Here is a 121,896-nt window from a genome sequence, read left to right as displayed (position 1 = left end):
AAACGCTCCTTAAAATTAATTTGTTGGAAAGAGCGCAAGTTTGTCAGGCCACAAAGCTACACACATGAGAAGAGAGATGCAACGCGACGGCTCATAAACTGGGGAATCTGCCACCTGAGACTTGCAGTTGCTGGAAAGGAAATCAAAAAGCTTGGAGGAATTTAACAGCTGGAAGACTTGCATCCCATCTTCCACCTCCACTGCTACTTTTATCTGCAGTGGAGGGAATTTCAACGGCAAGAGCCTACAGGCCTGGCTCATAATCAATCCTGTTATACCTCTCCTGATTCCCAGTACTACTCTCGCAGATTCCCATGGAAGAAAAGTCTTAAAGCATATGCTATCCAGATTGTTAAGATGCATAGCAGAGTTTGTATTCCGGAGTGCATGTGTGTTTGCATGCATGTGTGTGTTTTGTTAGAGTAGCTGTTATATCTGTGTATCTCTGTATGTGTGTGTGTGTGTGTGTGTGTGTGTGTCACATGTTTCCTGGGTGATGCAGAGTAGTGTGTCCCTTTCTGTGCTGCATTTAGTATCCTGGCTCCATCGGTAAGTTGTAATACCTTCAGACATTCGATCCATTAAAATTGATTCTGAAGGAGCAGAAATAACAAGGACTGCTATTTAGGCTTTTGTTTGTGCAAACCGTGTGTGTGTGTGTGTGTGTGTGTGTGTGTGTTTTGTGAGGCTAATGCAAAAAAAAAACACACCCTTTGAAGCGCAAAAAAACACAATAACCTTTTGGAAAAAAGCAACGGAAGGGAAGAAGAAAAAAACCCCTGGCGCGAGAGGGGGAGGAGGGGGCCCGCTTTTTTGTGTGTGTATGAGCACAATTTTTTTTTTGTGTGTGTGTGTGTGTGTGTGTGTGTATGTGTGTGCCTTTACGAGAAAAACTATGAAGCCAAGGTTAATAGGCATAGAAGTCAGTGAAAACTAAAATAAACACTGCCAGTCTGCAGTCATATCAATTTGGATAGAGGTTACTTTGCCTGACTGGATCCTTCTCTCTCATTGAATGGATAACATGGGAATATGTGGGTGTGGCCCAAGGGCTTATACTGAGTTTACATGCACACACCCACACAGACACACTCACACCCATTCACAAACATGCATGCATGCACGCAAGCACGCACACACAGACACACACACTCAGTAGCTTCCCTGCTTAAATATGAACTGCTGTCTTTAGTTAAATATAAAAGGCAATTTTTTCTCATCTTCCTTTACAGTTAAGTCGCATGTGAAATCCCGCATGTGAAGTCAAACCATATGTGCTTCTCACACAGATGTTGGGTTTCAGAACTTGTGAGGTTGAATTACTTCATCTTGTGTGACAGGTTTTACTTCAGTCTGAAACTTTAGATTTAGAAGTGAAACAAAATTTAAGCTACCGGGCTACCGTAGCTATTGGGATAAGTGCTAGAATGTAGTTACTGAACGAGTCACCGAAACCACGAAAACTAGCAAACTGCGCAAGCGTCAACACTTCAGTTAGCAGCTAGCTAGGTAGCAATAATAGTTTAAATGACAGGGTTTGGGTTACATCTCGTTATTTATAAGGTGAGTCACGTCTTCATGTAGAATGAATTTTAAAGTAATTTATTGCTGCCTTTGGCATTATATTTATTCACTACAATGTGCAGTTATAAGGGGGTTCAAATAACCGTCTGTGTGTTGACGCATGCGCAGTATGCCCGTGTTAACATGCCAGTTACGTTTAGCTACTACTATTTTAGCACCTACACGCTACCGGCACAGAGAGAATAGTAATATTCAGTACTAGCTATAATATTAAAGTGTTATACTGAGAAATGTCTCTTCTTAGAACCAGTAGTGGACCTTAAATTGTTTGTCCTGAGAGTCATAAAAACAAATAAAAACAGCTTATTTCCTTTGACAGTATAAACAGCCCCACAACATGTCATTTTGATATGGATGGCGTGCCAGATTAAAGGTCAGGGTTCACCAAAATATTTATTATGTGTTGAGTATAAATACTTGTAGCAGATTTTATGAAAATCTGGCAGTTACTTTTCAAGATCAATGCCCAATTTCTGGTCAAGGGGAAATTTTGACCCACTGGTGGTGCCTCAGGAAATGTCAAGGGGTCACCAAAAATCAGAAGAATCCTCAGGGGGATCAATAAATTTCATTCAACATCTCATGAGAATCTGGCCAGTAGTTGTGAAGATATCTAGGATTATCTAGATTGTTTTTTCTACACTTGCACTCATTACATGTATATGTTTGTTAATACTTAGTTCAAATATAAACAATGTCAAAAGGTGACATCAGAATATGGGGCTTAACTTGTTCACACAACATGTGTACAAAAAACACACATTTTAAATTCACTTTTGGGTTTCCCATTTGACTCTTTTGTAAGGGGTATAGCTCCCCTCACATACCCTTATTTATTAAATTAAATGACATCATGTGCGTATATTTATCTGTATGTACAATATAAAACAAGACTGATTACAGAATGTACAGTACATTGTCCCATGGCATGGGATTGCTTTCTCACCATGGATAATTAACTCTGCTTGGTGCTCCCTAGGCTGCATCTGTCATTTCTAGGGCACATTTTGTGAAGTTGTATCTCTCAGTATTTGCTACTGTTGACCCTCAAAGCTGGATGTGAACAGAGACTTAACCACTGGTGTGCTGAAGATAAGGACACAGAAAGAAACCAGAAGAGAAGAGGGATTGCAAAGGCACACTAGATAGGCTACTTTCCCCCTTTTTTCAGATACTTTCAATCAAATCTCACTCGGCCGGTCTGAGGATACGACTAAAAGAGAATTGGCTCAGCTCGACCAATAACCAAGCCGGCCCTGGTGATTCAGCGAGACAGCAATCAAGTGCCACTCCATTGTTATGGATCCAGGGAGAGTACTGACAACGATACCATACACAGCCTATACAATTGAAGTCTCTAGAATCATACTCTTCGCTCCCTTCATTCAGACATAGGAATTGTAAAATTGAACGTCAAAGTCAATTCTTTGTGCCTTAGCTCGAATATTGATTCAGTACCTTATAGGGAGCAGAAAATAATGGGATCCACCATCTTTCTACATCACACATTCATGGTGACAGATTTTGATTTTGGTTCAGAAATGTAGCAGGTAAACAAAAGAGTAAAAAAAGCAAACAAATAATAACCCATCCTAGGGATTGGTGGCACTTCTTAATATGGATTAATGGACATATAGCTGTCTGTCACCATTTACAACCTGTTCAGAGAAAAGAAACACAGGAAAACAGAAAAACAATCAAATAAAAACAAGTCCAGCTGGTCTAATAGATTCTTATCCCCTATATTTAAAGTATTTTACTTGCTATAGGCCTAATACATACTATTTAATTATTCAGGAAAGATATTCAGTACCAGAAAAAGGATATCTGTAGACAGGATGTGGGAGGGGGGTATTAACTCCATTGATCTGACTCCACTGTCAATGCTACATCCTTACACCTGAAGTTTCCCCTGCTGATTGGTAAAGCAGATGAGCTGTTTGTGAGCCAGCTGAGTCAGTCTCAGGACCGCTGTGGTTTCTCACGGGTTCATTATGAGAGCACGAAAAGACCGAGAGCACTGAGGCAGATGATGCACACGCCGCACACTGTGTCTGTTCACATGGATGGGCACAATCGGCCCAGCCCATGGGAGGCAAAGGGGTTTGTGGTTTCAGAGCAGGTGCTGGAGATAGCGAGTCAGAGGTGCAGGGTGACATGAATCAGAGACTCACCCCACCCTCCTCCCAGGAAAAAAAAATCAGTAGCTGTCTTCCACTCTCGCACTTTCTTCCTCCTTCTTTCCGCCCTGCTTGTTATGCATCTTGTATTTTTCGACAACCAAAGCTCGACAGCTGTATAACTCCATTGGTATCTGTCTTGGATCTACTTCATCATCCAGCCTTTATTGTTTTCCTTTTTTTCTATACTGCATGCCTCACCCTTTGATTTGATAAATAAATAAAAGGTCTACTACTATAGGGGGCTCATTCCCCCTTGCTGCACTTGACACTTCCCTGTGCCTTCCAAAGCCAAAAGACGGAACTCAGAAAATAAGTTCTGCCTTTAGCCATGAGACACGAACACGGTTGCATCTCAGGTCTTGCTTTTTGTTTTGTTGTTTAATGTAATTCAGTAGGGGGCATGTCTTATTTTCCCTTTTTAAGTATGCATTCATTAAAAGTACTTTTGGACTTATAGTATTGATTCTTTTAATTACATCCTTTTAACTAGTTGCATTTCTTTGTCTATGGAAGAGTCTTAGTCTTTGGGAAGGGGGCTAGGGGCTTGGGCTGGGATGGGAGTCTCACATGGCTGCAGGAAGTGGTTGGCTTTCAGTCCTACACAGTCTGAAAGGCCTTGGTCTGGGCGGGGACCATGAGGGTTGGGGGTGTGGGCCCAGACATGTTCCTGGAGTTGTATTTGGGAGTGGCAGGGGGCTCGGGGGTCTTGGGCACCACTGAAGTGTAGGCTGGAGGGGACTGGGGGAAGCCTGGAGGCTGTCCATTCTCCTTGACAGCTGCTACAGCAGGTGGGCGAGGGCGGTGACCACGCAGGGCACTGTTGTGCACCATGGACTGGGTGGAGGAGGCACCGGAGCGTGAACTGCCGGAGCGGGACGAGGAGAGGGAGTTGGGCTTCACTAGCTTGGCCTTGGGAGCCTCCGCGTCCTCCCTGTGGTTGGAAACACACACAGCAAACAATGACGACAAAGGTCCATTCATTTTATCTCAAGTGTCCTTACAATAGCTAAGAGGAACACACACACACACACACACACACACACACACACACACACACACACACACACACACACACACACACACACACACACACACACACACACACACACACACACACACACACACACACACACACACACACACCTCAACACAGTGCCATACCCTAACACCATTCTAAGACCCTATTCACATGGGACTGGTATTTTGTGGGGACCTCATATAATTCATGAGATACCCCCCAGCCAGTTTTGTGAAACACATTTGCATGGAATAATGAAATCTGCTGAAATCACTAGTTCCCCACATACAAATGTTGAAAAAAAAAGTTTTTTCTGAGAACACAATGAAAAGTTTTGTTTATAATTCTACGTTCATGACAGAAGGAGAATAAAACATTTACATAATAGCACAGAAGAATAGAAACTGCTTGGAGAAAGCAACTTAAAATTGACAGTAACATTAATCACTAAAACTAAGGTAATTTGTGCTGTGATTGTTACTAAGGATGCTATGGAAATTGCAGAGGATCTTTGCAGTCATTATAAATCACTGTCACCAGGTCACCAGGGTGTGTGGGTCGCGAGGCTAAGTCAGCAGGTAATATTATCCCATTGATATAAGGCCTAAATTCTCTACAGAAAGTCACAAATATAAACCTCTCATCTGTGCACTGTTTACTGTATCTTCTCAGAGACGCCAGAGATGGTACTATAACTCTTGGAAGAAAAAAAATGAAAATGTTTAAACAACAGTGAGGTTGGTTCTAAATCCATACCCAAGAGATGTGCATCACTAAAGCTGGTGCGGTCTGGTTCTGCACATTAGTGGAGAGGCTCAGTCTTTTTTTAACATGGTACAAAAACAGAAAACACTTCATCACATCTACATTATTTACTTGAAGCTGTCCCTCAACCATTCTGCATTATGCATTGTTACATCAGTAAATATGCACCTACACCGACTCCAGCCTGTCACAAATAAATGTTACTGCTTTTATAAGAGTCATTAGGGTCCTCCACTGCGTGCATGCTTTAGAGTGAGGAATAAACACTAGTGGGATCCCTCAACTCTGATGCCCCCCCACCCCCCCCCCCCCCACACACACACACACACACACACACACACACACACACACACAACCGGTGTATGGGTAATGTTTTTATTTTTGGCACACGTACATGTAAAACATAGGCAGGCAGACAGGTAGACAGCAAACACATCCAAGCATACAGGAGCTGTTACTGTGTCAGTTAGTATTTGACTTGACCACTGTAGCTGTTCAACTGACACAAAGGTGTCAGTTGAACACAAAGGTGTCAGTTGAACTGGTGCTTATTAGCAATTGCAAAGCAATCAGAAAACACTGTTGCATGGAACAACAGATATGTACAGTTACCGTATGTGTAGGCTTGGCACATTGAATTATTGTGTGATCTATTAAATCCCTTTTTTCCCTACAGATTCATATCTAGTTCTCAAACTGAGTTCCAACCGAGTTCAAACTGAGCTCCAATGTTATATATAACTATATAATACTTGAAACTTTAATTCTGGGGATCTATTTTAGTCTAGTTTCGCTTGTGAGGGCAGTGACCTGTATAAAACAAAAAAAAAAATTAATTTTAAGTTAATTGTAACAGTACCTTTTTCCATTTGTCTGCATTGGTTTCTGCTAACTTTGCATATAATGTGGTCTAAGCTTGGGATCATACCCGTGGGAAGTACTGATGCTGCAGCGCCAACATCTCCAGGTGCACCGCCCCAGGTGGCTGAGCACTGAGGTAGGCTATAATTGTATTGTTGCAAGGTATCTTTTTCCTGTTTCATTATACCAAACATGCCTCTGTCTCCTTCACCTGAGATATTTAGTTTTTGCACGAGATATTGCATCAGCTGATACATGGCTGTTATAAATCTTCCTGCTCAGTCTAATTGGCGTCAAACACGATTTAGTCAGATATTACAAGTAGTGGCAAGTGGTGTATGCAGGACAGCAACAGGTTTTAACTCATTTTAAAGTTTAAAGTGCAGCTAAACTTAAAAAGCAACAGCCCCACAGAGAAACAAAAGAACACATTGAGAAACATACGCGTAATTATCTGCACTTATAGTCCCACACATTCTCACAATTTTAACCTTTTAGCATGCATTTTAACTAGCAAAATAATACAAAATGGCAAAAGAGTGAACCAGTCACAGAAGAAAAAAAGAGGATGCTTAAACCTGATCTCATTTGGAGTCTCCTCCTCCTCATACTTCTTTTTTTCTTTCTTCCGGAAGACGAGCCAGATGATTAATATGACAATGAGGACACCAAGGGATATTCCCACCACTGCACCTGCTACCATGCCTATATCCCTCACATCTGTGAATGGAGAAGAGAGTGATGAGTGATTGGAGAAAGAGATACTTATTGTCACGTATTATTCATCATTCATAAATACTGATGGTCCATGCTTATTTACTGGAAATACAGTACAGGCCAAAGGTTTGGACACACCTTCTCATTCAAATGTGTTTCCTTTTATTTTCATGACTATTTACATTGTAGATTCTCACTGAAGGCATCAAAACGACGACATATTATGGACTTAATGTACAAAAAGTGTGAAATAAGAAACAACTGAAAACATGTCTTATATTTTAGATTCTTCAAAGTAGCCACCCTTTGCTTTTATAAAATAAGAAAAAGAAAAAAATTCCACTAATTAACCCGACAAAGCACACCTGTGAAGTGAAAACCATTTCAGGTGACTACCTCATGAAGCTCATTGAGAGAACACCATGGGTTTGCAGAGTTATCAAAAAAAGCAAAGGGTGGCTACTTTGAAGAATCTAAAATATAAGACATGTTTTCAGTTATTTCACACGTTTTTGTTAAGTACATAATTCCATATGTGTTCATTCATAGTTTTGAAGCCTTCAGTAAGAATCTACAATGTAAATAGTCATGAAAATAAAGAAACACATTGAATGAGAAGGTGTGTCCAAACTTTTGGCCTGTACTGTACCTCAACATATTTGTGCCACGGTGCCCAAATTCAATTTAACACCAGGACTTTCTGCTGAGCAACCATATGTGTAATTTTCTCTACACATGACCCCTCTCAGGAAATGTATTAGAGTGACGGTGAAACACAACTGTTGGAGCATAGGTGGTGACCAGACGCCAACAGTTTAAGTTCAGTGCAGTCCCTATAGTGTGTGTGTGTGTTTGCGTGTGTGTGTGTGTGTGTGTGTGTGTGAGAGAGAGAGAGTGAGTGTGTGTGTGTGTGTGTGTGTTTTTCTAGTGTTTTATTGCTTCCATCAAATTACGACCCCTCCAGTGTCTCCTTCTATAAATGAGGGGGGGAGGGGAGGGTGTATTTCCAGCTGTAGTTTGAAACAATAACCAGTTTGAAACATCAATCAGTGTGGCAGTTTGGTGTGAGGTGAAGTCTGCGAGGTCGACTCTCCCTTCCCTCCCAAAACTCACGTTGCATTGTGACCTCAATGGTACAGTTTTCCTCTCCCACGTCATTGCTTGCTGTGCATCTGTAGACTCCTGTGCTGTCCATGGTGAGATTCCGCAGGGTCACAAGCTCTGGGTTCTTGAGATCTGGGGAATTAAATAAATAACTATTAGTGTGCAAGTGTCTGCTGTATATTGTTTCGCATTCCTGCATGTTTATCCACAATGTCAATTAAATTTGCAGGACTTTAGAGACAATTGAAATATATTTTATGGTTGGAAGACGAAAGAGAGAGAGAGAGAGAGAGAGAGAGAGAGAGAGAGAGAGAGAGAGAGAGAGAGAGAGAGAGAGAGAGAGAGAGAGGGAGGGAAGAAGCAGGAAGGGGAGAGACAGAGGCATTGATGTGTGTGAGTGTTTATTTAAGAACGAGGCCCATGACACTGAGGAGGACTTAAAGAGAGTAGCACGAGTGTGTGTGGGAGAGCAATGGAGCCCCACAGCCCCATGGGATATTTAGTCATCCCTACCAATGACAACCATGTGATATTACCTTTCACCAGACCCATAAATAATGGCTGCTGACGCTGTGTGTTATCATCCAATGAAAACTAATTAGACTGAACAGGTGTTGTTTGGTGGAGGTCATTAATTTTAAGGTTTTCGTCTGGGCACGTGCCATCATGGATGCCAGTTGAACACTGGAGGGAAAACTGAGGTTGAGAGGGTAGCATTTGGCGGTTTAGAGGATACATAGTAGGGAGAATTGCCCTACTATTAGCTTTTCTGCTATAAACTGTCTCTAGTACTATTTAGAGGCGGATATGCCTGGTTATGATCCAAGAGGAATGCCAGAATCCACACCATGTAAATGAAGTGTGCCTCAGGGCCAATGTTTTTCTTTGGTACAGAGTGGGAGCTGCCAGACCAGTTCTGTGTATTACATTTGATTTCCTCCACTTTACACCCAATTCAAGAAAAAACACTCTTCTTGCTTCATGCATGCAGGTATAATTCACTTGAGCCAGGCTGACATTTCAATGTCAGAGACGTCTTCATCAAATGACAGTATCAGCCTGGATTCTCGTGTTTATATAACTCATCCCAACAGAGTAGAACTAGAAATCACAGGGCTGTGTTCTGTTTGATTTCTGCGAAGAAAAAAAAGAAGTAGTATGCATAATGTGGTCTGTGTCTGTAAATGTTAGTACTGGCACTGGTCTATAAGATAAGAAATGCATGCGGAATCAGTGGCCTAATTGGGATAATCCGAGCTCGTCTGAGTGCCCTTTAGTAAAGTATCGTAACTGTTAATGATCTAGTGAATCAGCTCAGAGAGCCACCAGGAGAAAGTCATTGTACTGGGCAGATTAAGGTGTCAATGTGAAGTTGGGAGGAGGCGCAGGAAAGGCAGCATACTCAGCAAAACACCTCCTTGGATAAATGCAGTCTATAAAAATCACTAATATAAAAATGAATCTTCGTAGCATTCCTCTGCAGAGGGCTTGAATGATGAATCAGCACGTCAGTGTAGTGCCAATTATTTTCCTTACCTATCAGTGCCAGGTTTGGCAATTTGCCCAGACTCTTGCCTTTGTCCAATACTCGCTCCCACTTGTAGTTGATGGGATCAGAACCATCGCTGGACTTGCAGCTCAGCTTGACATCACTGCCCTCCAGGAGTTTGCCATCCATCCAGCACCTCGGCTTGGAAGGTTTGACTGTAAGAACGCATGGGAATCAAAAAATTTAAATACAAATGTGCAACATACAAGCAAATGTTTGTTCTTTGTCACACATTGGTACATTTAGATGCTTTCTTTCTGTTAATAATAGGGCTAGGTAATAGAAAATGCAAACAAAGTTAAGGCAGAACAGTAAATATTGCAAGGTTCTTACATGTACTGTATCACTAAAATGTGTAGTTTCAAATGTACAAATATAGTCTTTATATATTTTGCTTATTATTTAATTTGTGGATATGAAGTAATTTTTTAATTAGCTGGAGATACAAGACCAAAAATAAATCTATAGCATCTTCAAAACAGGCTTTTCGTATTTGACAGTCGTTGAGAGACTCATATTACTAAAACTGTGGGATGTGTGATTATATGGGAATATAGACACATTCCCTAATTTGGAACTGTTATTGCTATTATAAAATAAAGCTTAAAAGCTCAAGCAAATATTCTATGAGTTCATAAAATCCATCTTCCATTCATTATTGATGGTTATGTTGATGATAATATTATTCTCTAAGTGTCTAAAATGAGCTGAAATATAGTTTTACAATGGATTTTCTGAAGCCAAGTGAAACAGTCCAAAACCAGTGTACCACCTCAAAATAAAACACCACATTAAATGAAGAGCAAAGGCATAAAAGTGAAATAATAAGATTACACCTGGCTTGTTAAGTTGCACAACATAACATTTTTATAAACTTTATTTGAATGTGTCTATCTATATCCACTACTGGCGTCATTTACAACTTTTAAAAAGGGTGAATCGAACATCACATTTCTGTGAGCTGGTGACACACGCAGAAAAAAGATAGACCCATGGATCAATGTGACCCCAAAGCTGGCTGTGGGCGCTTGTGGTAATATGTTCTCCACAGGTCAAAGGTTTTGGTCATAGTCCAGTAGCCGGAGGCACAGTACAGTATAGCTGGTGCCTGCTGAGCCCTATACAGCTGCTCTTAGATACATGCTAAGAGGCACTGCAAAGCTACCAAAGCAGGAAAATAGCACACTATTTTCTCCCTCACAAGGGATATATTTTTAGATCAGTGGTGGACTAAATTTAAACATCTCTTTTGTGTTTTTGTTATGCTGTCATATTAGCAATGTCGACTTTTGTGTATTTGGCTGTTTGTCAGCAAAGTTGCACTATAAGTAACTCTGTAATGCCGGTATGTAAAGCCAGATAGCTTATGTGCCTTTGTCCGTCCAGCCCTCCTTTTCTCCATCCCATCCTCATCCCTCCCCATCTCGCAGCTTTGTCAGGGTCAGTTAGGCCTAGCTGCAGCAGGAGCAGTTTGAGCCTCACACACACGCACAAATACAAACACACCTACAAAAACATACCCACACACCTATAAAAATACAGACACAATCAAACACACTAAGTCAAAAATATCTGCACATGCAAATCCACACGCACTTTGTAATAAGAACAGTTCAGGCACCCAGGCGTTACCGTGCAAGCTTGCACATAAACACAAACGCAACCACTGGAGGCACGCATAAACCCTGGCGTGCACACAAATACATACACTCGCACGCTGTCCCGTGCCAAGCCAGCTACCAGCTCGGCTGCCAAGCTATTATCTTAGCGTGGGGAGCGAGAGAAAAATGCAAATGTTCGTCTCTCTCAAAATCGAAAGTGTCACCACAAAGCTGAGGGCAATTTGTAAAAACCGAGGCACTAACTCACTGAAATGTCTTTATGGAAGAGAGAGGAGAGTGAGCGCAAGAGGATTAACAGACTGTTCCATTAGAAAACCAATAACCGCGGGTTGAACTAATCTCCCATGATGTTTTAATAAATCGCCTACTTTTCTGACATTGAGAACACTTTTGCTCCTCCCGCTGGACTTTGTGGCTGGCTTTTGTGGTACAGACGCTCCCCTTTTGCTATCTGTCCTTCAGAATTGGTTAGCTATTTGAGATATGCAGGCAAAGACACATATTACCACTGAGCTAGTTGTTAAGCTAAGCCATTTATAACCATCTGTGTATTGGGCAAATGAGGAAAACAAAGAGGAAAAGAAGGGGATACAATGTACAATGATGACTTTGCTGGGGCTTATGAGGCCAAAACAGGCTTTTCTATATTAACTAGAGTTAAGACATGACTTCCTAAGAAGCTCAATAGTGGCTAGATTGATGACAGTGTTTCAATGTCATCATTATAAACTACTAAATTTCATTACAGTATCAAACTTAAATTCTGTTGTCTGTTTCTCATAGATCTCATAGAGGACACAAATGTATTAGCCTGTGCAATATGAATAATTTAACTTGATGCTTGTCCATGTAACTCGGACCCTAACATAATCAATCATGCTCTTCCAGACCCAGTCGCATGTTTCTGGTCTCACCTCATCAACGAATCTATCCAAACGAACCCAAACAGCATGAGCAAAATCAAATCACACTGTCTGAATCAAATTGAATCATTAGAACATTCAGCGCAACGGAGGAAATGTGCCAGGCTAATGATCCAGTGATTAGGTCTGTGTGTGTGTGTGTGTCTGTGAGAGAGAGAGAGAGAGAGAGAGAGAGAGAGAGAGAGAGAGAGAGAGAGAGAGAGAGAGAGAGTGTGTATGTATGTACAAATGGGTTTGGGTCTCTTCATAACCTGAGTGTGTGTCTATTACAATGTGTCTGACAACACTCACCCAGCACAATGAGGTTGACCTGGCTCCAGTGGTACTTTCCCCCAGTCTTGACTTTACAGTGGTATTCCCCAGAGTCAGTCAGCAGCAGGTCACTGATCAGCAGGGAGGCGTCTCCAGCCAGGTACTCCCCAGCAAAGGACAGACGGCTGGCCTCGCTGCCCGTCGCCTCATTGGTGTACACCTGGCCCCCAAAGAAGGTAATGATCTAGATGTATTGAAGAGAAGAAAATTGGAGATTTATTTGAACATTATTTACTTCATTCACTGACTACTCTCCTGAATACCAAACTCTCTTGTGTGAAAAGCTCCTAATGACTCATTCTACATCACTAAAAGCTTGTCAAATCACAGTTATCCCACTGCCACTTACTCTTCCTTTTAGAATAATTTTCCAATTTCCTCTTGGACCTAGTAAACTAACATTTGGTGTTAATAATTCCAATTAATGCAACCAATCCCCCAAATAATCATTTCACTTTACAACACTTGCAATACCCTTGATATATTTGACTGGTAGCCTGCCATTAACATTTAAGATAACGTAACTCTAATGATGGTGTATGTACACTTCAAACATATTCACACATAATCCCTCACTGGGTGAACAGTGTTGAGAAAAACAGAATATCTGCAGTCATGGGTAACATTTATAACAATCACTTTTTAATTACCACTTGGGAAATAATATTTTTTACAAATGAATGCATTTGCTGGAATGCCATTATCCTGCCAGTGTTCATTTAGCTGATTATCTGTGAGTGCCTTTATCTTCTTATGTTTTTTCTATGAGTGGAACTGTCAAATTTACCAAATAAAAATCTATTCTGGTGCTGAGATAAAAGATTAAAATACCCACAGTGGCACCACTGTCCTGTTTTTATTTAGCAGGAAATAAAAAAAAAAAACACTGCTGATAGATGATAATGAAAATAAGAAAATTAGGCCATGTGCCATGTGAGATTTTGGTCAGATCTGGATATATATATATATATATATATAATATATCCAGATCTGATATATATATAATAATAATAGATAATAAAGAGCTACTGAGTATTGCAGTTAGTATTGTATTGAAGTCAGAAGAATTGCATCAGTCATTTTCAGAAATATAATAAACACACCAAGTAATAGTAATAAAATGTTGTTTAGTTTTCTGTATGATTTGCTTATAAAAGAACTATTGTATTAGTCTAAATCACAAAATAAGTCAAATATAGAACACAAAAGAAACACCGATCAGACAAAGCGCATCTTTATCAGAACTTTGAAAGAAACATTAAAATTAGGCTGGGACAGAAAAAGATTTTAGTGTTAGGGTTTGCGATTGACACAGTCTATTTTTAGTTTTATTTTTAGTACAAGGTTTATTGATGCTTGCAAAGACTGGGTCTTCAAAGGAATAATCTGATGATTTGAAACTTCACTGTAGGCATCTAACATCTGTACACCTGAACTGGAAAGCCTTCGTTTTCTTTTCTCTGCCTGTTTTATGTCTTTGTATGGATTATTTCTATATACTCTCCTCGTTTCTCTTTCCCGTTCTCTCTCTTTGCCTCTTTCTCTCTCCATCTACATCCACAAACACAAACAAACACAGCTGTCACAGTGGCCTATTACTCAGGGCAAGTGAGAGCCTGCAGGTGGGGACTGCTAAATGCCGGTGCCACAGTGCATCAGTGCCTAAGAAACAGGGGCACCTGCTGTGATCACAGGTGACGACTGGCCATTTACAAACACACATGCAAAACCTACACACAGAAGGTACAGTAGCTTTGAAACAAACATGTAGAGTAGAAACACACAATGAATGCAAACAGACATACATTACTGTGCCACAGCTACAGGCACAGAGCGACACAGCTCTGGCACCTAAACTAAGTGGGACATATTTTAAAAAAGATCTGCCTATGGGCACACTTCTGCTGCCTTTATGGACTCTGGATAAGTATTACTCAAATTCACATGAACTACACTACAAGTGTATGCGTATTCATGCTTCTGGTAATGTCTGGGTGTACTCTGAACACATGCTTACGGTATATGACACCGATAGAGAGAGATAGTGAAAGTGCCCGTTAGCGTAAGAAATTTAAGAGAAATTGAGTCAACTGGCCAATGGCTGTTAGCATAGTTTGCAATTAAAATGAGGTGGTTGTCTATTCAGTAAAAATTTTAAATACTGTCTGCAGACATGGAATGTCTCTACCTTTCTCAGCTTTTTTGTGAATGGATAAGGAGTCTTCAGATGAAACACTTGGCTCAGTTATTTTTAAATACTACAGTCAAATTGTTTTGTTGACTTGCAAGGTTATTTTCAGATGTACAACAAAACATTTACTATTAACAAAACCTGGATTCTGCCTGTACAGGTTGCATGTGGCAAAAATATCCGATTCTCATTTATGTATCTTGTTTTCATATCATACTGTGATCAAACATAATAATGCATGATAGCCATTTACCTTTTCTATCAAGGTGGGATTGTTAAGGATTATTCGGGCCAGATTGCACACAAACCAAGAGTACTGTTTACATTCAAACATTTAAGCCATTTAGGTTTTGTTTTAAAACTGTCGTCCATAATGTTTTTAATTTATATATCGGTAATGTATCCATCTGAATAGCAGAGTGAATACAGAAGAAGAAGAAATATAGAAAAATGCACATTTTGCATATTCTCCACTCTACTCTTAATGAATATTAATCAGCTCAGTGGGCCATAGCTGTCCTGGTTATGCCATGCCAATAAAGTATGTTGAAAATTGTTGCTGGAAGGGGAGCAATTTTGCATTGTCTTACATTAAAATCAACAGCATACATTAGAATCGCACTGCTGCTAGTGTATTTCCCAAGAAAGATGACAATTTGTGGAAAGTTAAGAATTTCATCTTTAAAGGGGTGATAGAATGCAAAACCGATTTTACCTTGTCATAGTTGAAAAATGACAGTTTGGTGGGTAAATAGGACATACATTGAACCTCAAAATCCCATTGACACCTCTTTCCTCTGCAAATCTCACAATTTGAAAACGGGCGAATCTCAACGAGCCTCCTCATTTGGCTCTAGTCTTTGTCACGCCCCAGCATTTACATAGGCTACACCATTGATCTGAGATCAGGTAGTCTTCTGAATCTAGGTCGCGCAGATCTCTGCTATTCCATTACAAAATTCACTTCTGAAACTTTTTTATGCGAGAAATCAACTATGTAAAGCTCAAATATGGGCCGTTTTACGAAAATTTATGGCTAATTGCAATGTGTGTCGGAGTAAAGCGGCCGGTTCTGCCTGGGTTGCTACATTGGACTACCAAACGCCGCTGCCCTGACAGAGCTCCAGGGCCTGCAGCTCGATGTTCCCCTCTTCCTGCTAAATGGCCGGTGTGTGACTGAGAGCGCGGTCAGCGAGCTTGTTATGCCCGCAATCTCTTACCGCAGGTTCCAGTTAATCTTATAATGGATTTGTGTGTTGAGTTATTTAAACAAACGATCGGGGAAATAAACGCCTCTTGTCCGCAAGTTTCATTGATAGAGCCCGTGGTGAGCTGGAGTCCATCAATGAGAGCTAGCTAGCCTCCTCCTAATGAGACCTCAGAAATTCACAAAAATGCATTAAATTGAAATCGGACAAGTGTTAGCTAAGCTTTATAAGACCTTTTGGTAGCTGTGATATACATGCCGTGACGAAATTAAAAGTGTAAATATATTATAGTTATGCCGAAAGTGTAGCTAGCTAGCCGCTATCTTTACCCATTGGATTGAAGGGACACTAGCAGCTAACGAAACCTCTCATATTCACAAAAATGCATTACATTGAAATCGGACACAACTGTTAGCTTTATAAGACCTTTGGGAACCTGTAATATAAGTGGTGTGATGAAATTCCAACTGTAAATTTACTATAGTTATGCCGAAAGTGTAGCTAGCTAGCCGCAATCTTTTTCCATTGTATTGAATGGGACACATAGCTAGCTAGCTGCTCCTCCTAACAAGACCCCTCACGTTCACAAAAAATGCCTTAAATTGATATCGGACACAACTGTTAGCTTTATAAAACCCTGGGGAACTTGTAATATAAGTGCCATGACAAAATTCAAACTGTAAATATACTATAATTATGCCGAAAGTGTAGCTAGCTAGCTGCGATCTTTTCCCATTGTATTACATGGGACACCTAGCTAACTAGCTGCTCCTCCTAACAAGACCCCTCACGTTCACAAAAACGCCTTAAATTGAAATCAGACACAACTGTTAGCTTTGTAAGACCTTGTGGTAGCTGTGATATAAGTGCTGTGACGAAATTCAAACTGTAAATATATTATAGTTATGCCGGCAGTTGCCCAGCTCTGTGGAGCCCCGGTAGTGCAGTAATCCACAAATGGTGACTTTGCCCTGGGTATGGAGCCCAGCAGGCTGCTGCTTTCTCGTCAGACTGTGTGGAGCTCCTAAAGTCTTACCAAATTTGCAATTAGCCATAAATATTTCGTAAAACGGCCCATATTTTAGCTTTATATAGTTGATTTCTCGCATAAAAAAGTCTCAGAAGTGAATTTGGTAATGAAACATTGCAGTGTCTGAAATATGAGACCTACTGTCTCGTCTCCAATGTGTATGTATGGGGATTCACTCAACCAATCAGCACACAGCTCATCTAAATATTCATGAGCATACCATATTTGGAAGAAAGGCTCTTGTTAGAAATAGGGCCAAAACACAGGGATGCATAAGGGCCAATAAAATATCAATCAGGCCATTTTCAGCCCAACCAATGTTACATACCCTATTAGGAGACCAAAAGGAACAGTGTGAAATACGTATATAATCATTCTATCACCCCTTTAAGCAGCTTACTTTCATTGTTTCAAATTTTTTTGGAAAATGAAATCATTCCAGGTCTGTTCCACCGCTGTCACTACACCCAGTGTTTTGAGTGACTATACTTATATTGGCAGGTCAGCACAGTGAAAACCAGAGGGGTCAGTCTTTTACTTTTCATCTTGAAGAACGTGGATGAATTTTAGTGAGATGTCTCGAGCCCCTCTGTGTCCTCAACACATGTATCCTGTACATTTGCTAACAGAGGCTAAATGTTGACAAGATGCTCTTTCCCTCTGAACATGGCCCTCCAGCTGAACAAAAGAATGATTTATTCATTCAGCTGCAGGCGCAGTCTCTTTCCTAATCAAATTTTCAGACGTTTGATTTTAATTAATGGCGCCTTCAATGTTATCTTCCCGTTAAATATTCATCGCAATGTGGCAGCACCCTCTGAATCATCAAAGCGTTAAGACACTTGTTTTCCCCTTTCTTTCATTCCTAGCCCCTCTGTTTCCCCCTCCACACCCTCCTTTATCACTCTCCTTTGTGCTAACCAGCAAATCAGTGCATGAACAAACCACTTCCAAAGAGAAAGGAAATTTCTTTCTTCCGAAAGAAAGCTAGTGAGATTTTACGCTCTGTTTGTCATCAGATACTGTGTTCAATTTGGGTGAAGAAAGGCAATGATTCAAAACCAGTGGGACGATACCAAAAATGTCTTAAGAGGCTGTAGACACAAAACCAAGTTATGGCAATTTAGAGACTTCAGCCAGGTGATGCTATTCTTAAAACAGAATAGTTAGGCTGACGACTAGAATCAGCTGCCATCTACTGATTTCATGTTTTGTGTAGTTTCTAAATGTCAGACGGACACACAGCAAAGGAAACCCAAATAAATATCACTGTAAGTCGAGCATTTTCGGAGCATAGCAGAAAATAATATAACATAAGTCACGTATTTGGAATTAAAGCATTTTTTGACTGACTTAAGTAAACAATTTAAAAGACAGAATATGTAACAGATGCTAAACAATGCTTAGTTGTAATTCAATCTCATGCATGATGTGAAGCCTTGACAACCATTGGGTAAAAAAAAGTATAATAACGTGCAAAGAAAGTAGGAGCACTTTAGAGTGACAGATATGCAGCATAGGCTGTCTTTATTTTATGAGCTGACATTTTTGGAAAAAGTGTGCCTTCCTTAGAGCTTAAGGGAGTGTGTGTGCCGTTTCACTTCAGTTGTGTGTTGGTGAATAAGTGTACAGCAAAATCTCTAAACAACCTGGAGTCTCTGCTGAGTGTGTTTTTTTAAAGAAAAATACTGCAGTAATGCTGCTCCATCTGTTAGCTAACGTTAGCTTGATTTAGCGATTTCTAGCAAGCTGCCAGTTCTTCAGGTTAGTGTAAGTTATGCTACAGAGCTAGCAGACACATATTAGATGGAAAGCGACATAATTTAGACGGTTTCTGTGTTAGAAGTGTTAGAGGTGTTAGAAACAGTACAGTCACATTTGTAAAAAAAGTAATTGAGAATCATGTTCAAGTTGTTCTCGGGTTCGTGTTTTTCATGCTGTAGAAAAAAGGGTCCAAGGTTATAACTACAAAATGAGTTGGGGAACATTCTGGGCATCATTGTTCCTTTGTGAAAAGCACTAAAAGTTGAAGTGCCACAGTAACTTTGAGCATTGACTTGATGTCCAACTATTATGGCTCCTGTTGGAAATCAATCAGCATGACTCAAATGGAGGAAAGATAGAAGATACATAAAAAAAAGTGGATGTGTGAAAGAGAGAGAGAGAGAGAGAGAGAGAGAGAGAGAGAGAGAGAGAGAAAGAAGGAGGAGGGAAAGATATATGTCAGGTAATTAAAAAATATAGCAGTAGTCGACAGAGGTCTGTGTTTTAGCACAAATGGTCCCATTGCAATTTTGAAAGTTCTATAGCAACGGTCAGAAAAACCTAGAAACCCCAGGGTTCAAAGCCATCAAAAATGTATTTGAGTTGCTTTAGTGTTTCTGTTCTGCCTGTAGCATAAAAACACTTTTACTTTTGAAGACTGTTGGCAATGACCAGTTAAATAGCATAACATATTTCTATTTAGAATTTTTCCCTCTTCTGTCTCCGTACAGGTTGGAAACAGAATTGTCCCATTATGTCTCATTCGAACTACAGATCCGCTACCCGGTCTGGCAAACTTGCATAGTGCGGTTACAGCCGATAGATAGAGGGCCGTAAAGCGAATGCAGAAGGGCCGTTCACCCTGTTACGAGTTGATGAACCACTGAAACGATTTTGGAAACTTTATTTTAAGTTACAAAAAGTTCTCTAGTGTTTACTTTGCAGTAACATGCAATAAGAAAACGATACAATAAGTCATGATACAGTGAAATTATAATTTCCAAGGGACTGATTTCAATTATTGTGTTAAAAACACACAAAAACAGAAAGAAAAGAGAATCTTATCTCACCACTTTTTGTCTGGAGTTTGGTTTCTGCAGTAGCCACTCTATATCGAGAGAGTTGGACGACGGGAACTGGTGGTGGCATGGTAAGGTGGCATTGTCCCCGACAACCTTCTTCATCTCCGTCTGGGCACCCACTGACAACAGGCTGAATAGAACTGAGGAAGAGGAGGAGAGGGGGGTGATGTCAGCTGGGGACACTTGCTAAATCCAAACTTGAGACAAGAGGCAGATACTGCAGATAGGAAGCAAAACCATGCTGATAGAGGAAATTGAGCCAGAAGACACAACGAGAGATATGACCCAGAATCCCAATCACTATCTGACAGATGCTGAGATACATCACACCGGGACACTAAAGAGAGCGGATTCTTCTTCTTCTTTTTTTATTATTATTATTATTTTTTTTTTTTTTACAGGAAATAGTGTTTGGCATAGGAGCTCAGAGAGGAGTATTATGATGATCTTTTTTGTTAACCCCTTTTGACAAGGGCAGTCAAAGAGCACATTCTTAGTCACAGCAAGAGCTGTGGGGAATTGTGGCCTGGGAAGGAAAGGTACATAGTACATTCCTATTATTACATGTGACAAAGTAGACTAACAGATTTGACACTATCCACAAATGGAACATGCAATCATAGTAACACACATTCCAAAATATCCCCCAGTCTCCCCAGGGAAGAACTTGCAGTAGAAAGTAGCAATAACGATGATTGTGTGCACAAGCGAGTGATTTTGGACACCGGCCAGACTGTCAGTGGCTGTGTCTCCATGGGGGAGCAGCGAGGCTAATTTATTGGAGGATGCTGGACAGCCCGGCGGGCTTGAGTGGAATTAGCCAGAGGCGTCAGAGGGGATTGCTGGAAGCTAAGTGTGTGCGTGTGTGTTTTTTTTTTTTTGTGTGTGTCCAGAAGGGGTGGTGCACTGTGGAGAAATTCAACTCCCTCCACCTGGTAGAAAGACTGTACGATAATGCAGAGCGCCATTGAGCTTACACACTCAAATGTGACAGATATTTTTGGCTCTACAACATTTAACTTAACTACCTGCCTTCAATTTAAATGCATAATGAGCCGATAGCTTCTGGGGATTATGAGCACTTAAAATAAAGTTATCCAGCCAGCAGTCTCTCATTTGGAATCATGCAGGAATGTACAGGTTGTGTAAATATTGTTACATCCCCTTTTCATTATCATGCTGCTTAATAGCTCAGAGGTTCAATATTTCCTCCTGTTTGCACAGAATAAATAAACAGGACATGCATTTAAAGAAAAAACTTGTGTCTGCGGTGGAGTAATTCTACCCAGAGCCCTTTGAAAGAATTCCTTTGTTCTCAACAGACACAATTGCATGCAGTCAAATGTTCCACAGGAGGCCAAATGCATGCATGAGCACTCACTGGACGCCTGTCCACTAGTTCACTGGTCCACCCTCACAGGAGCCAACACCCTTTCCCATAAGTGATCTCTGGGCCAATGAAAATGTCAGCCCTGTGCTGTGAAACCAATGAGTCAGTACTGACGCAGGGCACAGAGGAGTAGCCTCACACAAACCACTTCTTCCAAGGAAGCCTCAGTCGGATATGCAGTTCTTTAAGTTTTGTTTAAGCTCTGTCTCTACTTTGTGAGTCTTCCGCCATAAGCCTGAGCTCCGGGCTACTCACTGTCAATCAAGTTTAAGGTTTCCAATTGACATTCACCAGTTGGACAGAGAGAGGGCACCTCACGGTTGAATGTTTGTGTGACCATTTGGCAGCCCAGGAGTGACAGGACACATTTCTGAGGTCCTTCTGCTCTGTTGGACCACCTGCTCAGTTCAAGTCATTAGTCAGCAGAAAAATAAGGGCCACCCCTCTGCCAGAACCCTGAAGGTATCCCCATTTATGACTTTTTAATGCAGCATTTGCAGGGTCATTCATTTTGTGGGCTCCCCACCGATTTTAGTTTGGATGTCAGAAAAGAGAGAGAGAGAGAGAGAGAGAGAGAGAGAGAGAGAGAGAGAGCTTTGCAGTGAAAGGAATATTCAAGAGAGCGAATGGTCAGACCGTGTGTGTGTGTGCATGCAATTGGTTGGACCTAATGGTGCACATTAATACCTGATGGTGGTATAGGGGTCTGCTGGGAGAACTGTGCCCACTGTCTCTCCCCTCAGCTCCTCAGGCTAACCTCTGTAATCAGTGCTCCCACACCCATCAGCAGCCCTGGGCTGAACCCAGCACTGTGTAACAGGCCTGATAAGAGCTCCCTGCTTCTTTTCTCACCTCCCACCTCTTACTTAACTGCCCACCGCTTCAACTGTAGGCTCTGTAAATGAAAGAGTTTACCTAAATGATAGATAGAGCCAGGGTGACCGCTAAAAGCAGGGCATTGCAATCTTTATCCACACAAAGTACTAGACTTTCCACGAGCTGACTTTAAATTGACCTTCAATCAATGATGGGGTCTGGTGTCAGAAATGTGCTTCATTGCACAACAATGAGGATTTAAGTGTCATAACAGCAAATAGCAAAATGTGCTGTATCTGTGACGGAAAGAAAACTGGTTACGTTTTGCCAGAAAGAGTTGGCAGACAAATCAAAATGGGTATTGGTTGGTATACAGTCGCTACTCCCCACTTTCCCACTGATTTATGGTCTTACAGAGGGGCTTTTGTGCTGTGGAATGGATGACACAGTGCTCCCAAAATAAGCTCGCCTTGATGTGCGTTTGCATTTGGATTGGCCTTATTTACCGTGTGCACAGCTGGAATGGTTGGACTGCAAGACCCCATCATTTGTGTCAACATCAACTATGAGACACAACAGAATTCATTGTTGTGACAGCTATGCACACAAAGTACTGTATGACAAAGTGTTTGGTCAGTCAAGTTTGGGTTTATGACCTTGGCTTTGAATTTGCAGTAAGGTGACCTAGATGGAATAAAAACTGAAATAACATTCCTGGTTACAGTGCTGTGGATGCATTTGCATGTCTTTATGAGATTTTATAAGGACATGGGAAAGGCCATCTAAATAAACATGGACATCTTGAGGGAGAGATAAATGCAGAGAGAACTTGTGATATGATAGCTGGCGCCATATCCCAGGCCATGTCCTCCATCCCTCCTTCTCTATCATTGTGTCTGCTTTTCTCAGCTCCGTTTGGCTAAGCTTCATGCTTTCATTTGTGGTGAGGTTCAATCTTTACCCACAAAAAGAAAGAAAAGAAGCATATCATAATTAACAAAAGAAAGTGGAAGCTAACACCAGAGGTTAGAGAGAGTATGAGAGAGAGAGAGAGAGAGAGAGAGAGAGAGAGAGAGAGAGAGAGAGAGAGAGAGAGAAAAGACAGACACATTTGACAAAGAGAGATTGAGAGGCTATGGTGAAATATGGAGGAGCCCATTTCCATGAAAAGGCCCTAGGGGGAGTTGTGCTCCAGTAAATCCGCCTTATAGAGCCCTCCAATCTTGTTATAGTGTGGCCAGTGAGACGGACAGACAGACAAACAAGGCAGGCCTGGATCTTTCACACTGCCCAAAGTCAAGCCCCATATCCCCTCAGTCAGCACATTGGCCTGGCTGGGGCCTTTGCTATGTCCAAAGCTTGTGACCTCTGGTACTGAAACACAGCAGATCAGAGATGGGGAGGGGGACAGAGAGAGATAGAGGGGTGAGAGGAATGAAAGGACAGAGAAAAATGGGTTGAGGGAGGGGTGGAGGGATGGTGCAATGCCTTATTTTGAGCACTTACTGTAAGTCACTGGTGTGGAGGATGGATTATACCATCACAAAGGTGGTTTTAGACACAGGTTAGCAGATGCACAATATGAGAAAAAGACTGGCGGTATCACGGTTTTATTTTGGCTGACAATTTCCTATTGTGTGCATTAACGCTGTTTTTCATGAACAGAATTAATTTGCGCCCAACTACATTTTCTTTAAATGCGTGACTACTGATGTGTATGATGTATGCTCTATGTGAACACATCCTGCCTTTCTACATAACAGAGATGCGATGGACTATCTTTTTCCCGACAGTAAAATAGTGCCTCAGCACACAAACCTTTGCATTTAGAATACTCATCAGTCATCAGGCTTACAGACTCAAGTCACATTTGAGTAACGTGTACAGTTTCACTGCAGCAGGCAAAAGTACCAATCATCTCCCAACCCTGTAAATCTGTTAAAGAACTGTTTATCTTCTGTCAATAACAAGGCTAATCAAGAAACAGGATTAATTGCAGAAAAGGGGAAATGTTTGGGTTATGAGCTCCAAATAAATTTGCTAAAAAAATAGGACTTTATGCATGTAACTAGCAAAATCTGACATGGCAAATATAAATACAATACCTCCATTGTTATTGCTGACATAAAGCTACTTTTTAGCTGAGTTGGAGACATACTAAGAGGAGCATAGGGCTGATGAGACAACAATGAAATACTACCAGCTCAGCATGTTTAAAAGGCTGCGTCTGCCCCCACCAATAGTACAGCAATCTTGTGTGACCTGAATTGGCTATTCAAATTCCAAACATATATGTTATAAATACCACCAATGTGGCACAGAGATTCACAGATAGTAGGTTACTTCTTGCCCTTTCGTCTTTCCTGATATCTTTGAGGATTTCGAGACTTGCTTGAAACACCGATAAAATCTTCAGATGTCTTAGCAGACAAGAAGCCGCCTCCAGTTGTTAGCGCAAACTGAGCGCCTGCAAAAACAACCCCCATGCACACTCTGTGAGAGAGTCCTTTATTCATACAGCCATCGCTCCCTTTTTTAATTACAGCTTCTTAAGGGGTAAGTCTCTTTAAATGTACCAAGTTATCATGCCCTATTAAAACACATGTTTTGCATGTGGCACACTAAACTAGTCTCCATGTACTTTCAAGGCCCAACTCATGAATATATTGCTCCTGTGAAAATCAAAGGGGCTGTTTTTTCCCTGACTGGAGGCTGACTCTTTGAAGGGATAAAATCCCATAATCCTCCTCGCCTCACACCCAGCGACTGACACTCCCTTCTGCTGACACAAAGCTTTTGTCTGTAAGACTTTACAATAAGGTATATGGAATCATTACCAAGGAATGAGTAAGGAACAAATAAGAGCTAACTGCTAATTACCAATAGCTTACAAGTAGTGCTTCAACATTACTGTTTTTGTGCAAGCCTCACATGAGAATTGTTACAAGAAATGTGTCACTGCTTCCCAACTATCTTACCACAACTTTCCATGTTTTTGTCTCTTTAAGGGGAAAGTAGCACATCTAACCAACAAACTGCTAGCACCATTCACCATATAGACATCGTACCATTTATTGATGAATGACATCACCCAGAGACAGCTGAAAAAAGAATATAAATATATACAGTATACATAGTAAATAATGTAATGTCAGTAATCATGAGGTAATGATGAATTCCTTATAAGAACTCATTATGAGGCACCATTTTACTTGACCGAATACAAAACTAGTACAGTACCTATTACTATGTACAGTATGTCAGAATAAAGTAATGATTACTTATTGATTATATGCTTTTTAGCTTCAGCTGTCACCCTTTTATTTCTATTACTTGTAGCACCATGACGGCTACTTCAGGAGTGAGTCATCTGGAGCTTGAAAACATCTAAAAGTGAGGGCCATCCTGTTCATGTTCATCTTTGAGGAGAGGTTTCTAAGAGGTCTGGCTGGAGCAGTAATGGATGGGTTTGAGGAAGAAAAAAAGGAATGGAATAATTTCCACGATAATCACTTGAACCTGGAGGGGGAATGCGGATAGGAAAGAGAGGGAGGACCATTGGCAATAGGGATAAGGGAGATAAAATACAACTGAGGTCTGAATAATGTAAGGCCCTGTGGTAAATGTTCACCTTGTGTCGCTCTTATTGCCTTCATTAGCATCCCTTTCATGGCCTCGTCATTGCTGCCACGTCGAGTGATAGGGGACGCCATCCCGCTGACAGATCCTCAAAATAGATCCAAAATTAGTTTCGCGACAAGCACTTTTAATTCCCCCAAAGTATTCTGCATTTTCTCTCAGCAAAATAAGGAAGTAGGGAGGAGATGGGAAAAAAAGCTAATTACACCATTCCCCAAGGGAGGGAGAGTCAGTGAAACCTGCTTACAGTGCTATACACATCTCATCAACGCTGCATCTGGTGCCTTCACCCACACTCACGGTTGTAGCTGTCCAAGATGCTACGGCTACTCCATAAATCTTCTGGTTTTAGCGTGAAACAGTCCAAAGAGCACAGAGCTTCTCATAAAGGGCTACACTTTGGCTCAAAGTCTTTCATTGTCATGCAACACTTTCATCAACCTGCATGACAAACGCTGCTTGCGCTTACCATCTTTGTACAAGTTAACTGTGCTGGGTTTGGGTTGGTACCTTTACAAAAACTGAAAAAATTAACACACCCATATATCCAAATAACACTGAGACACTACCCATTATTTTGAGCAGCCTATGTTTTAAGTCTTTCCACCTTAAGTGGCTTAAAAAAAAAAAAAATCACAGCTAGCCATGTGACCAAGTGGAAAGAGTGAAGAGCAGGATCCTTAGAACTTCTGTCTCTCTCACAAAGAAAGCAGTGATTGTCATTGGCTGAAGGTTTTTTTTTCAAATTAAAAACCAATTCATCATTTTGTGAAGGATTGTCCCCATTTAATATGGTAATTATAGCAATGCATCTTAGAGACTTCAGCCTGACTTGCAGAATAATCTGCAGAAGCTTGTGTTGTGTTAAACCATACAGGGTTACATTCGGCTTCAAAAAACACCATTCAAGACATTTTTCCTCCCTTAAATGTGTTCAGACTGAACAAGGTCCAAATGTCAAATGGTCTGTTTTGCACCAGATAACACGCTTCAGTTAAATGGGGCTTGGACAGTGACCTCTCTATTTTGCTACAGCAACGGATCCTCCCAACATCTGGCAAAGCCTAAGCAGACAAGCATGTGTGCACACTCACTTTGTTCTGCATGAGCGTCTCCAAATCGGAGACTATAGAGAAGCATACAGCAAAGCGAGGCGAAAGTTAACGTCTCGTAGAAACTTATCACCAAGGTTACTGAAGCTGTGTGTGTAAAGGGCACATTCTCCCTGCAGCACGTGCAAACAGCCTTGAATTCAAAAACCTTTTAATTATCGAAGACTGAAATGAAAACGATTGCTTGGTTAAAAGTGGTAAGTCGGCAATTTGGGCTATCAAAAGAAAACGACTCCAAATCCGGTTCGAGAAATTGTATTTGCTTACAAAGGTATCAAATTTGGTTTTCCTCACAAAGAAAACTTTATTTCCATTCCTGCACAGAACATTGTTTTCCTATTCCTACTTATTCAAAGGGTTTTGGCCCAGGGCTGAGTTTATTTCTTGGTCTGTGTGGCTGTACTGTATTTGTGTTGGCAGTGCTTTGTGAATAAGAGCGGAAAATATTCATCACAGAGATCTCCAGTATAGGTACAGACACCACAGTGAAAGGTTGTTCTTTGCTGAGTTCAAGCTTTGTTTGACCCTGCATGCCTGACAGATGGTGCAGAGAGAAACAAGATGAGCTGTATTCATTAAAACACTGTACAAGACAGGTTTGCCTGCTGCTGATCAACTTAAAGCTCTCCTGTCGGGCATTGGTACGGTATGATATCATATCTAAGCACTGCTGGAGTTTGGACAGATGGGCTAGCTTTGATATAAACAGCCATAATGTCTACAGTTTACATATAAACATCCTTCTCCTCCTGCCTCTTTGCCCGGCACATCATGCAACCGTGGGCACAGTTCTGTTCCCGGGGACACAACATGTTCCTCAATTTCCCCAGTTATTTATGTGGACTAATCTCAATTTCTGGCTGGCAAGCGCGTGAACGAACTCCTCTCACATTGTTTGAGTGGCTGGACATGGGCACTGACCTCAGTGGATCAATACTTAATAAGCTTTTGTGCTGCCAAGTACATTTTGCTGCAATCTGCAATTTTTTTTATGTCCGTTAGGTTGAAAATAGAGCTGACTAGGTGTATGACCACAGGAAGTGGAATGTACCGCGGTCGCCCAGGCTCTCCCTGATGATGGATGCTTCACAGTGTGAGACCGATGAAAACTTAAATACTATCTACCACATGCACTATAAAGTACTAAACCCCTGACTTTTATTAAATGCAATTCAATGCCCCCAGTGGTGTTTCAAAGAAGCCTTTAACAACTTGTGGGAAGACAATAAAAGCTACGGTAGGCTATATGGTGAAGTTTGGTTGCACGTGATGAACAAGTGGAATGGGAGGAAAACAAGCCCAGAGCTAGTGCTATATTTGGAGCAGCACTAAAGCTCAGCTTTAGAAGCATTGTAAGATAGCCCCAATCTGGATATGTAAGCACTACATTTTGGGAGCTCATAGTCAGGAGAGTGTGGGGATTCTGGACGCTCCTCGTATTCTTCTCCAACTCTTCCTCGCCTCTCTGCACACACAGATTAAATTCCATTATTTAGGTCACTGCGATTATTTGTCACTGTCTAAAGTTCACCTGGGGTTAGACAGCGAAGCCTCTCTCAGCAAAGACGCTAATTTACTTCGCTGGGTCCACGGGAAAATAGGAACTGAATACAACAGAACAGCTCCCATGTTGTACATTTCACCGGCTAATTGAAAACAGACGGGACGCTAACTCCCTCTCTCCATCCGCCCAGCTCTAGCGTGCTGCATAACTGACATATTAGTGCTGTCGCCAATCCTGTGGTATGCATCTGACGTATCACTTTACTTGATCGATTAAGCAGAAAATAACAAAGCAGGGGACGCCTCATACACAAACGAGAGGATGATATTGTTACAGCCGCTGAAGCTCAAGCTGTATCTGCAAAGGACAAAGAGGTAACCTATCCATCCAAGCCTGTGACTAGGAAGGACACGTCGATGGCTGCCATATCCCCAGAGGTAAGCAGATGCCACGTCTGTTTTGGCAGCTGTATACTGATAGGTGTTGACTTGTGGAGCGGCTGACAGAGGCAGAGTGGTGGCTGCACGATGGCCAGGCAGGTCAACAGGGGCTGCAAGGCTTCCAAGAAAAGGCCTCACTTAGGCTCATTTAGGAGAGTTAATGGATCAACATACCATCTGTCCTTATGATTAGCTAAGCCAATTCATACAGGACACTAACCTTTTTCACCTGCACACAAACATACATAAAACACACCAAGTGGAACAAAAACAGAGCAAGTGTCCACTGTATTTGATGTGCCTTTGGGATATGCTTTTAACAAAAGTAGTATATTCTATACTTCATGTACATGGAATGCATTTATCTTGACAACTCAAGCAAAAGACACATTAACTTTTAAAGGCCAGTTGGGTGAATGACTATATGGTTCTAGAAAGTTTAAGTGTTTTCTTTTGTCCATTTCAGAGGACCACACAAAAGCATTAACCCCATCGCAACGTTTTTAAAGTAACCAGTAAGTAAGTCCTTGTCCCCTAACAGTGATACAAAAAAACACACACCCACACACACACACACACACACACACACACACACACACACACACACACACACACACACACACACACACACACACACACACACACACACACACACACACACACACACAGACACGCTCTTTCAAACAAATACGCCTGCCCTTTGTGCTGCTCAGCACCACTTCTTCCCACCACCCCCAATGTCTAGAAAAGGAATGCCCACGCGGCCACATCCGAGGGCGGAGAGAAGATTGAAACCAGATGAATGGAGCTTGGGTACAGCCTGCTCGCCAGGCCCATATTTCACTCACCAAAGCCTGATTAAAACGAGGTGCGGCACTAGATGGGCCAAGGCAGCTTATTCTAGCTCGGAGAAGGACATTTTCTTGCAGTGACACTCTGGGCGAGGAGTAAACGGGGCGAAGGTTATAACTAAAGTCTTTGCAATTGGCTCACACTGCCCCTGTAGAGCTTTCTTCGATAAAGCATAGAAAGTTCTTAAATCCACAGATAAAATAAATCCACAGTCCTCATTTAAAATGAATTTAATTAAATTAGATTCTGCCTGAAAACAAAGAGGAATCTGTCACCCTGCATTGTGTTATTTTTGTGGGTTAGGGTTAGTTGGGGGGTACAGTGGCTGAGGAGGTATAAAGTAGGCCATTGGCGTGGAAACTGTTAACTGATGTGCCAAATGAAATGAGGGCAAACTGCAAGAATTGTGGAACAAGAATTATTAGCATCATCCAGAAGTTATATATAAAATGTGATGGATCACAGTGAAAACAGAAGCCATGATACTGTGTAGACATTGGAATTTTGTAGACACAAATCCAATATATGATTCCATTCCCTTTAAATTATAGCTACATAACTATGCCTTTTTGGATTTGTACAATAGTTGAACTGGTGCCAAGAATAACCTTTTAGAATAATGCTTAATTGAATAATGCCCCTTTAAGAATGTAAGGAGTATTAGGGGTCCTATAAAACTATACAATGGGTTTAGTGTGTAGTATTTTAGGATGGAGTGTACATGTCTAGAATAAATCCTGAATACTGAGAGGATATGACTCTGTTTTCAAGATCTCTGAGGCATAATGTTCATGCTTGCGTCCACAGACATTACAGTCAGTGTTGAGCAATGTTGCAAACTTTGGACAGAAATTCACTGGGACTAAGAGGAAAGGAAAAAAAAACACAGCTAAACATGGCACGTGCTTTTTCCTCCTGCCTTGACCAGTTAGCGTTCTCCCCCACTGAGTGTGTCTTTACACTGGAGGTCATGTCATTGTTTGCATGTGTGTGGGTAGACGGAGGAATAGGGTGTTGTTTGCATTCTTTCTGGGGAAATGTGTACAGCGAGACAGCGAGGGAGAGAGACAGAAAGGTGTGTGTCTGTGTCTGTGTGTGGAGCTTAACACATGTGTGAGTGTGACTGACTGATTAGCGTCCCGTTTTCATCGACTGTCTGCAGTTGCCTCTCCCGAGATAGTGAGGCAGAGTGGGAGAATTTCGTACTATTTTCCAGCGCTGGCTGCTCTCTCTTTCCTTCCAATGCAGCTGGTCGGCCACACTCGCCACTCGATGCCAAACACGCTCCCCTCTATCCCCTTGACATTTGAGCTATGTTACCGCTGAGAGAGTTGTGGCTCGCCTGCCTGCCGCCTGTCTGTACACATGAGTAAATAAGGCCCAGCTCATTTCATTTGGTCATAATGTTTAATCTACATTTGCTTGGTCAACGAGAGGTTAATCACATTACCTTTTGCTAAATGGCATGCTCGGGCATCCTCTGACAAGACGGAGGCTAGACACAAGTTAATTAAAAGAGCAATTAAAAGAAGACAGTAAGTCCCAGTGAACAGCGGTAATATGTTGCCTTGACACCAGCACAGAGATGTTGAATAACACTGTTCTATGGTAGTTTGTCACTAATAACAAACCACTTTTCATTACAAACAAATGAGACTAGTAATGGTGGAACAATAGAGAACCCTGGCATGAGATTAGCTTATTTTGTGGTTGAACATGTGTTTCAAACTAACCTTTTAACACTGTTTGTGGTTTACCTACTGTGAGGCACCTTATTAAAAGCAAGCCTCACCACAATACACACGCACACTATTACAGCAGTTAATCAACTCTAACAGGATGTTAAAAATTGGACATTCCATAAGTTGAATCACAGGAGACTTAGATGCTGTCAATGAGGGTAACACATTACATTAGTGCTGTGAATTGGAATCTACCTGGAATGCTCAGAAAAACACTAGTTTGAGGCATGAAACATTAGAAAATATAAAGTAATGTTAGAGTTAACATCAGATCAAGAAATAAAAAGAAATAAAAAAGAACAAGGAACAATTTTGTCATTTGTTTTACATAATTTAATATGTTTTACAAAATCTGTACTTTTTCATTCACGTATACTTAAAAGTGATTGAAGTATTAGGATATGTGTATATGAGATGCACAACAATATGGCCAAAGGAAGTTTAAGGCTGTAAAAGTGTGTGGAGAAAAAGACGCTCAACATTCCTCATCATATCCTGGTAGATATATTTTATATTATGACCTCCAATCAATTATTGCCATAAGGCAGGCAATATATTGGTAGTTGAAAAAAATGACAGACACCCATGAATTTATGCTAAGCCTACAATATTAACATCTTCATAGAATTTAAATATCACACAACATGACGCAGGATTTATGTCATAAAGATTTACGTCATCCTGAAATGTGTAATCTGACTTTACAATAATTCTCCCTCTATGTCTCTGTGAGGGCCATTAGGCACTTCTCAGTGTTCAGTGTCCTGTTAGCGTACAGGAAAGCGAGGGAGCTGGGGAAGTAGCCTGCTAGCTGCCTGCCCTGTGGGTACTACTACTACCGGCTCCAGCCTCCCTACAGATGAATCATAAACAAGTCCCTTGGCCCCTCTGACTTAATCCCCTGTGACATCGCCATGGGGGCATGGAGAAAGAGGGAGCACACAGAAAGGATAACATGCCCTGTGCTCAACTTTTAAGTGAATTAAACATTAGGATGAATGCGTATGAGGTGTATCTGAGGATATGTCATTGAGTTGAAGTACTAAGTACTAATTTTACAGATGATAGCATGGGGGGCAGGGGCAAAGGGACATTCATTTTTGCTTAGTCAATTCATCTTAGGCTCTACCTTTGAGCTCCCTCTTTTTCTCCATGTGTGTATTATGCTAATTCATGTCCCACAGTCCTTTCATTTAAATTTGGCCACAAAGCTTAAGCTTGGGTAGTTTACAGAGTGTGGCAGCTAAAGCTATAATCAACATCGTGCTCCTTTTAGGCATGAGAAAGCATACCCAGGAGGGAGCAATAAATGGATTTATTTTAGGAACCAGAATGTAGAATCTTAGTTAGGCCAGACATGTTAAGTGCTTTGTCCCTTATGCATCAGCCCTTGGGCAGTTTTTCCTTCCTAATTAAAAAAAAGAACAAGGTGCAGGCGCAAAACAGTGTAGGCAGTGTGCCGTAACAGAGGTGGCGACAGCCTGGCCTGATGGTGTATTTTTTCTCCCTAAAAGTTTGGGATATGATTCTCACTTTGCTGGCACTCTGCAGGTTGTGCTGATGCAAGGAACTTTTGTCTTGAGATTAATGAAAGACGTTTGGCTCTTTGGCATTTTGGATCCCACACAAAGGTTAAAAACAGCCCCTGACCAGTGACAGGTTTATGAGGCGCTCCACTGCGGATGTTCTGCTCACTCGGGGAAGCAATTCTTTTATCTTACACCTTCTCTACCATTTTTACTGACGCAACAAATAGATGAAAAAGTGAAGCTGTATTTCAAACTATTCTCTCCAAGTATCTCCGCTGACAAATTTGATTTCAGTCTGCAAAATGAAACCAATTAACATGTTTTTTTCTCTCTCTTTCTAACTGGTGTGTGCTTATGTGTCCATGTGTTGAATATTCCAGCATGCTGACACTAATACCAAAAAATCTGGTTACTGTATGTCTATGTCATAAGAAGACCTTACCGTAACAACACACTGAATCTTCCATGGGTATGCTGGCACAGTTATTATTATCTGGAGTTGTGGTTCAGGACGCCAGGAGGAGATTAAAGGTTCCATGTCTGTCTGGCTATCATCAGGTGATTTACAAGCAGTCTGATGTATTCTTAAGTCACTCTGACTTTTCTGTTACAGAAACGTAGGGCAACAGGTTTTCACGTCTGGCCAAGCTAGGGTATTCTGGGTGGTTACATTCTCAAAAGCTTCCTTAGATAAAAACGTAGCCTCATCTTTTGTGGTGGAACTACTCAAATGTTGCACCAGGTTGTCCCTGAGATAAACTGTGAGAATTCCTCTTACGGTGGAGCCAAAAGAAGTAGGTGTGGACATAAAATCTTCCCTGACAATATTCAAGAGTAGTATAGAACCTTCATGCATGATTACCTAAAGTGAAAAGTGCAAATCCCTTTGGCTAATCTGGGAGTCTTTGAGGAAGAGTGTTAAAAAAAGACAACTTGCCCCACTGTATGTGACACTCTGCTCCAGAGGAAATGTGCCACTGGCCACACAGCATCCCCTCAGACTGATGTCTTTTGTGAAGTGCACTGCGTACGGGTCCCAAAACCTATTCTCCATCCCTGTGGGTCTGCTTTCACATGGGAGATGGAGGAGGCTGGAAGGGAGAGGTTATTACCATCATCAGCTCTACTACCCGATCCCCCATCCTCATCATCTATATCACATCTCTCAGACCATTAAAGAACACACACACACACACACACACACACACACACACACACACACACACACACACACACACACACACACACACACACACACACACACACACACACACACACACACACACACAAACAGTCTTTGCCGTAAAAGCACACTTTTTGCCCCTGCATGGCGCCTGCTCAGCCGAGAGTACATAATGCCAATGCCATGCATGGCTAGACCAATGGCAGGATGATGACAATGTTCTCTCCTGAGTCCAGAAGAAGAAACTGTTCAGACATCTCAGCTTTCCACCTACGTGCCACATGCTGGCCCGGTACATCACAAACCACTAATTCCATCTGAAGAGGCATCAGGGTTTGAGTACAACACCACAGCTGAGATCAAGGCGACGATACAGCCTTGTTAAAACCGAGGCCACAAAGCAGCATCTTATACCAAGAGAAATATCAAAGAAGAACAACCAAGCTGCTGAAACCTTCTAACAGATGCTTAAACAAAGAGTTAAAGATCAATGTTAAAAGTCATTTAATGTTGTTCAGAATGAATCCTGTTGAAATAAATTAGTTGTTTTTTTAAGCTTGGAGATTGATCTACATTATTGTACCTAAATCTTAAAATGTATTGTAGAAGCTCCTGAACCACAAAACTGCATTCTCACTGGCAGAATTCAATTATTTCAGAAAGTACCATTTTAACTTCACATGAGACAAAATGACGTGATAAAAATTGCCTTCTGCAGTCTAGGCTGTTTGCAACAGACATGTGTTTATTTGTCCCAATGTAGCCAATCAGGGACAATGTATCTCCCCTTATCCCTGGTGGATTAGGTACTAATCTGTTTGCTGAGGGGAAAAAGAGAGAAAGGGAGTGAAAAAAGCTTTTCTCTCTCATCCTCCACATATTAATATTTCTATTAGTGGTGCCTCCCAATGATGCAGTGTGAGACTTGTGGCTCCGCTTGAGAAGCCAGGCTAATAGGGGGATAGAAAAGGTCAGTCTGAGAGACAAGAGGATTTCGTTCCAACTGAGATCTGGCACCACGGCAAGTCTGTGTGCGTGTGTGTACATGCACGTGCATCGTACGCAGTATGTGTCTGCATAATCATATGGTGTGTGCATATAAGCACATTACTGTAGAGTGCTGGACTTGTTATACAGATGTTCATTGGGTGTGTAAGCAGTGCGATCGGGGCTGCATCGCATGCTGATTAAAGCGCTCTGTGCAAGAGTGATGTGGAAAAAGACTACTCCTGTATGGTTTAATGAGCAGAAGAGTTTAGCCTGGAGCGAGGTCTTTGGGAGCAAATGCACATCCAGTGTAAAGCCAGAATGTCTTCTTCCTCTACCTTATACTCACTAGACAGAGCATCCATACCTAATTAATGTGTGCACTCACTTACACACTGCTTTGATTATGCATACCTAGCAGAATCGCATGCATGCACACTTGAGTTGAGAAAGTAATGCTGCCCTAAGCAATGTGCTACTGACTCCATGGCACAACCTTCAATTCCCAATGTCCTTTGTCCCTGAGATGTCCTTTATTACAGCCTCGCTCCTATCCAACGCTAATGCAAAGGGAGGAGGGGTGGGAATAACATCTGCATGAGCACGAGAGTGAGGATATAACAGGAGAATGGGCGGGGGGGACTCCCCTTCTATCTTTGCAGATCCATTCTGAATAGCTAATGTATTCTCACTAATGTATCACTACAATTCCCTTTACTCGTACGCAGCATGCATATCTTTAAGTAACATAACCATGCAGGTCTACATTGTGTATGCATAACGTGTTAAACACATGCAGCACAAATGCATCTAACATGTTAATGTCCTCAGTAATAAAGGTTATTTAGATTCTGATCACGGCTAGAAGGAGGCCGTGCCCCTCCCTTTCAATCCCCCAGCTACCCTGTACAGTATACGTAGATCATCTCAACTGCTAAAAGCACAGAGAAAAATGCCTGTTGACATTTGAAGGGCTGCTCGTTGCCATAGAGTTCCCACTGGCAATTTTCCTACACAGTTCTGCATTCTTCACTAAAGAACGCAATAGATTAAAGATGGTCAGTAAATGCATGCGCTCTAGTTGGCTGACTGTTGCTGTAATGTCACTGGGTTTTTAAGCAGGAATTAGTTTTAATGTCACTCTGTCTCCCACACCTGAATGTCACTGGCTTTTAATTGGCCTGCTTGAAAATGTGAAAAGGCAGTGTTGTGGCTGGGAGCTATGGATGGATGGATGGGAGGGGGTGTAAATATTATGCATACTGTATTCTAACTAGTGCCAGTTCTGGGACCAAGCTATGGTACAGTGCACCAGACCCTGTGCCAAATAGTTAAAGCGTTTGAACATGTGCCATTGCAAATGAGCCGATCCCCATAGTAAATGGACTGCTCCACTGCTGCATTGTTTCATTACTGCCAGGAATTCTACACGGTTAAGTGTGAAAGAAAGTGCACAGAAGGTAAACCTTTTGTTGTCTATGCCAAAAATGTTTTTGTTTTCATTATTATCACCCACATAAAAGCCTTCTGCAGGGACACTGGTGCACTGCAAAGTTTTATACTAACAGTCCCATAGCACTTGGTGATGCAGTAAAAATTAAATAGATTAAAACAGATCACACTGCATATTATGCACTTCATCTGTAATGCAGTCAAGAAAAAAATATCAGTCTGCAGAAGCAAATGCATTACCCTGGGAGTAAAACATTCAGAGGTCAGAGGTCAAACCAGTCACAGCTGCTCTAAAGTCCATAGCCGATGGGCTCTGGGGACACATGGAGACTAATCAGACACACACATACCCATTCACTCTCTTGCTGTCTCTCTCTCTCTCTCTCTCTCTCTCACACACACACACACACACACACACACACACACACACACACACACACACACACACACACACACACACACACACACACACACACACACACACACACACACACACACACACACACACACACACACACACACACACACACACACACACACACACAAACATAAACACATATATAGCCCAACAAAGCCGAAAAGAGCATCAGTGACATTACAGGCCACATAAATCTTTTGATGAGACCTACAGTGTCCAGCATCACATCCATTATGTTCACAAAGACTGAATTTATGAATAAAACTATTAAAACTATTTCAAAAATGTCATCATCTGGATCAGAAAGGGAGATACTCTCCTTGCAATCCTTTGGCTATAAAACCCTCATCTTGTTCATACACAAGCACACATGCATATCATATCCAATCACTGACCATCACACGCCAAACTCCTTGCCAAACTCTTTCTCCCATTTGACCCTAGTGACACTAATGTGCGTGATGGGTGTTTTCACTCTGAGTTCCTGTTGTTTACTCACAATACATGACGATTCTTCAGAGACAATTGGCTTTATGAGAGTGTTAACACGCTTAGTATGTCCACACTCTCGACTTTTCCAGCAGGACGAAATCTGGGCCATATCTTCTCGGGGAATGGGTCAGATTTCTTCAATTTGTATGGTAGGGTATGCATTAGAATCCCTTTTTTGGTGATGTGATTAAGTTCAAGAGTGCAGTGTGCTGTGACAGTTTCCTGTGATCTTCAGAGTAAGCTGGCTGTGAATGCAAACCTCATGTGTGCTCATCGGGCCCCATTAGCTCACTGGAAAACCATGACATGCAATAGAATTGTTGAAGACAAGCGGCTAATGATCCCTCTGGCTCAGGCAAACAGTCAAGTTTCCAAACCTCGACTGTATTTCACCAGTCACCCCGAGGAAACTGCAGATCCACTGTCAGTGGTTAGAGTTTTGAAATGCAAAAGGAATCTGAGGAAAGAGCCAAATGAGAATGTGTTGCGCAAATGTTACTGGAATGGGAAAAAAAGTACATGAGGTTTCCACTTTCAGGAATAAAATGAGTTGCTTTGTATACTTAATGTCTTGCAGCAAGCACTTGGACTCGGATAAACACATGAAGAAAAAGTCACATAGATATTGAGAGAAATAAAAGTGTTGCAATAGTGTATGTGCCCTTGTGTGTGTGTGTGTGTGTGTGTGTGTGGATGAGGATTTATTTTCTTAACTCCCCTGTGTATGATTCTGGTTCAGACTGAATATGTTCCAGCAAGAGGGAATTTATCATCTCTCTGTGACTATACATGGCAATCAGGTAAGTCTGGGGATAAGAATAGCCCGCCGCCCACCAAGAGACTCCTGTAAGTTAACACAGCTCTTCGACTCAAGTACACGGTGAGAATACTGAGCTGCATGCAGGCAAACACACTCACATACACGAGTGCATGCACACCCACAAATATAAAAAAAAATGACAAATGACAAAACACAAAATAGGTCTATGTCACACACACACACACACACACACACACACACACACACACACACACACACACACTAAAAGCCCCATCCACACTCATCCTGGTTGACCCTTTGCGTCTATGACCAACAGTGCCGACATTCCTCATTCTGGCCTCAGCCTGAGTTTTGTTTGGATTAGCTGAGAGAGAGCAGAACCCCTTCGGTCCCTGTGGCTGCTCGGCACACGTCAGCCTGCTGCTAGGCTGCAGTCACACAAAGATGCACGTGTGCACACACACACACACACACACACACACACACACACACACACACACACACACACACACACACACACACACACACACACATACTGACATGACATATATTCAAGTGAGTGTACGCACACATACACACTAAGCCAAACCCCAAAACACATAGTGGTAGGTACATTTACTCAAACGCCCATAGATAAACACAAACACACTCACACTAACGCACCAACACTGGCCAGTCATCTGGCCTTATACAGGCATGGTGGCGACCCATTGCCTTTCATGGGAGCTGACTTCCTGACATCCTGTCCTCAGGCTCCGTGTTCTCTGCAGCTCAACTAGTTCACAGCATGAGAGGAGGGGGATGGAGGGAGGGTAAGGGAGAGAAAGATGGAGAAAGACAGATAAAAAGCAGGGCTCGATTGAAAAGGGATAGAATGGAGGAAGAGAAATGGTGGAGAGGGTGAGAAAGGAGGGAAAACAGAAATGCCACGGAGGGAGGGAGAGATGAAAGAATCGAGGAACACACGGCAGGAGACAGAGGGGATGAAGTGTACTCTCACAGTGTTTAGGTTTCAGTCATTTGGCACCAGCCTCTTCCCGTCACAAAGCCTCTGTTCCCAGACTCCAAAACACCTGAGAGACTCCCACAAGATCCAAGCCGAGTCGAGATGGCTGGACTGTGACTGAAGATAATTCACACTAAGTCCTGTCTTCATTTTAAATACGGAGTCATCCTGTTACAGATGTGTACATCTGTAACATCTGTAACCCATAAAATGGGTTGGCACTTGTTTTGCTTTCAGAGCTAATTGAAGAAGGCACAGGATACTGTGATGTAATAAAATTGGTTATGGCGCAGGGATGAACAGTAGTGACGCTTTGACACATTGTCAGAGTAAATACCGAACCTAGAACGTATTTAAATAATTTGCTAAAAGCCTCCAAGCTATATCAGAACACAAGAAAGATTAAAATAGTGGAGATCAATGATATCAGCAACACAGAACTTGACAAAGCATACCTAGAAAATGGCAAAGAAATGCAGTACCTAAAGCTATTATTGTGACTATTATACTGTCCTCATTGAAAAGGCTTGTACAACAAGTCTGATTCTTTGTTTCCTTGATTTTCTGGTCAACAGTTCTCAGGTGCCCTTAGAGATCATTTTTAAAGCATGTAGGAAAGACGAATAAATATACGACTAAAGGTAAAGCATGTGAGAAAGCACAGAAATATATACTCATTTATAACTGTCTGCTTTGCAGGTAGCCTTACATAAATCAAGCAGCATCAATTTGTCGCTAAAATTACAGAAACGTAGAAAATAAAATTATCATAAAGAAACTCTGCTCATTGCCTGTGGAAGTGTAGGGCAAGATACTTATGGGCTTCCTTAAGTGCCTAATATACATTATGAATTTATACCTTAATGACCTGAACATAAATCTAGGAGGCTATGAAACAGCATGCAATGATAGGAATTGAAAAAGCTCTTAAGTTAAATAAGTATAAATCAATAATCTATAAGGATTAGGGAAACGGTGTCATGTATAGGTTCGTGAAACATGAGCACACCTCTTAAGACTTAGGATCTCTAACTTAAGAGCTTCGTACCATGTACACAGATTCAGTTAATGTTCGTATGGTAGATAGATGATAGTTCCTCATTGACATCCATGGCCCTTTCTTCTGTGGGTTTTCAGATTCAGGCTTTATGCAATTCAATTAAATGTGTCATGTTAAGCTTCAATACCAATAAACACCACAGCTGGGGGTTTGTTCTGTTCTGTTTTTCTGCTCTGTAATGATACATTTACAATTATAACCAAATGTTGTGAGCTAAATAGAACTGCAATTTTTTAGCCCCCTTATGGACTAGATGCTAATATTACAGAAGCTCTTAAGTTACAAACACCATACAGTGGCACGTCGCTGCCTTCCTGCTCCAACAGGAGGTTCTGGTTGACTGAACAGTAAGACTCTAGTCTCCAGCATGACTCAGGGGAGTCATAACCCGACTCATTATAAATAAATGAGTCAGGCCGAGGCTACAGTACATATGCACACCACAACAGGCACAGTGTAATGGAAGAGGCATTTACAGACGTTTGTTTTTAACATGTCGCAAGAAATTCGCAGCACAGAATATTGATTTTAAGTCAAACCATTATGATCTCACTTAAAAGCATTGCAGGAGCAGCTGGGTGGATGTTTATGGCCATTTTGTAAATGACTCCACCTTATGTGCTCACTCTGGAGATGGATAAACAAAACAGGGAGAGTCTAGGGTAGGTGGTGGCCAAAGTAATGCATATATAGGATGTTTGACAGGGAGGCAAGTGGGTGTGGGATGACGTCCCATGGTGGAGGTGAGTCACTGAGTAGTGTCTGAGCCAAACAGCCTTTTACGGACACACTAACTGCTCTGAAGTCTGTGGAGGAGAACAAGGGTTGTTGGGCAAACCATCAAGGAGCCAATGTTGTAGTGCGGCTTGAACATCTGCCAATATTCTCCTCTGTCGCTGCCATGAGCTAATGCACACTGATAGGAATAGCAGGTCATGATTCAGGGTTGCAAAATGACTATTAAAAAAGTGCACCTTTCTCTGTGCTGCCGGCCCTTTTAGCAGGCGCTAGCGGTATACTACATTTTGGCCCTTCACGGAAAATAATGCATGTTCCCATCAGTCATGCTACACTGCAGTGCTCCGCAACCCCTCCGCTTCCATGCACCCTCAACCCAATTCATCATTCCTGAGTATGGTTCCCTCAAGGCACTGTCTGGGAGCTCTCTCTGAAGGAATTGCGTGGGGGGGGGGGGACAGTGAGTTCCCTACAGAAAGGAGAAGGCGTGGTGCATGGCAGGCTGCTGGAGGCCACGCCCCATACTGTTTCTGCAACGTCCCTCTGCTGCTCTGTGGAACTACAATTTATGGCTCACTTGAAAATGGAGTTTTGTTTGTAATTTTCTCCAAGCCTTCCATTGCTTGTTTCCCCTCCTTGTCCCCGTCGTCTGCTCTTTTCCCATGAGCTCAACTCTGCCTCTCTCTAACGTTCCCCCGCCCCACCTTTTGTTTTTGCCTTTTTGTTTCTTCCCCTCTCTGAGCTTATTTCACGCACATTTTGTTTTGTCCACCTGCTGACTTCATATTTTTTTCCTTCTCATTTTCTTCTCTCTTTTACTTTCTGCTCTTCTTTACATATCCTCTTTTTACTCCTCGCTACTCTCTCATTAACACACAAGCTTGGTCTCTCTCTTTCTCTCTCTCTCAGCACTTTTATCTATCCTCTGTTTCCCTTGCTTCCTTCCACTGTCTCATTAGCTGACATCTACAGCCGTACTCCTATGAGAGTGCCAGATGAAACCCAGAGAGTGCTGTGACCTTCGTTTCACGGCGGGGCCACTATCAGTGACAAGCCATCAGCTGCAATGCTGTTGAAGGTGCACACACACACACACACACACACACACACACACACACACACACACACACACACACACACACACATGCACACACAAACACATATAGTTGTTCTAATAGGCCACACAAAACCACACACACACAGCACTTTCTGGCGTCTCATGGTCTCATGGTCTGAGCGAATGTCAGCAGCCTTCAACCTTCAACCGCCATGGCTAAAGAGGTGACACATCCAGCAGAAAGAAATGACGAGAAGAGAATGAAGAGAAATCTTTGCCCTCCTTCCTTTTTCTCATTCCCTCACATGATCCATTGCACAGCTGGGGGATGGGGGGGGGGTGAGACCAGGAGCCTGCTGAGGCTGGAGGCCTTGAGGCACATGAACATGTGAACAGAACACACACACACACACACACACACACACACACACACACACACACACACACACACACACACACACACACACACACACACACACACACACACACACACACACACACACACACAGGGCCGTGCAGTAAATAATGCCCATCAACCTGTGTTTTAATCAGCTTCAGGGACGCATGGGTGCTCCCTGTGATGCTAACAGGCCATCCTTCATCGATACGGTGGGCGGTGGGGTGGTCGAAGCATGGCCTTAGAGACCTGGAAGGTCAGTGATCAAGCCCTCTGGTTGACCCCTGAGGCATGATAGTGACAAGTTAGCAAAATGCTGCACCATAAAACCCAGGATGAAATAGCCACAGGGCCAAGAGGAACTAACAACCTTGAGAGACAAGACATATTTGAAAGATGAATGTGGGCAGCGGACATACACCTTCAGTCAATCTTTCTTCGTCTGCTTCACACTACTATTGGTTAAACCTCACATTACCTGCAATGTAGTTGATTATGCACTTTGAGACTGATATAATCAGTATTATGTGGGAGCCTCTGCTGGGATGATTGCAAAGATCCACCGGATGCCAATACAGCAAGAAGGGAGCAGAGCTGCACTCAAAGACAGTGATTGGTAATTTCCTTGATTAGCTTTCCTCTTTCCATTCCCTGAATTGCGACACAGTTGTTTATTTTTTTAATAAGCACATTCTTAGAGCAATATGATACCCCTGTAATAAAAAAAACATAATACCTTTGGGTAAAGAGAAAAGGCTACTTTAACGTTCCCTATTAAAAAGTCAAAAGAAAGGTGAAAGAAATAGCAAGAGAAAAATGGTTGGTGGTGCAATATAATAATACAAGGACATCATGGGAATGTTTGATGGGGTTGGGGCTGAAGCTGGGGAGAAAGAGGGCTGGGACTAAGACAAGGTTGCACACAAGCACACTGCGCCAAGGAGAAAGCCGCCTTGACCGTGCCAAGATTTTTCACATCTTGCAGCATGCTGCAAGGGCCAGCGTGGCATATTCCGTGCATGTCAACAAACATCTGGCACCCAACCCATCCCATCCCATCAGTGACTGAGAAACTGGATTCCTCCTGCCCCCTGGCCTCTCATTTAGTGAATCCAACCCAGCTTTCAAAAGCTTCTCTGAGGTTACACACTCATCTTCTTCTTCCTTTCATGTCAACATACCAGCTGAGTGACATTCTAAACTTTTCTCCTCTAACAAAATGAAATCAGTATTAAAGGACAAATCCGGGGCAAAATAGTTTAGAAAGACAGTACCGTTCACATATACAGGCGCACGCCATCTTGGGAAAACTGTTACGACCAGTCGAAGGACTGCGTCAAATATGCAAAGCTTGATCTGGTGCACCTCCAGGGCCTTATGTGGCTTCTTCTTTATCTGTGCTGCAGACACTGTTTTCATAAATGTCAGGAATGAAATTTCTGCAATCAAACACAGTATAAAAGCCCTTAGTAACAGTAAGTCACAGCACACACTTTGAGCTGTGCAAACTCCCCGTCTCCTTACTTTTCTTAGATAGGCAGGGATGAAACAGCATAAACTTTGGTTTATATTTATTGTTACCCTCTGAGGCTTGTCTTCAATGGCTCCCTTGGTGAGTCAAAACCAATTTTCACTCACTAAATCATCTTATAATCAGTCATGCCTGAGTCTTAGGCTTTGCTGTCATTGTCTGCTTGTAAGCCTTGCTAATGTTTCAAGACATGTCGGTGACGCAATGGCTTTTGTAAATGGAGCATTTGTAAATGGTGTCGTGACTGATTAGGATGCAGGTGCAGCTCCTCAAATTTACCAGATTTATCCATTTAGGGCACATTAGTGCGCTTAAACAACCCTTCTTCCACATATACAAGTTCCACTCTGCCCTGTCTATGACCAGCATGGCAGTGTGAGAGGTGCCAAGCTCAATCCGAGAGTAATGGGGGAGGTGTCTCTCTTATTCAAATGGATCATTGCGCACCAGCTCCCAGGGTGGGGCAAGAGATAATTTGTAGGGACAGGCAGAGTCTCGAAGTAGACACTGATTTAGTTGAATAGTCAGGGTCCCAGACAGATACTCCTTAACTTACATGAAGGGAAAGGGTTAACACATGCTATCATAGCCCCAACCAAAAGGAAAGAAATCCTAAGGGTTTAGTATATCAGCTAATGGCCCTCTTTAAAAACCAAAATCATACTCATCCCTGAATAAAGTACCTGTGATTGTTTTGTCGGCAGCAGGATTCAAGGTAGTATTAGACAGACAAAAAGAGGTCAGCCAGGCTGTTAAACAAGCTAATTAACATAAACTCTAATAGCCCATAAGGATGTGTAGGGAGACAAGGTTTAACACTTCAAACCTTTAAGGCCTTTATCATCAGTTTGCCGTACTTCCTTCTTTACCGTGCTGCAGTTCAGAAATTGCCACTAAGAGCTCCATTTGGCAAAATCCATGAGAACTCAAGCAGTAAGGATCAGCTCCCACACTGGCCACTACCAGCCTTGATTCATCATCACAAACAGTCATCCAGAAAACACTAAAGGAAGAAAATAGGCTGCATATTAAGCTGCCCCTAGCATACACTTTCTTCCTCTGATGAAAAAAAATATTTCAGTCTCAATCATGGTGGATGCAGTCATTTTCGAGAAATTGTAGTTCAGCTAAAGTTCCCTCTTTCCTGCTTGAGACTCAGCCATCATCCAGAATTGGAGGTGATCAAATATTTAGATTGGTGCGACTCCTACATCTTAGGATTGATTGTTCCCTCTGCTCGCTTGTCTAAATGAACCCAAGTCAGCCAGAGTTTAAAAGGTTGGTTTAGCAGACGTGCTTTGCCAAATGAAGTGGACACACAGAAACCCTGGGTGGGAGGCTGCAGAGGAGAAAGAAATCCAGTAACAAGGAAAAGTGGAATACTTCAAAGTTCTGCTGATTGCAGTTTACTCTACCTCTAGAGGCCAGCTACATAAACAACCAGAAACTGTATAGCAAGTACAAAAGTGGTCCTGGACATGAGCTAGAGAACAGCATAGGAGATAAAAGCGCCTTTTATTTTGTGAGCTTTAACAGCTTTTATGCTAAGCTTCTGGCCTTCCCCATGGTGAGTCCAAGTTAAACACACCTCATGTAACCTGGTGCATAATACTCACAGTTCACAGCTGAAAGGGGGAAACATTACTTATTCCAACCACATGTGTAGTTGGGGACTATCTTAGGTTCTGCCCAGTTGTTTAACAAAAAGTCCACGGATGCTGTAACTTAAAAACACAAATGTAGCTCAGACATGACTTTTTCAGATTTTCATTTTCAGATACAATAATTATTTTTCATTGCTTTATTGCTTTTCAATATACTAATAATATTAGTATTAGTATAGTATATTAATATAAGGAAAGATCATGAGAAACCAGAGTCGATAAAAAACACAGGCTAAAATACACAGGCTTCATATAAAATGTAGCACATCCGTCACAGAAAAATAATAGGGTCTGTGTTTAAAATGCCTATTATGGGGTTTGTCCTGGCTATGGAAAGATGTAATTCTGGCTCGGTCACACCTTAATTTGCAAAGCTGTGGAAGCGACAGAAAGAGAGACACACACACACACACACACACACACACACACACACACACACACACACACACACACACACACACACACACACACACACACAGCTATTAGGTTTGCAGTCGAGTCCCCCCCATGATTATAAGCTTAACTTTATAAGTGATGGAGGGGCTCCAGGTGTTTTTAATTGTGTGTTAGGGCTGTTTATTATGACTGACTGAGAGCTTCACAACAGGATCTGCTAAACACTCTCAAACATCTGCACTTTTTCATTTGTGGCTCATTTTTTCCTTTCAACTCTGTTTATTTGTCTGCCCCACATTCATTCACTCTCCCTTTCTCCCTACCTCTCTCTCTCCTCTTCCTCTGTCTCCCTCTCTGCCTCTTCATTCTCTGTGATTTTCTAGCCTCTCTTGCCTCATGCTTGTCACACTGTACAATAGAAATTTGTAACCCAGCCGAAGCTCCCAACAGGCTTGGGCCCCACATATATATATATATATATATATATATATATATATATATATATATATATATATATATATATATATATATATATATTTATATATTTATATTTATATGTATACATGTATATATGTATATATATATATATACACACACACATATGTACTGTAGGCTAATGCAGAACTTGCCAATTCTCCTCTTAGTGTGTTCACACTAAACACAAAGCAAAGTCTTTGCACTGCGTTTACATAAAAAGTCGATGCATAGACGTGAATAAACGCAAATTTGTCACGGCCGACAGTGTCACGCAAATTTCTCGTATCTGTGTAATTTGCGGGACACGGTGTTGTGAAAGCCTATCAGCATTAAGATTCCCCTGACATCCTGTTGTTGAATCAGAAATGGAGGAAAAGATTATTGTAGCCACCAGATGATGTTATGAACTCAGACACGACAGCTTTTGGTTATCCAACGTATCTGGGACTCTACAACTGGTACAAAGCAGCAATAGTGGTTATTTCGGCTATGGCTGATGACAGAAAGAAATGGCGCAAAGAAACTTTGTCAGTATCTTCTATGGCTGCCCATTCTTTTTATTTTTTCATTTGTCGATTAGTCATTTTAATGCTTTTTTCATACTGAATGACTTATTTCCAATAAACTAATGAACACATCTATGGTAAACACAAGATTTAAAGTGGTGCATTTGCATGATTCTTTGGAGAAACTTGGTTTTACAGATCAGAAGTTTTATTAAATCAACTAATCTGATTAGTTGACAAAATCGTATGTGTTAGTCGACTAAGAATTTTTGAGGACAGCCTTAGTATCTACATGGGGCCCCTCCCCCTCTTCGGCACATCTCACGCGAGTTGGGCAAATAAACGCAAATGATCCCTCGCTTCACGTTTGTCATGAGCTCAGCATTACATCAACACAGTACTGATTAGGCATGTGTTTCTTGTTTGATCTTTTTTAATCATTCAAAAATAATTAAACATTTGTCTTAACATGTGTGATGATTGACTAAGTTGTGAGAGTAAGGCTTAACCACTCTGATAATTGATCAAATAATTTTTAAGCATGTAAATGGCAAAAATGTAAACTCCAGTCTCTTAATGAGAATATCTGGTGTTCTTAGTCTTCTATTATAGTCAATCGGCAGATTAGTTCATGATGAGCATAATCATTTGTTTGTTGCAACCCAAGCTAGGTTACTACTATTTGTCATAATAATTACAATTGGTTGATGATTGATACATGCTACATGATAAATATAGATGTGTATCTATAATTTGTAACTGCAAACTAAAGACTATGAATTGGGTACCAGTGTTTGCGTGAAGCTATGTATAAGAGAGAGACATGGAAACGATAAAATTCAGTTGGTTGGGTATTTTGACAATGAAAAATTTGTTGCCCATGCAAATATTACTGCACATTAAAAAGTTTGAAAGGGTTAAATATGACACAATTCACAACCATTATCTACTGATTTTCTTTCATTTCTAATTGTATAGTGGAACACATTCAAAGACGAGGTAAAGACTGAAATCATTGTGTGCTGTAATGTGCTGTAATGCCACTCAAGCCTATGATCTCCCATGAAAATGTAAGCTCTTAACCTACTGGTAATTAAAAAGACAAAAAAATAACTTTTTTCCAAGGGTTTTCTCCTGGCTATTGCATTCACATCACGTCATGGGAATAAAAGCCTTGACACTTCACATTTACCACACATGTCCATCTGCGTCTGTTGTAAAAATTATGTAGGAGGTAGTTGAAAAATAATGCCTGAGTACCAAATATGTGTGTGTATGTGTGTAATGTCTCCCACCTTTCCCTCTACTACTAATACTGGCTCACATGCCATGAGATGTGATCAGATCGGACAGAGAGAAGCTAATGGTTACGCTAATGTACTGAAAGGCACGCGCACTAATAAATCTATAAACAAAAATTCATAAATGCAGACTTGCATGACGTATGGATGAACACACACATTCATAACACATTAGCATAGATGTGCAAATTTGCATTGCTGTCCTGTATGTGAGCTTACATTCAGAGTTACAGTTAAAAACAATAACACACACACACACACACACACACACACACACACACACACACACACACACACACACACACCTATTTACACTTGCACAAATCTCTATAGTATAATACAGTATCAGTGGAGCATCTGTCCGTGCCCGGTGCAGTAGTAAATAACCCATCCCTTGAAGGGAGGGACCTGCTAATGAAGTCGATCGTATGCCACTGCACTGCGTAAACTCACTGAGGCTGGCCGGCCGCAGCCCGGGGCTCCTGCTTACCAGGGCACTGTGCCTTGCTTTGATAGTGGCTTCTACTGCAGCGACATAGACCGATTCATGAATAAGAGAGATCATGTCACTTCTAACTTGTGTGCTCTCCTCTCACTTTCACTCTCCATATGGCAGAGATAGCTTTGAATGCAGTCATTAAAAATCCGCTGATAGAACTGGGAAGCAGAATAGGATGCAGATGATGTAGATAGATAATAGAAGCCTCTCCAGTGTAGGGGCCCTCCTTCTTAATGCGTGCCGCACTATCATCTTGATGTCTTTGTGCCAGAACATTGTTCCCTAGTTTGGAAAATGAGGTAAATCGGATTCAAAAAACAAGTGGATTAACTTAATCACCCCTCGGCTTTGACAATGACCTTCGCTTCTGAGGCATAATAAGGATTAGTTAGAAGTGGAAGGACATATGCCATGCAGAAGAAAAAGATTATAGTTCTCCCGTGACAGAATGATTTAAATGTGCTATTCACCATTCCTTCCTTCATGGTGAGAGGCTGTGATAAGAGTCCATGAAGCAATGCATCATAATGCTTGGATGTGATATTCAAAAGAAAAGTGATATTTGTAACCCTACACAGTAAAACACTTTCAGTGTAGCTGTCTCAGTGTATAGAAATGTACATAAACAAACTACAATAGTATCACTTAGACAGGAAGAGCAGAGTTTACATTTACATGAGAGCCATTGATTCTAGGCTGGCTTGCATATATTTTCCACGATTCCTGTCATTGTTGCGAGGGGAAGTGGCGTAATATTTCTTATGGGCCATGCTACATTATTGATCCCCTGCACAGGAAGGAAGTTATTCTTAGGGCTGTATGAAAGACAATACAGATGAATACAGTACATCAAAGTGAACATGGTCATGCAAATTAATAACAGACTTTGACCTTCGGCCTGACTTATGGGAAAGGTGAGGTCAGGTAGGAATATGAGGTTGTCAGGCATGCTGCTTGCAAATGGAAGAAACAAGATCTAATAGAAGAGGACGGATGGCAATTGATCTCCAGCAACAGAACAGGCTGATCAATCTGCCACTAGCCCGACATGTCCTAACAGGATGCTTGCAGCTCTGGAAACTGATCCTTTTTAAAATAAAAAAGACAGATTTGTCAGATCTGTCAGTAGAGACAGAGAGGGGAGAATGTGCTGACGTGTGTTCAGTGAAGGACGTGGCTGTCCATCGCTGTTGTTGTTGTTGGGATCAGGATTTATGCTATTGTTGCTATTGTCAGCTGGATAGGTTATCTATGAAAGGAGGCTTACTGAGGAAAAGCTGTGAGTGTGTGTGTCTGTGTGTACCTTGGCTGATGTATCAGTAGATTTGTGTGTGTATGTGTGTTTTTCTGTGTGTGTGTGTGTGTGTGTGTGTGTGTGTGTGTGTGTGTGTGTGTGTGTGTGTGAAGTGGCAGGACTGATTAGCAACTGTTTTCGCTCCAGACATGGGAGGAAGGCAGGGAGGCACATGCTGCAATCCCTTAACTCCTCTTTTCCTGCTCTTATTCCTCTTTCTGTCTCTCTCTCTTCTTTGTCTTTATGCCTATCTCCCTTCGTCTTTTATTTCTGTGCTTCTTTTTTCCTCTCACCCTCCCCCAGTCCTTCAACAACAAGGTGCCGTTTTGGGAGGAATGACGTTAAAATGTGTTGACTGCAGTTACATAATGGGAGCTGGTGGTTGAGATATGTCTGCATAGGTTTAGGTGCTTATCACATCATAACAGTCTGTGCCTTTTTGTGTATATGTGTTAAACATCACTCACTTTCTGTGTGTGTGCGACTATGAACTAATGTGATTGTTCAATACGATTGTTTATGTCAGCCATGTGTAAGTTGTACTCAGTGTATCTGCAATATAAACCATGCGCTACTAGCCACACACATAACATACAGAAAGATTTACACAAACATGCACCACACACGCTGTCTTCCTAACTCTTGATGAAAGAGAAAGTGGCACTTTGTGTTGCATTCGGCCTGCTGTGCTGCAGCAGCACAAACTGATGTGGGACAGAGAAAAAGCATCCAAATATCTGCCACACTTCCTCCTCTTTCTCATTCACTAATTTCTTACTAGATTGTACAGCATGCCTCCTTGACCAAGACACCTATCACTCTCAGCAGTGCCTGAAAGTTTGTCCATTGTGTGCTAGTGCTGCTGTCCTGCTTGGGAAAATCCGTGCAGAGTTGAAGGACACGTTCACACACATACACACACACTTAGTCACGAAGCAGCAGCAGCGGCTTGGCGGCACGGCATCACCATTGTCTCTCCAGAGGCGAGCATAAACAGATCGACTGGGCCGCTATACTGCAGTTGCTCCTGCTGACTCACCCTGTACATTACCACTGAGGATGAGATGCAGGATGGGGCGTGGGACGCTCATAAAGTGGTCTCATCCCTCCTCTTTTGTCCCCTACCTGCTTCCCCTCATCTACCCTTTCCAAGGTTATCCAGCAGGGCGTGGGAGTAGAAGGGTAAGAAGTGATGGGGGTAGGGAGGGTCAGAGAAGGTGACAACCCACCTGAAGCAGCTTCACCAAACGAGCGCTGGCAAACGAGGGCCCTTCAATAATGCTGGCTCTGATTAGCTATCTGTGGATACGGCTTGTAAAGCTGGCGGCGGGGGAAGTAGTCTAAGACTGCTAGAGGGATTGTTACTGCAGCGTCTAAGCTGGCTGGCTGGTTGGTTGGAGGGGGGCGGGTGGTGACGCTGGGGGCGGATGCACCATTTTTCTACTCCAAAATGAGCCCAATGTCACCGTGACAGCGCAACGCTCCTCTGAGGGCACCACGGGCCAGGGGGGGAAATGATGGATGAGTCGCCAAGCAGCCTCTCCTGCTTCATCACTGTACACACACACACACACACACACACACACACACACGCTCAGGGAAATACATACACATAGGATACTCACACGATGACAATGCATACCCTGCAATATGTTAACACAAAGGTATCTAGGGATACACACATCCAATGCATGCACGCACGCGCACGCGACACACACACACACACACACACACACACACACACACACACACACACACACACACACACACACACACACACACACACACACACACACACACACCCAAACGCATGTGCACACCCGCTTTTAGTGATTTATTTATGTCCACATGAGTTATAATTAATCACCAGGATATAAACACTCCAGATGCAGATATTTACAGGAGTTGTCAGTTACACAACTACACACACACCCACACACACCCACACACACACACACACACACACACACACACACACAAAAATTGAGCACACAGCACTGGCTTCATTATGACTGCAGCCGAGGCTAATGCCACAGGATCAATGACAGATCCTCTCTCTCTCTCTCCCCTCATTTCTCTGACCCAAAAGCAGCAGCGTGCTGCCATGCAGAGCACCCTGCAGCGTTTATTCCTTCTATGACCGAGCAGTAGCCTCCAATAAGGCCCTGGGGTCATCCTTTTGCTAATACTCCACCTCAACATATCCATCCATCCCCCCACATATCCCAAGCTTACCATTCAACTGCAACACCAGTTATGAGGGTTAGGGGGATTACATGCAGAGGCAATTACTTAAAGTGCTGATTACCTGCAGAAAATTGGTACCAGTAATGCTGCTGGAATAGTTAATTTACGTCACACTCCTATAAAATCATTCCCATTAAATAGGTTTCATTTTAATCCACAATTTAGAAAAGTTCCACAATTTAGATGCCACAGTTGTATTGAGCAATGCAATAACTCTTGAACATCATAAGCATCTGTGATCTGATAACGGCATATTTACAGTAAGTGCAACAGATTACAGATGTCATCTTTTTGGAATGAGATTACTGTAATTCCATTACATCTAATCAAATACTCCTACTCGGCCCTGCTACGCTCACAGAAAGCAGCATCCCTGACTGTAGTCATGCAGATGCAGATCTACAGCGGCAATTGAAGGAAAAATATGGCCGGCCTCTGGTGAGCAAAGGGGGTAATAGCTGAGTGGCCATCCATCACAAACCTGCATCGGAGAGCTGTATGCGCTCCATCCGCTCAGACCCCTCGTCTCATAAGAGGGAGAGGGGATTGGGAAGAGACAGAACAGTAAGAGAAAGGGCTCATGAAAATATTCCCTCAACATGGGGGCAGGGTGGCATTCAAAATCCTCCAACATGAGGTAGGAGAAAAAATATCTGGCCTCTTAGATTGATGGACTCAGCTTCTGCGCTTGTTGCGTTTTTCCTGCAGCACAATACACAGTGGTGTATAGCTATGATTACTTGTAGTCAAGCCACGGCTGGGAGTGGATGGCAGCTACAGTCTAAATATTAGGATTAATGACCATGCTGGTCACTCTAGTGAAACATCATTCATACTTCTACTGCATTCCAATGCCATGTAAGCAAACAAGGGCAATAGAGAGAACATTTCGGGTCCGCAAAAAAAAACAAATGTCTTTCTGCCCTCCGATCAAGTATAATGCTGTTGACTGCGACAGACGTGATAAATAAACAATAAGTTGGATTACATGTGCTGAAAAAAAAAATTAATATGTAAAGTGAACAATAAAGGCTTTCCAGGCTTTTCATTTCGTTCTGCTAGCCATGCTAATGCATTCAGAAGATAATGTGTGCAATAATACATCAAAATTTTCAACCACCGACGGACAGGGCAGGTTGAATGTCTGTTCTTCCCCCTGACTATAACCACATAACCACCACTTTCCCTTTCATTAGATCAATTGTAGAAGGTGAATATATATGCAGCTGTTTTGACTGAGAAGAGGACAATGGAGAAGTGAGGCAGGGGGGAAATGAAGGAGATGTCAGAATGGGCAGTGCTCTAACTAGTTTGCAAGGAGAGCTTTGCGCTTCAACACAATAACTTTCTTTAATAATCAAAAATGTGCTGGCGCCGTTGCATTATGATTTCCCCAAAGGAACCTGCATGGTACAGTTACCAGACGATAAAACAGTGCTAACTTGAATGTCAATGAAATGGCCTCCTGATGCACTCCGCAGGGGTGAATGACAACACTATTGACATCGCCTCCGAAAAACTGCGCCCAGGTCTATCTGTCTTCACAAGAGCGCTGTTAGCTTGAGCAAAAGGACAGCATCGGTATAAACCAAAGGTTAGTCATATCATCTGTCCAGTGTTTGTAGCAACAGCATGTATTAAACTGTGACTCTAACACATTAATACAACAAGACCATGAAGCAGTCTTTCATTGTCTTGTGCTGCTGCCGGAGTGTGTAGTGGTGATGTTTTCTGTGTTATTCAGTACATTTTGCAGTAAAAGAACCCTAACCTTAAAGGGGTGATAGAATGCAAAACCGATTTTACCTTGTCATAGTTGAATAACGACAGTTCGGTGGGTAAATAGGACATACATAGAAGCTCAAAGTCCCACTGACACCCCTTTACTATGAAAATCTCATATTTTGAAACTGCCGCTGAAAACGGGCGAATCCCAACAAAGCTGAGTTGCTTACGCAAGCGTCTCAAAATCCGGAACCTTAAGAGAACAGTCACGACCCAACATTTACATAGGCTACACAACTGACCTGAGATCAGGTAGTCTTCTGAATCTAGCTAGGTCACGCAGATCTCTGCTATTCCATTACAAAATTCACTTCTGAAACTTTTTTATGCGAGAAATCAACTATATAAAGCTCAAATATGGGCCGCTTTACGAAAATGGATGGCTAATTGCAAATTTTCTCCGACTGTGTGTGTCGGAGTTTAGTGCCGGTGTTGGTGCTGCCTGGGTTGCTACATCGCCGCCCTGACCGCAGTGTCAGCGAGCTTGTTACGGCCGCAATCTTTTACCGCAGCCCGCAGGTTCCAGTTAATCTTATAATGGGTATGTGTGTTGAGTTATTTAAACAAACAATCGGGGAAATAAACGCCTCTTGTCCGTGAGTCTCATTGATAGAGCCGCGGTGAGATGGAGTCCATCAATGAGAGCTAGCTAGCCTCCTCCTAACTCTGACATTCACAAAAATACATTCAATTGAAATCCGAAATCGGACAAGTGTTAGCTAAGCTTTATAAGACCTTGAGGAACCTATAATATTCATGCCGTGACAAAATTCAAACTGTAAATATACTTTAGTTATGCGAAAGTGAGCAAGCTGCGATATTTCCCCATTGTAATGAATGGGACATATAGCAAGCAGCTGCTCCACCTACAAAGACGCCTTGCGTTCATAAAAATGCCTTAAAATCAAATCGGACACAACGGTTAGCTTTATAAGACATTGGGGAATGATGTTGTATAAGTGGCGTGACGAAATTCAAACTGTAAATATAATTTAGTTATGGCAAAAGTGTAGCTAGCTAGCTGCTGTATTTCCCCATTGTAATGAATGGGACATAAAGCAAGCAGCTGCTTTCATACAAAGACGCCTCGCATTCATAAAAATGCCTTAAAATCAAATCGGACACAACGGTTAGCTTTATAAGACATTGGGGAATGATGTTGTATAAGTGGCGTGACGAAATTCAAACAGTAAATATATTAGTTATGCCGGCAGCTGGCCGCGGAGCCCCGTAGTGCAGTATCCACAAAGGGTGACTTTGCCCTGGGTATGGAGCCCAGCAGGCTGCTGCTTTCTCGTCAGACTGTGTGGAGCTCCTAAAGTCCGACACATCTTACCAAATTTGCAATTAGCCATCAATTTTTGTAAAACGGCCCATATTTCAGCTTTATATAGTTGATTTCTCGCTTAAAAATGTCTCAGAAGTGAATTTGGTAATGAAACATTGCAGTGTCTGGAATATGAGATTCTGTCGCTTCTCTAATGTATGTGTATTGGGGATTCGCTCAACCAATCAGCGCGCGTCTCTAATGTCTGCGTATGGCAAGTTGCTCAACCAATCAGCGCGCAGCTCATCTAAATATTCATGACCATACCATATTTGGAAGAAAAGCTCTTGTTACAAATAGGGCCAAAACACAGGGATGCATAAGGGCCAGTAAAATATCAACCAGGCCATTTTCAGCCCAACCAATGTTACATACCCCATTAGGAGACCATAAGGAACAGTATGAAATACACTATATAATCATTCTATCACCCCTTTAACCCTGTGGTGTCGAGTGTCAGTAAATTTTAGCCAGCGGTGAACACACATGGTCAGTTGCCGGTGCAGCCCATTGCTAACTGTGCACTTTTCCTGGCGCCCTTGCCACTATGCATCTTTAGTGTCCTGTAACTGTAAACCGTCAGCTCTATCATCCTCCAATCCTGCCACTTCTTCCAGTGTCTCACACCAAGCAGAGGTAATCTCTCAGTATTGATCTGGTCACATGGTGAAGGCAAATATGTTAAAGTGGACACTGAAACCTGCACAAGAGGACTGAAATCTGATGCTAAAAGGAGCCATAATGCTCACTTTTTAACACTGTATACATATATTTGTGTGGCTTAAGCACACCTTTGCCTGCTTACATAAGCTTCTATGAATCTCTATAAGTCAGGATTGGCAGCAAAACATTAGTGATGGTAAAGCAAAAGCTTTAAAAAAAAAAACCCAAAAACCTTTACAAAAAAAAAAAAAAAAAAACAAAAGAAAAAAAAAAAAAAAAAAATATGTCCCCTAATCCCTTCTGAGCAGCCGTAAGCCTTCCATTATCTCTCGTTAGAATTGTGCATCCGTTAAACACATTAACTTAGGCCCTAATGCAGGGCCCTTTTGTAGGACATGGCAGCTGCTCATAGCAGCCAGTTACTAGAATAAGAGAGAAGAAACGTGCTAATTGCTGTCATTTAATTGGGTAAAAAGATTTTTTTTTTTTTAAATGGATGCAAAGTATATAGCATTTTTACAGCAATCAACATTATCCTGGATAGCTCTTGAGGCAATTGCAATTCCGTGCTATCCCTAACATGTGTCAGAGAGGGAATTATCTAGTGATAAAATCAGGCATGAAGACACATTGACAGCCACTCAATCATGTATGCGTGCACAATATTGTTTATTCATATCTTGACCTTTTCTTTATCAGCATGCAGGTGAAAAAGAGAGGCATAACCTTGCTTTTCTGGATCAGAGCTACATCATCCACTCCACTGTACACTACAGTAAATCGCCAGCCACAGTGTACACCAGTTTCGACTAGCAAGTGGTCTTTTAGCTGCATAAATAACTCATTACATAAAAGAAACATGGTAAATACTCAAGTCAACAAGACACGCAGAGGCTAATACATGAAACAGGTATCAAGCATCACTGACACACATCCACTATTGAAATCTGATTCAGAATATGATATCTTTAATCCTTTGATTTCTATAAGTACAATTACCGAGATGTTCTGTGAGTATTCTGAAGCATTAACAATTGAGACCAGGCAGTAAAAGCAATAGTCCACTGCTTTATCCCTAAACAGGCAGCGCAAGCAGTTGTGGCTATGTTACACAGTTGCCTCCCACCATGGCTTCACAATAGCTTACAAATAGAGCCCAAACATAATTTTATTCAATGTTTTTCTTCCATTTCCATTTGCTGCGCTTCAGTGCACATGGATAAATACGGCCTGATGCTGCCTGTGATCCCCAGCCGTGCTGAGGGTCGCACTGACAGAGTAGGACCACTACAATAAAGCAGGGCTTGTTATGTATTCTGACTGCAGGACGGCTAAGATGCTTGGTGTTTGCTGAGACAGCAGATGACTTGCCTTGCTCTCTCTGCCCCTTGCTCAACCAAGGCAGGATAGACTTAATTGCCTCATTAGCGAAAGGGCCGGCGAGGAGTAGGCCTCTTCCACATTGTTCAATGTCAAGAGTGCAACCAAAAGGAAAGGTTAATAGAGTAAACAGCATCTCCATCTCCTAAATGGACAACAAATGTTTGTTTTCTATTATGATGGGTTATTGGCCAAAAGCTTAATTTCACTCCAAAGTGACAGAATTATGCATGTATTCTTTTATCTTATCTGCATATTCAACCTTCATTATTCCTAATTTTCATATGGTGTATAACACAGCTTGCTGTTGCTGTGTGGTAACTCCCAAAGCTGGCTTCTTTTAAGCTTGGACCAGTCTAAAAAGCAGAGTCATCATGCCAACTTTAATTATTTTAAGAGCTTGAATTAGCAAACTCTGCTATTTCCTCCTCTACAGCGTCTTTGGACCCCAGACAGCAAATCAAGCCAAATGCTAACACTCTTGATTTCCCTCTTGAAGAAAGACACACAAAATAAAAATTATGTCTGCTGCAGAGAGAACATGTGAGGTCCAAAAAAGCCTCATGTTTAATAATTTTGAGAGAGCCATGAAACTCAGCCCAGCTTTCACTCACTACTGCAGTGTTTGCACACTAAAGAGCACGCCACCCTCATCCGGCAACCACAATAAGACAATTTCATTCAAAGTTTGACGATTTGAACAACAACGCCAAACCATGACAGGCATCTTGAATGCAGTCCTAAGCCTGTGTCTGTCTCTTCACTGGAGATGTGGTGATCTGCAAGTCGGGTCTCTGACTAATACAAATGGAGAATGGAATGGAAACATGCTGTTATCTTCTCTGAATGAGCTGCAGGTTATGATTGGAAAGTTGTTGGCATCATTTCGCTAGTCTCTGAGGTACACTCTATTACTGTAGTGAGTTCACACGAGCACATGAACACCGCTTTTTGTATTTAGTTACAGTATCAAGCACAAACAAACGTCGCGTTCACTTTATGTCCATGCAAAGCAAATGCTTGCATGTCCACTTTTGGAAAAGCACAATAAAGAGCCTCGGAAGATACAGTGTAAAAGTAATATGTAATGGTGGATACTTCAGGTTGTAGATTACACCACCCTTACGGCCTGGTACATTATGACAGAGGCTACATTAGAAAATATACTGTACACATCTGCATGGGCAGTATAGCGTAAAGGCTCCATATCATCAACAAGCCAAGTCTAACGAGTTGGAAAAAACAAAGGTGGTGGTGCCATCTGTTCTGAACCACTTTGCCGGGAAAGGGAGAAAAAAGTGGAACGACAAAGGAATGAAAAATAAGCTTTTTTTAGCGCTGCAAATACATATAAACTCTGACCACAGCCTAAGCTCCTGAACAAGCGACATCATCTCCCACAGAAACAAACTTCTCAAACTTTTGGCCAGATAGAGGGCTCTACGCTCTATAATACTCGGGGAAAGAGCTGTAGTGCAATCAGCGACATTACGTACTTAATTTGTGGACAACCTAGTAATTGATCAATTATATTCAGTTTACAATGTTTTCGCTGTGCTATGAAAGACCAAATGGCTGGCATTGTGGTTGGATAATTAAACCATCCATCACACAACATCCACTGCAAGAGAACAGGACTGGCAACCCAAGACAGGGCCTAAATTATTGCATTCCTTGTGAAGGGCATTTAGATTAGGTAAGGTTTTGATGACCAAGGATTTCATCCCCATAAAGAATCAATCAGCAGAATTGCATATCTTACACAGCTTTAAAGGTCATTTCTAAAGATTTGTTACAGTCAATAAATAGATTAAGCCTGCTATTTAAAGTTAGTGAATGATCAATTTTTTTTGTCTCCAACCAAAATAAAAAATCCTTTTCTTTCTCGCTCTCAGTATAGATCTAAATTGGGCAGATGGCTGAGTCCTGACTTCAGTTATCAAGTACCACGAGTGGAGGGGATCCTCCAGATGGTGTTCAGGTCTTTTGCAGGTGACCACTTTGTCTTTCACCACTCTAATCAATGGCCACCGAATTCCCTCCCTTCCAAACACCATCCATCTTTAAGTCTTTCCAGGCTGCTCGGTGACGACCAAAAGCGGCTGAAGATAAATGTTTAAAGGGCAGAAGGGCCTCTAATGATTAAAGCCACTAATGCTTTAGGGAAGGCTGGCAAGCAAAAGAGGAAATGGAGTGAGACAATGTAGCACGCAGGTTCAAAACACCTAATGGAGTGTCCTGCTTGCTGAACTAATAAACTGCTTCAAATTGAAAGGAACAGCAGGCGTCTAAATAGAGCGACTTGAAAAAAATTGCTGTTCATTCAGTCAGCTCACAATTAGAAAAGTGGAAGAGGAGGAGAAAAAAACCTTGCCTAGGTTGCCATTGTTTGGGGCAGCGCAAGTTGCTTTTATTCATCATGCAATCGATTCTAAGGATTGAATTACAGATGAGTGGCATGTAGAGTGGAAGAAAAGTCTATGTTATGTGCATCGGCACCATGCTGGAATAAATACAATAAATGCCCATTTCACAATTATTTCTGTCTGCATGAAAAACCCTTTGCTTTATGCTACGATTTATGGGGAGGACACCCTGTGGTCGCAGTCTGGCTGTGAGTTGTATTCTCTTGCTGATTCTCATCTCAGGAGCATGATGCTTTTTGAATGTCCAAGTTGAAATTTGGGCATGATAATCAATAATCACAGTGTGAGTTGAGGCACCGCACAGGTTGGGGTCTGACAGGTGCCCCCCATGAGCAATTAAAGTGCTAAACAACCAGTAAAAAAATTATAAATTATTGGTAGACAGTTTACTGGGGTTTTGACACTATTTCACTCACTGAAAAATGTTAGTCCAGCAGTAAAAACAAACTGTTCAATCAAAGTCTGCTGAGTTAAGATAATTAATTCATATAATCTAGTTGTGCAATAAGGCTGATCAGACTCTGTAAACCTTTGTTAACAGGCTTCCAGGTGACAGAGGAAAGAGACACACAAGCATGACTGCTACTGTAACACAACCAATGTCACCCCTGCGCTGCTCATTGGGTTTACATTTTTTATCAAGAGTTTGCTTTTTCTTCCTTTGTGTCATTGATGTAAGCGCTATGCTAAGCTGCTTGAAAGTAAAAGACACCTCAGCAATAGGGATTTTGAGCTGTTTATTTTCCCGCACAGTTGGATCACGCAGCTGCACAGAAAACAGATATATACCTGGTTTCAGAGACAGATAACATAGATCAAAAGCATGTTCTGCTTCGAGAAGACAGTTTTTACTAAGGCAGAAAGCACTTGAAAGCACCCCAACAGGGCTGGCAGAGCTCTGAGATGATAGCATCCCAGCCCCCACCACTGATAAACAAATCATTTCAAATGGCATTTTTGTAAAATTTTGATCACCTTTGCTCTTGTAGCTGAAGAGCACTAGGTCGGGGATAGATGGAATCCTATTTCCAGCAATGTCAATAGCTGCTAAGAATTAATATCAGACCAGACCTTTATTGTGGTGAATCAATGGGAGACAAATCCATGCTTCACCTCCCCAACAGCATCAGCGTTCACTCTATGATCTCCTCAATGCTTACATGAAACAATCATAGACCTTGATTCAAATATGTATGCACACAGGCAGCAAATCACTTCACATTTTCTAAGAAAATAGAAAGCTGTAATTGCACTTGCTCCATTGACTTTCAAACTGCAAATAAGGCAGAAATCCTCCCTTTGGAGGAAATGCCATGGCAATAGAGATTACAGGGAACTAGGGGCCAATGCCACATTTCAGAGCCATGACTACCCAAGGGTTTAAAGGGCTACCTTGTTTTTTTTTTTTAGCATCTGATGTAAATGTACCTGCTTTTCGAATGTTTCTGCTTTTTGCATTATTTATCATTAGTTATAATGGATCAGGGCTCCAAGTTTACACATATATGGTCATATAAAATATATATTCCTGATGCCATAACGCAGTGCCAAAACTATTAACTATTCAGTTAACCATGTCATTAACATGGTTAACTGCTTAGGTCAGTCTGTGAGAGATCCAGGGGCAGTGGGATCAATTGATTCATGGTTATTTTGTGGGATTATTGCTATTGGCATTGATTTCTTGTGGTCACTAGATCAAAATTAGGCTTCCTGCCTCACTATAGCAAATAACAAAAATGATGAATTAGATAGGATGCTATCGTTTTAATATTATTAAACTTACAATGATATAAACAGCAACAAAGGGTAACAAATCCTCACATTTAAGAAGATGGACACGGAGAATGTTTGGCCATTCTACTTAATGAATTATTTCAATTAATAATGTATTATTAAATTTGTTGCAGGTTCATTTTCTGCCAATTGATTTATCACCTAATTGCTAAAACACTTAAATGTAATATGCAAAATCTTTAGAACAACTTTTTAACAATAGGTGTAAGCATTTCACCTATGTCATGATTATGGCAAAACTTAGTTGGACATTTTGGGAAATATCCTTACTGCCTTTCTTTCTGAGAGTACACTAAGTATGAAGCTACAGTACAGCAGCCGCTTAGCTTAGCATAAAGAATGGAAACAGGGAAAAGCTCTCTAAAAATGCCTAATTAACACAATATATATCTTGTTTGTTTAATCTGCAAAAGTGGTATCAATCTTTTCATCTAACTCTCAGAAAGAGTCAGATGAGAGGTAATATTTTCCAAAATGACTAACTATAAAGTTTCTTTTTATTCCTCATGTCGATCTAATCTTCCTGGCCTAATGTATAACAGCAGGTAGTTGTTATATGTATGTGTGTTAGTTTATCTGCAAAAAAGGTCTGTCTTTAATTGTTTGTGTACAGCAGTATACTAGTGTACTGTAATGTCCTGTGTGTACTGTACATGTGGCCGAAGTGAATGTGAATGTGAGCCTCTCCTGAACATCTGTCAAAGATTAGCAGTAAAGTGAAATAGGCAGTTCCTGTTCATACGATCCAAAATAATCTGGAAGTGATTTTTCCAGTGAAGGATGAAAAGGGGGAGGGTTTATAGGTCAGAAACACTATACAAACCCTGCTCGGTCTAGGCATATGTCTTGTGTTTTACAACATGCAAGTGCCAAAAGACCCATGCTTGGACAGCTTGGATATTAGGGGTGTGGCACAAACACACCAGGAGAAAGATAAAGAAACTGTCAAACAAAGAAATATTGTAGAGACGTAAACAGATGAATTCAAGACAGACTACGTTCATTCCACCAGTGCAACCTTGATTTTTTTTTTTTATCCTTGGATGTCATTGGCTGCTATAAAAATCAACCCGCCTAGACCCTCAAGTACTAGGAATAAATACACTTACAGTACAAAGCAGGTACACTTTCACCTACAAACACTCTCGTTTGAAGCATAGCATCCAGCTTGCTACGACAGAATAGAAAGACCGTCTGACTAAAAGCACTAAAATCAATGAAACATGAAGAATCCCTCAGGTTCAAAATGAGGACGGTTTGTTATTCAGGGAAGCACGCTGTCATTCAAAGGCCGTACACATCAGGGGGAAAGTGCTTGGAAGGCAAATCAGTGTTTGTTAATGATCTGTGTCAATTGTTTTGAGGACGGCAGGACCTCTGCACTTATCCGTAGGCCTCTTCACTCACCCTTGGTCGAGGTTTTGTATTCAGGAGCGCTCTGTCCTTGCTGAGCCATTCCAATTTGCCACTCTGGCTTTGAGTAATAAAATCCTCTCTTGACGGAAATCTGTTTACACTTTGTTCTGCATGTCAAATCGCTGACATTGTACATGGAAGGGAAGTCATTTAACTATCTGAGCAATGCACTGCAAGCTATTTTTCCCCTCCACATCTTTACTGTACTGTACACAGCTTGAATGTAACAGCTACTGGACACTGATCCCTGGGTACATATACAGTATGTATTGTGATGCTTTGTGTTGTCCCTTTGCCCAGTCCGTGTGTGAACATGTGCTGAATGTGTTGAATTTGTTTGCATCACCTTCATCAAATAAACTCCTACAAATGAATTCAACCAGCCAATTAAAGTCATTTAAAGGTCTACGCTTCTACAATGTGAGATGAAGGTTAACTCGCCGTGCAAGGCTCCACACCTAACTGACAAATAAACATCGTGCCCATTCGAGTCCCGCACAAGCAGATCTGCCAAATTCATCACATGCTCTCGAAATAATCAAACATGTTCTGGGGCTGAGAATGTATAGGGGATGCCACATGTTAACGCTGAAGAATAATGCGCATCAAAAGAAGATCAAAACGAGGACTTAATGTATGGTAACTAGACGTCAGATATCAAAATGTCTCTGGGTTTATAAGAATGTCAGAAGTCTGTGGCTGTGTGTGTGTGTGTGTGTGTGCGTGTGGGAGTGTGATTCAGGCGCAAACACATCAAGATGTCACTTCATAACCTCTGGCTCAGGAGGCTCCTGTCATCTTCACATTTCAGAGATCCTCTGCCTACCCCGGCAGACATGCTAAATATAGAATGGGGACAGAATTTCTGTTTGGAGCCACTGCTCTCTTTATCTACATCTAACACTAGCAGGCGTGCACAGGCACTTCCATCTTCTCATTGTTCTACACATGTATGCATGCATCTAGACACACAAGCATCAACACACACACACACACACACACACACATACACACACACTGATGTTAAGACCCTACTGCATTCTCATGATCCCTCACATTGCATTGTCTTATAGACTGAACATAAGACTCCACCAAGCGAGGGTACAGAGGGTTTGTCTCTCACACAAAAGCTGCTCATTCTTTCCAATTACATTTCTGTCAAGTGACTTACACTGTGTTATTACTTCTTGGACAGTCATTTTCAAATTCCATCATTCAGAATAATTTAATCATGGCACAAGGATAGACAGGCAATCCATCACTAGTCTCCTTTACCTGGCTGAATCTACCACACTGATACTCAGTTACTCTATTTGACCTTGTTCCTGTTTCTTACTTAGTGTGTAGCAGAGTCACAGAAGGGAACTATACGGAACTCTCTGTGGCAATTAATTGTGCTACTTATCTGTAATGTGAACAGTGGATATTACATCTCCAACACATATTAAATTAACGATATCTCAGGACTTGCGAGGCCACAGCCAAATAAAAAGGAAATGAGCCCCTATTAATGACTATTGATTCTTTTATAATAAAACAGCCACTTCCGCTCTGTACTTGGCCTCGGTGTTGATCTTGAATTAATACAGGCTATAACTTCAGGAAAATGTCCTTCAGTGTGGTGCAGGAGAACCGCCTAGCCTGAAAAGCTACATATCTCCCTGGTCAGGGAAAAATGCTCTTTTGGCTGACTGGCAGATATTTTGTTCTCGCATGAGAGACACACGACCCAGGTTGCTGTACTGTACATTCACCCTAACAATATCATTTTCCGCAGCACAAATTGTTTTATATACTCATATCTTGTGACATGACAGAGGAAGGAGGAAAATGCCTCACCATGGCAACAACAAGTCATTTAATACTCTCAGCTACAGGCTGATGGTTATTTTAAGAAAAGTGCATTATTATTTTTTATTAGGGAATAAATTACTGTTGTATAATTGTACCTTGGCATTGCTGGTTCAGCTGTGCCAGCTAAGAATTGCTTGTGTTTTTCATCATCATCATCATCAGTAGTAGAAAACTGCTATTTAGGTAATCAAATAATTATCTAATACAACCAGGATGATAACTGAAACCAAAAAACGTGTTTGTATGCAGTGTACACTGCCGAGTCAGTTCTTTAGTTGAAGCGCAGGATCAGTGGCCATCACCACTGAGCACATACTGTGGATTCACTGGATGGCCAATGTAAGCCTTAACAAGTCAGCATGCATGCAGGTCCACACAAAAGATATCCATCCTTCCATTTTCTTCACCGCTTATCTTATTCAGGGTCACAGGTGGACTGGGGCTTTTCCCAGAATGCATTGGGTAAGGAGCAGGGTACTCTCCTGAGAGGTCACTGCAATATGTAAGAAACTGAATAATGGGAGCCGGAGATAACAAACTCTTTAGGCATTTACAAATCTACAAAACAATCCAGATCCAGCATAAGCAAATAACACCAGCTGTATGTCTAAACTAATGGAATGAAAAATGAAACACAAATGATTCTTTTGATTTCTCGCCAGACTGCAACAACACGAACAGCAAGCCTCACGCAGACTAGAGCACGACTTTTGGACTCAAACCAAAGCTCTCGGGTGCATTATTCCTCACACAGCCACTTTCAACCACTCTTACTCTAACTCAGAGGTTTCCAAACTTTTTCATTCCAAATACTTCTATTCATAGTCACTTCAGACTGTAAAGTCCCTTTGGAAAATGCTGGTTTATCCCCAGTTACACCCAGCTGGGGAAATTTCACTGCAGGTGATGAGACAGCAGTAAGGAGTGTGAAAACTCATACTGGAAGTCATTTACACACTGTCTCACAGTAACTTCCAGTCAGTGAAGTCGCAGTGAAATTAACCAATCCCTCATTTAGCTCTGAACGTGGAAAGGCCCTCAGTACAATACTGTAATATAGTAGTAATAAGAGCTGTATTGGTATTAGTATCAGCAGTAGTGGTGATAACATAAATAGTCAAACACTGACAAAGGAAGCTTTATTTTCAAGTTCTGTTTCAAACTAAACAACAAATTATGTAGCCCCACAAGTTTGAACATATTTTTTTTAATTCTCAAAATGATGTTCAGGACACTTAAAATTGGGCCAAACAGTAAGAAAGAGCTTGTGGAAAATATATATCCTTGCAGGGTCTTAGTGGTTGCTGTATGTGTTATGTTTGGATTTATTTATTTTTTTTGACAAAAAAAAAATGGTAAAAAGGCGTTTTGCTCATCTGCAACGGGCCTGTTTTTGAAGAATGAGTGTCAAGCAATGCACTTAAAGGGTCAATAAAAATAAATCTGGATAGCAGATATAAAGGGAGGGGTCAGGTGAACTTTTATCCCCCATTACATTTTCTCTCTTTTTAGAACTCTCCCAAGTAGAGCACCCTGTGGTTTGGAAATCAAGGTTGCTTGTGTGTTTCCATTTTTCAGATACGCGTGAATATAAATAGCAATTTCTTAACATATGCGCATTATAAAGTGCGAGGGTGACTATATATTCTGACATCATTCTAAATCGAAGACGGAAACATTTGCCAGATGTGTTGTTAAGGACACGTTTACCAATAAAAATGTATATTATAAAAAAAAATCATTTTAAATATAATAACGACATAGCCTACATCAGTGTCCACATCGTCAGTGAGAAATGTCAGACGAACACGCTCCAGTGCTTTTTAAACGAATGACTTCTCTTTTAAAGGAATGGGAAGTGACTTACCCAGAAACAAAGAGCGAAATATTGCAGACATCACGGCTGGAAATCCCATATGCAAACGGAGCTGGAAACAATGCGCTCAGACTGCCTTCACATTCATTGGGCTGACCTAAGTGCGGGCAGAACGAAGCAGCGCCATCAGCGAATAGAGGAGCGAAATCAGAGATAGCCTAAATAAATCTTCATTGAGCATATGAGTCCAAGGGCATCATATGTTGCACACGCCCGAAATATCTAAACCTCCCAAGAAGAAGAAGAAGAAGAAGAAGAAACGTGGCTCTTTCTCTTCATCGTCATTTTCATCGCAGGCTACTTGGCGTCAAATCAAAGTTCTCTGGCTGTCTGGCTCTGGCGTGGGACGTGTTGTCTCAGGGTCCCCTCTGTCTCCTCCTCAGCAGTCTCTCCTCCTTTCCTCCTCTGCTGCACAAAATGCCAGAGAGGAGGAGGAGGGCGAATAGGTGGATGATGAGGGGATGCTGAAGGATGGAGACCTCTAGAGTCTGAAGTTCTCTTACACAGCCCGAGCATCCTGCAACAAACACTAAAAGGCTTGTTGGGAGGATACATGTCCTCTTGTTAAGTGTTGCTGATTTCTCTGATATGAATGGAATTAATGTTGCCTGTAATGAAAATCTTGGTATGCTGTTATTAGCAAATACTAGTCCTATACATAGAACTGCATAAGGTTTATAGTGAGTCTTTGGGACAATTTCATCTTAAACTTTGCGGTATAACTACAATATTATTATAGGGAGAGTGTTATCTTAAGGTATTTTGCAATCTAATATAGTATCACTATGACATTGCTATAAGTAATTTAACACGGTTTAACATTGCTCTTTGTACTTTCTAGGGCTAAAATCACGAGTCGAGTATTTGATTTGATGGACAGAAAAGTAACTATTTTGATAATCGATCAATCGTTTAAATCATCAATCAAGATTGGATGCTTCTCTTTGCCTTGTGTGATCCTGAAGTGAATATCTTTGAGTTTTAGATAGTTGGTGGGACAAAATAAGCAATTTGATAACACTTGGGCTCAGTGAATATGTGATTTTGTCATTTTTAACCGATTAATCAAGAAAATAATTGGCAGATTATTTGTTAATCAATATAGCTGACAGTTAACCGTTTTGTGTTTTTTGTAAAAATTCAATACTAACCTATGGTATTAAGGATTACAGTCATTTATTTTTTATTTAATATTTAAGGGTTTGGATTGTCAGGCTAACCGGTTATGATTTTACATCAAGAAACTTGAAAAACATGTTTAAAATTCAAAAGCATGATGGATTTTCTGGGCTATATATATATTTTGCAGGCTGTGATGACGCATGCTTGTGATCAAAGGCATGTTAAACATCTGTTTTGAACCAGAAGGCATATTTTTGCTCGCTTACCATCCTTTATTTGTACACCAGCTTCTCAATTTTAGGATTATTCTATCAATCTTTTCAAAACTGCCACACAAGATTTATCATATCACTGGCTTTGGGTTAGATATTTTACAAGAGCAGCATGGTCTAACTTAGGTAAACAAACAGCAAAAGGGGGGGGGGGGGTGCTGCTGTCTGCTCTCAGACCTTGAGACAAATTAATCCCCCCCCCCCCTTCTGTGTTTTAGCAATCCACAGAAATAACAAAAGGATTTTAACTCGCCAGTGGCCCCTCTGCTCTCTCTCGTTCTCTCTTTCCCCCTCGAGTGGCCAGCTCTTCAGCACCAGCCTTCCTCCATTCCTTTCCGTTCCAATAACTAGATAGCTTGAAACAATGTCTCACATGCACAAGTAGACACGCACACACATACACTCTGTCTCTCTTTTTCTCTTGTTCTCACTGCAGACACAAAGAAACAGTTGAAGAGACACAGAGGGCACAACAAATGCATACGACATAATTCCAGATTTTGCGAGAGGCAGATAAGATGAGACACAGTGATGTGATGTCTTCAGTCTTATGTGGTTGGGTATTTTGTTCACAGTGACGCTCGTCTGCCTCTTTTTTCTTTGCTTGTGTTGCTCTGTTTACCTTTGTATTTCCAGCTGAATATAAAAGGTCACGTTCTCATTGCGACTCATATATGCAGAAGTTGGTAGTTACAGTCAGAAGCATGCTGCAACACAGTGTAGTAAAGTACAAAAGCAAAAAAACTACTCTAAACTGCTGCAATGTCAGCTGTCAAACTATGACGGATGGCTGGTTGTAACAGGCATGTTTGCCCCTGCAATCACAGCAGTCCTACTGTAATCTAAGTTCCGATAAAAACACTTGATTGAAAAGGCACCTGATAGCCAACATATATTACATCTGTGTTCAATTTCCCCCCAAATGCAGGCTTTTCTACAGAAAGATTAGTTCTGGAGGCAGGGTCGAGTATGCAGCTGTACATTGCATTACACAGCGCTGAGGTTATCATGATTGCTCTTTTAAAAGATGACCTCACTTATGTATGAAGGGGTGACAATACTACATTATATATGGGGCAGATCTACTGTTGATAGTGGTGATTCTGCAATAGGTTACTTGTCTCACATGCAGTGTAGATAGTGCCATGGGAGGAAACCTGTCTGCGTTTGGTGGCTTGGCCTTGGTGCATGATGTAGCACCCCAATGCAGATGGCCTCACAGATGGTTGATATTTATACCATGGGGCCTTGAAAAATCACTAGTGTGGAAACTGCTCTTTCTCTCTGATTAGTTTCACATCACCAAAAACACAGCAATCTCCACAAACCCATATCTCACTGCGCTGAAAACATATGACTAGTTGTGAAATGTATTATGACGACACACGGAGAAATATATTGTGTTAGAATAAATATAATTTGCTATGTGGGCTGCCCCTTTTTAAGGTGACGATGTTCATGTGTTGGGACTCCCCCCTCCTTTCTTTTCTTTCCTTTTTAGTGCATGAAAATGTAATCCTCCTAAGTGCAAGGTCCATGATTTTTTAAAAATCTTCCAGACCCAACACGGCTTGCATTTTAGCCGGGAGCACTCTTGACTTATGTACTTTAAGTGGATTTGCAATTTAAATTGGAGCAATAAGACGCTCTTCGGACCTCCTTGCAGGAGATGTGAGAGTGTTCCCATCCGCCAGGACAGCTGTATCACCCTCATCATGACTTCACAGGGACGTGTTAGTGTTTTGTTGACGCACGGAAGACACCCTGCAAACACACACGAGCATGCCGGGATGCCTGATTTGGCCACCTTTCTCTCCTGACCTCAGGGAATGAGAGAAGTGGATAGTTAAAAGGATTCTTAAGTAACGATATGGATGTGGAGGAAAAAAAAAAACTCTTTTGTTTAGGCCTGTCTATTTTTAGTGTGATGCTTCAGCAGTAGTATTTCATGGCTCACAGATTCTTTATAATTTAATGAGGGAGAGGGCGGCCCTCAGAGATTTATGGTGAGCGTCTCAAGGCAGCATTGGCCACTCGGCTTATTGATCCAAATCTGATGTTTGTTTATGGGTCAGTAAAGCTCTTTCCCTCCTGTACCATGCAACCCCACCGTAGGAACATTCAAATTGCCAGCTTTTAAAGCCAATAAAATAAATGCACTCCAGGTCAATGTTCATTATTTTAGTCTTTCTTTAAACATAAAGCAGATCCTGACAGCCAGTCAGAGATGTGTTAAACAGCAGTGCCATGTAGTGTAGAGACTTCAGCCATGGATATAAAGAGCCTACTGAGAGTACTGCAAATGCTTTGTTTGCATATGCACGTGCAACCTTGACACAGAGGCAGGTTTATTGGTCAACATGATGAACTAAGTTCTTAGTCCAACAACCACGGCACATTTTATTTTATTGTGCATATTTACATATCTGTGATAAAGGAAGAGCAACGGCCCATTTTAGACCACTTCCTGTCCTCTCCTGCTCCACATTCCTGTGAGCGCAACGCTTGTACAAGGAGACATGTCTCCTTGTACTTTAAAGCTCAGTGAGTTCAAAAGTGGATGTTCCTCCTCAATTTATTTATGAGCATTTCATGGGGAACATGAGGCAGAGAAGGGGCAGAGTTTAAAAACATGTTATCATGCTCTAATTAAAGGCGAGGCAGAGGACTGAATCACATCCAGGAACCCAGCAGCAGCATACACAGTTTTATTTTAAATCTGTTAGCCTGCAGTGGTGAATAGGTAAATGAATCAGCTGAATGGGAATGATTGAATGAATGCATTCATCAACCAGAGCAAAAGCGATTGGCTGCATTAACCAAACACACATGATGGTGTCATTTGGAAGCGTGAAATAAGACTGATTGTTGTTTATGCTAAATCACATGACTCTGTCTTTGGGAAAAGTAATGATGTTAAATTGTTGCCTGCACCAGTTCTGGATAAACAAATCAATCACTTTTGAATATCATTTCCACCACATTGTATGCTGCATTAGAAATAATTTTCCTCAATACTGGCATTTTTTCCCACACCAGAAGTTACAGGAAAGTGCTGTATCCTGTCTCTAGCATACAAAAAAATTTAATGAGAGGAGGTTGTTTGGGGGTATTTAGACATGGATTTCTGTAAGTGGGAGGGCATGAATGAAAACCACACTACCATATGCATATGAGCTGCAATAATATAATAAAATAATAAAAGTCTCTAATTATTTCATTTTACTCAACATAAAACAAACTTAATCAGCCACATATGGCTTAACAGTGTTCAAATGAAAATGTATAATTTTTAAAAGGAACTCATGACACATAAACCTAATTTCAGTAGAACAAACTACTTGTAAGCCAATTTGGGCATTATCGCAATGATCTACTGATAACAAAAATAAAACCAGAGCATACAATGAAATCTTCTGTGTCTCACATTGTTCCCCCAAACCACCTTCTCTGTTCTTCTGTAGCCTGCACCATTCAATGAAGGCATACTTTTGGACACATAAGCTCATATGAACGAAAAACGGTTGCAGTTGTATAACTCGACCCTTTGGACCACAGTAAACTGACTTGAGAAAACAATCTTTCTGCTCTTTACCAGGACATCCGAGTAGCCTTTGTGGGGGAGCGTAAGATCCCACATTGAACCAAGCAAATTAGCTGATTAGCCTCGGATTTAAACACAAATTGAATGTCTTCTTTGTCATTGATTACTTTGTCTCTTTAGGTTTATTGACACAGAATCGAGAGCTCGCGAGCCCATTTCCGTTTAGCAAACAAAGCTTGACTGAGGAATAAGTGGAGGTGGGTGGGGGAGCAGGTGAAGTGTTGAGGGTTTTGTATGATTTGGCTGATTTTGAGATTCCGCTGTCTCTTCCCCCCTCCGCTCTGTCCAAATCCAAACCACAACTATTACTACTGCTGCCCTCTCCCTGATAAAGTGGTCTCCATCCTGGTCATTGGGGAAATGAGTGATGTGAGCCATATGGTCGCAAATCAGCAGACGCTTTGCATCATACTGTATGTCAGGGGTGGGTGTAGCTGGAGGGCATCCATCTTCCACACATGTCTATTCATCACTTGAGGAAATTACCTAGCTGTTGATAAACACTTTGACCAAAGGACATATTTAAGAATTCCCCCCAGTCTCACATGGTATTTCCATATCATCGGGGAACCAAATATGTTAGCTGAATCTGCATTCAACGGAAACTAAAGCACAATTCTTCACAAAAACATCCCTGCTTCTTATTTCAGTAATGAAGGGCAACTGGGCAAACTAATAATGTGTGATAAAAGGTGAAGGCTTCTTGTGTGATGTCAATGGGCTTTGAACAAACTTGTTCCATTAGTATATTAAATGACTGAAGGATGCTTCTCCATGCCCTTATGCTCTACTGGCCAGCGGAGCCGATAAGGTCAAATGGGTGATTGCATTTTTGAATGGATTATTTGTACCAAAATATTCTTCACCTAGCAAGGGCCAAAAGGGCTTTATTTCAATTTATAATTGATCTGATATGGAGAGAGGCTTGATGTTTTTGAAAGAAACTAATTGCAGAGACAGTAATTAATATGCCCTGGTGAAGGTATATAAATCATTTCTGGTAGTAAAAGCAGACATATGTATCCCTTTACACTTTAAGATCCTGCATTAAAAACGTAGTGGCTATAATCAATATTTGATGTTAACAATAAATCACATAAATACTTGAATGTGACTTCACTTGTAGTGATAAACTCACAAAGAATTACAACAGACTATGCAGTTCCCCTCAGCATCTTTTTACCCATTGTTTTGGTTTTACGGCAACTTTATTGTTTTGGTTCGCTCTCATCAGTGTCGATTTTTACCGCAGCAGGCAGTTGTTTTGGGTGAAAAAGCTCTAAAAACTGACTTATGCTACTTGTCCAGCACTAAGCGACAGACAGACACAGTTAGCGACTGGCTGGTGGACATACTGTAGAGGAGCATTTAGCAGCTTAAGCGCCATATATTCCACTAATACTTAAAATGTACTGGTGCTTTTGTAGGTTTACATTTGGTATGTCCTTTGGGTGTGTATTTTTTATATGATACCATTACAGGTTTCTACCATAACCTCACATGCATTTTATATTTCTTCAATGTGATTTAGTGTGTGAAACAAATGAACATAAAAATAAACATAATCATATGTCCCTCAGAAGTTGGTAGAGACCATAAAGCAGGGCAAAAAGGAGAGTAAAAGTTGGACTACATTCATTAGCATGTAAGACATGTATGTGACATGAATTAAATTAATTTGCATATGAGAAGAGAAATACTGAAAACTAGATATGAACATATGAACTTATATTATCTGATTATTAGATACGGATCACTAAAGGTAAGGATTTATTTGTAGTAAATATTGTACCACATTCATGTTATTGATACATATTTACATTTGACAGTGGTCAGCAATAAAGAAGTGACTGGCTCACCTTGGATTTTGTGTTGTAACAACTACATCAAACTACTACACACAGGCCTGATTTTGTGTTTTTGGCTTCTTATTTCTACAGCATGAAGATAAGGGAACACTGGCTGATAAAAACATGGCAAAAGCCAAATGTTTTTAACTAGACACAAAAGTTAATGTAGGACTATGCTGTGTGTGCTTCGGGGCTGTTTGAATAACCCCAAAATTAGAAATGGAAAAGAAAGATATTGGTCACAGACAATCCCATGCCCCAGGCTGGGTACAATTCCATGCCCCGGCTGGGTACAATTCTAAAGCTCAGGCAATTTTCCAGAGCAACTATGGGCTGAGGCGTGACTGATGCAGTGACCAGTGAAGCAAGATCATTTCTTTGACAAGCCCTACCAAGATAGAATGACAAGAAATGAAAAGTTCAGCACAAAGTAATGATATCCTTATTGGCCAATGTGGACCATGTGACACACACACACACACACACACACACACACACACACACACACACACACACACACACACACACACACACACACACACACACACACACACACACACACACACACACACAGACAGTTAAACTGTTCAGGGATTTCTTTTGATACAAATGATCATGCGCTGTGCCTCACTGAGCCTGGGTAACTCTGATGAAATATCAGTGATGTTCTACAAATATTTTTCCTTCTTAGGGGTTAAAAGAGCCACATTCCTCTCCGCAGTGACACTGTCTCAGCGCAGTGATCAAACAATCAGAAAAATTGGCTTTTAGAGAAATACCAAAGGTCGCCAGCACACACACACACACACACACACACACACACACACACACACACACACACACACACACACACACACACACACACACACACACACACACACACACACACACACACACACACACACACACACACACCCTTCTGAGTTATGTCTGCTGATTGGACTACTTAGCATTCTCAATAGGAAGCTGCTAATCATGCTGAAGGGATTTTAGGACCATCTGCAGGCAACCTGGATTTACACAAATCATTATACACAAATCAATCAATCAATCAATCAATCAATCAATCAATCAATCGATCTGTCTGTTCGTAAGGCGTCCAAACGATGATTGGTGATTGGTTCCACATGATTTCTTGACTTCAGCTCTCACAAGCAACAGTTGAATTAGCACACACATGCACATATAAAATGAAAATGAAAAGGCTGAGATGTAAGGTAAAGAAAATGTCTCATTTCAGTCCTCATTCATGATGCTGTCAGTAAACAGTTTGAATAATTAGCATTGCCTACCAACTCATATCAAATCGTTTTTTTGTTGATGGATGGGATGTTACAGCAACAAATTATCAAAAAGAGAGCAGCCGACTGTACAGATAAAAAGTTCATTTCTGGTTATCACAGTTTCCATTTATCACCTTTCCGGCTGCGAACACAAGTCTCCATCTCTGTCCTTACCTTTCAGACTGGGTCCAGGTTTCATTCATCACTAAAGTTGGAAAAAAAGATATCTCTATAGATCACTTCTTCTGCGTTGTGTTGAAAGCATGACTGCTAGCACCAACATTCTGGTTTTATCAAGGCCAGCCATTTGGGTAAATCACACAACTTCAGTCTAAGGCTGTGGAGGTGCTACTCTGACATCTATCTTGATTCTCTGCCTCCTTCTTCACGAACAAGTTTATTCATGGTCTTCTTAATTTGTCCTGATGGGATCTTGCCATGTGCACACCCAGTCACAGTTTAGATCAAGTCATGATGAGAATAGTTCCATGTAAGACTAACATTAGCTAGAGAAAAGAGTATGAGTAACCTCTTGTCTCCTGGGAAGGCTCGCCTGCATATCAGATGGAAAGCTCAGCTCCTGTATGTTTGGTCTCCAATAACACTGGTAATGAATATGATAATGAAGGGTTGGTCGGCCTCTGTATACTGTATGTCAATCATGTTGAAATCAGGTAAAGTAGCACGTACTAAGGAAAGTATCACGCTTGAGCTGATGCAAACGCTCCAGAGACATGGAGAGAAGAAACACAATCAAGTGGAGCTACAAGTCCCAGAGTCCTCTGGGATGCCTTGCAGCCAACTCTAAATAGAGATTGCTTCAACCTCTTGCTACAAAAATAGTGTGCTATTTCCATTTATTCAAATGCACAAACCACAAAAGAATTGGTTGGATTTTCACATGCATGTACTTTCCGAGATAAATTACTAACAACATCTTAAAGAGGTTTATTCAAAATGAGATATTTAACATATATTTGAAAAACGCTACATGTAAAACTATTCTGATAAATAAAGTGAATTAGTAAATAAGTAATGGAGAGAGTGTGGAATATGTGAGAAGAGAGATTAGTTACAGAAAGTAGCCAGAAGGCAATTTGTTAATTTTTAACAAGGGGACGGACCTAATTTGTTTTGTTCACCCGTGACTAGCAAACTGCCCCATTAATACCCCCCTCTCTAGCAATACAGTTTAGAGCATTATAGATCGAAATGAAACTGACAAAAGCATGGGATATTTTCAGGTTCATAATTGTATTTAGAGGTTGTACCAGAATATGTTTACATGGTTTAATTAAATCATAAATCATATTTTTGTTGTACTGCCCATTGATGCAGCTCCTCTTTTCACCCTGTGTGTTGAGCTCTCTGTTTTAGCTACAGAGTGAGGCATCTCACTTCTATTCCATCTTTGTTGGGAGTCACACATGTGCAGTAGCTACTGTAGGTAAGGACTGCTAGCTAATCAGAAGCAGAGTATGAGGGCGTGCTACGCCAGCAGCTAGGTGAGCATTATAATGTGTGTTATAAAGTGACACACGTTTGTAAAGTAAAGGTTAGACTACAATCGAGCTGTTTGGAGCAGTTTATGAACAGTGTTTTCTGTTGGAGATGGTAAGTCCCTTTGGGGGGGACTTTGGGCTTTTTCACTTTGTAAACCTATAACATGCACAAGAAAGATATATAACACAATAAAGGAAAGCCAAAAAGCCAAAAAGCATAATATTAGCACTTTAAAGAAAAGGTTTAAATTTAAATTACAAATCCAACTGCTACTTCATCTATGGAAGAGGATTAGGGCCACTGGTGAAAAATGTATTTGTGTTCAGAATTCTGACTTTATTCTCAGAATTCTGACTTTAAACTCAGAATTCTGAGAATAAAATATTTAAAAATGTTTACTTTTTTCAACATACTCTTGCTGCTGAGTATTGTAGTAAACACTGTTGATATCATGACAAAGTAGTGAATTTTGCTATCTTGTGTAGCAAGTTGTGTTGTGTTGTATTTGGAACATACTAAACATATGAAATAATACTGGAGTTATGCTGCAGGACTGGTGTGAGAAGTTCTTATGGCCGTTTTGATACCTCGTGCTGTAACTCTGAGTGTAACCGCTGTAAAATCAAGCTAATTAAAGGTGCAGTCAGTATTACAGCTAATTAGCAAGCATTAGCCAGCTGTTTATTTAGGGGTGTAATTAATTGATTGGCAGGTGAGGGGTAAAGGGTATTTTGCAATTTAAATGTGGGAACTAATAGAAAACATGGCTTTCAATATACTGCCGAATGAATCCAAGCTTAATAAACATAGTTGGCTTCACCACATAGTTAATATTAGCCAAAGTGTTAAAAGTGTTATTTTTGGTTTAAGATGTAAAATCTGACACTGCTCCATATAAATTGTGCTCTGAAGTGATATGCACCCAAACTAGGTTTAAAGTGTATTTCATATCCTCTTAGCATGTATAATTTCAACTACAGTACATGTTGGTGTGAATGTCTGTGAACCCAGATTTTACATTTTACAGTTTTTTTTAACAAGCTTCATGAAAGTCTGGTGCAAGTTTATACACACATACTGTAGTATAAATATCTGAATGACAAATTAGTGTTTTCTTCATCAAAATGTTCTCTTGTCATTTCTCTTGTCAATCATTCTTTTCCACAGTACACCACATTGCACTAAATTAATTGCAGTTGTCTTGTCTCAGATGTATAAAACTGCTGTTTGGTCCAATGTAGCTTAGCAGAGATATGATTGCATCTTGCATCAGCCCTGGAGATGGGAGGTTTTGTGCGCTTGGAACTGCTGTTTACTTACCAGTGAAATATAGCCTGTGACACATTCTCACATGTAATGAGCTTGGACACCGAACTGGGGTTTTATGAGAAACAAATTACAACCTAGCATGTAGCTGTCAATTTGCTTTAGTCAGGAGGGCCACCCACTAAATATCACCTAGCTCATTACTGTACCGAACATTATGGCTGCTGCACATGAAAAAAGAAATCCATTTAAGAGGTATTTCTAACAAAGACACACTGTGATGTACAACAGAAGAATTTTCGCCTTGCATTTCAGGAAATGTATGTTTTGATTTGGTAGTTAAACCAGTGTAAAATATGTAGTATATACACTTAATAATATTAACTTACAATGCATTACACTGGTATAGGAAGTCCCAGGCCTAATGCTACTTTGTTCTATAAAATGGTAAAAGTCAGTTTTACTGAATGTACAATCACAAGATAAGGTTAAACAAGGTATTTTTGTACACGACATGCCCCATGGGGATAGTTGCCATTTATGCATGACTGAACTGGTCTGCACCACGTAGGGTCAACTGCTGTGCTGTAGGTGGATAACAGGGCTGTATTTAATGCTTCTAACACAAGCATTCATTAAATAAGCTAAACAAGGAACTTAAGTAAATTAAAAGCAAAATGCTTTCCAGGCCCGCTTCAGTGGGGTGGGTTCACTTGCACCGCAATCCACTTTGATCATGCTCCGACACTGTGAGCACTTGGTGCTGTTTCACAGCAAACACAGGTTGTGGATTCTGACTCACATAACACTGACTGATTTGTGGCCCCACAAAATGAATTTGTTGGGCCGAGGCCAGCTGTGCAGCCTCTCTCACTTCTCATTCTGTCACTTCCTCTCTCATTTTCCATCTACAATCTTTCATAACCTTCATCCTCCCTTTCTCTGCTCTTTCTCTGTGGGTGAGGACATTCCGTGGCTGCTATGGAGTGTGTAATAGCCGAGGTTGACCGTACAGGTCTTCAGCCTTAATAAAATCTCCAGTTAGTGCCATAGAATATCCAGAAATGCATTTTCGACTACGTTGATTATAAAACGAGACAAAATTAAGCATCCTTTAGGCTGCTGTGGGGTTCATAATCAGGAAGATAAGGGACACGCTGGGATATGCGTGAAGCATAGGCTGTGGTCATGGCTTAAGAAAATTATGTGTTCTGCACCAGGCTCACATCCTGCATGCGGTAGCCTTGACAACACTGTTAACTTCAGCGTTGAATGCAGGCGGCGGAATGACCTATGTACTGACGTCAAAATACAGATAAGAAAATGCCATATGGCTGCTATAATTATACCTATCATATTCAGAACCAAAAATAGCTCTGTGGAAGCAGAACAGTTAAATTATGTTTTTTTTGTTGCAGATGAATGGGTAGAATAGAGGAGCGGTTCCCCGCTGTTCTGGTACTCTCTAAAATGACGGCTCACAAATTGGATATTTTTAGAGGATGATATAATCACTGTCATATCACTCTCATTTCTTTGTCTCTTTTTAAAAGTGCCCCAGAAAAAATATGATCAAGGCAATCAAGAGATTATCTCATCTGATGATTTTAAAAGTGGTTTATAACACTCTCTGAGGCAAGCAGCTAAAATGGGGGAAAGAGGAGAGATTTTTCTTCTTTTTTTCCCCTGTGACTCTGTTTCTTCTCTTTTGGCAGAATGGAAAAGGATAGTTATTGTACAGGGTCAAGGAGAAAAAAAAAGGAGTTTGTAATTTTAAGAAGCAGAGAAGGAAATGATAGACAAACAAAATTGAAAAGACAAATATTTGAGTGGAGAGTGAGAAAGCACACAAGAGAGAAGGAGAGCTGCTTCTGTTGCTGCTTTTGTGATGCTTGCATAGGGGAAGAGGAGGAGTTTTCTTGCCTGCATTAGCACTGCAATGTCAGTTAGGACTAATCTAATATCACCGACTGTATGAATGGATTTCTTGCATAGCTCCAGCACTATTTAAAAGCCTGGCTGTGCAGTTCATTAATTTGCTGCTGGCTGATAAAATTGAAAGAAATTAGATAATTTTTTTAAATACCACCTATACAAATCTAAACTAACCTTGCTGTACGTTTCACTGTTGTATTTTCTTTTTCTCCGTAGGTAACTTCTGTGTCAATTGGTCTGTTGCCATGTGGGAGATAAAAGAGGTGGAAGAGCATGACACCTTGTGATTTATCAGCACATGGGCATGGAGTTGAACGAGGGTGCAATGCACCGATGCCCAGCCAGCACATGGTACGATTCACAACGGAGCATACGGCTCAAATATCAAAATAAAAAGAAGAGGGAGTGAAAACAAGTATTAAGGCCAAGCACCAGCTACTGAAAATAGCTGCCCTCCCTGGCATTTTCTATACCTTCCAGCAGTTCTCTTACTAATAATAGAAAATATACACACATAGCTCAAGGCCACAGCAAACAGAGGGGGGAGAGGCAGACCAGCATGCCTGGAGGATAGATGCGCTAGGTTATGGTGATGTTTTTGGAAGACAAGCTTTCTCCTCAGGACTGCTTACTTCACCCAGTCCCTTAGCCCTGTTTAATGAGCTCCAACAGGCAGAAATGAAATACATGGAGAGGAATCGGAAGACAAATATGGCACAATGATAAATGGCTTGGTTGTCCACAGCAGACAAGAAACATTTCAAGTCATAAAACACAGTGAGAATTCACCTTGAGCCCGGTCGAACATCAAAGCCTGGGCAGCGTGAGGAAATCATTTAGGAGGTAAGCATCAGATGCTCGGCTCACTTGATTGTGTGAGTGTCCAACACAATGACTCTAATTACATCCATTTCAAGGTACTGCTATAGCAGCTAGGTCATGCTCAGGTAGACAAGGCCTTGAGGGAATAGTCTAACAAATGATGGATGCTTCCCTCCACAATGGTGTAATACTAAATAGGTATTTTAAATTCATTAAATACTTCCCTTACTTTGGATTAGCCCATACAGGCCAGAACCATTATACTTGCAGATCACTCTGGCACCGCACAAGGCTGAAACTCATTCCCAGAGATTTTACATATCTGGCCACTGTGGCGGAATATCCTCTGCCACTTGCTGTTTGTGATTGGTGAATACACAATGTGTGTTTTCCCCTGGCATGCCAAACAAACGGGAAAAATATCAGTACATTGCATGGACATGAGAGTTGTGCTTGAAGGAGCATCCTTTTTTTCCCTGGCCAAACCTGGGGATGCTCGTTGAACTGAGAGTGCCTTTTGTGTGATTCAGCAAACAAATTACTCAAAATGTGACAGTGAAAGAAGAAGAAAAAAGTGGCAAGACCTCCTGTGCACAAAAAGAATGGAGGAGCTCAGACAAATGGCGTGGTCTCCTGCGCCACTTGAAGGGAGGGGGGCATCATTCAAGCACGGCAGTCGTCTGAGATATGATTTCTAATTTGCTCTTTGCCATGGCGATGTAAAAGCGATAGCTTTTCAAAATAAAACATGCAAAGGTGTAAATTGGATGCACAGTGTAACAGGGGGGCTGTTGTTAACAGCATGTGTGGGGTATACTTTTCCCTACCAGTGCCTCCATAAAAATGTCTGAAGGCATTATTTGAAGCTAGATGGCATACATTTACAGAACAGAATTAATTAGTGTGTGTGTATGTTACCATGAGCAGGTGTGAACCAAACAGCATAATTAAGTGTACTAACTAGTGACTTTTCTTAATGCGTTCCTGTGAGATCATTCTGAGGGTTACTGTAATGCTAATATAAATAAACTTCTACTATTATCAGTGAATTGACATACATTTGAACCTTTCATGTTAGTGACAATGATTTCTGTCACAAAATGCAAAAAAGTAAAAACATCATCATATTATTAAACACATTATACTGGCACCTAGCATCATTACAGCAGTATACCTGGTGTTTCATTACACACATAATTGCCTAGATTTCCTCAATTTTGTGAATCTTAGATGTTGCGAAAAAACAATGTCCATTTGTGATCACAATGGAGGACAAATTGATTGTTTATTTCACACTTGTATGTTTTCACAGAGAAATAGAGCACCAATTAAATGTTTCTCCCCCTAAAATATCTCTGATAATTCTTCTACAAAGACCAAACCAAGGCTTTTTAAATCCCAAATGGTTGTGTCATGATCCAGTAAATTCAGGAGCCTAATTGGATTTCTGAAAGGCCCAGAATAGTAGCAGAATATTAAATACGAGCTCTGTCAAATTCTGTAATGGAAAAGGGGTCAAGTGGAAAAGCCATCAATGAAGCGCGCGTCTATTGCAGCCTTAAAAAAAGCAATTTTTCGCATATCATTTACCACCATGCCCAATGTGGTCAGTCACCAGAGCCAAACACTAATGGTGAAGTTAAACTCCGGAACAAATATGAGAAGTAAGCCTTTCAACATCCAAATATAGACACTGAGGATTGTAACACAGAACCTAGAATCTAATTAAAGTCTGTCTGTGTGACGCAAAGTGCCATGCAAGCATCCAAGTCAAACACTTTCACTACAATATGCTGAGAGAGAATGTCTTCAAGTACTACCGGTTTCCTTCCACATCCCAATGGATCTGACCAAAGCCAGACACAACAACTAACTTCGGTCCTTCTTGAAATAAGTGGCATCTGAGGAGGAAGCAAAGAGAAAAAGAAAAAACAGGAATAGGACCAACAAAGTACGGCAAATCTCCAAGCTGTCATTTTAAAAATGCAAATTAATCCCGGTTGAACTAATTGTGGCTCAGACACTGGCTAAAGGTGCTGATGTTTAGGCTACACATAACACCTTGCAAGTCGTGACCTAAATTTGGCTACAATAACTCCCTGGAAGACCAGAAACCAAGGTTGAAACAGGGGAGTTAGAAACCAAATCTCATTTACAGTTCAGTCACACTCTTGCATACAGCCAGCATTACTTATTGATTAAATTTTGAGACAAGAAAAATAGTGGGGGGAAAATGTGAAATATTGTTTGTCAATTAGCACATTGTGCACTCTGATTCATACCGCTATCATCAAAGTGATCTCCTCACTGGATGGAAAGCTTTCTTAAAGATCTATAAGAGTACAATCAAAGACCATTTTATAGTATAATTGAGTCGTTTGAAAAAACTGCTCGAGGAACTGTTTGTAATAGTCTTAGACCACATGTGCATACAGTATCTTGATTTGTTGAGTTATTAGCTTGACTTTTCATCCCCTTAGGTTTTACCATTAAGCTGTTTCCGTGACATCTGAGTTACTGGGGCATTCTCCCTTAATTAGAGGTTGAACCTGGTCCTTATCCTTATCCTCCTTATGCATATTTCAGACACATCAGTGGAGGCGATAGCTTAGGGCACCCAGTTATTACCTCCACATCATTTCTTTTAATTGCACCTAATGCTATTTAACTGCTAATGGTTGTCATACCTGGAGAAAGCTGACATCAAAAGGTGTTTATGAGGGGGGAGCATTCATTTCCCCCTTGATAAATACTTCCCTGTGAGAAAAGCCTGACAGGTGAGGAATTGGAGGTCTGTGTGCCGTAATCACGCATCTGTGTGCACACTAATGAATGCAGAGCCTGATCCATTTCCTAATCTGCCCTCTGTAATGAAAAGAAGAGAAGGCCTCCCCTGCAGCACTGCCTTGTAAGCCAAATTAACACACATGCATGCAACCCTTGTGACTTGCAGATTGGATTTGCCATTAAATTATTCACTAATCTTTATCTACAAAAAAATGCCTCCTAAACAGGCGGCTGTATAGTTTGGCCTGATATTTGCATTTAAAGTATTGGCAGTACTTCAAGGGGTGGGCGATTGGAGGTGGGTCTGGCAGAGGTTTGTGCAGGATACAGGTGGTTGAAAGGGAACAAAACTAGCTGAAATGTAGGCTAAGATGATGCTCGTCTTCTCTGATCTTTTAGGATTGAGAGCTTGCGTATTGTTTTGTCTGTTTTATACTACTCATTGTGGGCTGCTGATTGTCAAACTGAATTTTTGCATTCTCACTCTGACGAATCTCAAACAATTTAAAGCCAGAATGCAATAAGCACACTGCTATGATACTGTATCTTGGGTGACAAATAAAAAAGCTGTGTAAACAGTTTCCTGAGAGCATATACTGTGTTTTTTGTGCAGGTGAATACTGTCGTAGTGGCTGTCAGTTCAAGTCTTCTTATACGCTAATACACCAACGCTCAAAACAACAAAAGTAACAACAAAGCTACACAAGTCTGCCTCGCCAAACCCTGCAGGCGAAGTGCCTGTCATGAGATGAGCATTGAATTCACTGGTCCCGGGTACCTGAACGAATCGCTGAAAAGCAGCGCTTACTGAGACAAGCAATATCTCCAACGTGCAGTACCACCAATGACACACTGAGCCAAGTTTGAGATTTCAGTATACGGGTCACGTGCCCATACAGAGAACTTTCAGCCCAGTACACTCGAGTGTGTACAAAAGCTTTTTGAGGAAGAGAGGTAAACTGCTGAATACAAGACTACAGAGGAGTTTGTCACAAAATGAAAGTAAAGTGGCTATTTCATATTTATTTTTTAATATTTCATTTGATAAATAATAATGGATGACTAAATAGATAAGAAACATAGGACAAAACATTAAAATATGAGCATTTGCTAAAATATGAGTTGGGTTTTCAGTGTGCTGGGTGGTACAACACATTTGGTCATACAGACCCATTTGCACTGATGGTCAGGCTCTCTGGCTTTTGGGAACAGGTTGAATGATCAAATTGTTTTGTGTTTACTTGTTGTACATCAGTATATTGATGTTAATTTGATATGCATCCTTTGTAATATTATGTGCATGCCAATGCCAACAGCCCGAAAATGTCATGTTCTCATTATAAATTGAAGCATGATAGCAAACGTGAAATATTCTGATATTATCTGGGATGTTAAACCTCTTGGTGTTTACTAGTTTTTACTCTCGACTCTCAGTATTTTTTGTTATAGCTCTTCCCCTAACTGGTTACAGACACAATTATATTTAAAGATTTATAAATAGGGTCTCCAGAATATGACTTTGATTGGGGAGGTTAGAATTTGTGTGCATGAACTGTAACTCAGTTTAGTGAACACATCTTCCCTTCTTTGCCAGAGTATCTTGGGAATTCTATGGGTCATTGTGGCTGATCATTTAAAAGGAACTTTCTGACCTGAGTCCTGTGCTGTGGGAATCCTGTCACTGCTCCACTGTCTATTTTCTCTCCTTACCTCACTTTTCACCCCCTCTCCCACCCCAATAGTGTTCAACCTATCAAACTGTACCAACCTCTCCCTGCTCACTTTACACACCACTGAGCCGATGTCATCATTCCTACATATCTTGCCAGGTAGAATTGGCCTCCTTTTCTCCTTCCTGTTGTTCGACTGCTAAAAATAAAGCCCCCTTTTGCGGAGCTGCCACGAGGCTCCAGTCTGGTCCTCCGCGGGGCTTAAAACTTCACTTCCTGACAAACTGACTCCACTTTCAAGAGTCAGAAGCAGATCTACTTGTCTGATTGTACAAGTGCAAACATGTCATTAGAACTGTGTTGATCTCATTAGTGTACTCATGTAAATAAAGGTTTTACAAATAAAACCTGTGCAGTAAATTAGATGGTAATTTTCATCTGTTGTCCTTGGCCAGATGATAAAAAAGGCACCCTGAAAATAGAATAACATGAGATATAGTTTAAAATTTATATACACAACATAATAAAAACCATAAGGACCAGTTACGGTTAGAAGATGGCTGTGTCTCATGTTACGTTGTTTTTTGTACACGCTGTGACTCTACAAATCACAACATGTAAATAGGAACATGATGGCGTTATTTTGTTACTTATTCGGAGCAGTAGGATTACTGGAACCATTCACCTGCCTGTTCTGTGATGGGCTGATGCCGCTGGAGCCGTAAGACAGTTTTACAGCACGCACGGAGATGAGAAGGGTATGTATCGACTTGTCTAACTCTGGGGGTTACGGTGAATAAGCTAAATTCCCATTAAGTTGGCGTGTTCCTTTAAACCAAGCACAGTCGCCTTGGTGGAGCTCCGGACGCAGCGATGCTGGCTCTGCAAAAATGGTCTCGGGAAGGAACTTGTTTTGGTGAAACATTTGCAACCAGCAAAAGAAAACGCCACATACAATATTAAATGAAGTTAACTGTTCACACAATACAGTAATGTGAGCAATTTAAATGAGCTGGATACATGGTTAAACGCAATTTGCTCTTACTAGTGTATCGCCGTGTGTACTTTGTCCATAGCAATCCCCACAAATCGGTTCTAAAACGTCCCAGTTAGAGAGTAAATGCCGTAAACATATTTTTTGTAAATCTTTACAATCGTTCCCCCGAAAGAACCAAGCAGGCCTGCCTTGTTGCACAATGAAAATTTTCTTCAAAACTTGCCATTTTCAGCGTGTAGCTTGGTAGCTCAAAGTCTGTTGTTGTTTCCCAAAGCTAAGAGATTTTGAGAATGGCGACACACAGAGGAAGCGGAGGGCCAGATGTCAGGTAATTATCCTGGAAATGAACTTCTTCTGATCCAGACTAGGCAAGTCTACCTTACACTTTGCTACAATGTAAAAAAAACTAGAATACCATGTTTCAAATCATTCTCCCTCAGGAACAGTCTTTGTTACAGTAGTTATTGTAGAAAGTACTTCATAAGATACGTAAAATGATTGCTGTAAGTGAAACTCTGCAGGCCGTGTTCCAGTCTTCTCTTTAATTTTACAGTACATGTACTATAAATGAGTTGCTGATTTCAACACCATGACAGCAACTTTTTTGAACTTCTTAAGACTTACTCTGTTTTACAGGCACAATTACAGCTCAGTGTGCTGAGTGGAATAAAACAGTCAACGAAGGAACAGAGATCTATCGACACTTGAAAGCTTAAAAGCTAAAAACAGAATAAAGAGCAAATGGGGAAATTGTTTTTGCTCAGAACTTATAAAGTAATCCACATGGACATAAATGCATCATCTTTTTTTATCTCAGGATCCAAAGCACTTTGAGCAATAAAAGACATTTAGACAAGCAGAAAACTAGATTGCCAGTCCAAAAGCCTTTCTGCTAATCGTCATCAAACATGAATGAACAAGGCAAATTTGATTGGGTCTGACTGCTTAGCGGCTTTGCGAGATTGTTTAATGGGACCTAAGGCAGGAACTTAATAGTAAGACAATGCTGTGTTTGGGATGTTTTCAATAATGTATCGATGCACTAAGTTGTAGGACAGATGGTTTCTTCCAGCACAGTCTTGTCTTGTTTCATCTGTGCCTACTGAATAGAAAAAAGTGCTGAATGATACAGCAGCATGGCTGGATTAGTCAGTTGAATTAAAAAAAGGTCATAATGCTTAGTCAGTAGAACTATGACTTTGAGAGGAATATTTGATTAACTGTTGGCACGCGGCTGAAATAAATTTTATTTTTAAATAAGAAGCCCTGTAGCACGTTGTCCTCTCAGCATATTCCCAATACAGATCAGTAATGGCCCATGCAATTGTCGGAGCTCTCTATTTCACACACAAATAAAATGCTGTATGTAAGGATATGTAAGGGAATTTGAAGTACGGTATTACTTTATTTGTTTGTGAATGTACATAACATTTTTCTTTCTTTGGCTATGCATCTCCAGAGAGTAGTAGTCCTGTAACTCTTCATATATGAAGGATTAGCATGCCATTGTTACCAACCACCATTATACCTGTGAAACATTACATATTCAGGAAGTCAGTTGAAAATCTATTCAGCCCAACTGTCATACATGCCAGTGCAGGTGGTTGCTCACCTTGATCACTGGTGAAGTTCACTGTGAGCAAGCAGAGAGCAAATCCTTGTGTCTACACAGATGGGACTGGACAGATGGAGATTTTAACAGGGCAGCTGATGTCCTTGGGCACTGGAGAATTTAAGTTTTGTGGATGGAAAGTAGGTAACTGCCCAACATTGTACATTAGGTGAGTGACTAATCCTATGACTTCAAGCTCTGGTTTCAACCCAAAAGGATGCAGTATGAGACAAATGCTTTTTCAGATGTAAAATATGAAAATAAAGATTATATGCATTGTTTGTACATAGTAAATACAGTAACAAATAAATCAAATTGGTATTGGTCAATTTTAACATCCATTACAGTAAAATATCTTGACAATTATCAATGGCTTTGCTGTAAAAATCTGTATTTTAGTCCCCAAAAGATGTAAACATTGTGGTTTTGTGGTACCAATTAGTCAACATTTCCACTTGCTAAACACTAGGTTCATGGCACAATACCTGTTACAATGATAACTCCAGGCCGGTATGCTAATGTCAGCAGAATAATGTTAATGAAAAGCACCTAGCTGAGACTGACTGAAAGGGCAGCTTAAGCTAATAAAATCTGAAGAGAGCAGAGGCTGACAAGATGAGGCTGACAAAGTGAATCTGAGATGTCCTAAAATGGTCACCAAACAGATGATAAACCTATTTTAATTTAGGTAAGAAAGTGGCCTTTCCTCCTGCGACCCTCGGGCAAGACTTGACATTTTTTATCTAAATAGTGGTACGGTTTGGAGAATAGAGATTTGGCCATTTTTCATCTGACTATTTTTTTATTTTCTGGTGTGCAATAATCATTACAACCTCATTACAGCCACTATAGACGTTTAGTACTGTTTCCATTTTTTTTTTATCCCATTCAGAGCGGTTTACAATTGTTCAGCAGGTAGACGTTAGGCTAGGTGTCCTCAAGACTCTTTAACATATTGCTGCTGAGTGAGTTACCACGGACACACACACACACACACACACACACACACACACACACACACACACACACACACACACACACACACACACACACACACACACACACACACACACACACACACACACACACACACACACACACACACACACACACACACACAGGTTCCAGGAACTGAACACACTGTCGCTCAGTCCAACCAGGTGCCTGAATGAGATGTAAAGAAAAAACCTGCTATTGGAATATCTATAAGCAATTTCTTTATAATTTACATTCTCATTCCTCGACAATATTCCCCTTCACTGTGTAAGAATACGGTTCATTTGACTTCAATATCAAGCTACGACTTTGGCTTCTTGATCATACTGTAAAGGGCAATGAGGTCAAGTGTGCTAAACCCAAAAAGCATACCTCTTAATTTCTCCCCCTCTTATCTCTCTTCACTCAAGAGGTGATTACCTTCATCATTTTTTTGGAACTTTTCTACTGCAGCTCTAACCAAGTGGTTTCTTAACCTCTAAATGACCATAGGACAGTCCAATCAAATCCATTTCCCATAACTGATGCAGTAAAATGAAACTGAGAAAAAAAAGCCTATTCATTGCTCTGTTTTGGCGGTTCAACAATTATTTTCTTTATTCTGCATCTGTAATTGGCACGTGAAGTACCAAAGCTTTATAAATCCATAAACCAAAAGGGCATGCTTTCAACCAAACATTGCATAAGAAAAATGTTTTGTACATGGATTTTAGTGACATTATTAGTATTGTTTACCTCCACATATGCTTGCTAGCCCCTAGCGATGCTATCCCACTATGTGTAGATGCAGAGCCACAATAAAGCAGAATTGATTTTTTTTTAAAGGACAAAGGAAGGGGAGTCCATGCCCTGAAGAATCTGCCTTAATGGAACCGCAGAGAGATGCCTTGTCTGGTGGCAGGTGTCACTCACAGGGACCTATTGTGTTTGTATTTCCAGGGACACGCTGCCACCATTTCATGGAAAAGTCAAACTTTGTTGTAATTAGTTTGTGATAGGAGGTGGGCTAACAAGCTTAGGGACACATTTTGTTTATGCACTCCTCTGGCTAATTTCTCAGCTGGAATGTTGTTTACTCAGTGCATACAATTACAAAACACATTAGTCTGCCCATTGGCCAATCTCATGGGGGACACACTTCATATAACATTTAAGGTTTATAAGCTGTCCATTGATAATACAAAATTATATTTTTGTATTCATACACACATATACATATATATATATATATATATATATATATATATATATATATATATGTGTTCAGTACAGGCCAAAAGTTTGGACACACCTTCTCATTCAATGCGTTTTCTTCATTTTCATGACTATTTACATTATAGATTCTCACTGAAGGCATCAAAACTATGAATGAACACATATGGAATTGTGTACTTAACAAAAAAGTGTGAAATAACTGAAAACATATCTTATATTTTAGATTCCTCAAAGTAGCCACCCTTTGCTTTTTTGATAGCGCTGCAAACCCTTGGTGTTCTCTCAATGAGCTTCATGAGGTAGTCACCTGAAATGCTTTTCACTTCACAGGTGTGCCTTGTCAGGGTTAATTAGTGGAATGTTTTCCCTTATTAATGGGGTTGGGACCATCAGTTGTGTTGTGTAGAAGTCAGGTTGATACACAGCCGACAGCCCTACTGGACAACTGTTAGAATTCATATTATGGCAAGAACCAATCAGCTAAGTAAAGAGAAACGAGTGGTCATCATTACTTTAACAAATGAAGGTCAGTCAGTCCGGAAAATTGCGAAAACTTTGAATGTGTACCCAAGTGCAGTCGCAAAAACCATTAAGCGCTACAACGAAACTGGCTCACATGAGGACCGCCCCAGGAAAGGAAGACCAAGAGTCACCTCTGCTGCTGAGGATAAGTTCATCTGAGTCACCAGCCTCAGAAATTGCAAGTTAACAGCAGCTCAGATTAGAGACCAGATGAATGCCACACAGAGTTCTAGCAGCAGACACATCTCTAGAACAACTGTTAAGAGGTGACTTCGCGAATAGATTCTACATGCCTGGTTCCCACCGTGTAGCATGGAGGAGGAGGTGTGATGGTGTGGGGGTGCTTTGCTGGTGACACTGTTGGGGATTTATTCAAAATTGAAAGCATACTGAACCAGCATGGCTACCACAGCATCCTGCAGCGACATGCCATCCCATCCGGTTTGCGTTTAGTTGGACCATCCTTTATTTTTCAACAGGACAATGACCCCCAAACACACCTCCAGGTTGTGTAAGGGCTATTTGACCAAGAAGGAGAGTGATGGAGTGCTGCGCCAAATGACCTGGCCTCCACAGTCACCGGACCTGAACCCAATCGAGATGGTTTGGGGTGAGCTGGAATGCAGAGTGAAGGCAAAAGGGCCAACAAGTGCTAAGCATCTCTGGGCACTCCTTCAAGACTATTGGAAAACCATTTCAGGTGACTACCTCTTGAAGCTCATCAAGAGAATGCCAAGAGTGTGCAAAGCAGTAATCAGAGTAAAGGGTGGCTACTTTGAAGAATCTAAAATATAAGACATGTTTTCAGTTATTTCACACTTTTTTGTTAAGTACATAATTCCATATGTGTTCATTCATAGTTGTGATGCCTTCAGTTAGAATCTACAATGTAAATAGTCATGAAAATAAAGGAAATGCATTGAATGAGAAGGTGTGTCCAAACTTTTGGCCTGTACTGTACATACACACTGAAAAAATATGACAAATCTTGATATTGTATATTAATTAAGGCCTACAGGTTAAAAACAGTAACAAAAAATAATAAAACTAACAACATATACCTGCTCACACTGGGCAGGGAGAGCAAAACACAGTACCATCATGTGATAAGACTGCAGTGAAGTAAACAATGAATCACAGCAGTTAATCGCTGCTCTCTATTACCCAATGTGTCAAACCAAAAAATGGATCCCGCAGGTGTAGTTATTGTAATTAGGCTGCTCAAAGCAACTGGAGGAAAAAGCCTGTGCTCTTGCCAGTGGGGGGGTAAGAGTGAATGAGAGGAAAATAGAGAGGAGCTGACTTCCAAGTGTGGAAAAAGGAATAAGCTTAGACCAAGAAAAAGTGCCATCATTTAAAGAAGCCCTCCCTCAACAGCAACCCAAGGACAACCACGCCAGTGAAACTGACCCAGAGATATTATGGTTCATTGAACACATTCTCATCCCTCTGTCAACACAGTATTTTCAATACCTGAAGGATGATGCTCTGTAGCTGTGGTTGCACTTCAGGAGCACGGTGCAAGGGGAGGAGGGGGGGGGGGAGCACATTGTGACCTTTGAAGTACAGGAAGGTGGTCTCAATTAGCTGCATATCAGAGGGAGCAGGCTTGTCTTACAGTCCCAGTGGAAAAGCACTTTAATTACATCTAAGGAAGGTAAATATACGTCTTTATGACTGGGTTAGAAAATTGGCTGGGAAGCCTTGGCTGCACTTTTATATCAGAGCACTTCTAATCCTCATATTCACTTACAACAATTCAGACACCGTTAACGGCTTTTGGTAGTTCTGAGCAGAATGCAAGAGCATTTCTAAATATCTAGTTTTGACACATCTTGCAAGATAAATCTCTTAATGTGGTCACAAAGGAAAATACAAAAAATATGTTACACAAAATTATGTTTATGGTCTTCTGACTTTTCTCAAATCTTTTCTTTTTTCCTCTCTTAAAATACTGGGTACTTTCACCTCTTCATATTTTTAAATATTCTTCATAAAACTACTATTTTACTTAATATCTTGGTTAAGGGCTGACAACGTATGTCCACACTAAAACCATAACCTGTAATGATGGGTCACCCAAGCAGATGTGACATCATTAAGATGTAATATGTAGAACGGACCTTGATTATTTTGCATCCTTAAAGCTTTAGTGCGTAACTTTTTGATATTAATGAACGTCCTTTACATTGAAGCCATTGCCAAGTGAGTCGCTACAAAGCTAATTAAGACTATCAGCTCAACACAACTCTCTCTGTATTTCTCAGTATGGCTATGTTCAGAAGATCGTGTCATCCGGCGACTCTTCTGAAAAGTCCATCATGTTTTTTTTAATTCTCCGTGTCCTCCTTGGCTACTAGCACCTGTGTGGGGGAGGGGTGGGGGGTAGTGTGCGATTATGGAAGGCTTGCATCATGTGGATGCACCGACAGTTTTGTTGTCATGACTTAGAATTCCTCATGGGGGCGACAGACACTACGAACTATAGCTTTAAAAAATGTGTCTCTTAAATGAAAAGTACATTCCCTGAAGCAACAGTTCAACATTTTGGGAAATAGACTTCGTTTTTAGGCCAAAACTTAAATAATATCAATACCCCCCCATCATATCTGTCCGGTACATAGTAAGCTACAACCAGTAGCTGGTTAGCTTAGTGCCAAACTTTTACTTTAAGCCACTTTAACTCAAAAGAACACATTTTATTTAGGTGTCAGAAACAGCTCATTTATTTGCTAACTAAGTTTAGAAACATTTCAGCATAGTAAAAAGGTGTCATACTGCAACAGCAGTTTGGACCTTGATGCACCAAAAAATCATCAGTATACAGATGGTTTAATTCAGAGCTGGGTGTGCATGTCTTCATGCCTTGATAAAACCTCATTCAGTGGGCATGCTGTTGACTCTGGAGCCCATTGTGTTTCCCAGCTGTGCGCACACTTAGAAGCAGCTGATAGATTTAAGAAGGTCACCTTGGCTTGGATGTTGTCACCTCTCTGCCGACCTGCCTGTCTCTCTTTTTCTGCAGAAGCAACAGTCCTTAGAGTATGAGTAATTATGGGAGTGTGTCTAGCCTCTATCATCACACATACTCAACCTCTTTCAAAGCCTCACAAGAGCTACCACTTTAAACCGCTACATCTCCATCGATAGACAATTACTCTAGTCCAGAGGAGAATTTATCTCTAGGTTTGCTTTCACAAGAGAATAATTTGCAAATTCAATTGAGTGAAACAAAAGGTTAATAGTTGTGTGGGAGGCAGAGAACATAAATAGTTTGCAAAGCAACTTGGCGGAAATGGATTCTTATCTGACAGAGGGTTAACTAAATTTTCTCTTACGACTTTATGTGTGTCTCCCCGGTGCTAATCTGTATCAATGCATCACAAAGCCAGATGGCAGGGAGTCATTGTGGGAATACAGTAACTGACAGGCAGAAGAGCTTTTAAGATGGATAGAGACAGGGAGAGAGAGGGGCAGATGCAACACACAATGAAATTCTACTAAGTAAATAATTAAACACCCAATGACCTACGTACACAAACACAACAACAATCATTATATAGGTGGCAAAATGTACAATGATATCATTATACACAGAACATATAATATTGTAATATATAGTATTATATAGATGGTAATTCATTATATGAAATCAGTATAGATATTGCTTAACCATGAAAACCTATAAAAACCCTGCATGCTCATGAACGTACGGTCTATGTGATTATTATTATATGTTTAAAGTCAAACTGAAATTAAAATCCTCTACATGTTTTGTGTAAGTAAATGTATTAAAAATGATTACTGGATAGGGCTGGGCATCGTTCAAAATCTTTCGATCCGGTGCCAATTTCGATACCTCAGTTTCGATGCTGGTTCCTTAACGATAGCTTTTTTTCATTTCAACATCAACAAAAATACATTAAACACAAAACTTTTATTTTCCACCTTAATTGTGAATCAAAACAGTTAAAAAAAATTCTGGTAACACTGCTCACTCAGAGTAACATTAATAAAACTGGCTGTGCTTTTAGATAGGGGTGCACCAGTCAGATACTCAGGATTGGTATCAATCCGAACTTTAAAGATGAACAAAAAAGATCAACCTTTTTGCCACAACATGAACATATTATAAATAATAAATAAATAAACACATGACATTGTGTACAGGCTAATATTGAACTAACTAAAATGCTAAGGAATGTAAACAACAAAGACTTTTTAGTGCAAACTGCAAAATGACACAGACCTTTAGAGGTCCCATGGCATGAAAATTTCACTTCATGAGCTTTTTTAACATTAATATGAGTTCCCCCAGCCTGCCTATGGTCCCCCAGTGACTAGAAATGGTGATAGGTGTAAACCGAGCCCTGGGTATCCTGCTCTGCCTTTGAGAAAAGGGGGGTGCATTTCCCACTGCAGTGTTTGACTGACCTTTTAGTATTATAAGAACTGGATACAGGGTTTGAGGTGGTGCCCCGTTCATTCCTATGAGAGCTACTTTCAGTTTGTCGCCCCGCTAGTTTGAAAGGAGAATGGTGAAATTCCACTGTTGGGCCACTGTGTTTAATTTGCTTCAAAGTCTGGCGCACTTTCAGGGGGCCTGTATGCCACGACTGTACCCGCCATAGCCCTGTAGCCTACAAATACACTGATACAATGTTGATGTTTTCACCCATACATAACTAGTAATGTACTGTTGAGATTTAAGTTCTGACATACTGTAAGACATCTGTCCCTTTGCAACATTATATATTAAAGTGTCTATATGTAACTTTCAGTATGTGTTGATTTCCCCTTTGGACAAAAGCGGTAGTGTTTTTATCACACCTTCTGTTGTAAAGGTCTAGGAGTAAGCGTTACGGGGAGGTCATATAATAAATGATAAATTTAAGCGATAAATGTTTTGCTGGGACAGAAAATCATTCGTTTACAATAAGAGAATATGTTACAGATGCATCGTTGCATACGGTAACTTAGCTTACTTTGGATGTATCGTGAGCTAACCCGGATAACGTTGTCACTGTCACTGTGTCATGAGCCAAAGCATAAAGATTTTACGTAATAGTAACTTATATTAATATAGCATTTCATGAAACCCAAGGACGCTTTACACAAGTACATGGGGACAAGAGAAAAGAAAATTGTAGACCATCACAAACACGGACTAAAAGGAATAACACGTCCGCGGTAAATGGAAGGGGGACGTAATTTAATGTCGGCTACTGACGTACAACCACATTACGCAATCTAAAGTTATTTTAAGAATGAAATAGACATATTACATACCCGAGGGCCAATTCAGGGATGTTTTTGAATCATTTACAATCCCGTAATTGTCTCCATCTGTTAAAAGCCCGACTGAGTTCCAGAAACATTTTGCAAGTTTTGCAGCCTAGTCACCATCAAGGGACTAATACAGGTATATCTTCTTTATTTTTTCAAGCCAATTAGCCTAGCTAACTAACGTTAGCACGGTTTCCCACTCAGCGTCACTTTCATGTGACCAGTTGTGGTAATGGCAATAACCTGACTGTGACATCTCACAGCAATGGGTAGTCCTGTAACCTCAGCACACTGTATTTTACTCTGCGTTTCCAATCACTATACAGAATAATAACTGACATGTCCAGTAAAGAGTCACAGAGTAACCTATGGAGAGCTCAAATCACAGATGGGACTGACATAAACACACAAAACATTCAGTATTGAGGAGCAGATAGAGCCATGCCACAGAAGCCTAGTGGGATGAAGCATCACCTGCTGTCACAATGGAAGACTTCCAGTGTGTTGATGTATGTTCTGTGCAGTCCACACAGTCAGCATTTCAGCGTAGTCTTGTCTAAAAGTATTTAACATTTTCATGGGAGTAAAGCAAATTCACAAACAAAATCGGAGCCTGTGTGTTTCCACTGGGATGGGATAATCCCTGGACATCTGTTTGTGAGGCGTCTTGAGAGATGGGCCTGTGGAGAAGAACGCGTGGCCGTTTATTTTGGTCAGTGCCTTGCTTGAGACGATGATGAGCAACATCCTGCGCTGAACAACATCCTGCGCTGAACAGTAAGAGTTGGATGGGCCAATTGCAGTGAAAGCAATTACAAAGAACAAAGAGACCCGGTAGGCAAGGCAACTCTCATGATACTTTTTCATAAAAATGAAGTCTTGTCATGTAGATATATGAATCAAGGAAAGGGACTGTTTCAGAGACATATGAGGGCAACTAAGTATTACTTTGTCTCTGTCTTTATCACACACACATGCGAGCACAGAAAAGAAAAATACAGACACAGAGGAAGAGACTGAGAAAAGACAGAGAGGTGCTTTTTGTACACACCACATGGTTCTTTCACACGTTGTGACGCTGGGCTCTGTTAACATGGCAGGTTACGTGACAGAAACCAAAACTTAAAGTCCAGACCGGAGGGCAGGACATTTTCTGTTTACACTTACAATAAGTCATGGTTCCCTTTAGTGTAAACTCCAACGTTTAGTCCTGATTATATGTTACATTGTATTCAGTCTGAGTGAGCCTAGTGAGTTTCAGCACTTCTTCAATTGCAGGAGGGAAAAAGTATTAACAAGACAAGGCCTTGCATGATTTTTAGGGTAAATAAATAAATTTGCAATGCAATTCATTTTTTTCTAAATATATGATGAATAATAACATTTTGTCAGCTGAATAATCTGTTTATTAGTCAAATTGCAAGTAACAAAAGGGTTAACAACACCATTTATCGAGTCAATTTGATCTTTTCAGCAGATGACATTAGTAATTATGTTTTTCATCAGATAATCAGTAAACTGTAGCAAATCACATTTTTATATTAATCTTTGCAACCTTGATATTAACCCTGTCTACATACTTAAGCAGTCTATTAACAGGGGATTTGCATTCCCTCATACCTCCAGTCATTTTGCTGTTTACTTGATGTTGCCAGCCAAGTTACACATTTATCATGGAGCCTCGCCAACAGTTTGAGGCTATGCCATTGTATAAACAGAACTCATCTCACATTAATGAGGAGGAACGGTAATAAAACACAATAAATCTATAAAAATCTTGTTATGAATATTAGCTCTCATCGCAAAAGCATTTGTGTCCTTCTATCCAAATGAAGACAAACTTATGACACACACATATCAGAAATTATTACTGGCAGTTTAACCAGCATGATATACTATAAATAGTGGTCAAATGATTACAAAAATGCTCCAAATCAACACCTTGATAGAATAGCAGGTATATAATATACCTTCTAAAATAAATATCAAGTACTACTCTATAATTAAGCATACAACCTGTGAACTTCAATATTATGTCTTGCTGTATATTTTCTGTATTGAAAAGTATAATAATTTGAGTCAGAGGCTACTTCTCTTGTTCTGATGCTTTCAAAAGGTTGCTTTGACCAGAGTGAACATCCTTTTTATAAAATAGGTCAAACCACTCCAGGTATAAATCATACCTCTAGTTTGTTATTAACCTCTATAAACAGATATCTGCATATGAATGCAGAATCTGTAGGCAACGGGAGAGGATTTTGGTATCGGAAGCATTCTGGTTTTCGTTTATAGTCCGAGTAGTGATGACATATCACGTTAGAGTGGGATTTGGTTGCATCCATGTAAACAGTCTGTGTGGAGAACAAAAGAGGCGGAACGCGTTGGCCAGAATGCAATCTTGGAACCCATCGGCTATCATCTGATAACAATTTAGCTTTATAGTTTATTTATCTGCATTAAACTGAAAATATACAGTATGTTTATAGAGACATCTTTCAACAACAACTCCATTCTTGCATCTGAGGTTGCAAATTAGACCTGGCACACAGAAGATAAAATCTTGAAAGAGAAATCCATAGTCGGTACAAAAGTAACTGTGAAAGAACTAGAATGTGTGCATTAAATTGACAGTTAAGCGTAACATAACCTGTAGCCCCTCAAACCATGAGGTGGGATGGGTTGTCCCATTATATTCAATTACACTGTATGGGAATGCCATTCACAAGTACTGTAGTGTAGAGGATGATGATGTATAAAATGTTTCTTACTATATGTTACCATTCATTTGAAGTCATTTCAGTTTTGCAGCAGGTGTCATAACTAAATTTTAATTCTTAGACGGATTTCATTATGGAGAACTTGTGAAAGGTTTAGGCACTGTAATTTGACAACCTAATACACATCATACTGTCCTGTTACAAAATAATATTGTTTTAAACTACTATGTCTGTGTATGGTAGGAATATCATGCATAATTCAACTCATGTCTAAGTAAGGGGGCTTAAGGTGAGACTAGAAGTTTGCAGCAAGTCGTGAGGTAGCAGATGAGATTGCTGATACTGGCAGGATATCACGTTGGCTGAGCGAGCTCCGGCATAAATAAATGCAAATGTTGGCTAAGTGCCCACAGAGGGAGTTAGCATCACACAGCTGGGCCTGCTTTGACTACCTGCCCATGTACCGAGTATTCTTTCTTTTTCTGAAACATGCCCCAGGAAATCATCAATATCGTAATACTGACCCATAAATATGTAAAGTGTCCATTTGCTTAGGTGCGACAAAAAAACACCACTTTTCACATTTCTTTCTTCCTTATTTGTTCTTTCTAACTTTTATTTCCTTGAGGCAATAGTGTTTACATCCAGACACTTCTTTTTCAATGAGAGCAGCTGTAATTGAGCCAGTTACCTTATAGCGTCAAACAAGCAAAACCCCAAGCAGGGCAGCACACTCACGATTTAAGTGAACATCATGATTAAAGTTGAAACTCACGTTATGCTGGTGGGCACACCGTTACGCTACATGCCTCTCTCTGATAGGATTCCTGCCCCTTTATATTTAGTGAGAGGCATCAGCGGGGATCAGTAGAAGATCACTGATTTCCCCCTACAGACACTCTCCATTTAGCTCAGCCAAAAGCCAGTCATAGACCACAATCCCACTACTGTTCAACCCATTTGCACTACTCATTTAGGGAAAATAGGGACCATAACGTTTTAGCAACCACACAAGTGAGAAAATGACAGCATTCCGCACATGTTAAATGTACTTGTGAACTGCCATTATATATCATAATTTTTTAAATGGCACATTATAGGCCTTCACACCTGGAATCTAATCTGGTATCAGTAATCAAAAATTGCTGTTTAGGTGTTCAAGAGAACACGCATGCATGCTGCATGTGTTTTACATGACTGACCATCAGCTCAATACCTGACAGAGGCCAAATATACCCATCTGATTTCCAAAAAAGATGATCCGATGTGCGTGCCCCTATAGAAAGTGACAGCAAAGAAGAAAGGACTCACCTTATCTCAGTATTGTGATAAGGTCAGATTCTCTCTGTCTGATTACTTTCAACAAAGCTCTGTGCTATTCCCTTTTTGCGAGTCTCATGTGTGTCAAAGTGCACAGGCAAGAAATTGCTAAGAGACTATTGTAGACAAAGTCTTTCCTGCATTGTATCCTGGCATCTCTCAATCCATCCCACAGCCAGCCTCTGAGGGATGATTGAAGGGGTGTTGGAGACAAGGTGTCCAGGATTTTCAGGATCTTGTAAGGACTGGGGATTGGGGGACGTAGAGTCTACACCTGTCAACAGAGGTGCCAGCCATCATCGGCTTGCAGAAAATACGATATGATAGGCGAATGGCCTAATATTTGGTGGTTTTCCCATAGTGGGTGCTGTTTGGGGAGAATGTCCAGACGGTTACTAATGACCCTTGTCTGCCACCAGCTCTGCCTAGGGAAACTGAGGAATGGTTTGGTCAGATTGATGGAGGAAGTTGAGAAAAGAATAGAAGTGAAAAGAAGTGTGGAGTTGCCCTTCCCTGCAGCAATTTATACTGTATTTTTACACTGGGAAGAAAAAAAACTGGTTACTGACAACCTGTCTTTTTTCTGATTGTCTGTCCATAAATTATTAATGGGACACACTATTTCCCTTGAGCCTTGGCACAGGCATATTCTGCTATTTTAAAGGTCCATCTTTTTCTCTGAGTGTAACGTAGTCAAGCAGTAGTGGTGACAGAAACATGTAGAATTTCACGACACAAGAGATATTTTTAGCACGAAAGGACAATATCCTTGGATTTGATTCCGTCTGACTTACTGAGTTCTGTGGATGTTTGTGTGTTTGTGTGTTAGACGGGCACTTACACGACCAGTGGTTTTCATTAGGCCCGCGGATCAGCTCTCTCTGTTTTAACTGTTGATTTGCTGGGACTGACTAGCATGCAGTTGTCACTCATTACACCAAAGTCCATCCACTAGAGCGTGTCTGGCTGGCTCCAGAACATTGGCTTGTCATTTCTCTCCAACTGGAGAATGAGAAGGAAAAGACAGGGCAAGGAGAGAGGGGAATGAGTGGCAGAGAATGAGAATGTATCCAATCGTATTGTAAACTCGACTGCAGATGTTACCAAATTGCTCCAAACAAGATGCGAATGTGCTTAATGTTAGCTGAAGCTGTAAGAATTAAACCAGAATCTACATGAAAGAGCTGGAGCTCTGGAGTGAATTAAATGGCAACGATGAGTGGATGTGACAGAGCTATCATGAGAAAGAAAGAACAACGGAGCATCAGGCATATATCTGATTTAATCAGAAGTGATATGGGAGTAATCCTTATGTTAGGTCTAAGAATGCAGATGGCAAGAACAGTACAACCAAGTCATCAGTCATGGTCATCATTCGCAGACCCTGCCCTGAGGAGCAAGCTTAGGCACTAACAGTGAACAATAATGGTCTGACTCAGCATCCAGGCCTAATGCAAAGGGCAAATGCCATATTATAATAGTAAATTACTTCTTACTCAGTTGATCAGGCTATAAATTAATGATTTTACAAGGGGATTACTGGGAGGCATTTTTATGGTGGATTGTTTCTTATATTTCTTATATCCTGAGTGGGGATGCACCGAATCCAGATTTTTGGGGTTCGGCCGAATACCAAATCCACTGGTTAAGATTCTGCCGAATCCGAATCTGAAACCGAATACCGAATCCTACTCCCATCCTCAGTCCATTAACACAGCAAACACATTAATGAAGTAAACAACGTCCGCAGCCTCTAAAATAGTTAAATGTAACAACTTAATGTTGAATTCACACGCTCTTTTCACATCGTAGGAAAGCATATCGCTATCACCAGATGAGTGACAATTTTGTTTGGCAAATTTTCGCTAACCAGTGTATGATGAAGGCATGTTGGATGGGTGAAATTAGAAAGCTAACGTTAGCTAACAAGCAGCAGCCGGCCATTCGGTCGCTCTGCTCCCACTGTAGGGAGACATTTGCCGAGAGAACAGCTGACAGCCCGGAAGATCCACTGTCTGGTTAACACAAGTTTTTAGCTGTGACTGTCCTCCCTTTGCTGTACCTGAGGTTGCTGCATTTTGGCTGCTGGCTGTGGATTCCTTCATGTGTGGCTCGTATTCTTTCGGATGTTTAATACGCAGGTGTTTTGGCAGCGGCCATGTTTTGTGTTGGTTGGGGTCCTTGCCGCCACAGGTCAGCATTGCGGGTTGGATGTGTGACTTGGCTTGGGTCGCCTTCTTTTGGCTGGGAATGCTGTCGGGCAGCGCTTTTTCATGCTCATGAGTTCCATTTTAACTTTCTCACAGCCTACTGCATTGAACGGTCCACCGACATAACCACCTTCCCGTAATCAACGGCGGCGTCATTACGTTGACCAGTGTAGCGTGCGTAGTGCAAGCGTAAGGTTCAATGGAAAAAAATTCTTAGGTTCGGCAGAAACCGAACCCCGTCAAAAAGCTCAATATTCGGCTGAATCCGAACCTGAATCCTGGATTCGGTGCATCCTGAGGCACCATTGCATCAAGGGTGAAGTCTGTCTTAAAATAACCCAATATAACAGTTTTTCAACGCTATGTTGCCGATAATGTCAGCTAACTTTACCCATTCTAAGATTCATGGACTTAATTCATCCAAAGTCCCACTGAAAATTAAACAGCTAGGACATACCCCGTACACATGCAGGTCCAGACACCGACATTTAATAAAAGTTAAGCTAAATTTATTGTTACAAGGGCTGTGGATGTAGATAACAGAAATGCTAATTTTAGTTACCTATCTCATGTTTCTAAACTAATGAGTGCACAATTAATGTAGTAATTTGGCTGTGGGTTGGCAGACAAAAACTTAAATTACCTTACTTGTTGACTAAAACTAACAATAATTAAATGACTGAAACTAAAATGAATATAGCCTACATTTTCATTAAAAGATCAACAAAATTAAAACAACAAACAAACAAAATCAGGTGCCAAAATTAGCTGCTAAGTGCTGATGAAATCAGTCAAAGACAATTTGTGCAATTTATATCCTCTTCAAATAACAGACTCCCAGGTCACAAAGTCAATATCTAAAATCCTCGGCATCAATACCAAATTAATGCCATATGATATACTTGCCATCTAAAAATATATGGTTTGAATCTGTAGGGTGTATATTTATAGATACTTTATACAATGATCAAAATGATTAAACAGCAAATGGATTGAGTTGTCTGTGTAGGCGCGCTGTCCTCTCATTGCAGCATCACCATTTTCCCTACTTGCATTAATCATGCTTATGTCCCATAATGCAATCAAAAGCTTAATGGCAAACACGACCCAGCGGCACAATGCTGATGCAGGACATTTTTCTTGCTGGCATAAGTGGACACGTAAATAAGTGAGTTAGGGTAATCAGGGAATAGAGATAGTAGCGGCTCCGGGTATGTGTGCTTGTGTGCCTATCCGTCTACAACGTCAGCCCAATATCGATCACATTCACAGTTGAAAGACCATGTTGGGCAACGTGCCTGCTAGTCTGACAGGTGTCCTTGTCGGCCGAATTCCTCTTGCACCGCTTTGTCTCGCCTTCTTTTCTTTTCCTCACTGGCGCGCAGTACCCCAGGGGGCTGTCCGTGTGACAGGTGTCCCAGTCGATACGAAAGGCACAGACAAATGCAAAGGTGAAATAGAAAGACACCTGCTTCTGTGGCTACCTCTTTAATAAGTCGCCAGTGACCTGTACGCAAAGTCACGCTTGCACATAACAAACGCTTTAGCACATAAACAAACCTCAGACACATAGGCAAACAAACACCATGGTGTCCTCATATGACTGGATTGAGGTCAGGTGAGAGGCGCAGCAGTGTGTGAAGAATGCTTGGAGTAGCTGGATCAGCAGCTGTGTGGCACACTGAAGTAGGAGAGGTAATCACTATTCAGAACGCAAAGGCTCTTTATTATAGGGATACACTGCAATGATGCAAAGCAGTCTTGCGTGAAATTGAAGAACTGACATACTGTGTTTTCATCTCCTTTTTTATTTGTCAGCTTTGCGCAGTTCAATAACAAGTTCAGCCAGTCACTCACTCAAGTCGAGTGACATTGTGTTATTGTTTGCATCTTTCCTCTCATGCTGAACTTTTTCCTTATGGTCACACTGAATGGGGCAGCCGATTGAAGCAACGTACTTTCATGACACCTGAAAACTTGTGTGTCTGCATCTGGAAGGCTGAATCTCCGTCATTGAGGGAGAGAGCCCTTCCTTTGACATGCCACAAAAATATGTCCAGAAGAATGGGTGATAAAGGGGTTTTGGGAAGAGGCTGTCAGCAAAAATGAATATCAGCACGAGAGGACATAATGCAGGCAACGGTTCAGTGGTTCACCACATCCTGGCAGTTATTCACAACGACAACTTTTCAAACACGGCTTTGCGTGACTTTTATTTCTGAAATAATGCATGCGTCCAAACCAACAGAATATACCTAGGTTATAAAGGATATTCCGGACTTGTGTTTATACAATTCCAATTAGTGGCAACACAGATAAAGAATATTTTGGACCTCTAAACCTGAGAAACACATAATCTGAATTCATGAGTTCTTTAGGATTTCTTAATTTCTAAAAGTGCATTCCTTTCTCCTCTAGTATTACCTATTTTCACTCCAAATATAAAGGAGTTATGCAGCTATTAAACGTCTTCATTGTCCACTCTGAACCATTTTGAGATTTGGTAGCAACAGTGTAAGGTTCCAAGGACCATTAGTCTTCAGCCTGCTCTCATGAACCATTATTTCAAAAAGCTACGAAAAATTAAGCACTGTAATTCATAAGCATTCCATGTTTTTTTTTGCTGTATTCACTGCCTTGACGGCCGTGGGTAAAAGAATGAGGCTGGCTGCATAGGGAGGAGGTCAGTGTGGATGACATACAGGACTTACAAGCCAGAGAGCGGAGTTCCCTTCCCAGGGAAAACTAGTTTTTCACCCAGGAAATGCGTGTTCCTTAGGAGCGTTTTAATCCAAACCACGATCTTTTTCCTAATCTTAACTGGTCGTTTTAGTGCCTAATTTAACTTTCGTCGTGGCAAAACGCTCATATTTTGTGGACTAAATTTAACTGTAATGTCCGCCGAAACGACCGGCACGCTCGCTGTGCTTTGTACCTGGCTCAAAGTCACCTAAATTATTTTCGGGTAACTGAACCACCAACTACCGCTGATACAACGGAGGTCTGTAGCCGGCGTCACAAAGCTCTGTAGCGGCTTAAACAACTAGCAACTGCCGCTCAGCGTCATGGAGCTCGTAGCTAGCCGGCGTCACGTGACCAGCTGGCGGTCTCCTAATTTTGTAGGATATCATACGTTTTGGTGTGCATACATTTTCGTACGATATCATACAGAGTTGTGGTCTTACTTGGTCTGTCTGAAAGTTTTTCCGTTTTAAATTACTGTAATGTTTTGCCACACTAATGAAAGTGTTTATAAAGTTCAATGACTTGATGCTTCAGCAACTTTGCTCACATAACTTTCCTGTGCTGTAAGCAACTGGCCTTTCATGCAGTCATTGGAGTAGTTTTGGCAGAGATGCACATGGAGGTGTTCTCGATTTGACAGACTCTAGTCTAAAGTATGTGTTTGAAATATCTTAATACTGAGCTTCAGCGTTGGATTTTGTTGAAAATTATTGACATACCCAGTTCAATAGTCACTGTTCATTTCTCTTGAGTTGATACTGGGAAATATGCCACATGTATTACAGTTATAGTTTTGGCCATGGTTCTGTTTGCCATTGCTTATTATACATTTTTTTCTTAAAAGGTGAATTATAGAGATACATTTAAGTTTAGTAAAGTTACCAGACACAGCCTGTAAGGCATAGGCCATCATAACAGCTGATAGTTTTAAAATAAAGTTCAAAGTTTAACCAAACTCTCTTGTTTGCATTGCTTTTTCCTGCCAAACCTGCAGTGTGTGCACACATGTAGTTTTGCAATAAACCAGATGGTTTGTTAAACAGGACCATCTGAGAAGCCGTTATTGAAAACTATTTGGAAAAGGGCAGGCACTTTTAAGAAATACCTGGTAGATGATTGGATGAACCATCTGTCCTTTAAACTCTTGCCAAAGCCAGCGATTCTGACAAGATCTCGTAATATCGCGAGAATCCAGCTGCCATTTTACGGTAAGACCATTGCTTTCTTATAATAAAAATAAATAGTAATTATTTTTTATAAAATTGATCATGTAGGTTATTATCTTAAAATGGACCTATGGTGATGCCGACTGTATTTGCATTTGAGCTGGAGTGTAAAATAGTATTAACTGATTAAATGTATTGCCAAAATTATGAAAGTAAGACCCACATTATAAAACAGAAGAAAAAGGAAAGAAGAAGAAACATATTATTTCTTGCCTTGTCCTTTGTCCTGTTCAGCAGTACACTAAACAGACATTTCTTATTGTGTTTCATCTTCCTTTCTCTGTTTTCCGTCAAACTTTCACTATGTCTCTCCTTCCACTTTGGCATATCCCACTAGGCCTCCTGTCCCCACACTGCACTCTCTACAATGCATTTGACCAGCTCTCACAATACATTTTCTTTCCTTCTAGCTAAGCCCATTCTTCTGTATCCTGCCCTGAATTCTACCATCCATTAAAAATCATAATATCCCCAAGGTTTATGATTAGATGTGATTTCCCATTTTATCACTAACTAGTACAAAACTGAAGTGATACAGGAGAGAGAGAGAGAGAGAGAGTGAGAGAGAGAGAGAGAGAGAGTATGAATTACTTCAATATAATACTAGTTTACTTATATATTGACATAGGCTAATACATTACTTTTGGTCCTGTCTTCACTGGTGTTACTGAATAAAAAATAGATAGATACAATTCTGAGCTACAGTCATGTAGCAGGCATTGCTTATATTTCACATACTAGTGGACACACACTGCTAAATGGCAGTGACACAATCAGCAGCTTCGGCTCAAATATCAACCATGTTTGATGATGGTAGGGCCATTCTATTAGCAGGGTGGTGATGAGACCCTGCCCATGTTCTGACAGTTCTCTGGAACTCATGGCATTCAACAGGAATTCATCCCATCTGTATGCGAGCCCCGGGTTTGAGCCGTCTTTATTCCTGGACCCGAACAAAGGTGGAAGCTAGATCGGCAGATATCATTTATGGCTAGGCATGGGCCGGTATGAGATTCTGACGGTATGATAACCTTCAGCAAAAATATCACAGTTTCACAATTACAGCTTTAAAATGTATTATTGTTTTAAATGTCTGGGAAAAAACTTTTTTTTTCCTTCCATTTAACACAATGTATTTTGTTTTTAAACACACTGCACACTGGCAGGGAGAGGGATTACTAAACTGCAGTTTCTCTCTTTGACTCATAAAAAAACAGCTCATACCTCAGGAACGTAATGACGTAATTTTAGTGGTTTTGAAATCTTGACTTTTTGAAACTGCGGTATACCTTGAAACCGGTAACTGACCCATACCTATTTCTGGCTGTGTGAGTGAAAAGGACTTCAGAAATGTAGTAAGTTTATGGACTTGCCCTGTGTTTGATAGTGTTGGTGTTTCTGTTGTCTGACTCATCAGTGCAAAAAGCACTTATCTTAAATATAAAAATAAAAAAAATAATAATATAATTTCACAAGAGGCATAAACTGGGGTAAGAATGACTCTGTGCTTGAAAACTGAGTTATAACCAATCGGCTTGGTACACAGAACAGTCCCTCCAGGATTTCGCAGCCTTTTTTTTAAGATTGTTGCGGCGCAAAATGCCTGATTTTGCGGGAGCTTTTGTAAAAAATTGCGATAAAAGTTGCAATGTCTTTTGTAGGTTTGTTGCAATGAAGTTGCGGGGGACAGTGAAAGTTGCAAAGTAGTTCTTTTAAAATAAAAAGGAAACTTGTTTTGGGGAGAATAAAATGACTCTGGGATGAGATTTCCTAGTACCCTTACCAAAAATGCTCAGGATGCTGCAAATGTTGGTATAATATGAAAATGGCTGGTGGATTTAAGACAAAAAATAATAATTTATTGAATGAATCAAATTTGAACATATGTGTCAGTGGCTTGTTGATCTTTAGCCTACATTGTTAGTTAATTTCCTAACCTGGCCTGGGACTCACATTCATACGGTTTGATAAAGTACTTATTGGACTTTAACTTATCATTGCACTTGTGTGTTTGTGTCTGTGTGTTTGTGTGTGTGCATCGTTACAGCGTACATTGATGTTAAAATGTATACACGTTGGCAGGACGGTCTGAAATGTTTTGCACGGTCTTTCGCTGTACGTTTTGTTGGTAAATGTGAGACGTTCGAGTCACACACGTCTCGTCTTCATATCAGAAACAAGGAAATTATCAACCCGTTCTCACTCCCGCGTCAGTGGCTCTCAGAGTGCACGTGGGACTGCTGGGATTGGTTGAAGTTGCGGGAAACTTCAGGTTATTGGTCAAATTTGCGGAAAAGTTGCCGTGATTGGTCAAAATTGCAAGTCGCACCAAATTCACAGTGATTGGTTGAATTTGCATGAATTGGCGCGATCGTGACATCGCGAAATCCTGGAGGGACTGACAGAAGCACAGTAGTGGAGTTGAGCATCGCACCAACATTGTACCCACCACTTACGAATTAATGAAATGTAAGTAATTAGCTCATTTTACATCCATTTAAAAGGAGGCAGTAGCCACTTATAATGCAGTAATGATAACATTTTCACATATTATGTTAAAAAGGAGATCTGGCCTTGAGATCTCTACTTCTGACACTGTTTCATCACAACTTGTGTGTGCAAGCATGCCAGCTCTGTGGTTGCCATGGCGTTACAGCATTCTAGTTTAAATAAAATGTCTTAGATTTGCAATTTTAAAATGATTCATTCAATATTTTTTGTAATTATTTTTTTAAGAAGCGGCACTGAAAGAATTAAAAAACGCTTCTCATATTTTAAGGCCATCGTTCCTCAGATCTCCCTGAAAGAAACATCCAAGTCCTTTCAGAGAGAGAAATAGAGGAACCAAAACAGAAAGCAAAGGCAAGGGAAAGCGCCCTTGCCACCCCACAGCTGTGGTGGAGGGGTGAATAGGCAGAGACTGGTGAAATAGTAAAGAGAGACTGTGGGTAACATTGCACGTTGGTATAGTGGGAGGTGGAAACTGGGTGTATGGAATATGAAAAGCCCTAACACGGTTATCGTTGACTGTCTGCCTGTGCAAGATGCGATGTGACAGCTGAGCAGGGCTGTGAGGGCAGAGATGAATTCACAAATGGTAGCCCAAGGGACCAATGGGTTGGGGGGGAAGGAGGTGGGAAGGGGTGAGAGGGTGACGGTATATGCTGGGGAGGGAGGGAGGGAGGGTCGGTGGTTATGGAGGGCTAGCGAGGGTAAACTATCTGCAGTGCTGCCAGGATTCTCCCTCAACCTCTTCGCCCTTTGTTGTGATGTCCAAATAAAACATCAACAATTCACCATTTATTAGTTCCCATTCTATGATAAGACACAGCTGAGGGAAACATTTGTAGATATTTGGTCGTGGATAGTTGTTTGAAGCCTTCATAGCACAAGGAATCATTCAAGGTAAACAACAAGGTCAATACATATGGCAACAACAAAGTTAAGCTTAAAGCAATTCTTGCACAATATATATATTATACATATGGAAATATGCTTATTTGTGTTCTTGCTGAGTTACATGGCGAGATTGATTTCTGTAGGGTAAATATGAAGCCACAGCCAGCAGCTGGTTTGCTTAGCTTAGCATAAAGAGCAAGCCTGGCATTGCCAAAGGTAACAAAATTCATGTACCTAACAAAAATGAACATGTTATATCTACATTTTTGTTGAATCTGTAGCGATTTCATGGAGAGTCCGCTGGTTGCCTGGCACCCTCACGGTGATGACAAGACTCAGGGAGGAAGTCAAGAAAAACTCCCGCACATAAACCCCTCTAAAACCACAAATTGACCTGATGCAGATATGATGCGTTTGTTTATGAATTTTAGAGGTGCTTCAACCGGCTGATGTGAGACATCCAGTGGAGTTTTGCCAGCGGGTAAACTGGGACCTCCAGGCACTAGCGTCGTTCATCTGCATGTCCAGCAGTACACAAAGTTGGTTAAAAATGGGCAGACATTAACGCTGGTGCTAGCTAGCTAGCTTTGGTTGGCAAGGTGTTACGTGAACAACGTTAGGTGGAAGGTGAAAGTGTTGCAACTGTCTTGTCACTGGCCCATTTCTCTAACCTCCATCTGACGCTGCCCTACATAAAAGGTCCTTTCCTTCCTTCAGGACAAATTCACCAGATGCCAGATTAGTGTGGATGCTAATTCCTGCTATGATTTGGCTTCCAATCCTCCCTGAACACTACCACTCTATGTCCCTGTACCTGTTAAAACACTGGGGTAATACCAGATTGCAGATGACATTAGGCTTCAATCTATCAATCCATCACTGCTCTGTACCTCCTTCCATCTCAGCCACACACACATGCTTCATACCGTGGCAGAACAACGAAGTTCTCCTCTCAGCACAGGCACAATTAATCACAGATGCCACCAAGAGTGAGTCTGACAGCATTCAGAGGTGTGTGTGTGTGTGTGTGTGTGTGTGTGTGTGTGTGTGTGTGTGTGTGTGTGTGTGTGTGTGTGTGTGTGTGTGTGTGTGTGTGTGTGTGGTGAAAAGTGGGGTCTGTTGAGCAAGAAAGAGAAAATTTGAAAAACCATTTAGCATTTTAAATAGCTGCACCATCTCCAACTCAGCCGAGCCCCATTAATTAAAACGACATGCCCCGTCGAAGCCCAAATGAAATCTCACTCTTATTCACTAGAAGACGTCTGTAAGAATGATCTTTTCTCTGCCCCATGGTAAAACTGCGTAATCTAGGCTCCAGACTTGATCATAATTGGATGGGGATGATTTATGCCAGGTAGAGAGAAATGATGAGGGGGAAACCTACTCCACCACTTCACCCTAGCCCTCCTCCACCTCATCTCTCCTTGCCCCCTTACACACTCACACTCTCTCACAGTCAGCTCAAGATATACTCCTGTATACACTTAAGCGGTGTTTGGTGTTTTAAGCCCACAACTTTGCCTTCCAGGCAGCGCTGCCTGGAAGGCACTAGGATTAGGCGTTAGGGTTAGGGTTAAGGTTAATGTTAGGTGCCTTGAAGTCGACGGTCGCACCACTGCCTTGAAGTCGACTTTGGAGGCTTAAAACACCATTGAGCCACTTAAGCTTCTAAGATACTGAGGGATTTCTCAATTATCTTGATTGACATATTCATTTTATTGGGAGAGTTGTCTTCACTGTTTTGGCATGTCTGTGTAATTTCAGAGGGTTTAATTTGCACTTGATTTGTCGAGTTGGTGCTGAGGTCTGAAGCCAATTTTGAATGTGATGATTGCACTTTCAAAAACCATTTGCTGTACTCTGTATACGAATACAATTTATTGTTTTATTTACATATACATACATATTTATGTACAACATTTCTACCCTCTACATGTGTATTCTAAGACCTTTAAAGTCACTTAAATGCAAACCATGCTGTGACCACATCAAATGTCTGTGTTGATATAGAGTTGACGTCACATTCACAACATGCTGAGCTGATGGTCCCTTCAATTCAGTGGATTGGTTTATTTTGGCTTGAGTGGAAATGTTCAGAGTGCCTTAGTTATCTATGGTTACATACGTACTTATAAATCATCATCAGTGAGTCTGGATCAAGTCTGACGTCATTAAAACACACATTTAAAGTAAAGACTGAACTCTCTTTCTATTCAAATTGAGTATGACTCAGGTTTGAGTGAGCATCGCATGTGCCCATGTTTTCCTGTGTGGCTGTGTAGCAGATGAATACCCTTATCAGCGCCCTTGACCCTCTAAATTTAGATGCAACCGGAACTTTTGTGTGCATTTGTGGTTGTGTAGGCGTGTAGGCAAGCATGCACATCTGCATTTGCATTTATGTTTTTATTCATGCGTTAGTAGTTTGCACTATTTCCTCTGCTGTTGCTTGCTGTGGGATTTTGCTTGTGGCTATCCAACCTGCTCAAATTTCAAGTAGCTGCACACCTTACCCCAGAGGAAGGTCCTGGGGGAGGTCTTGTTGTTTGAACAAAACTTTCCACCATGTCTTAAAGGAAAGGAGGCTGCTTGCATAGTGCTTGCACATACACCATGCATAAGGGAGTGAGGGGGGAGAGAGAGAGAGAGAGAGAGAAAAAAAAAAAAAAAAAAAAAAAAAAAAAAAAAAGCTAAAAAATATATCTGCAAAGGGCTTTTAACCTATTCAGTGCTAGAAAACAGTTAATTCATGCTATTTTATGGATTACATTGTAGACACACATATTGTAGAACCTACAGTAGGCTGTGTATTGCACAGATGCATGATGAAACTATTTCCGATGCACATGTGTCTTGTGAATATATTTAAAAAAAGAAAAAAACTACTACCCCTGATAACCATACCATATTCTCCATCCACAGCTTGTTAACTCTTTTCAGAGAGATGGTATAATGAAAGAAAAAGAAAAGGTGAGATGGTGTTAATGCTTCCCCCACCATACAGTATATTAGGAGCGGATGCATAGCTAATGAAATGGACGACACAGACAACATGTTGCCGATACAAAGGTAATTACCAACTGCTGCCACTGCAGTACCTTCACTGCCTCAGTCACGTGCTCACAGCCCTGAGCATTACTTAGGCAATGCTCAGAGCAACTCTTCTCTTACTACTCCTCTCCCTGCCTGTCACTGCTCCTGTCGATCTCTGCCTCTCCTTACCTTTACTTTAGTTCTCTGCTGTCTTTATTTATTTGCACAGGCTTCCATTATATGGACAGTCACTGTATAATTGTGCAGGTCAGTCAATAAGTTTTCTTTATAAATATGAAATGCATATATAGTTACATGGTGAATAAAGTGTTATCTCATATAGGTCATTATTTCCAGCACAAATGCATATTATTACATCCTGTGAAGGGTACTACTTGAAGGATACGGGTAGGGTTATTTTATATTTTTATTATTATTAACCAATCTCATTAGAAGATTAAAACATCTGTGCAGCCAAGACCTGGTACACCTTTGTTCAAATACTATAAAACGTACTACATACTACTACTTTAAGTATTTATCTACCATTAAATACCTTTTACTTAATAAACAAGATTACATTTTCAGATTCAATGGCCATCCTGCGTGCCATTTTCAAATGCAGATTACACAATTTCCATAAAACTGTTCAGTTGCCCTTCTCTATTCACTTATATCTGAATCTGATCGCCATTGGGCAGTGATTTTAAGCTTGCGACAGAACACTCCAGACATTGTGACCCAAGTAAACATTCAGAAATCCAATGATGCGGTGCATAAATAAAAGACTTGCTGATGCACACGCTTACTTCAGTGCAAGAGTCTTTTGACGAATTTATTGCTGCCCCTAAAAGCAAAAATTCTAATTACAATGAAACGCTTAGTCTATTTGCAGCTCCTGTTGTCATAAAACTGCCAAACATTCTAACCCAAGCCATTGCAAATTAGTGTGCCCCATATACAGTAACTATTGCTATCAATTTCAGTTATGAATACATACAGAACATATAAAATGAAATGGATATCCTGCTATCTGCATGCTACAATTAGATCTTGGAATACATTAGCGAATATCACACCCTTAAGCTCATGCATTAAGGTCAGAAAGCATCTTTACATCTCCAGAACCTCTTTGTATTATACAGTATAATATATATAATATGGATTGGGTGTCCAACAACTGCAGATCCCTGTCAAATGCGGTCACTATTCTAAATGTGTACACAGCTTAAGCTGTGTGGCACACACATCTCACTCATTCTTGATTAGCATATGCTAATATGGCTGTAGGTGAAATACTTAGGAGTAATTACAGTGTCATGAGACAGAGGGGTTTTGAAATTGCAGTTCATTGATTATGTTAAACAGCAAAGATTTAATGGGTGGATGGATGCATGTAGGCAGCAAAATGAAGTTGTAAAACCACAGATGTTTCAGAGATCCTGTTTTGCAATGATTACATTGTGGGATGAAAATGATCATGTGCTTGGACAACAGAAGTGGTAGCACTTGCATTATAGTCTGCAGGTTAATCCCGTTTACTGTTCCAAACCCAGCAGACGGCTCGTTAAGCGAAGAAACAAGGTTTAACAACAAACAATTATGCATAGAACCTTGCACTGCGAGTGGAATTGTAACACCTGCCGAGACCCTTAAAGCTAATCTGGGAGAAATCCTTTGAGTGAGACATTAACTCAGCACAAAAGATATGAAAAGCTCAATTAACATTTAACCAAGTGATGAAATACAACATTACAAACAAGTGTGCCTCTGGGCACAGTGAAAATAAGCCCTCATTAGCCAGATGGAAATGATCAAAAAAAGATAATAAGCAGACCTCCCCCAGTGCAAGGCTGTGCAGGGTGAAAAGGTTAAAGATGTTGTTTTTATTTACAATGGATGAATATTAAAAAGAAGAAAAATACTGTTTACCTCACAAGGTACAAAAACTGACTAGATTTTAATGCTATTTTTGTTGGTAATTTCAATTTAAAACAAGATTAATTTCACTGTGCTAAACAATGCTTATGTCCTCTTACTGTTATTTCAGTCACTGGGCTGCTGTGTAGTAGATAGCAATATTGATCTCAGTGTTGGTGGTCTCTGACCCACCAAACAGCTCGCTTATCTCGTCCCTGCATCACAATGAAATTAAAACATTGGGAGCAGAGGTTTGGATCGCAGGGGGAAGCGTTGCTGCCAGAGTGCTGATGGTCCCAACCTTTTCCCCTCTCACGCGTCACCCTTTAATAAAGTCATATATCATTGTCGGGACCGCTTATTCTGCGGTTGTTACTCTTGAACTGCACTGTAGTTTCCTCACATATGCCTGATGTTTTCCTGAACCCAGAGATGAATAATTAATTGGTTTTTGATTAGACCTTTATTATTAAAATCACCTCACTATATCTCAGAATCTGTTGAATTTCAATCTGTTCCAGTCATTTATATTTTTCTTCTCCCCCAGCCTGACAGTCGTTGATATACGTTTATGCTGCAGTTCATGACTTTGTCTGGACTCTTTGTAAAACACAATAAAGAAAACAATAAATCTACTTTCTACATATTCTCCTGCACAGTGATGTGCTCGCAATATTCTGGTTTCAAAACTGGAATGCACTGCCATAAAGTGAAGGTATGTGTTGCTATTAGAGCCACATTCAAGGCTATACAATATACAGATATGATTTATGGAACACCGCCATCCCCCCTCCGATTCCCATCTATATCTGCTGCTATAATTACACTTAACGGCATTTTTCTTGTACTTGCTGCACAGATTGATGTGCATAATTTATTTACTTTGACAGATTTTAAATAGAAAGCATCAAACCACGGAGTAACCTTGGTGCCTTGTCCAAGTGCAGTAACATCGCTGTCACTTTGAAGAAAACAAAGTGTGAAGATGAAAATGTATTTCCTTTTTAACACAACCTTACAAAGGCCACAATTAGAAGGCAATGACTCCCTCTGTTGTTTTCATCAACACCAATATGAAAATGCAACAAATAGCTATCAAGTTAATTGACATTACTCTGATTATAAACTGTTTATCTACAGTAGGGAGATAGGAGGCTCCGGAAACAGGCCGAAATGATGCTCAAAGTCCCTGAGGTGTGACAAGGTGCATAGCATCGCTTACATGCAGGGAAATGGGCAGCCAAGATGTCACTGACTTTTGGCTAACGCAGCATCATGAATGAGCTGGTATTCAGTCTCAAGAACCTTTCAGTATGCATGCACGTTTCATCGTGGAGATAGCATGTATGACTGTATCATTCAGTCTTTCCATATTTGTTTCCAAACTACTTGCACATTTATGGGATATGAGTCAGTGCCATCAATATATTTCCTACTGTCCAGTATTCCATCAGCATTATCTGCTAGTTAATGTATGAACCGCTGCTTTCTGTTGCCAGAGGGACAGGACTTGCCCCCTCATCTAGGAACACCAGATATAAAATATAAAATGAATATTTCATAGTGCTTCAACGCCCGTCAGACAAATTTATGTGGACATCCCATCAATAAATGGTTGAAAGATTGATGGAATATGATGTCCCCGGATGGAGCATGAAGCAGCTGGTGGCAGTGTTGATACAAGTGCTATTTTTGGAAAATCCCTGGTTCTTTCCTTTAATCTACTGGGGCAGCCAACTGATGCATTGTTGCATGCATTATGTGGTCTGGGAAAAAGGAAAGCAGAAGGACATATCACAGGAGTGTCCCATCTTTGTCACAGTGCGTGTAAAATCCCTCCTCATATGTGGACGGAAACGTGGGACTAACTGGAAATCAGTTTGCAAATGTAGCTTCTTTTTTTTTTTTTTAATAACTAAAAGTGTCCAATGGCAACAACTATTAGCATTATTAATATCTGACACCTTAACGCAATGTTGTGTAATATTTATGTAAACTTGGCTGATGAAAAGTATATTTAATAAAAATAACACCATATAGCCTACCTCAAATAAGTAAACATAATGCTAATACATTGGACTACATCACTTATATCATTGGTTAAAGCATAATCATTCTAGTCTGCATGGATTTTACTTATTCTGAAACACTTTTTTCTCCTTGTATGCGAATGTTTAAAACTAAATCATAACTATATTTACAAAGGATTGGCAGAGAAGTTTAACATATCACTGGGCCCCCTAAAACATATCTTACATCTTGTGATGTGAAAGTGACTTTCTGTTTAAAGCTGATTGGATTTCATAGGACAGCAATACAAATGTTTCCTAGCAACTGTAAAGTATTTTACTACCTGATACATTACTAAAAATGTAATTGTACAACCTAATAGTAAAGCATTAGTAGTTACAAAAAGGTATGAAGCACTTTACACACAAACTTATCAATGGATTTACGAATAGCTGATGCAACCCAATCCTGAAATTGAGACGTCCAGAGACTGTTTTAAAAGACTAATGAGCAGAAAATGATCATGTGCTCTCTCTGCCTCTGTGACATTTGTCTTCCATTTCCAGGTCTCAGGGCATGTGCCTAGAGGGATGCCTGGAGGGCCACGGGTCATCCATGAAATCTGAATGGATTCTGAATATGGCCATAAAAAAAAGCAAAGATCTAAAAGCCTATTTGTATATAACTCTGGCACCAACGCAATGACTCAAGGCATGATATTTAATAAACTGTAATTTACATTAATGATAGGGGAATGCCTTTGCTATTAGAGTAAAAGAAAATGTAAAAGAAAATGTAAATCAGTGTTCAATTATATGCAAGTACTTCTATGTGTGCATCTGGAATACATATACATAATGTAGGCCTACTCCTCACGGTCACTGAAACAAGATGGTAGTGTACCAGTGTACATTTGACAATGGAATAGCGATTTATACATTCTACACAACATCTGCCTCTCAACTCATTTTGTGGTAGTTTCATAGCTCTCCTACTACTCTGACATAAATAAATTAGTTGAATGTCAAGGCAAATGCTGAACGTTTGTACAGAGAAACCCACAAGCCAAGGATAGAGGGACCACACAATATTAGATGAGACAAATGACAGATCCAAACCCCTGAAACGACCTTCAATGTATTTGACATGGTCCCATCGTGCAGGATCTTTCAAATTCCTCTTGAACATTTCTTTTTATTTTGCGGTAAGGAAAAAAGTTGAGCCTAGAGCAGCTCCTGCATGGGTTTGAAGTAATGTGCTTTAAACTGACAGTGAAGATAAAGGGCCGGGACTTGGGGTGAGGAGGAAAAAACAACAACTGTGAGGTCTCCAGATAGGTTACTGTGAATTTGAAGGTTTTACAGTAGCTCTGGCTGGTAGCTCTCAAATACTGGTCTTATTTTCGCATAAAACTTATGTCAAAATAAGACCAGTATTTGATTCAAGTGTCCCAGAAAGCTACTGTAAGCAGTTATTCTACATGATGAGCATCACACTGAAACAATTTTGACCGTCTTATTCTCTCCATAAACACCCTTGCAGCCTCTCAATTAAATGACAAGGCTAATTGCATTATTTCATTTGCATCATTGACTTCTTCGGGGTTGGCAATTCTAGCCCAAGCCTAGCCCAAGGTATTTTAACAACATCTTAAGTGTGTGCCAGTCATGCATGGTTTTTTTTTTTTTTTTTTTTTAACCACAATAAACATACAAGGATGATGATACCACCAGTTCAGGGGAATTATGAAATTTCAGCTTCTCAAGTGCCATTTGATCGATAGGAACTGCTATTTGAGAACAGCTGTGCTATCTTGTCTAAATGGAGGAATTTCCTTATCGACTATAAAACAAAAAATATAAACACATTCCAGTTCCTTTGCAATTTCTTCAATATACTGACATTACAGATACTGGTCTGACTGACTGCAGGGTTCTTTATCCAATGTGTGTCATTTCCTCAGTGCAATTACCTAATTGATGGCAGTCAGAGTGCTAGCCTGAACTCAAGTGCAAATTAGAGAAAGACTTCTAATATGGAGGTTTTGGATGGAAAGCAAATATTTGCATCACAAGTTGGCATAACATCCTATGATCAGCTGATTACCATAGTGATGAGAATCTTCAAAGGGAAAACATTCTTCTTCGGGGGTTGAGCTCAAAGTTATAGGTTATAAGCTGCAATATTGACTGTCTCTGAGGGCATGTTCTGCTCAGCAGCAGGAATATGGGACACTCCGCTGTTGAATATAATGAAGTGGGGGGGGGGGAAGGCAAAAGCTTACTTTTGGAAGAAGAAGAAGAAAAAAAAGGAGAAGCATGCCTCTTTTTGACAGAGCTCATTATCTTCTCTGAAGGTGGTTGAGGCTTTAAAAAGCAGCAGTAGCAGAAAGAAGAGTAGAGAGGAGAGGGGTTAGAGATGGAATATCCAGAGAGACTGGAGATTCGTGATGTGATGAGCTTTATACTGTGGGGATCCATTTCTTAATTATTCCTCTAGGACAGCCATTTCCCCTCCACACCCTGGCTATAAAACGCCCTCCATATGGCACCTTTGGCAAAGGGCATGATTCTGCTCAACAGGCAGGCATCAGGGGTGAGCCTGGCCATCTGAAATGTGCTGACACCTCACTTTTTCGAACAGTTAGAGGGGGTAACGGGGTAGAGGTAATGGGAGGAGTGGGGTAGAGCAGAGGGAATAGTGTATGTAAAAGAAATGTCCCTTATTCTTTTTTTATTGCAACAGATGCAGGTTCCATGCTTTTAATCATATACTGAAAGTTAATACTAGTCATTGGACACTCTCTCTAGGGGGAACTATGGGGTGCAGTTTGAGTTAAGTAATGGAAAAGTAAAAAGGGGTTTGGATGCCCTGCCGCAGTCCGTTTTGTGGTGTGGGGCTGATGCCAGACATCTCTCTCTCTCTCTCTCTCTCTCTCTCTCTCTCTCTTTCTGATACTGCTACTCAGCACTGCAGCACTGGAGCAACAGGATGGATCTCTCCCTTAATGTGTGTGTGTGTGTGTGTGTGTGTGTGTGTGTGTGTGTGTGTGTGTGTGTGTGTGTGTGTGTGTTTGAGAGAGGGAGACAAGACGTGAGATAGGAGAGTCGCAGATATTAAAATGAAGTCACAGCACGTCAGGGCTGTAGCAACATGCAGCAATGATATTGAGATAACAAGCACGTTGAAACAGAAGAGAAAACTGCAAAGAAACAAAGCGGCTCCGACACCCCTCAGAAGATTTTTCATCCATTTGTTTGAGGAGGGTGTTGAAATGGAGTGGCATGCTGCCAGTGATGAGCTCTCGTCTGTGTGTGTGTGTGTGTGTGTGTGTGTGTGTGTGTGTGTGTGTGTGTGTGTGTGTGTGTGTGTGTGTGTGTGTGTGTGTGTGTGTGTGTGTGTGTGTGTGTGTGTGTGTGTGTGAGAGAGATTCACTTCATCAGATGTCTCTTACAGAGTGAGGACGGAACATTTCCCTAAGGTCCTACACTTAATATTTGAAGCAAACCTGTAGAAATTGATTGATTGGAATTAACGATTATTATTCTGCTGGGGGAGCGGATGAGTAATGCTTAACTCTGGTGTGTGGCTGAATGTGTGCACTGTAACTTTTCTCCTACTGCAATACACTCAGACCTGTGCTGTAATCTAAGAATTGTTCAGACTCACAGTTACATAAAGGGCATAGACATAATAGACCATATGCATATTGTATGTGGACTCAGCATACATTAAGTACAGCTATTGTTGGAAATTGCCTACATGTATAGTCCGCAGTCCTGAATAATAAATGACATCCACCACAAAAGTGGTTCTCCTGCTCTGTTGAATTAACCCTTGTGTGGTCCTTCGGGTCCCAGTGACCCGAAGGACCACACAAGGATTATGTACTTCCCTTTACTTTGTTGAGAATTGCTCTCTAAACCCTGTTTCTTGTAAAGTAAGTAAAGTTTATTTCTAGAACACATTTAAACACAGTTTAAGCTGACCAAAATGCTGTACAAACAAGAACTAAGGTGCTGTATTAACCCTTGTTTAGAGAGCAATTCTCAACAAAGTAAAAGGAAGTACATAATCCTTGTGTTGTCCTTCGGGTCACTGGGACCCGAAGGACCACACAAGGGTTAAGTATGATTGATCCAAATATTGCCACTGAAACTACAGGAACCACTCAAACACCATTGCCATCAATTGGGTCTTTCCAATAGCAGTGCAGGAGGTGTAAAATAAGACTGTGTATAGCTGGAGGTTGTTGCTGGATAAGCACTGAGTAGCAAGGTACAGGCCATTAAACTGTGCACTGGATGCTCAGAATGGGAAGCCGCTCTGTGACATCACGCTGCCAAAGAGGGATGGCTTAATTAGACAAATATTCATGCGCGTTTAATGATCCCGAATCACTTTATTCCACATGAATTATGAATATGAACGAACAAGAGGAAAGGGCAGCGGACGAAGGATGTGTTGTGTAGGCTATTGGTTGGAGCCTAAAGCAAGGTTGGATGTTGGCGAAGGAGAATGATGTGTCTAGCCACCAGTCAATCACTTCACACAGTCCCACCAAACGCTTCAGGCCACAGGTCATAATTGGAAGTGAGCATACAGTGTGCGTTTGTGTAGCCTCATTACAGTAGCCTTGTGTGGAAGCACTAAACCGCCATAAGATTTCACCCTGATCTGACCATAGCGGGGATGGCTGGTGATGGCCTATTTCTGGGGTCGGGCCCCGTCACTTCACCCCTTGAAGAACGCTCGCTGGCTACTATCTTGCCCTTAAGCATTGCTCCCATTTTGTCATGCTTTTTTCTTCCTCTATTAATTAAAACAATGCAGCCAAGTCGTGTGTGCAGGCATCCAAAAAACAGAGTCATAAAAACAGCACTCGTGTTAATGACGCTGAGTGTAGGATGTGGTGTGTTTTCGAGCTGAAGTGCATACCGCTGTTTCATATTTAGCTCCGATTGGGTTTCTGTAATTGCTATAAATTAGCACAATGGTTTTATGCTTGAGCACTACTTGTTTCCAGACAGATTAAAAGGCATCACAGTGCTCTGCGTGTCAATGTCTTGGATCATAAAGTAAAAGTAAGGTAATTCTGTGAGTTTCTACAGTACATTAAACTTGAACAGCTGAATGCTGGCATTATGTAAAATAATGAGTTTTAAATATATATTTTAGTGACATATGATGCGAACCACTGATGAATTAGAATTGAACCTGGTACAGTACGTCACATTTGCAAAATCTGGAAAACAAGATATTAACTTTTCAGACACTCGCATCCACCTGAACAGCAGCAGAGGCCTTATTGTATCCAAATATAATAATACCATATTCCGGATGATTTCCAAAGTAAGTACATGTACTGTAAAGTAGGACTGGGACAATATGCTTTTGTCCTGATTTGATTCTTTCACGATACATGGGTGCTGATTCGTTTTGTATTGTGATTTTAATTTATTGTGATTCTAGAAGTATTGTGATTCGATACTGAATATTGCAATTTTCTTTCCTTCTTTAACAAAAGCAAACGTTGAATACTACACTTCTAGAGACATGTCATGAGACTAAATTGTTTTCTGAAAGAAAAATCAAATTTAATTTGTAAAAACACATAACATGTATTT

General features: G+C 40.9%; 1 protein-coding gene across 1 annotated transcript; it reads right to left on the bottom strand.

Annotated features, from left to right (window-relative positions):
- Positions 1–899: 899 nt before the first annotated feature.
- clmpb (CXADR like membrane protein b) lies at positions 900–67,422 on the bottom strand. The gene is made up of 7 exons (XM_039784771.1): positions 66,939–67,422; positions 19,902–20,053; positions 12,618–12,822; positions 9,769–9,936; positions 8,242–8,364; positions 6,990–7,131; positions 900–4,698 (listed from the first exon to the last, which is right to left on the bottom strand). The coding sequence occupies exons 1-7, from the start codon at positions 66,985–66,987 to the stop codon at positions 4,365–4,367; spliced, it is 1,173 nt and encodes a 390-aa protein (XP_039640705.1). The 5' UTR covers positions 66,988–67,422; the 3' UTR covers positions 900–4,364.
- Positions 67,423–121,896: the final 54,474 nt, after the last annotated feature.

The sequence above is a fragment of the Perca fluviatilis genome, chromosome 2, assembly GCF_010015445.1.
Source record: "Perca fluviatilis chromosome 2, GENO_Pfluv_1.0, whole genome shotgun sequence".
NCBI classification, from domain to species: domain Eukaryota; kingdom Metazoa; phylum Chordata; class Actinopteri; order Perciformes; family Percidae; genus Perca; species Perca fluviatilis.
Note: the sequence above shows the minus strand (reverse complement) of the source record. Positions and strands in the feature narration are given on the sequence as shown.

Bases quoted from the DNA above. Each gene is read 5' to 3' on its own strand.
- clmpb (XM_039784771.1), bottom strand. From the start codon at position 66,987: ATGGGATTTCCAGCCGTGATGTCTGCAATATTTCGCTCTTTGTTTCTG. The intron at 8,365-9,768 runs GTAAGGAAAATA...TTAATTCCCCAG, and splicing joins GCCAAACCTGGCACTGATAG to ATCTCAAGAACCCAGAGCTT. The intron at 7,132-8,241 runs GTGAGTTTTGGG...CTCCATTCACAG, and splicing joins CATTGAGGTCACAATGCAAC to ATGTGAGGGATATAGGCATG.